At 41.9% G+C, this 129,634-nt stretch overlaps 1 protein-coding gene across 10 annotated transcripts; it reads right to left on the minus strand.

Annotated features, from left to right (window-relative positions):
• Window positions 1-16,635: 16,635 nt before the first annotated feature.
• Window positions 16,636-121,006, minus strand: MELK (maternal embryonic leucine zipper kinase). Of its 10 annotated transcripts, XM_030816458.1 has the most exons (19): window positions 120,861-121,006; window positions 110,772-110,867; window positions 102,966-103,082; window positions 97,582-97,725; window positions 95,351-95,419; window positions 93,162-93,254; window positions 90,031-90,055; window positions 87,891-87,988; window positions 85,387-85,485; window positions 63,704-63,772; window positions 61,180-61,278; window positions 51,443-51,529; window positions 42,637-42,768; window positions 37,155-37,277; window positions 28,977-29,208; window positions 24,898-24,994; window positions 23,161-23,329; window positions 19,379-19,482; window positions 16,636-17,159 (listed from the first exon to the last, which is right to left on the minus strand). In XM_030816458.1, exons 9-19 carry the CDS (start codon window positions 85,468-85,470, stop codon window positions 16,982-16,984), a joined length of 1,374 nt encoding a protein of 457 aa, XP_030672318.1. In that variant the 5' UTR covers window positions 85,471-85,485; window positions 87,891-87,988; window positions 90,031-90,055; window positions 93,162-93,254; window positions 95,351-95,419; window positions 97,582-97,725; window positions 102,966-103,082; window positions 110,772-110,867; window positions 120,861-121,006; the 3' UTR covers window positions 16,636-16,981. The 10 variants fall into 10 exon arrangements, with proteins under 10 accessions (XP_030672318.1, XP_003263375.1, XP_003263374.1 ...); XM_003263324.4 differs by lacking the exons at window positions 87,891-87,988; window positions 90,031-90,055 and adding an exon at window positions 109,243-109,328 and having other exon boundaries at window positions 16,637-17,159; window positions 120,861-121,005; XM_003263327.4 differs by lacking the exons at window positions 87,891-87,988; window positions 90,031-90,055; window positions 97,582-97,725 and adding an exon at window positions 109,243-109,328.
• Window positions 121,007-129,634: the final 8,628 nt, after the last annotated feature.

Below are 129,634 nucleotides of genomic sequence, written 5' to 3' on the forward strand. Positions count from 1 at the left end.
GGATAATACATGTTTTCTTTTCCATATACCACCTAGCACCAAGTATGAAGTTCAAATTTAATAAATGTTGACTGGATAAATGAGCTAAATGAAGTTAGAAGTGAGCCAAGGATGAATAAGCTGGGTGCGGTGACATGCACCTGTTGTCCCAGCTATTTGAAAGCCTGAGGCAAGAGGATCACTTGAGCCCAGGAGTGCAAGATCTGCCTTGGCAATATAGCAAGACCCCATCTCAGAGGAGGAGGAGGAAGAAGAAATTAAATTAATATTCAATAAATGGTATTGGGTCAACTAGCTAATCATGGGGCAACATAGCAAGACCCTATCTCAAAGGAGGAGGAGGAGGAGGAGGAGGAGAAGGAGGAGGAGGAAGGAGGAGGAGGAGAAGGAGAAGGATAAGAAAAGGAGGAGGAGGAGGAAGGAAAGGGGTAGAAGGACGGAGAGCGGGAGGAGGAGGAGGAGGAGAAGGAAAAGGAGAAGGAGGCCAGGTGGGGTGGCTCATGCCCGTAATCCCAGCAGTTTGGGAGGCAAAGGCGGGTGAATCACCTGAGGTCAGGAGTTCCAGACCAGCTTTGCCAACACGGTGAAAGTATTCTCCTTGCAAGTATTCACCATCCAATTGTGAACAATTGTCATGCATCCACCATTATAGTATCATAGGAAATAGTTTTACCATCTAAAAATCCTCTATGCTTCACCTATCACCTATTCAACACCCTCCCCCTGCCCCCCTACTACCATTGGCAACAACAAATCTTCCTTTTTTTTTTTTTTTTTTTTGAGACAGAGTCTCAGTCTATCACTCAGGCTGGTGTGCAATGGCACAATCTAGGCTCACTGTAACCTCCGCCTCATGGATTCAAGCAATTCTCCTGCCTCAGCCTCCCGAATAGCTGCAATTACAGGTGTCTGCCACCAAGCCCAGCTAATTTTTGTATTTTTAGTAGAGATGGAGTTTCACCATGTCGGCCAGGCTAGTCTCAAACTCCTGACCTCAAACGATCCACCTGCCTCAGCCTCCCTAAATGCTGGGATTACAGGCATGAGCCACTGTGCTGGTCCAACCACGAATCTTTTTAATATCTTTATATAGTTTTGCCTTTTTCATAATGTCAAATAATTGGAATCATTCAGTAGGTGGTATTTTCAGACTGATTTCTTTCACTTAGAAATATAAATTTAAGTTTCCTCCGTGTCTTTTTATGGCTTGATAGCCCATTTCTTTTTACTGCTGAATAATTTTCCTTTGTATAAATGTACCACAATTTGTTTATCCATTCACCTATTGAAGGACATTTGGTTGCTTCCAATTTTTAGCAATTATAAATTGCCGCTCTAAGCATTCATATGCAGGTTTTTGTGTGGACTTAAATTTTCAAACCAATTGAGTAAAGACCTAGGAGCTTAATTACTGGGTTATATGGTAAGATTATGTTTAATTTTGTAAGAAACTGTCAAACTGTCTTCCAAAGTGGATATAACATTTGGTGTTTCTGCTAGCAGTGAAAGAGAGTTCCTGCTTCTCCACATTCTTGTCAGCATTTGGTATTTGGTGTGTGTGTGTGTGTGTGTGTGTGTGTGTGTTTTAGCCATTCTAATTGGTGTGTAGTGGTATCTCTTAATTTAAAATTCTCTAATGACAAATGACGTTGCATCTTGTCATATGTTTATTTGCCATCTGTATATCTTCTTTGATGAGACATCTGTTCAGACCTTTTGCCCATTTTTACTTTTATTTTATTTTTTTTTTCTGTTCAGACCTTTTGCCCACTTTTAAATTGGGTTTTCTTATTGTTGAGTTTTAAGAATTCTTTTATATTTTGGATACAAGTCTTTTTGCAAATAGATACAAGTTCTCGCAAATATTTTCTCCCATTCTGTAGTTTGTCTTTTCACTTTCTTGATGGTGTCCTTTGAAGCAAAAAGTCTTTTTAATTTTGGTGAAGTCCAATGTGTAACTTTTTTCTTTTGTTGCTTGTGCTTTTGGTAGCATATCTGAGAAACTATTGCCTAACCCAAGGTCACATTTACTCCTACATTTTCTTCTAAGAATTTTTATTTCAATTCTTACATTTAGGTCCCTGATCCATTTTGAGTTTTTATATGTGGTATGAGGTAGGGAATCCAACTTCATTTTTTTTTTACATGTGTATATCTAGTTGTTCTAGCACCATTTATTGAAAAGACTATTCTTTCCCTATTGACTTGTCCTGGCATCTTTGTCAAAACTCAACTGGCCATTGTAATAATCAGAACAATGTGACCCCCTACACACACACAACATCCTAATTCGTGGAATCTACAGATGTAATATGTTACATGTCAAAGGAGAATTAAGGTTGCAGATGGAATCAACGTTGCCATTTAGCCCACCTTAATATAGGAAAATAATCCTGCAGTATCTAGATGAGCCCAGTGTAATCATAAGCATCACTAAAAGCAAAACAGAGAGACAGAAGAATTCAGAGTCAGAGGGAATGTGACTACAGAAAAAGTCAGCATGATGTGATGTGAGAACGACTTGACTTGCCTTTCTTAACTTTGAAAATAGAGGAAGGGAACAATGAGTCAAAGAATGTAGGCTGCTTCTAGAAGTTGAAAAAGGCAAGAAAATGTATTCTACCCAGAGTCTACAGAAAGGAATGCAGCCCTGTCAGTGCCTTAATTTTGGCCTGGTGGGACTTGTGATAGACCTCTGACCTACAGAACTGTAAGATAATAAATCTGTGTCTCCAGCCACTAAATTTGTGGTTACTATGAGAGAACTAGAAAAATCATACAACTATAATGTGTTTATTTTTGGACTCTCAATTTTATTCTCTTGATCTTATATGTATATCCTTATGCCAGTACCACACCATCTTGATTACTGTAGCTTTGTAGTAAATTTTGAAATCAAGAAGTGTCAGGCCTCCAACTTTGTTCCTTTTCAAGATTGTTTTGGTTATTGGGTCTTTGCATTTTCATATTAATTTTAGAATCAGCTTGTCAATTTCTGTAAAAACAATAACAACACACAGCTGAAATTGTGATAGGGATTGCATTGAATCTGCTGGATCAGGTTGGATAGCACTGCCATCTTAACGACATTGTGTTTTCCGATCCATGAACATGGGATGTCTTTCCATCTAGGTCTTATTTCTTTCAGTGATGTTTTGTAGTTTTCGGGGTACATGTGTTACACTTTTTTCCTAAGTATTTTTCTTTCTTAATTGTTGTTTTTTAAATTTCATTTTCAGATTCTTCATTGTTAGTGTATAGAAACAAAATTCATTTTTATATATTGACCTTGTATCCCACAACTTTGCAGAACTTATTAGTTCTAGTAGTTTGTTTTTGTATGTGTGTATTCCTTAGTGTTTTATATATACAAGATCATGTCATCTGCAAATAGAGATAGTTTTACGTCTTCTTTCCAATATGGGTGACTTTCATTTCTTTTTCTAGCTTAATTGCCCTGGCTAGATCTTCTAGTGCAATGTTGAAGAGAAGTGGCAGGAGCAGACATCCTTGCATTGTGCTTGATCATAGAGTGAAAGCATCCATTCTTTCACCATGAATTATGATCCTAACTTTGGGTTTTCAGGCTGAGGAAGTTCCCTCCTATTCCTAGTTTGTTAATTATTTTTATTACAGAAGGGCGTTGGACTCTGTCAATTCTTTTCTGCATCTATTGAAATGATCATGTAGGGTTTTTTGTCTCTTATTTTCTTCAAGTGGTGCATTACATTAACTTATTTTTAGATGTTAAGCCAACTCCCAGGGCATTTTTAAAAACATCCATTTTTTGCAAAGTTCTATGATTCATATACATTAATTCAGGTCATTTACAGGACATTTCTAGACATTCTAATTTCTTCTTTATAAAACTACTGTCTCACAGGCATTAGTTTCATATAGATGAAACTAAAGCAATTAGAGGGATAAAGCAACTTCCTTAGGGTCATGTGTCTAATAAGTGAGAAACCAGCATTACACCCAATTTTGACATTTTGTTCTCCTCACCCTGCCACTCTGTGTCTCCATACACCTCAAACATCAGTCCCAGGGCAGACAGCTCCCAAGGCACAAAAATTACAGGACTAAGGGAAGGATTCTCCCACAGTCAAGTGATCCTCCTGTTACTTTAATGCTTTCAGATAATAGCTGATCATCCAAGGGTTGAGGACGGCATCCAAGTAACCATTGAATTCTTTCATCTCTCAACATGCTCCTCTCCTCCCTCCAGACCCTTATAATCAAACCCATTTCTAGAGACGACAGTTTTGAGGTATGGACCCCACCTTTAGCAAGCACCAGGTTAAAGCCCAGACCAGACCTTCCAGATACCTCAAACCATTCACCCGTTGAGGGCATGAACTCTTCCCCTAAGCCCTCCTGCATAGGGGTAAAGCTTCTCGCTGTAGTTTATCTGAAGATCCAAAACTGATAAAGAAGCACTCTGAACAGTTGACGGTGCTGGATCCTCTTTGAATACGAGATAGTCTGCCTTTTGACTTCTGGTTGAACCAGATGTCTGTGTAGCCACCACCTGGCCATGAGGTTTTCCTAGAGCAGGCTTGTGCTCTTTCTTCCAGGTCCTTATTCTGAGGCCCTTCCAATCTCCACTATCCTAGATTCTCTGCATTCCAGTCTCATTTTCCTGTCTAATCCATTTTATTCGAAGTTTCCTTAGCTTCTTACCATTTTCCCAACAACATTATCAAGTCGCCTGGGTTCTGAGGATCTGTATCCCCACTGATGCCAGAATAGACAGACCTTCTCAGGGTTCAGCAGTTCACACTTGCATGTTAACCATCGCTGTCACCTCACCCTCCTGCTTATAGTATGTGCTCCAGATGCCACATTACAAAGTCAAACATCAAAGGCACTGAATCACATCATTTTAATATATTAACCTTCAGGCTCTTGCTTACTCTTTGATTACTCCAAATACTGTTAGACGTGGCAGTGGGGGCAGGAGATTTTGCCATGGTAGCGAACAGGAATTCTGTGAAAGATAGTTCTTGCAATAAACTTACTCTCCAAAGAAAGGTGCCTCACAACACCTTACAGTTCAAAACAATACCCAACACTCTGGGAATACCAATGAACATAGGACTTAATATCATAGTTCCTTCATTTCAATCCCTTTTCCAGAGTCTCCCATACCTTTCCCACAGCTTCTTTCAGTTCCTTTAACTCAGAAACAAGCTAAATCTTTGCCAAGGTTCACCCCAAATCCCGATGTAGAGCCTGCTAGATGAGTATTGGGCTAGCCAGAAAAAGCTGGGGCAGCTAGAGTCCATCTACCTAGGAAAAGAGCAGTGAAGTCGCATCTGTATCTGTACCACAGTCTAGAGAGGCACACTCCACATTTATTGCAGTTGGCTCTGCCCCCACACTTGGCAACAGGCACCCCAGATCTGTTGTGTAACACAAATAAACTCACAACAACAACAAAACTACTAATACCACCACCTGATATCCAGATGTCTTGATCATTTTTATCTTCGTGGTTTCTAAAAGATCATTGTATCTACTATCTTATTTGACAGGATAAATATTATTATTATTTCATTATGAAGATGAGAAAATTGATGGTTAAGAGAGAGGTAAGCTCTCCTAAAGAGATTGTAGATACCCGAGATTTTATAGATATTAAGTGGGAGTCAGAACTAGAAGCTAAGTCTTGAGACTCCTCGTGCGGTGCTTTCTGCTACTCTCTGCTAAATCTGCTCTTCAGTGCGGCTTCACTATTTGTTTGGAGAAGGGTCCCAGGATATATCTTTATTCAAATATATGTATACATATCTCAAAGTCAATGGTAATTATTAATAAATCATCAAGGCTGGACTTGGTAGCTCACACCTGTAATCCTCTTTGGAGAAGAGGGAAAGAATTGAAAAAGTATTTTTTTTTTTTCAGGAAGCTTATGGGACAACCTAAATAAATTAATTCAGATATACTTAAATTACATCATTTTTTAAGACTATCACAAAATCCCACTAGTTTGTAAAGAGATTAGTCTCACAATTATTAATAAATATTTGCATTATAAATCATCGCAAAGAATAGGATTTTTTTAAATTATATAATGCTGTAGGCCCTGTATTACATAACAACAGAAAGTTCTTTAAAATGCATGAAATTACAGAGGAACCTAGAAGTTGAAAGTCTTTTGATTATTTTCTTAGTAGACTCTATTGTTATTCAGAGGAAAACACTCTGAACTTGTTACTTTAACAAATAAGAATCACATAAGTCTCAACTGTAGTAAATACACATAATCTGGTCTGAACTGGTAAAGTTTTCCTATACTTCAACAGTTTGTGTAAGATTGCTGCTATAAAAAGGCAATGTCTTAATAAATATCATATATAATCATGCTTTCATATATGGTACAATTTCAGGAGAGAGGTAGAACTTCTATTTCTAGTATAAGAAAGAACATGGACTTTGGAGCCTGCCATACCTGGTTCCAATCCAAACCACTTATAAGTTCTTTGACCTTGAGAGTTATTACTTTACCTCCCTGAGCTTGAGCTTCCTCTTCTGTAAAAAGGGACACCATCTACCTTGCAGAGTTAACGTAAAGATTAATGAGTTAATATGTATAATATGCAGAGTTGTTATATTTACCTAAATCAGGGGTCAGCAAACTTTTTCTGTAAAGGTTCAAATAGTAAAATACTTTATACTTCGCAGGTCATCAGTCTCCATCAAAACTACTCAATTCTGCCACTGTAGCACAAAAGCAGCCACAGACAATGTGAGTATAACTATGTTCCAATAAAATGTCACAAAAAGAGGCCACAGGCTGGCCCACAGGCCAAGTCTGCCGATCCTTGATATAAATTTTTCAGCATAGTGTCTGGCACATAGTGGGTGCTCAATATATGATCGCTGCTGTGATCATCATTTTATTTCTCCCTATTACAGCCAACAAACACCCAAATAATGGATCCATTATCTTCCATATTGTTACTGGATCACAGATGCTAAGGTTAAAGGAAGCTTTTAAGACAATGGAATTTAGTTCAATACTTAAATCCCTTCTATGACAACATCCCATGAATGGTTGTCCAACGTCTGAACAACTCCAACAACAAGGAAACCACTGTATAAGCAGCCCTTTCTCTTGTCAGGTAGTTTTGAGTGTCTCTGAAAGCTTTTTAGTGTGAGCTCAGGTTCAATGTGATTCAACTTTATGAGCATCTGCTGAGCCTCTGATGTGTTCCAGACTCTACTACATGCTGGAAACACAAAGATGAGTAAGATGCAGCCTCTACCTCCAACTTCTCACTGGACTTAGTCTGTGTGATGGTTAATAACTGTCAGCTTGATTGGATTGACGGATGCAAAGTATTGATCCTGGGTGTGTCTGTGAGGGTGTTGCCAAAGGATATTAACATTTGAGACAGTGGGTTGGGAAAGGCAGACCCACACTTAATCTGGGTGGGCACCATCTAATCAGCTGCCAGCGTGGCTGGAATATAAAGCAGGCGGAAAAACATGAAAAGACTACACTGGCCTAGCCTCCCAGCGTACCTCTTTCTCCCGTGCTGGATGCTTCCTGCCCTTGAACATCAGACTCCCAAGTTCTTCAGTTTGGGGACTCAGACTGACTGTCCTTGCTCCTCAGCCTGCAGACAGCCTATTGTGGGACCTTGTGATTGTGTGAGTTAATGCTTAATAAACTCAATACTTAATTGAGTTAATTAAGTTAATAATTAATAAAGTTAATACTTAATAAACTTAAATACTTAATAAATAATAAACTTAATACTTAATAAATAGGAGATATATATATCTCTCTCCTACTAGTTCTGTCCCTCTAGAGAACCCCAATACAGCCTGCTAAAACAAGTCTCATAATCTCCCGCATGTGACATTTAGATATTTGAGGGTAATGCCCTGAGTTTTCTCAGGTTCCAAACGCTTAATTTCTTCAACTGTAAGTTCCCTTATCATCTCTTCATACTGCCTTCCTCTGGATGTAAGATTCCTAAATGCCCTACAAAGAAGCCTAGGTGTGGCTGGCCAGTGGATGATGAGGCAGACTTACAACTGTGCAGATTTAGTTTAGTGCCAGCAATCTGATCATACTTGCCTCTTAGGAACTAGCCCGGTCTCATTTGCCTAACTCATGTCTATATTCCTTTAATTTTCCAAGTGGTTCTATAGAATTAGAACTAAATGATAGGCTTTAGATGATATGGCAAACATTGATGTTTTATTTTCCTTAAAGAAAAGATTTAGGCCGGGCGTGGTGGCTCACGCCTATAATCCCAGCACTTTGGGAGGCCGAGGCAGGGACCAGCCTGGCCAACATGGTGAAATCCCGTCTCTACTAAAAAAAAAATACAAAAATTTGCCAGGCATGGTGGTGTGCGCCTGTAATCCCAGCTACTCTGGAGGCTGAGGCATGAGAATTGCTTGAATCCGGGAGGTGGGGGTTGCAGTGAGCCAAGATCGTGCCACTGCACTCCAGCCTGGGTGACAGAGACTCTGTCTAAAAAAAAGAAAAAAAAAAAAAAAAAAAAAAAAAGAAAATATTTAGCCTAACTAGCAGAGTACCTATTTTTACTTGATCCAGCCTGATGGGTAGTAAAATAGCATTTGTCAGCTGAATTGATGTGATTAACTAAAAAATGTACAGAATTGATGTGAAGACTTCTACCTATCCACTAATGAGTAACACATTCACAGCTCCAGCTCCCATCTCTCTCTTGGGTTCCAAATAAGTGATTCTTTCTGCATATCAGAAATTTCCACTTGGATGTCATATAGGTATCTCAAACTCAATGTGTACAAAAGTAAACTTAATCTCAATTCTCTAAAATAGATCCCTCTCCTGTTTTATTACTCCATCTTGGTAAATGGCTTGCCTATCCACGTGGATGTCTGAGTCAGAAAAATCAGTGCATTCTTCATTCCACCGTCTCCTTCCCCTTTGACAACTAAACACTTCCTAAAATCTTATAATTCTACCCAACTCCTGGATTTGTCTCACACATTTATCCTTTATGCATTTCATAAACTGCAGGTTGCAACTAATCAATGTGTCATAAAATAAACTGAGTAAGCTTTAATCTGCATATTTAAGAATAAAATAGACTTCTCCCTCAAACTAGGATAGAATAGTTTGTGGCAGATTAACACTCCTAAAAAGAACTAGAAAAAAAAGGACTAAAATATGTTTGTTCAAACTACTATGGAAAACAGTATGGACATTCACTGAAGAACTAAAAGTGGAACTACCTTTTGATTCGGCAATCCCACCGGGTATCTACCCAAAGGAAAAGAAGTCATATGAAAAAAACACATGCACACACATTTATAGTAGCACAATTCGCAATTGTGAAGATACGGAACCAACATAAGTGCCCATCAATCAACCAGTGGATAAAGAAAATGTGGTATATATATGCCATGGAATACTACTCAGACACAAAAAGGAATGAAATGTCTTTTGCAGCAACTTGGATGGAACTGGAGGCCATTATTCTAAATAAAGTAACTCAGGAATGGAAAACCAAATATATGTTCTCACTTATAAGTGGGAGCTAAGCTATTAAGATGCAAAAGCACCAGAATGATATGATGAACTTTGGGGACTCAGGGGGCAGGGTGGGAGGTAGGTGAGGGATAAGAGACTACACATTTGGTGCAGTATACACTGCTTGGGTAACAGGTGCACCAAAATCTCAGACATCACCACTAGAGAACACATCCATGTAACCAAAAACCACCTGTACCCCAAAAACTACTGAAATAAAAATTATTAAAGAAATAAAAAATAAAAAAATGTTTGTTCAAAAGCGTCGGGGAGCTACTGAAGCAATGAGGATTAATAGCCAAAATACTGGAGAGACCTGCAGAGAGCTGACCCCAGGCTTTATCCAGACAGAGGGGCACTGCCAAGGATCAGAGAAACAGCAGAGCTTTGTATGTTTGTACAGGGCTACAGTAACAAAACTGGAGACTTGGGGAGCCTCAAACACATAGTCAGTCTCCCCAAGACACTCTGAAGCTGTGCAAAGCTGGAAGTAAAAAATTAAGCCAAAAACTAACCAAAGCAGTTTTCCACAATCTTGTAGTGTTGAAGAAGCAAAACATATCTTTCAGGACCTGTTGGGAGCATGGATCTTGGTAAATACAGCAGGCTCTCAGTTGAAAACCCTGGTTCAACTGAAAACATCAGTTCAGTCCTGATGGAATTAATTTGATCACCCTTGACCCTCTCTGCCTGACAGAGAAACACTTAATTCTCCTTGAGGAAGGTATCATTGAAGCTTTAACAGTTTTTAATATATAGTATCTAGCATTCAATAAAAATTACTAGACATTCTAAGAAATGTGTTGAAAAACAGAGGGAAAAAATATACAATAAAAATTTACCCACAGGTGATTCTGAAACTAGAGTTTTATTAGATAAGGACATTTTTAAAATTGCTGAGATTTATGTCCAAGAAAACAAGACAAAATAAAGAGACGAAAAGATGAAAAATTGCACTGGAGAATTTAAATATGTTTAATAAAATAAAAACTTTAAAGTTAAAAATACAATAGCCACACTGACGAATCAATATAAGCCAGGTGCAGTGGTGCACACCTGCAATCCCAGCTACTTAGGAGGCTGAAGCAGGAGGATCACTTGAGCCCTGCGGCCAAAAATGGTTAACTGGATTTAACTCATTGAGCCTAGGATTAAAGACCAGCCTGGGCGACAGTGAAAATCCATCTCTTAAAAACATTTTAAAAATCAAAATGTTTACAATTTTAAAAAAGAAATAATCTTTCTCAGTGTCTAGAAAGACTCCATTAAAAAAATAAAAACAATCGATACATAAGTATGACTGCACATTAGACACAACAAGAAGACAAAGTTAATGAGCTAGAAGACATGTTAGTAAGTAAACTGAAGCACACAGAGTGGAAAACATACAAAAGGGAATAAAAGTATGTGAGACACAAGGAAAAGGTTTAACTTACATGTCAGTGGAGCCTCAAAAGGAAAGACTAGAGCAGAAGCAGTATTTGAAGAGAAAACAGTAGAGAATTTTTCAAAACTGGTAAGACATCAACATAAAGATTCAAGTCTATCAACAAACTCCAACCAGCATAAATTCCAGAAAACAAAATAAACAAAAAAAGTACATCAAAGTCAAAGTCCAAATCAAAAACAAATAAAAATAATTTTTTAAGCAGCCAGAGGAAAAGAAACATTACCTTCAAAGAAGCAACAATGAAACTGACAGCTGATTTCTCAAAAGAAATGATTGAAACCAGAACACATGCAATGACATCTTTAAAATGCTGAAAGAACAGGCAGGAAAGCAAACTTGCCCATCTGGGATTCTATTTCTAGGGGGAAAATCTTTTTAATATGAAAGTAAAATAGTCTTCAAACAAAACGAGAATTTACCACCGGCAGACCTGCACTAAAATGCATATAAAAGGGGGTTCTTTATGCAAAGTTGCAAGGCAAAAAAATGACCCAAGATAAAAACACAGAAATGCAGGAAGAAATCAAGGGCAATGAAGTGGGTAAATCTAAATGAATACTAATTGTAAAACACAGTAACTGCAATGTCTTTTGAAATTTAAAATGCAGACAACAATAATGCAAATTGCAGAAAGGAGTAATGTATTTAAACTATTGGAAAATGTTTGCTTTGTTTGGAAAATGCTATGGTAGACTATAATAAACTAACATGCATATTAAAATCTAGCATGACCACTAACAAGAGAGCAAACAAATGTATAACATTTTAATAAATGGTGAATAATAAAATAATATAAAGTATTTGAACTAAAGGAAGGCAAGGAGAGAAAGATGAGTATAAAATGGGTGGATTAAAAGAAAAACAAATAGTAAAATGGTAGCTGTAAATTCAACTATATAATTATATTAAAAGTAAATTGGTTGTAATTCACTATATGAACAAATTTAAGAGAAAACCCATGTAATCATCTTGATACAGAAAAAGGATATGACAAAATTCAGCATTCGTTCATGAACAAAAATCTAAACAAACTAGGAACAGAAGGGCTCTTCATTGAACTGATGGCAAACATCTGTGAAAAACCCAGTTAACATCATACCTAATGGTAAAAGAATTATTCTTTCCCCATAAGATCACGAACAAGGCAGGAATGTTTTCTCTCACCACTTTTATTCAACATCATACTGGAGATCTTTGCCAATGTGATATGGTAAGAATAAGAAACAAAAGGCACAAAATTTGAAAAGGAAAAAAAAATGGCTTTATTCACAAATGACATGACTATTTACACAGAAAATCCTTAAGAATCTACCAAAAAAAGCTACTAGAATTACTAGTGAGTTTAGGAAAGTTGCAAAATACAATGCCAATATATAAAACCCAGTTGTGTTTCTATAATGAACAATTAGAAATTGAAATTTAAAAAATACCAGTTCAAAGGCATCAAAAACACATGGAGGCAATGATGAGACAAATTAAAGATGACCAAATACCATGTTCATGAATCAAAAGAATCAATATTTTTCCTGACATGACCTAAAAAAAGAATCAGAAGTGGACAGATTACTTGAGGTCAGGAGTTTGAGACCAGCCTGGCCAACATGGTGAAACCCTGCCTCTACTAAAAATGCAAAAATCAGTTGAGTGTGGTGGCACGTGCCTGTAGTCCCAGCTACTCGGGAGGCTGAGGAAGGAGAATCACTTGAACCCAGGATGTGAAGGTTGCAGTGAGCTGAGATCGCACCACTGAACTGCAGCCTGGGCAACAGAAGGAGAATCCATTTCAAAAAGAAAACAAAACAAACAAAAAAAACCCTCATATGTGCTAGTAACTGTTGGTAGTTCCCTCTACAAACACACTGACCACAGGATCCATTAATTCCATTCCTGGATATTTACCTAAGTGAAATGAAAACACATGGCCGGGCGCAGTGGCTCACGCCTGTAATCCCAGCACTTTGGGAGGCCGAGGCGGGTGGATCATGAGGTCAGGAGATCGAGACCATCCTGGCTAACACAGTGAAACCCCATCTCTATTAAAAATACAAAAAAATTAGCTGGGCATGGTGGCAGGCGCCTGTAGTCCCAGCTACTTGGGAGGCTGAGGCAGGAGAATGGCGTGAACCCAGGAGGTGGAGCATGCAGTGAGCCAAGATCGCGCCACTGCACTCCAGTCTGGGCAACAGAGCAAGACTCCATCTCAAAAAAAAAAAAAAAAAAATGAAAACACATGCATACATCAAAACCTGCACACGGATGATTACAGCAGCATAAAAGCTCAAAAGTAAAAACTCAAAAGTCCTTCAATTGGTGAATAAACACACTTTGGTATATCCAATTGACTACTGTCAACAATATTATTCAAACTATTATTCAACAATAAAAAATGAGCTACTAATATAGACAACCACATGGATAAGTCTCAAAATCATCATGCTAAATGAAAAGAAGTTATACCCAAGTCCCATGTAGTAAATGATTCCACTTATATACTACTCTGGAAAAAAAACTATAGAGATGGAAGTCCTATCAGTGATTGCAAGGGCCTGGGATAAGGAAGGATTGCCTATAATATAAAAGAGCAAGATGAAACTTTTTAGGGTGATGGAAACATTCTAATCTCAACTATGGTGGTAGTTACACAACTACATATATTCATCAAAACTCATCAAAGTGTACACCTAAAAAGGGTAAATTCCACCATATGTAAATTATATCTCAATAAACCTGATCCCCCAAAAGGATTTTAATTTAAAAGTAAATGTGCTAAAGAACTCTAATTTAAAGATTACAATTGTCAGACTAGATATTTATAAGAGAAAATAGAGTATGTTGTCACTTACAGTAAGGCTAAGCAGTGCTTCATATATGTTTATATGTGATGGATCCCAAAGTCATTAGGGAAACGTAAATTAAAAGCAAATGAGATAGATACTACTAATGCACTACAAGTGCTTCCATCATGTGTACTTGTTTCTTGCTGTGGCTAGTGGTCAAAAACTTTCGAGAATCATTGTTTCAAACCACGCCACTTCCCATAGGGATAGAAGATTAATCATACCTCTATATTTTATAAAAATAGGTAAATTGGACTTCAGAAAATTAAAAACTTTTGTTCTTCAAAATACACTATCAAGAAAGTTAAGAAGCCCACAGAATGGAAAAAACATTTGCATATCATATATTATATATATTATCATATAGCTGGTAACAGACATATCTAGAATATATAAAGAACTCTTACAATTCAACAATAAAAACATAACCCAACTTAAAATGTGCAAAGGATCTGAATAGACATTTCTGCAAGAAAGATATACAAATGGCCAAAAGCATATTAAAAACTGCTCTATATCATTAATCATTAGGGAAAAGACAATCAAAACCACAATGCCATACCACTTCACACCCACTAGGATGACTAAAATTAAAAACACAGATAACAAGTGTTTGACAGAATGCGGAAAAGTTAGAACCCTCGTACATCACTGGCAGGATCATAAAATGGTGCAGTGGCTTTGGAAAAACAGTTTGATAGTTCCTCAAAATGTTAAATGACCCAGCAATTCTGCTCCTAGGTATATATACAAGAGAAATGAAAACATGTCCACACAAAACTGGTATATAAGCATTCACAGCAGCATTCATAATAGCCAAGTGGAAACAATCCAAATGTCTATCAAGTGATAAATAAAATGTGACATATCCATACAATGGAATATTATTCAGTTATAAAATGGAGTACTGATATATGCTACATTATAAATCTTGAAAATGTTATGCTAAGTAAAAATAACTAAACCCCAAAGGTCTTATATTGTATGATTCCATTTATATGACATGCTCACACCAGTCAAATTCAAAGAAACAGAAAGTAGGTAAGTGGTGGCCAGGGGCTGGGGGGTGGGGTATGGGGAGTGACCACTAACAGGTATGGGGCTTTTTTGACATGATAAAAATGTTCTAAAATTACATTGTGGTGATGGTTGCACAACTATGAATACACTTTTATTTATTTTTTTTGAGATGGAGTTTCACTCTGTCACCCAGGCTGGAATGCAGTGGCACAATCTCGGTTCACTGCAACCTCCACCTCTCAGGTTCAAGTGATTCTCCTGTCTCTGCCTCCCAAGTAGGTGGGATTACAGCCACATGCCACCACACCCAGCTACTTTTTTGTGTTCTTTGTAGAGACGGGGTTTCACCATGTTGGCCAGGCTGGTCTCAAACTCCTGACCTCAGGTGATCCACCCACCTCGGCCTCTCAAAGTGCTGAGATTACAGGGATAAGCCATGGCACCCGACCTGAATATACTCTTAAAACCCCACTGAATTGTACACACTTTAAAGGGGTAAATCTTATGATATATGAATTACATCGTAATAAAGCTGTTGTTAAAAAATTAAAAACCCTTTGACAGCTCTCCTTTGCCAAAACACTTATTTTAATGGGGCATTCAAGTACTTTCACGACTTATTTCCATCTAAACTTTCAATCCTCATCTACTGTTATTTCCCGCTTCCACTATCTTCTGCTTCTACCCCAAACACATAATGACATTTTATAATTCCCTGTCTTTGCACATATTGTTCTCTCAAAAATGTCATGTCCCAAGTTGGGGTGGTGGCTCATGCCTGTAATCCCAGCACTCTGGAGGGCTGAAGTGGGAGGACTGCTTGAGATCAAGAGTTTTGAGATCAGCCTGGGCAGCACAGTGAGACCTTGTCTGTACAAAAAGTAAAAAAATGTGCTGGGTGTGGTGGTGCACGCTTGTAGTACCAGCTACTTGGGAGGCTGAACCGGGAAGACTGCTTGAGCCCAGGAGGTCGAGGCTGCAGTGAGCTGAGATCACGCTACTGCACTCCAGCCTGGGTGACAGAGTGAGACTGAGTCTCAAAAAAAAAAAAAAAAAAAAAAGAAAAAAAAAAGTCATACTCCTCACTCTTCTCTTTCTGAACTCCTATATATCCTTCAATGACAAATGCTGTTTCTTCCAAGAATTCGTTTCTAATTCCATGCAAAGTGGGTGGGTCCTGCTATGCTACAAATACATCTAGTAAATCCTTGGCTTTACTAGACAGTAGCAGCTTCAGCCTGAGGACCTAATGCTTGTAAGCACTTAGTAAACATTTATTGAATAAATGAATGACAAAACATTCCCTCCACTACCGACCAGAAGGAGTGCTATTTTTTCTCCAACTAGTTTAATTGGTGAAATCCATACCAATATAACTTGAGTTCTAGCCTTTGGAGACCAATAAAATGAAATAAAAATACAAATTTGGGGCCAACATTGAGACTTAGGGAAATTACCATAAAGTAACATTTCAGGGGGGGTTCATAGTTCTGATACTTATCATTTTTTGACCAAACATACTTACTGAAGTCAACACTCTTTTATTCAACATATTAAATGTGTTGTTTAACTCTGGTAACCACAGCTGTGACTTAGTTAACGATCTCAATAAATCCTACTTAAATCAGAGACAGGAAAAAATTATGCAAATGAATTCTTATCTGTTTTTCTGCCCAAGGCATATTTGATAACAGATAAAACATACTCCAAATAGTCTCTACTTAATAGTCAGGAAGCCATTTGAGGTTTTATTTGGATAAAAATCAAATACAAAGAAGAGAAGCCTGCTATATTCACAAATGGTTTTATTTCAGAAAGAAATTACACATTAAAGAGACATAGTTAAGAGCTTACATTCACATATGGAAGTGAATCTAAGAAAGTCAACAATTATTAATATACAAAACCACATGATTAAAAAAGACAGTAACAGATAATGACAGATGGGCTTGACTTAGATTCATCCACAAAATAATGTCTTTTGTTTAAAAACAAAGAGATATTGGTCTTAAGATAGCTCTTTAGAAACAAGTTGGTAGTTCCAATGAACTTTAAAATCAAAGCGATCATGACAGTCTTTATGTAGGCTGTATCACACCCACACTCATCCGGCAGAATGGAACAATCCATCAATTATACCTTGCAGCTAGATAGGATGTCTTCCACTAATCTTTTGTAAACCCAGGCATCGCCCTTAAGCCGCTGCCTCCTGATACCCACCACATCCGGTTTTTGAAGCTGGCACACTTCTAGTTCAAATTGCATTGTCACTTTCCCAAAATCTGACTGTGTTTGACACTTCAGTGTATAACTGTGAAAAACAAGATAAGAAGCTAGTTAGTAGGAGAACCATATTCTGTATAAGAGTTTTCTAAGCCTCTAGGAGGCCAGTGGAGGAAATGAACCATTATTTCATATTAAGCAATGTATTACTGTTTACAGTTTCCAAATGACCTAGCTATGCTTTAGTAATGGAGTATGACTGGTGTTTTCCCAGAAACTGAACTAGGATCCTAAGAATCAGCATGAAAAGGCTTTATTAGAAGTCTCCCTTGCTCCAAAGAAAAGCCCGTTTCATAGCTATACATGCCATTCATGCTCAAGAAATGTGGCATTCTTTATGCAATCCTTTCAACAGTGTAATCCGCAAACATTGGGCATTTCCACAACATTCACAACAAAGGAAAGCACAAGAAAGATAATATTTCATGTGTGTGAGCCTTGTCAGAAACTTCTGTCTTTCATATAAATAAAGCTGAAGGCAGTAACCTGTCAGAAAGGCACATGTGTTTTTGAGGTTTTTCTAATTAGTAATAAGAGATAACCTCTTATGATGATCATCACATCACTTTATGGCAGAAAGAAAAGCAGAAGAAAAAGCCCAAGGAAATGGTATATTCCCATAACTGAAACATATGGCATTTATAGCTAGAACTGCTGCATTATCTACTCTGAGAATGGAAAGGCCCAGTCAAAATGAAGCCTGAAACTCATCTTAAGACATATGTATGATCCTGAAAAGCTGTATAAATTTAATACACGTAATAATTTTTAATTAGTTTACATTCTATTTTAGAGTTTTGTTTGTCTTACCAATCTTCAATAAATAGGACTGATTTTAAGTTTCAATTCCCTAAATACTTAAGGGTTCCTGATTAGGTGCTGTTCCACAAATGTGTGGAGAAGTTACATTGTTTCTGTTATGTACTTTTTTCTGTTTCATACTGTTATCTACCAAAATACTCTTTTTCTTACTAACTTAGTCATGTGTTTTGGGAAAGAGGCTTGATCTCTCAAAAATAAGCACTCAACATCAGAAATGCCAAAAGGAGCACCCTGCAGTCAAGATTCTTGACAGGAAGATGAGGCATAGAACAATTTAGTCACAAGTTAGATAATAGATCATTGAGAGGCCTGTGACAGAGATATGCCCAGAGGCTCATAAGCCCCAAGCATGAAAAAGAGATCAGAGTGGGAGAGATGTGTTCTGATGAAGCCTGAGAGGAACGCCAGGGTTCACAGAAGGAATGCTTGCCAACATTTACAGGTAACTAAAAACTAAAATTATATCTGCACAAGATTGTTTCTTCAAATCTTACTCTATATTGACTATTCTATTTACATGTTTAAATCCATGCATGTCTCTTCTGGTTGCTTTAATAAAGAAATTTTAAAGGGAAATAATTGAATGGAAATGCTTAGAAATATGGCCATCTTGGGTAACCAGAAGAGACCTGGCTATTGAGACCAGGAGATCATAACCAAGGAGCCTTTGATGGCAGTTCCTTCAGCAGCGGGAGAGAGGTAAGGTGAAAAAACTTCCTAAGGCACTGAAAACCCAGGCCTGTAAAATAGTCAGTCATGAAGAGAAGGATTCTGTATAAATCCCTGATTTATTTGAAATGTCTCACAAATTTAGATTATAATTTATAAATATTATTGCAAAGCAGAAAATCAAAGGAAAATAGAGGATCTACAAGAAAGCCAGAAGAATTCTGAATTTTCCTATTTTGAAATAAAGTGGGACAATATCTGTGCTTCTAAAACTTTTATAGCTTGAACCAAACAAAAGAGAATAAATTATAAGCAATAACACTACCTTAAAAGCTTTTGGGAATGAGGTGGGAGAAATACATTTTTCCTAAAGCACAGGGGTGAGGAGATCAACTCCTATTTTCTCTTTTTTTTGAGACAGAGTCTCACTCTGTTACCCACGCTGGAGTGCAGTGGTATGATCTCAGCTCATTGCAGCCTCCACCTGGGTTCAAGTGATTCTCATGCCTCAGCCTCCCACACAGCTGGAACTACAGGCATGCACCACCATGCCCAGCTAATTGTATTTTCAGTAGAGACGGGGTTTCTCCATGTTGGCCAGGCTGAACTTGAACTCTTGGCCTCAAGTGATCTGCCCACCTCAGCCTCCCAAAGTGCTGGGATTACAGGCGTGAGCCACCGCGCCCAACCAACCCCTATTTTCTCAAAGTCCAAAAGATATTAAAAAACGCAACAGCTTGTAAATGTGCTTCTTACCCCTTTTGTACAAAGTCAACATGCTTCTTTGGAAGAATAGACATTATTTCATTCAACAGTTGATCTGGATTCACTAATCTAGTTGTAGTCACATTATAGTGAAGCTTAAAAAAGAAGAAGAAGAGATGAGAAGTAAATTTTTACATCAACACAAAGACCACCACACCAGATCAAGAGTTCCAAAACTCCTCAATATAGTACAGTTTCAAATGAAACTATTTCCTAAAAAATATCTAAGGAATTTACAGTCAACTCTTAGTGAGTTAATGGCACACTGGGAGAGCTTGGAGAAATTATGGTTATTAGTAACCACACCCATAGCTTCCTTTTCATACTTTCATTTTCCTCTCCTACCAATCCTTTTAAAGAAATAAATATTAAAGAGCACCCATCTAACTGTTTGAGCTTTGCCTGTTTTCCCCTTCCCACACTATCTTAAGAGACATTAACAGTCCTGAAATGTATACCACGGAAAGATAAACAAACACCATACAAAGTTTGCTTTGTACCTAGTTGGATATGTTTCCTTAATTCTTTCTGGATTATTTAAAGAATATTATAGAATTCCAGGAGCTGGTTTTATCACAGTTCTATGAGGAAATAAATGTAACAGGTATTCCTTTAAAAAAGTGATGTCATATTATTTTTTCTCATTGACTGAGAGCCTAATTCTCAGAGAGAATTTCATTCCTAATTGATATTTATCCTTCATTCATTCAACAACTATTTTTTGAATGTTTACTATGTGGTAGCACTGTTTTAGTGGGTCCTGGACATACAAAAATCCCTCCCTTCCTGGTAAGTACCTTTACTGTCAAACAAAACCGTAGTTTCTATATCTTTCAGGTTTGAGTTCATTGTATAAATAACAAAATGCCTAGGAAGAAAAGTATCCAACTATCTTACTTTTCAAAATAAGAACCTATGGCCCAAAGAAGAGATATAAATTTCTTAAGGTAGTGCTTCTCATACTGTGATACAAGATAGACAAGGTAATTCTGGGTGGCACATGGATAAATATTTTTAAATATGTATTTGTTCCCATCTGATTTCGAAAACATAATTAACAAAAAAAAAACTCTAATGATATATAAGTTTCCTTTTAAATAAATTTGAGTTTTAAAAAATTATCTTGATTGTGGTAATGGTTTCACAGATGTTATATATAATGCCAAAGCATATTAATTGTACTTTAAAATATGCACAGTTGGCCAGGTGTAGTGGCTCATGACTGTAATCCCAGCACTTTGGGAAGCCAAGGCAGGAGGATTACTTGAGCTCAGGAGTTCAAGACCAGCCTGGGTAACATAGTGAGACCTTGTCTCTGCAAAAAAAATTAAGAATTAGCCAAGTGTGGTAGCATGCGTCCCAGCTACTCAGGAAGCTGAGGCAGGAGGATAACTTGAGCCCAGAAGGTCAAGGCTGCAGTGAGCTTTGATCATGCCATTGTACCGCAGCCTAGGCAGCAGAGCAAGACTCTGCCTCAAAAAATTAACAACAAATAAAATAAAATATGTGCAAGTTTATTATATGTCAGTTATATCTCTATAAATCTATTTGTTAAAGGAGAGTCAACATAACAAAAATACCAGAAAAATAATAGTGCACCCAATACACCCATAGAGCAAATGTCATGAAACTGAGTGTTAATGAAGGGACCCTCTCTTTCGTGGTTCCTGATCCAGCACTCTTTTCACCAAACTAAACTGGCTCTGTTAAGATGATATTAATAATAAACTGAACACCTTCAAATCACAATATAAATTACTGCTTTGGTAAAATAAAGAATGAATCCTAATTTATCTACTTAAATTTTGGATTTTTTATAGACTGCTTCCTATAAGAGGACACAACTACATATGATTTGCTATCTTAAAAAACTAAGGTATTATTTCTACTATCCTTGCAACTCTTCTGATAAGTGTATAGTTTTTAGTACAGTATTTGAAGTTGGTGAAAAAAAATAAGGTTAATTTCCCAAAGAAAGTCCTTCAGTTTTGCAAAAACTTAAAAGCATTAAAAAGTGTTAATGATCTAAAGTTAAAGTTTTCGATCTTAGGACTGTGCTAATTAGGACCATGGGTCTATACACAGGTGGTAAAATGCTCAACACTGATAGTAATCCTTGACATTGGAAACACCACCTTATACTAATAAAGCATTTAATATGCCATGTAGCATCCCATATGTAGAGTCTTGTTTCTACGTCTCAGCCCTGTGAGGTTGCCAGGGTAGGCATTATTTCCAGATTTTACAAATGAAGAAACTGAGGAGATCAGGGATAAAATGATTTATCAAAGCTATACAGTACAAAGCTGGAGCCAGAACCCAGGTCTTCTCATTCCCAATCCTGTGGTTTTTCTCCTACATTCTGGAAGTACTGGAGAACTACCTAGAAAGCCAACTAACACCACAGTAGTTTCTATTGAAAAATGCATTCAGGTTCCAAAATATTTACATAAGTGACCATTTTTAGAACATTATCCGTTAGTGTTTGGTAACTGCTTAGCTTCTCAATAATGTATATATATGTGGTTGAACTAGTTTCCTTAATTTTATTTAACATTTTTCAGTGCAGTAGTACTATGGCTTTTTTAAATCTCAGTGTCAGTGCTTGAAATACTTAACTATCTCCAACCAGAGAAATTTCAGAACAAAAGGATAAAATATGCCTAATAAACAGCCACATGTAACGTAAACGTCTCAGCACACTACATAAGTTCAAGGCAATGACTGCTAGTGGGTAAGTCCTATCTTCTTCCACTTTAAGACAGAACATAAATGAGATCTCAGAACATTCTCCTCTAAAACACCCTTCTGCCCAAAAGCTCAGCATTTTACTTCTTTCAAACCGCCCAGATTTGCTCATTACGAGTCTCAGTGCAAAAACTAAACACAGACCCAGTCCCCAAATGATGGACACACTACCATCTTCTCCCCGGCTTGGGCTCACACCTCTTGGAATGTGTTTTTACTATAGCACTGAGCCCAGTGTTTCAGAACAACATCCCAGCCTGTTTTCACAGCCAGCCTAAGAGTTCCTCAAGGACACGGGCTGTGTCTCATTCGTCCCTTTACCTCTTAATTACTCCCCTTCCACCAAACAAACATGTATTCATTAGATGTTTGAATGAATGCTCAGAGAGAATCCAAGAGAATAAAAAGTACTTTATATCAACTAACAGCTTATTTTTCCTTTCCTTCCTTGACTAAATATATTGTCCACACCAGTGACACATTAACCCTTTTAAAGCATACTGGGTCTATTAAATAAAATCCACACCTTCTTAGCCAGGCCTTGAGGCCCTTCCGGCCTACCTTCCCCGCTTGCCACTCACTATTTTCCTGACACACACCACACTCAAAGTTCCAATTATCTTCCCATGCATTCAAATATTTCATGAGGGCCTACAAAGTATCCATGAATCAGGGACACAACTGAGCTCAATTCCCCCTCCTTAAGGCAGCTCTCAGCTCTCCATCTGTGCCCCCTGCTTCCTCACCTCCATGTTGCCCCTGTGACTAATCCCTCCACCTGTTCTTGAATATTTGAATGATAGCTGTTTGCTCCTTGAAGGGAGTGACTGTATCTATTTACTGACTGCACAGTAACATGCAGATTTTAGTTGCTCAAAAAACATATATTAACTAAGTGAATAAATACTCAAATAAAAAATACCAATCAATTCATTAGTAAGGTACTGAATGTACCTTAAAAAAAAAAAAGGCAGTCCATTAGCAGTCAGCTTCTGCTCCATATGAAAGAATTCCAGCCTGCTTACCTTTAGTCTTCTGGGCCCGTCTCTGGCAGAGCCCTTCCTTTTGCTCCTGGTGAGTACAGTGATAACCTTATCCAATCCCCTTTCAAGGCTCCCAAACACTTTGGCTCCCTTTCTTTTTGGAGTCTCCTCCATATGTGCTTGGTTGAGATCCAGTTCCACTGAGCGGCACCTGAAACAAAACATAAAACAAGGCACAAGTAGAGTTGGGCCTCCGGCCTGTGGGGTCCACAAGGGCGAACTTTTGTCCGTTCATATACATTAGGGTGCCTCATTCAGGTATGCCAGGGCCAGATCACCTCTCTCCTCCTCAGGAAGCACCAAAGCCATCTCCTCCTGGACAGGAGCTGTCACACTTCCACCAGTCAACTGCCACTCAGCAAAACTATTTATCCCCTTCCTTTTTTCATATTTATAGAGAAGTTCAAAGAAGAGTACAATGAACACCGGTATATCCTCCTAGATTCAACAGTTGTTCATATTTTGCCACATTTGCTTTCTATATGGATATAGACAATATATTCATGTACATATGTATATAGATATATACTGATATATATACATCGATGTATATATCGATATATACACATAAATTTAATGTATGTAGATAATACATTAAATTTACTTATTTGCTAAGCCATCTGAAAGTAACTCATCTGAACATATCATGACACTTTACTCTGAAACACTTCAGTATACATCTCCAATGAATAAGGATGTTGTCTTCCATAAAGACAATACCATAAAGTGTGCTGAGAAGTTTACGTTACATATGGCTGTTTATTAGGCATATTTTATCCTTTTGTTCTGAAATTTCTCTGGTTGGAGATAGTTAAGTATTTCAAGCACTGACACTGAGATTTAAAAAAAACCATGGTACCGTTGCACTGAAAAATGTTAAATAAAATTAAGGAAACTAGTTCAACCACATATATATACATTATTGAGAAGCTAAGCAGTTACCAAATACTAATGGATAACGTTCTAAAAATGGTCACTTATGTAAATATTTTGGAACCTGAATGCATTTTTCAATAGAAATTACTGTGGTGTTAGTTGGCTTTCTAGGTAGTTCTCCAGTACTTCCAGAATGTGGGAGAAAAACCGTAAGATTAGGAATGAGAAGACCTGGGTTCTGGCTCCAGCTTTGTACTGTATAGCTTTGATAAATCATTTTATTCCTGATCTCCTCAGTTTCTTCATCAATAATTTAATAATAATTCCATAATATCATCTAATACCCTGTTCACATTCTAATTCTCCCAATTGTCTTGAAAATAGACAATGCATTTAAGAAATTGCTACAAAAGAATAGCAACTTGAAGGGCTACCTATGCTGCAGAACTTTTCATACAGAGGATTTTCTTTGAAACAACCGTATCTTTACGATTTGGGAGGACTACAATCTGTTCGAGGATATCTGTATTTTACTGGCAGAAGAGAAGGGTAAGATGGGCCTCAGAGAGGTAACTAGTTGGCTGGGGTGAGGACCACTGTCTTCCCAGCCTGTTGTACTTAAGGTGCCGTCCTACTGCTGATCAGTTTCATGATTCTACCCCATGAGGAAGGCAGTGGCTATAGGTCCAGGAATGGCCACAGGTCATCCACATATAAACAGATATTCCTACTCTCCAACAGAATCTATGTGATGATTTACCTTAATCAGGTCTATTAATACATTAAAAAGGAAATCTGGTTACATATACTAAAGATTAGAGTCTAAAAAAACCAAACACTTACCGCCTCTCAGGGCTAATAACACCTGTCATTAACTTGTCTGTTCCTGTTGAATTTACTGGTATTTTAATTGGAGTTTCTTTCAGGCACTGGTTTCTAGCTATTAGAAACAGAACAAACACAATCCACATGCAGCACATACTATGGTTCTGAAATTTCTATTAATAATAACGCATGTATCACATTATTCATTGACTCAGAAATAGTATCACTTGACCTGTGATGTCAAAGACTCTAATTCTTTCAAGAAATCTTTTCATGTGATTTATAATAAAAACAAAATCATTTTGCCTTTTATGTGTGGCTCTTCTTTTTTTTCTTCACTGCAAATTGAGGCCATGCTTTTAATTTTATTATAAACATCATATGATAAATCTAAACAGATCATATAAATACAAATCTCATAATTACTGATTCTTTTTCTAAAAATAAAAGTCAATCTGTATTTATACAAGGGCCCAATTTATGCTTTTAATTGATCTAGTATTAAAAGGTGTTAATTCAATTCATAGCCCGATTCAACTCATGTTAGGCAAAAAGAACAGACCCTCGTGAAAGCTTGACATAAGTTATTAAAGAGATGTAAGCTTTGGCCAGGCACAGTGGCTCACGCCTGTAATCCCAGCACTTTGGGAGGCCGAGGAGGGCGGATCATGAGGTCAGGGGTTCGAGACCAACCTGGCCAACATGATCAAACCCCATCTCTACTAAAGATACAAAAAAATTAGCCAGGCGTGGTGGCGCACGCCTGTAAGCCCAGCCACTTGAGAGGCTGAGGCAGAAGAATCCCTTGAACCCAGTAGGCAGATGTTGCAGTGAGCCGAAATCGCGCCATTGCACTCCTGCCTGGGAGACAGAGCGAGACTTCATCTCAAAAAAAAAAAGAGATGATGTAAGCTTTGATTATTTTTTAAATTATCTGTTCCAGAATTTTGTGTTTTATTCTAAGTAGGGTATTTGCATTCCAGATAGTTTATGACAAATTTGTACTAACAAATCTGGTTATACTGATTAGCTCATGATCTAAAAGTTTTATACCCTCTAGAGATAATATTCACACTATAAAAACAAAGATATAATATCAAAATTTTTAAAAGAGATTAGGGGCTTGGTTTTGTTTATGACTATTTGGCTATATTCTCACTTTCCACAAGAACAAGAAAAGAAGAGCAATCAGAAATATTTATAAAAACAGTTTTCATCTTTGTATACAGACAGTATCTATCACCATACAGAACTGCCCTTCAACAAACTGCCAATGCCTGCATTGTGTAGGAGTGACAAAAATGAAATTAATGTTTATGTCAAAAATAACTCACAATGAAAGTAAAATGCAGGGCTGGGCATGGTGGGCTCACCCTCCGTAATCCCAGCACTTTGGGAGGCCGAGGTGGGTGGATCACCTGAGGTCAAGAGTTTGAGAGCAGCCTGCCCAACATGTTGAAACCCCATCTCTACTAAAAATACAAAAAATTAGCCGGGCACGGTGGTGCGCATCTGTAATCCCAGCTACTCAGGAGGCTGAGGCAGGAGAATCGCTTGAACCTGGGAGGCGAAGGTTGCAGTGAGCCAAGATCACGCCACTGCACTCCAGCCTGGGCAACAAGAGCAAAACTCTGTCTCAAAAAAAAGAAGAGAAGGAAGGGAGGGCAGGGCAGGCAGGGCAGGGCAGGCAGGGAGGGCAGGGCGAGGGAGGGCCGAGGCGGGCGGGGGGGGGGGGAGGGGGAGGGGAGGGGGAGGGGGAGGGAGGGGGAGGGGAGGGGGAGGGGAGGGGGAGGGGGAGGGGGAGGGGGAGGGGAGGGGAGGGGGAGGGGAGGGGAGGGGAGGGGAGGGGAGGGGAGGGGAGGGGAGGGGAGGGAGGGGAGGGGAAGGAGGGAAGGGAAGGGAAGGGAAGGGAAGGGAAGGGAAGGGAAGGGAAGGAAGGGAAGGAAGGGAAGGGAAGGGAAGGGAAAAGAGAAGAGAAAAAAAGAAAAGAAAGAAAAATGCAAAGTGCCAGTGGAAGCTAGCAATCATGGCTTCAGCCACTTGCTTCCTTAAGTGGCTCTTGTGTTTAAAAAGAAACAACCAATAATAGTTTTGACTAACACAATCTTTCTCATCAGGACAACATATGTCAACTGATAATATTTCAGATTATAAAATAAATTCCAAACTACCCACATTGCAAAACCTTCAGAGTTACACAAAAAGTAAAAAATGTCAATAATGGAAGGGATTATGGCATTAAAATTTTTTTTTAAATAAAAAAGCCCTAGGCCAGGCACAATGGCTCATGCCTATAATCCCAGAAATTTGGGAGGCTGAAGAGGGCAGATCACCTGAGGTCAGGAGTTTGAGACCAGCCTGACCAATATGGTGAAACCCTGTCTTCACTAAAAATACGAAAATTAGCTGAGCGTGGTAGCAGGCGCCTGTAATCCCAGCTACTAGGGAGGCTGAGGCAGGAGAATCGCTTGAACCCAGGAGGCGGAGGTTGCAGTGAGCCGAGATCGCGCCACTGCACTCCAGCCTGGCACTGTCTCAAAGAAATTTAAAAAATAAAAAGAAAAAAAGGGAAAAAAAAAAAATCCTTGAATGAGCTAAGGTGAGCTGAGGACCATTTTATCTCCCTGCCCAATCTCATGATTCACAAAGGGTACTATATTTACAGTAAGAGAAATAACAGAACAGAAAGAGACCCTTTCATTGGGAAAGAATGCAATAGCAGCTACCATTGCAGGGTAGAGGCTGTCTCATTGAATTCTAATAACAACCACAGGCAGCGCCACCGCACCCCCCCAACACACACACCATCTCACACACACACACACAAACACACATCATCAGGACACCAAACTGGCCTCACATTTTGGCGGAAAGTGTTATTTGAGTTGATGAAATGGAAAATGTCATTAACATAAAAATGGGACTTCTAGCAAATATTCTGGCAAAGTCTTCCATAATATCTTTATAGATAAGAAGTTAACCCCTCAAACTGGCTATGAGCTCCATTAGTACACTAGAAGCACAATGGTAGGATGTGGTTTCACAGCAGTTCACATGGCAATGCTCCAGAGTTTAGGTTTGTTAGAATCTTAAAAATAGAGAAGGTCACAATTGGTGGGGGGGAAAAGGCTAACAAAGTTTAGGTAACATTTTTTAAAGTGACATAAACAGGATCACTGTAAATAAAATTCCTCTGGGCTCTAATTTATTACTTCATTACATAAATATGGCCCCTATTATGTACTAGGCATCAGGTCTAGTACTATGTACTATGTACCAGACAGGTATGGCCCCTACTACAGACCATGCCATGCTGCAATAAACAAGGCAGAGAGTCTCTACTGTCATGACACTTACCACTCTATCCTAGTGAGACCTAGTCTAGAAAACTCAGTTTAGTTCTAGGCACTGTATTCTAAGAGGCAGACTGATCAAATAGAATGTGTCCAGATGAGGCCAGCAACCAAAACAGTGAAGTATCATAAAGGAAATGGTTTAAATAACTGGTGATGACTAAATTGAAGAGGAAACCAAGGGAAATGAGGGAGTTGTGATAACTAGACAAAGACAGGTATCTGGAAGGGCATCATGGATTCACCCTGTCTGCTGAGGACAGGCAGTAACACCACAGGGCAGAACAGGACCAGACACCAGAACTGGAGATCCAGATAAGTAAAGGCTCAGCGGAGGCATCAGCTTGAGTCATAAGTCGGGGTAAATGGGCATGCAAGGTCTAAACCTGGGTATATGACCTTGGGCAAATCACTTCACTCCTTCTGAGTCTCAGGTTTCTTAGCTGTGAAAAAGGGAGTTGGATTAAATGAGCTCTAACTTGCCTTTCAGCTTTGATATCCTACGATGCTATGATTCAATTTTATAAACGTGAAAAAGAGGAAAAACTTGGTATCATTTGAGAAGAAATTGAAATTGACAAATATGCTTTCATTTCAGCTAATGCAAATGACATGATAAAAAAACAGCTTCACTTCTCCTAGAAATTCCTGAAAGCTATGCTAGTCATTTCTGACCTGCTATATGTTTACTTAACATGGTAAGAAAAATGAAACTTCTTACTGCTTAATTCACTTGGCAAATACCTTTTGAGGGTGTAGTGTAACGATTTGGCGTAGTGAGTATTTCTCTCTTATGCTGGTTCTTATTAACTGGAGTCTTTGGCTCAGGAAACATAAAGTACTCTTCATTCTTTACAGCAGACTTAGGAGTATATATATTTTCTTTGTTCTTTAATTTATTTGCAGGTGTTCTGCATAAGGCTGGAGTTAATGATTTAGATTCCACCCCATTTGATTCTGTCCAGTACTTGGTAAACTGGAAAAAAAAAGTTACTAGATAAAGCACACTGAAGAAGAAAAGTCAATTTCTTTACAACATTCCTTAATCATTTGCAAACTACCTTGTACTATTTTTATTAAAATGAATTATCAAAAGAATATTATTGACAATATTAGGAAATTTGAAAATATATAGTTTTCTTTAATACATGTAGATCACTTTAGTCTGTTCTATTGACAGTAATTTTCAACATGATATAGGCTGAGTGTATACACATACCCAGATCCTAGGCAATATTGTGAATGGCCACAAATCAATCGCTAAGAAATGCTTTCCATACCTAGATAGTCACGGCTTGCGTCTGATATGTACCAAAAAAAAAAGTTTAGTCAGCAATTAGGGCCGAAAAAACATGTTAAACTACTCTAACAGAAATGTTGGATAAAAAATACTTTTTAATCCTTTTAAATTTATGGTTGAGCTTGCAAGAGAGAAAGGAAAATCCTGAGAGGCCAAACTAAAAACATGAGAATGAATCCAAAGGAGTAACCAAGGCTGAAACTCTCTGCTGCCCTAAGGGCATCTATCTTCTGCCTCTGATAACCTATAGCATGTGTTTCTACAGCCACAGAAGCCTTGGGCCTCTACAAGGTGGTGAGTTAGATCCAAAGCTCCCGTATAAAGCCAGGAAGGGCTATAACTAAAATGAAAGGCTGAGTTAAATATAAATCTGCTCTTCCAAGGGAATAGGCAAGAAAAAGGGTGTCTTGGTCTTGGTTCTGAGGGAGGAGAAAAATGAAGTTTCTTTTAATAATTTGTAAGTAAACACAGGCCAGTCTTCAGATAAAGGTCCAAATTAATACAACCTGCATGGTCCCAGAAACCTCAAGCCTAAATTTAACTTGAAGTAGTCCTAGGCTAAGTTCTGCCCCAGGAACCTGGTAGAAGCAAGCACAACTCCTACCTGAAAGAAAAGCTTCACTCCAACCCAACTCAAGCCCTTAACCCAAGCCTCAGATAATTCCCATGGAGTTCAAAGAAAAATAAACCTACATAAAAAATTCCACAAGACACAAGCACTATGAGCATAAAGATTTCAGATATTAAAATTATCAAATACAGAACATAAATATGTTTGCATGTTTAAAATAGTGAAACAAAACCATGAGAAAAGAACAAAAGACTACCAAAACTGTTCAAATAGATTTGAAAAAGAATAAAAACTTCTAGAAATAAAAACATGACAAAAATGAAAAGTGCAATGCACATGTCAAATAACAGAATAAAAGAGACATTTGAATAGAAATATAAACCTGAAATTACTCTGAATGTAGCCAAGACAGAAAAAGATATACGATACATGAAAGATGGTTGAAGGAAACAGAAAATGAAATAAAATGTCTAACATAAGGCTATTCTAAGTTCCAGATATAGATAGTATGGACAAAGCAAAAGCAGCAATTCCCTCTACTTTTTTTCCCAAAGGAAAAGAAATCAATACATCAAAAAGATACCTGCACTTGTATATTTATCTCAGTACTTATTCACAATAGCAAAGATACAAAATCAACCCAAGTGTCCATCAACAGATGACTGGATAAAGGAAATGTGAGATAGATAAACAGACAGACAGACAGATAGATAGAATACTATTCAACCATAAAAAAGAATGAAATCCTATCTTTTGCAACCAGGTGGATGGAAGTGGAGGTTATCTTAAGTGAAACAAGCCAGACACAAAATGACAAATATTGCATGTTCTCACTCATAAGTGGGTGCTAAAAAAAAGGTGTACACATGGATGTAGAGAGTGGAATGATAGAAAATGTAGACTTGGAAGGGTGAGGAGATGGAAGGGGGTTGGTGATGAGAAATTACTTAAGGGGTCTGATGTACATTATTCAGGTGACACCTTAAAACCGCTCACTTGACCACTATGCATGTAAGAAAATTGTACTTGTACCCTATAAATTTATATAAATATTGTTTTAAAGAAAAAGCAGGCTGGGTGCGCTGGCTCACACCTGTAATCCCAGCACTTTGGGAGGCCAAGGCATGTGATCACCTGAGGTCAGGAGTTCAAGACCAGCCTGGCCAACATGGTGAAACCCTGTCTCTACTATTAATACAAAAATTAGCTGGGCATGGGGACAGGCACCTGTAATCCCAGCTACTCGGGAGGCTGAGGTAGGAAAATCGCTTGAACCTGGGAGGCAGAGGTTGCAGTGAGCTGAGATCGTGCCATTGCACTCCAGCCTGGGCAACAAGAGAGAAACTCTGTCTCAAAAAAAAAAAAGAGAAAGTAAAGAAAAAAAGAAAAAGAACAAGCAGTGTATTATTCACGAAATTTTCAAAAATTGATTAAAAATACAAATCCCATACATAGCATGATGAATCATAAACAGGATACATAAAAGAAATCCACATCTCTACTTACCAGATTATACAACTCTAGAGGACACTATTCACAGAGACACCACACAGATGGTGTGTTCCCTGGAGGTATGCAATGCAGTAGCCCTAACAGTGAAACTGCAGAACACCAAAAGCAAAGAGAAGGTCCTAAAAGGAGCCAGAGAGAAAAGACAGACTAACTAAAAAGGCACTAGACTCAGGTTGGTTTTTCAATAGCAACAATAGAAGCAAGAAGAAAGTGGAATAATATCTTCAATAACATCCTGTGAATCCATAAATATTTCAAAATAAAAAGCTAAAAACATTCAAGAGCTAATACACTGGACACATCAATAGCACGGAATCCAGGAGGGGTAATAAGACATTAAGTGTTCTAAGGCCTTCATATTGTTTAGAAGGAAATTAAAGATACAGATTCATGGCTGGGTGCAGTGGCTCATGCCTGTAATCCTAGCACTTTGGGAGGCCGATGCAGATGTATCACCTGAGGTCAGGAGTTCGAGACCAGACTGGCCAACGTGGTGAAACCCTGCCTCTACTAAAAATACAAAAATTAGCCAGACATCGTGGCGGGTGCCTGTAAACCCAGCTACTTGGGAGGCTGAGGCAAGAGAATCACTTGAACCCAGGAGGCAGAGGTTGCCGTGAGCCTGAGATCACGCCATTGCACTCAAGCCTGGGCAACAGAGCAAGATTCCATCTCAAAAAAAAAAAAAAAGATACAGATTCACTTTATATTTCATTAAATTAAATATGTTAAAAATTTAGAGTAAATATTAAAAGAATAGATCTCAAATAGAAACCAATAAAATGTGGGAGGAAATTAACATAAAAAATCAAGAAATAAGGGGGAAATACAGAAAAAGACACATAGGAAACATAAAAAATGAAAGATATATAATAAATAAATCCATAATAAAAATAAATATAAGTTGGGTAAGCGCTCAATTAAAAAGACAGATTTTCAGTTTGCATACCAAATCTAGCTATGTTTTCTTTTTTTTTTTTTTGAGATGGAATCTCGCTCTGTCACCCAGGCTGGAGTGCAGTGGTGCAATCTCGGCTCACTGCAAGCTCCGCCTCCCGGGTTCATGCCATTCTCCTGCCTCAGCCTCCCAAGTAGCTGGGACTAGAGGTGCCCGCCACTACACCCAGCTAATTTTTTTGTATTTTTTAGTAAAGACGGGGTTTCACTGTGTTAGCCAGGATGGTCTCAATCTCCTGACCTTATGATCCACCCACCTTGGCCTCCCAAAGTGCTGGGATTACAGGCGTGAGCCACCGCGCTCAGCCAAACTATGTTATTTTTAAAGAGACATACCTAAATATAAGGTATGAAAGGTTTCATTGTTTTATTTGTTTCATTGTTTTATTTATTAAGGAAATCTTACTTTCTTTAATTTTATAATAGTTTTTGTATCAGGTTGACCAGTTTCCTCCCATCTTCTTATTCTTTAGGAATGATTTAGTTATTCTTGCCCCTTTGTATTTCCACATACATTTTAGAATCATTTTGACTTATTTTACATCCACTGAAAAGTTGAGATTACATTAAATTTAAAATTCATTTTGGGAAAAATTGAAATCTAGACCTTCAAATCTCCCTATCCATAAACAAAGTATACCTCTTTTCTTTCAGAACTCTGTGTATTAGCCAAAGATCACAGCATTTATTCATAGAAAACAGCTAAGTAGAAACAGTGAGCTTTGAGGTGTTTTAATTTGCCCTACCTATCCCCATTCTCCTCTCTCCAGCTCTGTGATAGCCTTAGAAACCCACAGCCCACAATCACGATGAAAACCAGCAACCTAGGAGCCACTGGAGGGGGCAGAACAGGTTGGAGGTCCTTCAAAGCTTCATGCTCAGAAAACTGTCATTATTTAGCCTGGCCAGTAGTTCCCTAGAAGACCCTACTATGAAAGCTGTCTTTTTTTATTCTTTGTTTTTTATTTGAGATGGAGTTTCGCTCTTGTTGCCCAGGCTGGAGTGCAATGGCATGAACTCAGCTCACTGCAAACTCCACCTCCCGGGTTCAAGCAATTCTCCTGCCTCAGCCTCCCGAGTAGCTGGGATTACAGGCATGCGCCACCACATGCGGCTAATTTTGTATTTTTAGTAGAGACGGGGTTTCTCCATGTTGGTCAGGTAGGTCTTGAACTCCCGACCTCAGGTGATCCACCTGCCTTGGCCTCCCAAAGTGCTAGGATTACAGGCGTAAACCACCACACCCAGCCTGAAAGCTGTCTTTATTTGACCTTACTCAGAGCCTGCCCAGTATGAACAGCCTTTTCCCCAGCAGCATCTGTTAAAAAGATTTAGAGGTGCCAGGCACAGTGGCTCACACCTGTAATTCCAGCACTTTGGGAGGCCAACGCAGTGGACCTCTTGAGTCCAGGAGTTTGAGACCAACCTGGACAAAATATTGAGACCCTGTCTCTACAAAATAATTTTGTAAAAATTACCTGGGCATGGTGGTGCACGCCTATAGTCCCAGCTACTCGGGAGGCTGAGGCAAGAGAATTGCTTGAGCCCAAGAGGTCGAGGCTGCAGTGAGCCATGATCACACCACTGGACTCCAGCCTGGTTGACGGAATGAGATCCTATCTCAAAAAAAAAAAAAAATTTACAGGCAATTGTTGCACACTGTGGCTGCCGAAGCAGTGAGTAACAGCGGGTGGTGACCACAATAAACTAACAAAAATGCTGAAAAAATAGTTAGAGAATAAGATGTCCACAGTGAATTGGAAAAGCTCCAAAATATACCAGGGTATCTACAAGCCCAATGTACATGTATAGGATGTGCTCATACCCAGGGCTGTGCATTTGCTCAGGAAAGACTTTAGAAGGGGCTGGGTGTGGTGGCTCATGCCTGTAATCCCAGCACTTTGGGAGGCTGAGGCAGGTGGATCACTTGAGGTCAGGAGTTCGAGACCAGCCTGACCAACATGGTGAAACCTCGTCTCTACTAAAAATACAAAATTAGCCAGGTGTGGTGGCGCACGCCTGTAATCCCAGCTCCTTGGGAGGCTGAGGCAGGAGAATCACTGGAATCCAGGAGGCGAAAATTGCAGTGAGCTGAGATCGTGCCATCGCACTCCAGCCTGGGCAACAAGAGCGAAACTCCATCTCAAAAAAAAAAAAAAAAACACTTTAGAAGGATCTAAGATCTCACCTCAAGCTGACCTTGAGGTTCTATACAAATAGGAAGTGAAATCTAATGCACAGTTGTCAGCTGCCTGGCTGAAAGTTGAAGGCATACCCCAGATGTACACAGAGCCGGCACAAAGACTGAGAGACGAATTGATTCCAGGCATCTAAGGAAACCTCACCAAGCATTAGCTGATCACTATGCTATTGAGCAGAGAAAAGGTATAGTAAAAATATGGTATTATAATCTCATGGATCACCATCATAAATGCAGCCCAACACTGACCTAAACAACTTTACAGAATTAGTTCAGAAAAGTCACTAACCAACAACAACGAACAGCAATAATACCAAATCCTGAGGAGGGGATAAATCTGATTACCGGAGCTGCCACATTATATTATTTAAAATGTCTAGTTTTCAACAATTACAAGACATATGCATGCAAAGAAATAAAAAAGTATGGCCGGGCGTGGTGGCTCATGCCTGTAATCCCAGCACTTTGGGAGGCCGAGGCAGGCAGATCACCTGAGGTCAGGAGTTCAAGACCAGCCTGGCCAATATGGTGAAACCCCATCCCCATCTTTACAAAAACACACAAAAAAAGGCCAGGTGCAGTGGCTCAAGCCTGTAATCCCAGCACTTTGGGAGGCCGAGGCGGGTGGATCACGAGGTCAGGAGATCGAGACCATCTTGGCTAACATGGTGAAACCCCGCCTCTACTAAAAATACAAAAAATTAGCCGGGCGTGGTGGCGGGCACCTACAGTCCCAGCTACTCGGGAGGCTGAGGCAGGAGAATGGCATGAACCCAGGAGGCGGAACTTGCAGTGAGCCAAGACAGCGCCACTGCAGTCCAGCCTGGGCAACAAAGCGAGACTCTGTCTCAAAAAGAAAAAAATACAAAAAAAAAAAAAATTAGCCAGGCATGATGGCAGGTGCCTGTAATCCCAGCTACTCAGGAGGCTGAGGCAGGAGAATTGCTTGAACCCGGGAGGCAGAGGTTGCAGTGAGCAGAGATCCCAACAATGGGCTCCAGCCTGGGCAATACAGCGAGCCTCCATCTCAAACAAAAAACAAACAAACAAACAAAAAGGATGGCCCATATACATGAGAAAAACAAAAACAGTCCATAGAAATTGTCCTTGAAGAAGTCCAGACGTGGGCCTTACCAAGCAAAGACTGAAAATCAGTTTTTAAATATGTTCAAAGAACAAAAGGAAATGTCTAAAGAACCAAGGGAAAGTGTAAGAGCAATGTCATAATAAATAGAGAGTATAAATAAAGATAAAATTATTTAAAAGAACAAAACAAACTCTGGAATTCAAAAGTACAATAATCGTAACAAAAAATTCACTAGAGGGATTAAACAGAACTTTCAGTAAGCAGAAGAAAGAATCTGAAACTTGGAAACGGGTTAACTGAAATTAGTCTGAGAAACAGAATGAAAATAGATAAAGAAAAATGAACAGGGCCTCAGCGTACTGTAGGGCACCATCAAGTGTGCCAATATACATGGAAGGGGAGTACCAGAAGATAAAACAAAGAGAGTGGGGCAAATAAAATACTGAAAACTTCCAAATTTGATGAAAAACGTTAATCTATACTAATCTTCATTAATCTAAAAAGCTCAACAAACTTAAAGTCACAATAAAAAGATTATCAAAAGGAAAGAAAAACAGATCAATTGCCACCAAGAGTTGGGAGGGGAAGTTAACCACAAGGGGAATGAGGGAATTTTGAGGAGTAATGGAACTGTTTTATATCGTAATTTTGGTGGTGGTTATACAACTGTATGCATTTGTCAAAACACACAGAATTGCACACTAAAAAAGGTGACTTTACCTATTTAACTACATGTAAAGTATACCTCATTATACCTCATTTTAAACAAAAAAGAAGGCCGAGCACAGTGGCTCATGCCTGTAATCCCAGCACTTTGGGGGGCTGAGGTGGGCGGATCACCTGAGGTCAGGAGTTCGAGACCAGCTGCTAACATGCTAAAACCTCGTCTCTACTAAAAATACAAAAATTAGCCAGGAGAGGCAGCAGGCACCTGTAATCTCAGCTACTCGAGAGGCACAAGAATCACTTGAACCTGGGAGGCAGAGGTTGCAGTGAGCCGAGATCGTGCCACTGCACTCCAGCCTGGCCAACAGAGCAAGACTTGGTCTCAAAAAATAATAATAATAAACAAGAAATAAAGGAGCAGTAAAGAGCTCTAAAATAGAATCTTGGCTTTCTTCAACTTGGATATAATTGACTTCCCTTTCATTCGTATTCCAGTTATCTCTCATAAACATTTTCAGTGGCTTAAGCATTCATTAAATTTGCAAGCACACCTTGGTTTCACATTAGTCTGGTTGTTTTTATAATTGAAACAATAGATTCTGCCTTAAATAGTAAGAAAAATTACTAACCTGTGATGTTTGGGGAGTAGCAGCACCTGTTGATAAATTATCTTCACACCAATCATAGTCTATTAATCCCGCCACATAATTTTTATCACTTGTGGTCACATCTTCCAGACTCCGATTATTTGACTATTCAGTGAAAGACAGAATAACTTAAAGATGACAGTACTATGATTCAATATTTAAAATACAGTCATGCATCACTTAACGACAGAGATACATTTTGAGAAATGTGTTATTAGGCAATTTTATCACTGTGTGAACATCATAAAAGGTACTTACACAAACTGAGACGTCAGAGCCTACTACACACCTAGGCCACACCTAGGCTATATGTTATAGCCTATTGCTCCTACACTACAAACCTGTGTAGCACGTTACTGTACTGAATACTGTAGGTGGCTTTAACATAACAATAAGTATTTATGTACCTAAACAAATCCAAACAGAAAAAGGCCGTCCCCGTGGTGGCTCATGCCTGTAATCCCAGCACTTTGGAAGGCTGACACAGGTGGATCACTTAAGCTCAGGCGTTGGAGACCAGTCTGGGCAACATGGTGAAACCCCATCTCTACAAAAAACAGAAATTAGCCAGGCATGTGCCTGTAGGCCCAGGTACTTGGGAGGCTTAGGTGGGAGGATCGCTTGAGTCCACAAGGTGGAGGTTACAACAAGCAGAAATTGTGCCACTGCACTCCAGCCTGGGTAATACAGCGAGACTCTGTCTAAAAAAAAAAGAAAGAAAAAAACAAGAAAAGGTAGAGTAAAAACATGGTATTATAATTTTATGGGACCACCATCATAAATGCAGTCCAACGTTGTCCTTATGCAGCACAAAACTGTATTCCAGGCATAGGGCAAGGCCCTGGAAACAAAAATGAATAGGAGACACTATATTGAAGGAGCTGACCATCCGGTACAGAAAAAGGAAGTCAGAAAATTTCAGTTCAAATTATCAGAAAGGAAAATCTCCAACTCTCAAATAATATGTCTTGCAACATTCTTATGTCATATGGCATACTACTTTACATTATCACATAATCACTATAATACCAGACAACTCTACTGCAAAGTTACAAATAAAAAGATCTGATAAAGTAGAAGATGGAGGGGAAACAACTTCGAAATATAGGTTTCTTCTTTGTAAGAATATACAGGGTAGTGGATAATTTCTACCAGGAAGAAAATTAGCCTTATGAAGGATCTGCTAGGGATAGGACATTTGGGGTCTTGTGCTAACAACGCCACCAAAATAACTTATGTTCTTTCATTCTTCCTTCTCTATAAACTAAGGGTATACTAATTATACCCTGAATTCAAGACTGTGCGTGTACTTGGAGTTTTTATTTATCCTTCCTTCCTTTTCCCTCAATATATTGTTAATCTAGCCAAGCAATTTTACTTGAGTTTCTTATATCTCATCCTTTTTTTCCCAAAGTCTCACTGCCACTATCCTAGATCAAGGACAAATCTTCTCATACCTAGACTATTCAAACAGACAATATTGTCTCTACCACTAATCTTTCCACTGTCTCAACCAAGGATGACAGAGTTCTCCAGGATTACCAATTACCGTCATTTGGAACTGGACGCATGGAGAGCTAGGCTGAGAAAAATCCTAAAGCTAAGTCTAGGCTTGGTGGGGAGAAGTACAGTGCTGTACCAATGACGGCTGTCATGGGTACTCCGGTAGGGACTAATAGCACACATATCACCCCTGACTGAACAATTGTATACACCACTGGATGAATTTTTCAAAATCATGTTTATGTCTCTCTCTCTTGCTCACAAATCGATGGCTCCTCATTAACTATTGAACAAAGTCTAAAATTCTGATGTGCATTTTCAGGTTCTCTACTATCTGGCTCTTGTCCACCCTTCCAGCTCACTTGCGTGCTCTCTCTCTCTCTCTCCCTACTTGAACTCTTCTTTTTTAACACAAGTCCAGCCACTGTCAACAGAATACATCAAGCAAAGTTAGGTGCCCCTGCTTTTGCTGATTCCATTTATCTTGCCCTGAATGTTGTGCCACTTCTTTTCCATCTTTCTAACCTCGACTGTTGGTCCAGTTTGGATCTCATGGTGATCATTCCTGTCCTCTAAAGCTCCCCCGGACACCTCTGGTCACTTCTCTGGCCCCCATCATCTACTATGATGCAGTATTATCTATGTATATATATATATATGTCTTGCCTCAACTTGACTCTTAGAGAACAAGTATCATACTTTACACAGATTTGTTTCCCAGTAGCCCAGCATGGGGCCTGAAAATGCTAATGACACTGATGATGTGGTTATTTGTGATTCTTGGATCAGTCTGTACTGCTGTTTCACTGAAAGGGCCACCTATTGATTGATTGATCGATCAGGATTACTTACTTTCTTATAAACAACACCCCAGAGAAAAGGGATAATTCTATCAAGGAGAAGAACAGTACAACCAGACTATGCGACTTGCTTCATGTCTCAATAATTTGCATAAAGATTAGAAGCAAACCCAAAATTTGATTTCTATTTCACTTCTTGTCATTAAAATGTCTCTTGATCTGCCATAAAATTGATTCAATAATATGACTTTGCAAATAATTAAATTATTAGGTAAATGTTCATTATGTAGTATATGGAAGATAAGAGTAAATATGTTTCCAGGTCTTTTCCACTTACAACTCATATAAGCAGATCAATTGAGACCAGGCCAATTCAGATATAAGAAAATCCAGGCCAGGCGTGGTGGTTCACGCTTGTGTTCCCAGCACTTTGGGAGGCTGAGGCAGGTGGATCATCTGAGGTCTGGAGTTCGAGACCAGCCTGACCAACATGGTGAAATCCCATCTCTACTAAAAATACAAAAATTAGACGGGTGTGGTGGCACGCACCTGTAATCCCAGCTACTCGGGAGGATGAGACAGGAGAATCACTTGAACCCAGGAGGTGGAGGTTGCAGCGAGCTAAGACCACACTATTGCACTCCAGCCTGGGCAACAGAGCAAGACTCCGTCTCAAAAAAAAAAAAAAAAAAGACAATCCAATGTCTCAGGAAAATGTCTCAGGCCCCTTAACTGAGTGTCGTAAATTTTAAAATTTAGTGAAAGTGATTTTCCTAAGCATAGAGGTATAGGTATCTAATAGCTTTCTCCAATTACCTTGAGCAGATGCAAAATTCAGGGTTTTGCATTTTCCTGGACCCAAATGTGTTACTTGCACCTGAAAGTTTAAAGGGTTTGGCAGTGTGGGCGGGATGAGGGATTGGCTGATTCAAGGAGCCCATGTGCAAAAGAGCTGCCTAGGCACAGAATATTTACCAGCCATTAAAACTCTCCAACAACAGACTAGAAAACCATGCAGGAATAAGATTATCTCCCTTCAGAGATTTCTTTACACAACAGCCAGTGTACTGACCAACTAGGGAAGGAAAAAGGGGCAGGTTAGGTCTGGCAGTGACATAAGACCCACTATATCCGTAGCACATGACTGATGAGTACCAAAAGGAGATCTAAATGAGATATTAAAGGAATCTGAGGGAGGGGGAATTCAACAAAAGATCACAAAAGAGGTGGTATTTTAACTTTTTTTTTTTTTTTTTTTTTTTTTTACAGTTTTGAGGCCTATAAAGGGGAAAAAAAAAACAAACTTTCATCCACACAGTCAATTGTGTTATCTTGGATTTCATAAACAGGGCCAACCAACTACCTTTCTCTGAGGATGAGGTACAATTTCCTAGTGCTAAGAGTATTTACATTGCAACCTGAATTAATCTGAGGGAAGATGACATTACAAAGTTCCATACCCATCTGGCAAAGTATTTGGATAGCTGAATTTTAAGCCATGGAAAATACGAAGAATCACACAAAACAAGGACTAACACAAGCATTTAGGAATGACATAGTGCCTCTATGTACATAAGCTCCTTCATCATTTTAAATGTCCATGACAGGCCAGGTGCAGTCACTCACGCCAATAATCCCAGCACTTTGAGAGGCAAAGGAAGGAGGATTGCTTGAGCCCAGGTGTTTAAGACCAGCCTGGGCAACATAGCTGGACTCTATTTCTATAAAAAATTAAAAATTAGCCAGGTGTGGTGGCACACACCTGTAGTCCCAGCTACTAGGGAGGCTGAGGCAGGAGGATCGCTTGAGCCTGGAAGGTTAAGGCTGCAGTGAGCCATGATCACACCACTGTACTCCAGCCAGGACAACAAAGCAAGACTTTGTTTCAAAAAATAAAATAAAAAAATGTTTTAAAGTCCATGACAAAACTGAGACAAAGACAGCAAAGTAGAGAAAAATAATTTGGTTATAACAAACACTAATCAACATGCTCCATTTCAGTATGCAAATTTTAAAAGAAACAAAAACCTAAACCCTTAACATAAATATCAAAATATTTATCAAAATATTTCATGTCATATAAAGTATTATATATTCCGTATCACAGATCCTATTCCCAACAATTTTTTTGTTCTCTGCAATTCAATAATGTGTCCTTTAAAAGTACTTGAATGCATGTAAAAGCACACTTTAAAAAAAAGACTGGAAAGACACAATAAATATTAACTACATCCTCCACAGGTAGTTGGTTTATAGGTAAATTCTATTTTCCTTTTAGCTCATCTGTGGCTTAAAAACTTTCTTTTTTTTTTTAAGACAGAGTCTTGCTCTGTCGCATAGGCTGGAGTGCAACGGCACGATCTCAGCTCACTGCAACCTCTGCCTCTCGGGTTCAAGCGATTCTCCTGCCTCATCCTCCCAAGTAGCTGGGACTACAGGCGCTCACCACCACGCCTGGCTAATTTTTGTCTTTTTAGTACAGACGGGGTTTCACCATATTGGCCAGGCTGGTCTTGAACTCCTGACCTTGTGATCCACCTGCCTTGGCCTCCCAAAGTGCTGGGATTACAGGCATGAGCCACCACGCCCGGCCTGGCTTAAACATTTTCTATAGCCATCAGGAATTGCTATTATGAAAAAAAAGGAGTTGGGGGAGGAGGTTTGTAAAATGCCATGTTAACATTCAGAATTTTAGAGGCCGGGCACGGTGGCTCATGCCTATAATCCCAGCACTTTGGGAGACCGAGGCAGGCTGATCACTTGAGGTCAGGAGTTTGAGACCAGCCTGGCCAACATGGCGAAACCCCGTCTCTACTAAAAATACAAAAATTAGCCAGGCGTAGTGATGCACACCTGTAATTCCAGCTACCCGGGAGGCTGAGGCACAAGAATCGCTTGAATCCAGGAGGCAGAGGTTACAGTGAGCTGAGGTCATGCCACTGCACTCCAGCCTGGATGACAGAGTGAGACTCTGTCTCAAAAAAAAAAAAAAAAAATTAGAGTTCAACTTCAGAACTTCCCGTTTTTCTCATCAAAAATATTGAAATCATAAAACATCTTGCCTCTGACTCCTTGACACCAGAAAGTTTACCTTCCCAGTGGTATATGCACTCAGGAACAGGGAGGGCACGTGGCAAGACACAACAGGCTGTAACACTTACCTTGATGTCTGTGAATGGGGTAGCACTGGCTTGTCCACAAGAGAAAGAAGAAAGCCTTAATCGAACTGGTTTTCCCCGAGCCTTCTTGGCTAGAAGCAGAAGATAGGTAGCTGTGAGGTGATCATACTGCCACTAAAGGAAAAGAAAATCAAGTTGGTTAGAAGACTACTTGTTTGTGGAAATGATGTTCTATCTTTAATTAATTTTTTTCTTCAGTGTAACATTCAGAACTTTAAAAGCCAATAGGTTTACACGGCATATGATGAAAAACAGCAACCACTGCACCACACCTCCACACACATACAATCTCCATTCCCCCTAGGGAACAACTTTTAAACACTTTTAGCTATTTCTTCTGCTATTAATTCTGTATTTCCAAACTAAATGCTTACAGAGCTTAAAATTTTTTTCAGCTTCAGATAGTATGTATAAATTTCCTAGTATGAGAAATATGAATTTAGCTCTACTACAACTCCCTGCCTTTCCCACACATCTCCTCCCTGTATCCTCCTACGATAATTTTATCACAATGTTTAGCTAAGTCAATATTTGCATTATTATGATTATGTAAATAGCATTCACAACTAAGTAGGGATAATGTCCAAAATATTTGTTACCCTGACATCAACCATCAAAATAGAGGCCAAGAGGTCAGTAGGGTCCTGGGAGACGCCTGCCTTTCCAATTATTAATCTTTTAATTGTGAGAAGAGGGGAAGGAGTAGTGTCCAGGGTGTCGAAGGGAAGTAACAGGGCAACATGGAGGGCACTGAAGATAGTGGTTATTTACCAGTCAGTATATAAATACACTAATATTTTAACAACCAATGTGGTCATGCTGGCTGAATATCAGCTCTGCAGCTAAACCACACAGGGTGCTATTCTTGCATTTCCATTTTTTTTATACCTTTGTTTTTCCTGAAGATAAAAATAAAAGAGTCAGTTATTCCTTACAAATTGAACTCCACCCTTTCCAACACTTTACCTCCTCTCAACATGTTCACACACATCTGCTAACTGCTTCCCCACTTAGAGAGATTCCACCTGATGTCTGCATCCTCTGCTCTACTCTGGACCAGCTTCTCAGCCAGCTACTCAGTTGTCAGTCTAGGGATTCCTTTCGCCTCTATCTTACAATGTAGCCCCAGTTTCCTAGATCCTAAGTATTCTTGTTTCTTGGTTTAATCTCTCATTTTTGTGGAACACATCCTCCAGTGACTTCCTGAGGGCACATGCATGGGAGGTAAATTTTTTGAGATCTTGCATGTCTGATAAATGACTGCATTCTATCTTCACACTTGATTCTGAGTAGGTTAACAGAATTCTGGGTTGATAATAATCTTCGCAGTTTTGATGGTAGTATACTTTTCTTGATTCTAGTACAGCTACTGAAAAACCTATAGTCATTTAGGTTTTGATTCTCCAGCCTTTGTGTATGAACTTTCATTTTTATCTTTGAAAACTTCCTGAATCTTATTATTTTCCTCCAGTTTTCTGAAATTCCACTAGAACAGGCCTTGGTGTGAATCTGTTTTCATCTACTGTTTCATCCCAGGTTAGGCCTCTTCATTCTTGAAAACTCATATTCTTCAGTTCTGGAATATTTCTCTTTTTTGTTTTTAACTTTAAATTTTTTTTTTAGTTTTTAATAAAATAGAGGCCGGGCGCAGTGGCTCACGCCTGTAATCCCAGCACTTTGGGAGGCTGAGGCAGATGGATCACGAGGTCAGGAGATCAAGACCATCCTGGCTAACACAGTGAAAACCTGTCTCTACTAAAAATACAAAAAATTAGCCGGGCGTGGTGGCGAGCGCCTGTAGTCCCAGCTACTCAGGAGGCTGAGGCAGGAGAATGGCATGAACCTGGGAGGCGGAGCTTGCAGTGAGCAGAGATCGCGCCACTGCACTCCAGCCTGGGCGACAGAGCGAGACTCTGTCTCAAAAATAAATAAATGAATAAATAAAATAAAAGAGAGATAGGGTCTCACTATGTTGCCCAGGCTGATCTTGAACTCCCGGCCTCAACCAATCCTCCCATCTTGGCCTCTCAGTTTTAGAATTACAGGCGTGAGCCACAGTGCCCAGCCTGGAATATTTCTTCTTGTATTATTTTTCCTTTTTTTGAGATACAGTCTCGCTCTATCGCCCAGGCTGGAGTGCAATAGTGCAATCTCGGCTCACTACAACCTCTGCCCCCTGGGTTCAAGCAATCCTCTCGCCTCAGGGTCCCGAGTACCCGGGATTACAGGCGCATGCCACCACGCCTGGCTAATTTTTGTATTTTAGTAGAGATGAGGTTTCACCATATTGGCCAGGCTGGTCTCCAACTCCTGGTCTCAAGTGATCCACCTGCCGCCTCAGCCTCCCAAAGTGCTGGGTTTACAGGCATAAGCCACCATGCCCAGCTGTTCTACTTTGCTCTGTTGCCCAGGCTGGAGTGCAGTGGTGCAATCTCGGCTCACTGCAAGCTCTGCCTCCTGGGTTCACGCCATTCTCCTGCCTCAGCCTCCCGAGTAGCTGGGACTACAGGCGCCCGCCACCACAACCAGCTAATTTTTTTTTTTGTATTTTTAGTAGAGACGGGGTTTCACCGTGCTAGCCAGGATGGTCTCGATCTCCTGACCTCATGATCTGCCCGCATCGGCCTCCCAAAGTGCTGGGATTACGGGTGTGAGCCACTGCACCTGGCCCACCAGGTTCTACTTTTAAAAGATTTCAAATGAATTTCATTTTCAAACACTTTTACTGGGCTTTTAATTTCTGTGGTCACATTTTAGATTTTCAAGAGCTATCTCTTGGAATGTTCATTTTTATTCATCTTATTCCTATGTCAAGAATGAAAATAACTTCTCTTATCTAAGAATATTAATTAGCAGTTTTTAGCCATTTTCTCCCGCTCCCTGCGTGTCTGGGGTTTTTTTTCTCAGCATCTACTTTTTCTTCTTTCCTCTCCCCACCTTACTCCATTTGTTTTGATCTCCGACTTTCATGTTAGAAGTTTTCCTCAAATTTCTAGTGATTTTTGGTGGTCTGTTTCTACTTAAAAGTGAAGAATTATGTTACACAGCTGATTAGAGGTTCTATGTGTATGACGGGGCTGCTCAGTACCTTGAAGGCTCCTCTCTAAGATGAACGGACAGGAACCTGAACTCCCAACCACTAATATAGTAGGACATTTATCTTAGCTTTTCCCTGGAGATAAATCTTCCAATATTTTCCCCACCATCACTGCAAATAGGACACAAATCCTGGTTTCAGCATTCTCAAAGTTGAATAGGGAAGGGAATTCGAGATGGTTGTTCACTGTTCAATATGAAGACTTCGTGCATCCATTTCAGAATGGTTCATCATCGCATCTGAGCTGTATTTGGTACAAGAATGCCTCATGACCTCCAGTCTTCTGCCGGGATGGGGAAGAGGAGGCTGTTATGCAGCACAGGTAGAGAAAGGAATCTGGGGTTCTAACTGCTTCTAATACAGGCTTTCACCCATCTTCCTGTTTTTCCTCTTCACTTCCCTGACTTCAGAGGCTCCTGGTGCCTCTGATTCCTGAGCCTTTCTGGAGCTCTCATCAGTTTGCTTGATGCCTTTCTCACTGCAAGCACTTAGCTTTCAGCTTTCTCCAAAACGCTCTGACAACTACCACTTATACCACTTATCTATATCTTCCAAACTTCTAATGACATCCCTTTGTCTCCCCTTTTATTCTGTTTGTAAATGTTTTGCCTTTTTATCCCTTTTTGTTAAGGTTTTAGGAAGTGTTCGATGTAAACTTAGCTGTTCAATCCCCTATGTTTAATGGAAAGTTTCTAAATAATGTACTGAGAAAACTATGGGGCAATCTGCCCTACAAAAAGTGTTAACTTTTAACAGTACGGAATAGTCTTTCATGCTATGTAGCCCCCTCACAAAGTACATGACTCAAAAGTCAACTACCAACTCTGTTTTTAGTAATGAATTTTATTAGTTAATAACTTAGATGGCCACGATCATAGTATATGCTTTGAAATTTGCATAATGGCCCAATCAATCTAGTAGGGGAAGCATAAAATACTGTCATAAATTATGAAATGTTGCCTTTAATCCAAACAGGGTGAGGCAAAGAAAGGACAGTAAGCCTTCATGACCGGGTGCAGTGGCTCATACATGTTTTAATCCTAGCACTTTGGGAGGCTGAGACGGGTGGGTCACTTGAGGTTAGGAGATCAAGACCAGCCCCGGCCAACATGGTGAAACCCTGTGTCTACAAAAAATACAAAAATTAGTTGGGTGTGGTGGCAGGCGCCTGTAATCCCAACTATATGGGAGGTTGAGGCAGGAGAATCGCTTGAACTCCGGAGGCAGAGGTTGCAGGGAGCAGAGATTGTGCCGCTGCACTCCAGCCTGGCGACAGAGGGAGACTCCATCTCAAAAGAAAAAGAAAGAAAGAAAAGAAAAGAAAAGAAGAGGCTTCACGGAGAAAGTGTCTGGGAAACTATGGTGGGGTGGAAAATATATACTTATAATCACTCTCCACTTTCCAAAAACTACATTAAAGACTTTTTCCCACCCCACATCTATGATAGCCCCATGTACAATAGCCACCTTTTTGAAAGAGATGTCATAAACTGACTAGAGACAATGGCTAAGAAGCAAGTTGCCACTTTCTTATCAATGATGGCATGGCACAACCCAGGCATTGTAAACAATTCCTAGATAGTGCTAAGAGTTTTAGATGGAGTTTCCTAAACATGCCTAGGATTTCTACAACCATCCTCTAAACCCTCCTTTTCCCTAGGCAAAAAAAGCATCTTTTTCATAACTTTCTGGCCAGTGCCACTGTATACTTCTCATTATAAGATGTACAGGAGAGTTCTGTGTTCAGTAGCAGATAAATCAACACATTAGTTATGCTTTCAGGTGATGTCAATCCACAAGTCTAAGACAAAGCTTTCCCTTATCTTTTAGGCAATTCCCTCCTTTGAAAGTCAAATGTCTGAAAGTAAAGTGATAGGGTTACCTATGAGAAAGTTCCATTTCTAGAAAACTAAGAACATTCTTAAATCCCCAGTTAAATGTTAAAGAAGTGTCCTGGCACCTGGGTTGAGGAGAGGCAGCTACTAGCGCAGAGGGGCACAGACACAGAGGAGTGGCCCCTACCCTTCCTCTGACCCTCCTCCTGAGGCCTTCAGTCTTTACACACATGGGTGTTTACATCGCAGGGGTGGGGAAAATGGATCTGTCCTGGACTGAATAGGTTCTCGAACACACATGTGACCCTTAGTGAAGGTCCCCTAGCAGAGGACTGGCTGCTGCCACAATCCAGAGCTACTCAGGGCTGGAGGAACAGGGAGACAGTAAGGAAAGCACTGTTGGGAATCTCAAAAGGAATACAATGAGATCACTCAAAATCATGAGACATAGGAGGCTCACCGCTGCATAGAAAAAGCAGTTCCAGAGTGCTCCTGTATATAATATAAAAGTGGGAGTTCTTATGAGTTGAATGTTTGAGAGTAATATTGCTTCTCTCTCTCTCTCTCTGCACAAAGATCAGCAGCACCATACCAGCATATGGATCACACAGAACTAATCTCTCTCTGTCCTGTCTAATCAGCCCCAAAAGTGAAGGCAGAGCTCTCAGGATGTCACAGAAAAACATACAGACCCTGGCTAATCTCAAACCTGGTTTTCCTGAGGCTCTTCAAATTGGAAAGTATGTAGAGCCAGTATGAATTCTCTGAGCTACCCAGACAAGGGTTTCTCAACCTTGGCACTATTGACATCTGACCTGGATAACTGTTTGTTGTGAGGGGCTCTTCTGTGCATTGAAGGATGTTTGGCAGCATCCCTGGCCTCTACCCGCTAGATGGCATTAGTACACATACACAAAGCCCAGTTACGACAACCAAAAACGTCTCAAGTCACTGCCAAATGGCCCCTGAGTGCCAAAATCACTCCTGGTTGAGAACTGACCTAGACCAATACTTCTGAAGCTTTACTAACCATATGAACCACTTGGAGATTTGACACAGATTCCAATTCAGTAGGTCCGAGGTGAGGCCTGAGATTCTTCGTGGCTAATAAGCACCTAGATGCTGATGCTGCTGGTCCTAGACCACACTTTGAACAGCAAGAATCTACAGCACTGCTTCTCGACTCTGGCTGCATACCACAATCAGCTGGGAAGATTTTAAAAAATTCTGATGCCTTGGCCATACCCCAGACCAACTGAATCATCATCTGTGGGGTTGAGACCTAAACATCAGAATTAAAGTTCCCAAGAAATGCCACTATAGAGCCAAGGTGAGAATCTCTGATCTAGAGTGAGTAGCCTATATCCTACTCATCCCTGGGACTCAACGAAGTATGAACAGGGATTTAAGAATGAGAAAAGAGTACAAAGGAAGAAAAACTATTACTTTCCTCACTACATTCTTGATGTTGGTCATGCTTAACTTTCAGAATAACTGAGAAGATCTTTAGAGAACTGTAACACCAGGAAACAACCTCTACTATGCTTTGTTATGTTTTATGCACCAGAAGGAAAGCAAATAATTTGTATTTCCATTTCACTTTTAAGTCTGAAAATTATAGGTAGAGACGTCATAAAAGATACCATTTTAAAGACTTTTTTTCAATGATTATTGAAACTCTAAGTATTTTTTTTTTTTTTTTTTTTTGAGACGGAGTCTCACTCTGTCACCAGGCTGGAGTGCAGTGGCGTGATCTTGGCTCACTGCAACCTCCGCCTCCCAGGTTCAAGCCATTCTCCTGCCTCAGCTTCCCGAGTAGCTGGGATTACAGGCATGTGCCACCACACCCGGCTAATTTTTGTATTTTTAGTAGAAACGGGGTTTCACCATGTTGGCCTTGATCTCCTGACCTCATGATCTGCCTGCCTCGGACTCCCAAAGTGCTGACATTACAGGCATGAGCCACCGCGCCCGGCTTAAGTATGTTACTTTTAAGATTCAGATTTTTAAAGTTTGTGGATCTCATACCAATTTGTCCTGGATAAAATGACATGCTATCTGGGATTTGCTTGGAAATATCCCAGCTGGAAAGGGAAGAAGGGAGAAAGTGGTAGGATATAGATTAAATTGGCAAAATGTTATTAACTATTGAAACTGAATGATGAGAACATGGAAACTCAGTGTTGTTATACTATTCTCTCTACTTTGGTGGGTAAATTTTTCTATAATAACATTTTTTAAAATTTCAGTATCTAAAGTATAGTCTTCCATTAAAGATTATCCCAAAGAAAATGTCCTACAATTTATTTTTTCAGGTTGCTTAAATGGAAACTTCAAATTTTCACTAATGAAAGACTGAGGACCATACAAATCTTACAGCAATTCCCAGTTCTTACTATTTCCCTAAAGGCATTATCCATGAAAAAGTAAATTATACTACCATTTCCAGATACATTCTGTGTGTCTTTACTTATTATATCATTCAGAAGAATTCCTTTATATCTTCTCCTTACTGAAAAGAATTGTGCCTTAGCAAAGCTTTGTTTAATTTTCAAAAAAAAATTGCTTAAGGACTCCACCTTGCAAGTTAAAGAACAGATAAAGCAAACATAAATCACAGGTGATAGAAGACATAGTACTGGGCCAGGAGCAAAGCGAGGTACAAGTCACCCTTCACATTAGAGACAGCTGTGACTGCCTTGATCTCTTAAAACACACACACACACTAAAAACACAGGTATGATCTAGAGACTGAGCATCTGAAAGAGCCAAAATAATCCAACACCAGAAATCATGATAATGCTTTCATGGTATTTGGTTTGTCCACTTAGGGGTGACGTGACGCTGCTGTTACTTTCAGGTGAGAAGAAAATTGCTTTGTGTTTACCTCATTTCCACAGCAGAAACCCAGCTGCGTGTTAGAGAACTTTAAAGTAGTCAAAATTAGAACTCTGTCCATTCTTTGTGCACTAGTTTGTTGTTTCTTTTCTTTTCTTTTTTTTTTTTTGAGATGGAGTCTCACTCTGTCGCCCAGGCTGGCGTGCAGTGGCGTGATCTTGGCTCACTGCAAACTCCACCTCCCAGGTTCACGCCATTCTCCTGCCTCAGCCTCCCAAGTAGCTGAGACTACAGGCGTCCACTACAACGCCCAGCTAATTTTTTGTATTTTTAGTAGAGATGGGGTTTCACCGTGTTAGCCAGGATGGTCTCAATCTCCTGACCTCATGATCCACCCGCCTCGGCCTCCCAAAGTGCTGGGATTACAGGCGTGAGCCACCGCGCCCGGCCAGTTGTTTCTTAATTATTTTTTCACTGTAATTCTTCTTCATCAATGTTTTACGTATGGAGTGTTTATTTTTAAAGAAGATATCTAGCACACATCAGGATTGTGTGGAAATCATATGTAAATATTTTTTAAATGCAATATTTGTACCCATAATAAAATCACAGGTCTGAAAATGCTATACTATTTTTCACGTACTGATAAAATAAAGAACAATGAAACAAAAGATACTACTCTCAAATTGGTGCTGTATTTTTTTTCTTTTTCTTTTTTGAGATGGAGTTTAGCTCTTGTCGCCCAGGCTGGAGTGCAGTGGTGTGATCTCAGCTCACTGCAACCTCTGACTCCCGGGTTCAAGTGATTCTTGTGCCTCAGCCTCCCGAGTAGCTGGGATTACAGGCACATGCCACCACACTCGGCTAATTTTTGTATTTTCAGTAGAGATGGGGTTTCACCACATTGGCCAGGCTGGTCTCGAACTCCTGACCTCAAGTGATCCTCCCACCTCAGCCTCCCAAAGTGCTCAGATTACAGGCATAAGCCACTGCGCCCAGCCCGTGCTGTATTTCTTACCAGTGAAATTAAATCCTCCATTGTTTGCCTGTTGTTTCTGTGATGTACAGAAAGTTCTGTTATGCAATCATCATCGAGGTGAATAAACTACAAAAAAAAATTATGCACTTTATTAACAAAAAATTACAAATATATTCATTGTTTTCACATTTTAAAATCAGTATAATTACTTTATACAGTCAAATATCATTATGTAAAACATGAATCTGTCAATTTCTTGGGGAAGAATCAACATTCTCTATAATCTTTTAAGAAGTAAGCATATTCCAGCAAGCATTTCAAGAGATGAGCTCTTTCCCAGCTCTTTATCCCCATCATCATCTGAGCAACTGTTGTTAAAGTTCTGTTGTACAATGCCGGGCACAGTAGTTCACACTCGTAATCTTAGCATTTTGGGAGGCTGGGGCAGGCAGATCACCTGAGGTCAGGAGTTTGAGACCGGCTTGGCCAGCATGGTGAAACTCCATCTCTACTAAAAATACAAAAATTAGCCAGGCGTGGTGACAAGCATCTGTAATCCCAGCCACTTGGGAGGCTGTGGCACAAGAATCACTTGAACCCAGGAGGCGGAGGCTGCAGTGAGCTGACACTGTGCCACTGCACTCCAGCCTGGGCAACAGAGCGAGACTGTGTGTCAAAAAAAAAAAAAAAAAAAAAGTTCTGTTGTACAGCCCAGGAACTGTATACCCCCCTTCCCTACCGCAAGACCTGCATTGGTATTTTCATCAAAGAGCAGCCACCTAGGCATCTAAAATCAGTGGCTATACAACAGACTGGTAAAAGGGTGATTCAAACTTGTAAAGCACAGGATACCTCAGGTTATGTTTACGTTTAGCACAATTCAAGGAGCCTTTACGATGGTGCCATAGATGCCACACAATCATTATTTTGCTGAACCACAACTTTAAAAAAGAATAAGTAAGAGCCTCTACACAAAATTCATTTTGCTTAAGGACAGAAATTATCCAAATAATCCCTACATGATGGTACCTCACTAAAAGTAGGGCTGGAAATGGGTTCTCAGAACCAAGCAAGGATCACTGAGAACAAAAAGGCAGGAATCAGGAATAGCCTGGCCTGGACCTGGAAGGGAGCTCAGAAGATTACACGGGAAGAGAAGCAGAGAAATACGACTTTAAAGTTCATCTTTCCAACATGAGAACTCTCTTAGGCCAGGTGCAGTGGCTCACGCCTGTAATCCCAGCACTTTGGGAGGCCGAGGTGGGTGGATCATCTGAGGTCAGGAGTTCGAGACCAGCCTGATCAACATGGAGAAACCCCGTCTCTACTAAAAATACAAAATTAAGGCATGGTGGCGCATGCCTGTAATCCCAGCTACTCGGGAGGCTGAGGCAGGAGAATCGCTTGAACCCAGGAGGCAGAGGTTGTGCAGAGCTGAGATCAAGCCATTGCACTCCAGGCTGGGCAACAACAGTGAAATTCCATCTCCAAAAAAAAAAAACCTCTCTTTATGGCAGCCTGAGTGAGGGATGCTTTACATTCTGCTTAAAGGCCTCCTCTCCAGGGTACACAGAACAGCTGGAATGGTTAGCATCTCCCTCCTGCTGCCTGCGGTCTGTCTCCCTGTGATCTCTGTCCACTGGGAATTGGTACAACATGACGGCTAACAGGCTTTGGAATTAGACCTTAGTTTTAATTGCCACAGGACTTAATAACCATGAGGCCTTGAACATGACCACACCTCTGAGTCTCAGTTTCATCATCTGTTAGAGAGAGATGGTACGTGCCCTGCAATATATGCAACATAGAGCAAGTGCCTAGTACAACATCTCAACAGAGTAGGCCCTCAAAAACTGGTTATTTTCACCAACAGTCATAATTCTATTTCCTCTGTGATAAAAGAGCCTTTCAGAAATTTGCGTATTCCTATTATAAGCAACCTTTCCTCTGCAAGTTTTCTGTTTTCTAGTTCCACCAACCTCCACTTTAATGATTAACTCCCCTTACCATTCTGGCCCTTTCTTTAGATCACACTCCAGGTTGATACTACACATCAAAGTGAGGTATTCAGAACCAAACATAACATGAAAGAGAGGTCTGCCCAGCACAAGGCAGGGCAATATCATGAGCTTCCCTTGTTTTGAACATCACACTTGTAACAACGAGCTCAAGAGAAAGTCAGGCTGCCGTCATGAAAAGAAACAGTAAAGACAAATTTTTCCCCTCAATTCATATGCTGAAACCTAATCACTAGTGTAATAGTATTAGGAGGTTGGGCCTTTGGGAGGTGAGTAGGTCACGAGTGGGCTGTGCCCTCATAAATGGGGTTATTACACTTATAAAAGAGGCCCCAGGCCAAAGCACAATGGCTCATGCCTGTAATCCCAGGGCTTTGGGAGGCTGAGGTGGGAGGATCACTTGAAGCCAGGAGTTGGAGACTGGCCTGGGCAATACAGCAAGACTCCATTACTACAAAAAAAAAATTCAAAAATTAGCCAGGTGCAATGGCTCACATGTGTAGTCCTAGCTACTCAGGAGGCAGAGGTGGAAGGATCACTTGAGCACAAGAGTTCAAGGTTACAGTGAGGTATGATCAAGCCACTGCACTCCAGCCCGGGTAAAAGAATGAGACCCTATATCTTTAAAAAAGAAAAAGAAAAGAGGCTTCAGAGGCCTTTCCCCTTTCTCCCCTTCCACCATGTGAGGACACAGCAAGAAAGGGCCATTCTATGAACCAGAAAGTGGGCCCTCATCAAACACCAAATCTGCTGGTGCCTTGATCTTTTTTTTCTTTATTTTTACTCTCCGGAACCCTAGCTCTATGATGCCTTGATCTTGAACTTCCCAACCTCCAGAACTGCAAGAAATAAATTCCTGTTCTCTCTAAGCCACTCAGTTTATGGTATTTTGTCACAGCAGCTCTAACAGACTGAGACAGCCTTGCATTATTGACTGGTATAAGCACAACCTCATGGGTTACAAAGTAGAGACCACAAAGGTTTATACTAGTAGTACCGTGAAAGTCCAAAGTGCTAAGAATAAGTTTTCATTGTGCCACTTTGACTATGACTGCTCCTAGAACTGTAGATTCCCCCTCAAGATGGTCTCAACCTCAGAAGCCTAGACACCTTAATACCTGGTATCCTCTTGTTGATGTCAACACTGCTCAAGCAAGAAAATAAATTTTTGAGGTTCCCTCCATCATCTTAAGTTTAAAAAAAATGGTTTTTTTTTTAACTGTAAAAGAACCCCACTCTCCCGCAGCCTCCTGCCTGTACCTTTACCACAAGGCATATGTGTGAGAAAGGCAGGAGATGGAAGAAGGAGGTTCTACCATCTCTGCTGGGCTCCTGAACTGGAAACAATGAAATGAGTGCGGTAGAAAAGATACCAAGGATCTAAAAAACATGATTAATCTCAAGCTGTGTTTTCCAAAGAGGATCAATACTTAAAGCGCTCTGAATTCTCAGCCACACATGCTCAAATTAAGTACAAAACTGCATACCAAAAGCTAGCCAATTATTTTGGATTATCCGTGCCTACTACATTTCCTGTTCACTAGGGCAGAAAATGGAACTGACTATAATTTCTATTTGATACAATACTTGGGTACCAGAACTATGTATGAAAATGGTAGGAGGAGATCATGCATAGAGTTACAGAACAGACAGCATCTATACCTTAAATATTCAAGGAAATCTGAATTTTTTTTAATAGTTCACTCTTGATGAAACACAATACTGAAAGAGAAAAGCAAATCCTTCAAAAAGCAACAACAATCCATCATGCCTCTCCTGTATATAATTCATTTGATCCTGTAACAGCTCTGCAAGGCAGGCAAAAGAGATTAATGATACAACATGTAAAGGTACTCTATAAATGGCAAAACATGACCCAAACATACACAGATTGACATTAGAATATCCATATTAGAGGTGATAAAATGAAGACTCAGAAAAGTTACTGTGATCTGCCTAAGACTGGCATTTTTCATTCCTGGCCCCAGGTTTTCCTACCATAACACAATGCCACCTCTCCATCACTCTGCTCCAGTAGCTACTTCAGTAGAAACCAGATAAGCAATGCTTGCCACAAAGGCTGCAAATACACAGGACGTGGGCCCTGAGCTTGAATCAGCTAGCCTATCAGATCCATTCCATTTCAGAACCCTTCGGTGTGGGTTTAAATCCTGGTTCTACACTTACTTGTTGTTTGACCATGGGCAAGTTACTTAATGATTCTGTGTCTCAGTTGCCTCATCTGCAAAAGGGGGCAATAATAGTACCTTCTTTGGAGGGTTGGTGTACACATTAAATGGATTAAAGGAGTTAAAAAAACATAAAGCCCATAGGATAGTGCCTGACTCTTAAAGGTACTATCCTAACAGTTCTACCTATATTTTACCACAGTATAATATACAGAGAGCCCTTACTATAATAGTACACTATTCTACTCTACGTGCTCAATAAATAGTAGCAATTATTAAATTAAGATGTAAGGGAGGCCAGGCGTGGTGGCTCACGTCTGTAACCCCAGAACTTTGGGAGGCTGAGGTCGGCGGATCACCTGAGGTCGGGAGTTAAAGACCAGCCTGACCAACATGGATAAACCCCGTCTCTACTAAAAATACAAAATTAGCCGGGCATGGTGGCGCATGCCTGTAATCCCAGCTACTCGGAAGGCTAAGGCAGGAAAATCGCTTGAACCCAGGAGGAAGTGGCTGTGGTGAGCCGAGATCATGCCACTGCACTCTAGCCTGGGCAACAAGAATGAAACTCCATTTCAAAAAAACAAAACAAAAAAAAAGATGTAAGGGAAACTGTATACTCTTTTGGAACACTCAAAACTTTATATATTTTACTTTATACTATGTCCCAAATAAAAAAAAACTCTTGGGGTTGTAGAAAGCAGAGACTTTATTCATTTTGGCATCTAACACAAACAGTAATGTATTCTATCCTATTAGGATCATGGCTGAGAAGATGTGCAAAGCCCTCCACACATGGAGAAATGATGACCCCCAATGGCTGAACACAGGCATTTGCACCACCCACTCTCTCCACCTCACAAGGGGCACATCACAGCTTCCCTGGTTCTGCTGCTACACTGCTCAGATGCTTGCACTTTCTGCTTTTCTTAGGATCTTGGCGTGGTTGCTGTTAGAATTATGTTGTATTTGCTCAATAGATATTAAAGATGTCATGTAGGGCTGGGGGAATTTAGATAAGAGAAGTTTTAGGAGTTGACAATCATAAGAGAATCAGGAGTGATTTCAGCTTAGGCCACATGGCCAATTAATAGTGGGCAGAATAGTGAGAAGGGGCTTGGAGCAAGTATAGTCTATCTTTCCAAGACAAGCTGGCTACTGGGAAGGATATTTACATCGGTATGATTATTCCAGAAAGCAAATACCCCACAGCTCTACCAATTCTATGCTGTGGCATATCTGAGACACACCTCTAAGTTATTCTGTGGATTCATGCACATGTCCTAGTCCACTGCAAAAGTTTTGGTGAAATATCAGAGAATATCCCCAATTATCTGGAAACACTATTAAAATACTTCTATTTTTTCTAATTACATATCTGTATGAGGCTGTATTTTCTTCATTTGTTTCAATCAAAATGACGTTATCAAAACACGCTGAATGCAGAAGCACATGAGTTGTCTTCTAATAAGACAGACTTCAAAGAAATCGGCAAAGGTGTAAAGCAATGCCACTCTTCTCACTAAATTTATTTCTTAAATAGTTGTTTTTCATTTTTCTATTCCCTTACCTATAAATAGGGAATAAGAATTGTACAACCTTGAAAGATACACCTTCCATAGTGGCTCTGGGCTTTGTCACATGGCTTGCTTTGGCCAGTGGGACGTTAGTAAGTACAATGCAAGCAGAGGCTTGAAAAATGCTAGAGCATTAGGGCTTATCCTCTTTCTTCTTTTGAAATCTAGTTGCTGGCCAGGTGCAGTGGCTCATGCCTGTAATCCCAGCATTTTGGGAGGCCGAGGCAGGCGGATAACAAGGTCAGGAGATCGAGACCATCCTGGCTAACACAGTGAAACCCCATCTCTACCAAAAACACAAAAAATTAGCCAGATGGTAGCAGGCGCCTGTAGTCCCAGCTACTCGGGAGGCTGAGGGAGGAGAATGGCATGAACCCGGGAGGCGGAGCTTGCAGCGAGCGGAGATCGTGCCACTGCTCCAGCCTGGGTGACAGAGTGAGACTCGGTCTCAAAAAAATAAAGAAATCCAGTTGCTACATAAAAAAGTCCAGGTTAGCCTGATGGACACATGTGGCCCAGGAAACAGCCAGTCTTTCTAGTGAGGCTTGGACCATTCAGCCCAGTTACAAGTCGACTCTAGCCACAACCCCAGGTAAGGCCTACATAAGAATGGCCCAGCTGAACCCAGCCCAAATATCTGGTCCACAGAATTGTAAATTATTACTGTTTTGTTTTAATTAATTTATTTTTTGAGGCGGAGTTTCGCTCATGTTGCCCAGGCTGGAGTGCAATGGCGCAATCTTGGCTCACTGCAACCTCCGCCTCCCAGGTTCAAGTGATTCTCCTGCCTCAGCCTGCCGAGTAGTTGGGATTACAGGCATGCACCACCACACCCAGCTGATTTTGTATTTTTAGTAGAAACGGGGTTTCTCCATGTTGGTCAGGCTGGTCTCAAACTCCCAACCTCAGGTGATCCACCTGCCTCGACCTCCCAAAGTGCTAGGATTACAGGCATGAGCCACCGCCCCAGCCAAATTATTGTTTTAAGCCACTAAATTTCAGGGTAGTTTTTAATGCAGCAATAACTAATACACAAAACATCCAAGTCCTATAGTAATATCCACATTTTTACCAAGTGGCCATTTGTTTGAAAAAAAGCATTTTTAAGGTCAGGCGCAGTGGCTCACGCCTGTAATCCCAGTACTTTGAGAGGCCGGGGCAGGCGGGTCAGGTGTTCGAGACCAGCCTGGCCAACACAGTGAAACCCCGTCTCTACTAAAAATATAAAAATTAGCTGGGCATGGTGGCGCATGCCTGTAGTCCCAGCTACTCGGGAGTCTGAGGCAAGAGAATCACTTGAACCCAGGAGGCGGAGGTTGTAGTGAGCTGAGATTGCGCCACTGCACTCCAGCCTGGGCATCAGAGCGAGACTCCATCTCAAAAAAAAAAAAAAGCATTTTTTAAAAACAATGTAGAAATAATATTTTTAAATTGTTTAAACTTAAATAACACTTGGTGTTGTTTATGTTTTTTACGTATACTCATATTAGACCAGTTCTCAAAGCACGGTCTGCAGATGCCTGAGAGTCTCCAAGGTCAAACTATTTTTATAATAATATTATTTTTCATTTTTCAAAAGTGCTGACATTTGTATGGATGGTAGGAATGCCGTGATAAAATCGCTGGCAGCTGGGTGCAGTGGCTCATGCCCATAAACTCAGCATTTTGGGAGGCCAAGGCAGGCGGATCACCCGAGGTCAGGAGTTCAAGACCAGCCTGGCCAACATGGTGAAATCCCACCTCTACTAAAAATACAAAAATTAGCCAAACGTTGTAGCAGGTGGCTGTAATCCCAACTAATCGGGTGGCTGAGGCAGGAGAATTGCTTGAAACTGGGAGGCGGAGGTTGTAGTCAGCCAAGATCGTGCCATTGCACTCCAGTCTGGCGATAATAGCGAGATTCCCTCTCAAAAAAATAAAAAATTAAAATTAAATAAATTGCTGGCACCTTAGTATGAATCAATGCAGTGGCACCAAACTGTACTAAAATATTGTATTATTTGTCATATACCCATAGTTCGAAAAGAAGCCAGTTTCAATTAAGAATTTCCTTGATAAACCAGTAAAAGATATTAATTTTATTATATTTTTAATTTGAGTACGTTTTTAATACTCTGTGTGACTAAACAGGAAGTAGCATAATGTACTTCTACATACCAAAGTATGATAGCTGTGTCGAGGAAAAGCACCTGTGTGACTGAATTATGAGCTCAATTAGCCATTTTTTTCTATTTCTTTTTCTTTTGAGATGGAGTCTCACTCACCTCCCGGGTTCAAGTGATTCTCCTGCCTCAGCCACCTGAGTAGCTGGGATTACAGGTGTGTGCCACCACGCCCAGCTAATATTTGTATTTTTAGTAGAGACAGAGTTTCACCATATTGGTCAGGCTGGTCGCGAACTCCTGACCTCACAATCCACCCGCATGGAATCCCAAAGTGCTGGGATTACAGACGTGAGCCACCGCCCAGCCTCTTTTCTTTTCTTTTTGAAATAGTCTCGCTCTGTCACCCAAGGCTGGAGTGCGGTGGCGCTCTCAGCTCACTGCAACCTCTGCCTCCCGAGTTCAAGCAATTCTTCTGCCTCAGCCTCCCGAGAACCTGGGATTATAGGCACTACCATGCCAGCTAATGTTTTGCATTTTTAGTAAAGACGGGGTTTTACCATGTTGGCCAGGCTGGTCTGGAACTCCTGACCTCAAGTAATACACCTGCCTCAGCCTCTCAAAGTGCTGGGATTACAGGTGTGAGCTACCGTGCCTGGCCTAATTAGCCGTTTTTTTCAAAGAACACCATTTTGATGAGAAAGAACACTGACCAACTATAGTTATCTAGACTTAAATGTTCAGCAGACATTTTCTCAAAAATGAACCAAGGGAACTTGTCAGTTCAAGGAAAATGACATATTTGTTGTCAATGATAGAATTTGAGCTTTTAAGCAAAAATTAGAATTTAGAAAACTTTTATTTGCCACCATGATCTTGGGTGCTTTCCAATAGTTAAAGACTTTTCTACTGAGATCAGCAGTGATTTTAAGGAATGTGATTTAATGTTGTATAATGAAATGTGTTAACGTTTGGAAGATCTGCATAACTCAGCAAACCAGTGTTTTCCAAATAACCAATGCATCATGTTATGTGGGGAAAAGATCCAATGGACAGAACAGTGGATTTTATGGAATACAGTACAAAATTTCATTGATATGGCTTCAGATTCCACATGCAATTACCCTTTAAGAAACTACCATTTTTTAAGTTTTAATGGGATATCAGAAACTGTCTGAAAGGCTATTAAATTTTTTCTTCCTTTTCCTATTACATATCTGTGTGAGGCTGCATTTTATTCCTTGGCTTCAATCAAAACAACCTATCAAAACAGATTGAACACAGAAGCAGGTGGCTATACAGGTGTCTTCTATTAAGCCAGACTTTAAAGAAATTTGCAAAGTTGTAAAACAATGTCATTCTTTTTGCTAAATTTATTTTGTAAGTGGTTATTCTTCATAAAAATATTTGTGTTAATATGTAATAGTTTTATCACATTATTTTTTAATGAATAAATATTAAGAGTATAAAGGGATCCACAAACTAAAAAGTTTGAGAACTACTGTACCCTCATAACTTCTCTGGGAAGTAGAACTGGTTTAACCTACTTTTTACAGATGAATAAATAGGTTCTGCAAAGTTAAGTAACTTGCCCAAGATTCCCAGAGCACTGTGACTGACTGCACATGAGAAACACCTGGGAGCTTTTAAAAACTCCCATTAAGTGTTCCGGGATGGGGAGCAGGCATTTCTTTTTAAGATCCCAGGTAATTCTCATTTGCAGATGGGGTTAAGGAACCACTGTCCATTAGGTTACAAGTCTCCCAAACACCAATCTGATTAATATATTTTCTTGTATATTTAGACTACATCATTGTAGGTTCTGAATTCACCCAAAGACCACACAAACTTAAAAAAAAAAAAAATTCTACTGGATTTCATTTTACTTACAGGATTCTTGCTTTGCCACTCAACAGGATAGTTGTAATCTTGCATGATCCAGGGATGGTTCAATAGATTTTTCATAGAAATCCGTTTCTTTGGGTCCACCTAGTGGCCATTAAAAAGTAGCTAGAGATTAACATTTCTCAAATAGAGAACATAGAACACCTTTCCTCCTGAGAACTAAAAATGCATCAGAACAGATGTAAACTTTATCATCACAAAAATGCTGTCAAAGACTTCAAAATGTCCTTGGAATAAATTCTTTTAAAAAGGCAACAGAGGCAAGAAAACTATAGCAACCAACACAGGCTTAGAAGATAAATGTTTAACAAACATGAACTTCATTGGTATGGACATTATTCATGAAGTTCAGTCAATCTATTGTATGATGTAATAGTCTTTTGCTGGAAAACCTATTCACGGGAAATAGTCACCAATTTGACATTCAAGCAGCCACAATGCAGGGCATTCATACTGAATATGCAATCTCTACCTCCAATGAGCTTACAATCACACAGAACAAGTTGAAAAGCACACCTTTCCATTTGTAATTTTCAAATATAAGGAGAGAAAAATTAATCAACAAAGATTAAGGTTATTTTGGAGTCTAGAAGAAAGAGTAAGGCATTTTCAATCTCATTACGGAGATTTGGTGGTCTGGTCCTACTTAATCAAGGTGAGTGAGCCTGAGGTAAATTTTGAATAAAAGATGGAGATGACTTAATAGATGAAAAAACCAGAAGATATTCTGAATACATAATGAAAAAAAATTGCACTAATAGGATACTCATATTTTCAAAGTGTTTCCTATCAATCTCATTTTGTCCTTATAACACTACATAGCAGTGAGGCCAGGCTCAGAACCTCCATTTTATAGATCAGATTAGGTGATACATTGATTAATTGGTAGAGTGCTTACCTAGGCTTCAGCACGCCTATCTTTCACCCTCAGAGGCTCATTCCACTAAATCTGTGGTTCTCAAAGTGTGGCCCCAAGACCTGCAGCATCAGCATCTTCTGGGAGCTTGTTAGAAATGCAAAATTTCAGTCCTGCCCCAGATCTATTGAATTACACACTCTGGGGCTGGAGCTCAGCAATCTGTATTTTAACAAGCCTGGGGTAATTTTGATATCTGCTGAAGTTTGAGAACCACTGCACTAGGTAACAGGGCCCATTCAATAGTACATCAACTCATTCAAGTATTTATTCAGTATCTACTAACATACTTAATGAGCAAGAGTTGGGAATAGGCGGAATGCCGTGGCTCATAACTCTAATCCCAGCACTTTGGGAGACCGAGACAGGCAGAACGCTTGAGCTCAGGAGTTCGAAACCAGCCTGGGCAACATAGCGAAACCCCATCTCTACAAAAAATACAGAGTTTGCTGAAAGTAATTATAAGGAATGAAATGATAAATAAAATTTAAAAACAACCAAAAAAAAAAATAAAACTAAAGAAAGAACACAAAAAATTAGGTGTGGTGGTGTATACCAGTAGTCCCAGTTACTTGGAAGGCTGAAGTAGAAGGATCACTTGAGCCTGGGGGTCAAGGCTGTAGTGAGCCAAGATCATAGCACTGCACTCCAGCCTAGGCAACAGAGTAAAACCCTGTCTATAAAAATTTTTTTTAAAAAAAGAGGCCAGGCTGGGCACGGTGGCTCACACCTGTAATCCCAGAACTTTGGGAGGCCAAGGCGGGTGGATCACCTGAGGTCAGGAGTTCAAGACCAGCCTGGACAACATGGTGAAACCCCATCTCTACTAAAAGTACAAAAATTGGCCAGGCATGGTGGCACATGCCTGTAATCCCAGCTACTTGGGAGGCTGAGGCACGAGAACCACTTGAACCTGGGAACCCAGGAAGCGGAGGTTGTGGTGAGCCGAGATGGCACCATTGCACTCCAGCCTGAGCAACAAAGCAAAACTCCGTCTCAAAAAAAAAAAGCCAGTGACTCACACCTTTAATCCCGGCACTTTGGATTTTGAGAGGCCGAGGCAGGCAGAAAACGTGAGGTCAGGAGTTCGAGACCAGCTAACATGGCTAACATGGTGAAACCTCGTCTCTACTAAAAATACAAAAACTAGCCAGGCATGGTGGCACACGCCTGTAGTACTAGCTTCAGGAGGCTGAGGCAAGAGAATTACTTGAACCTGAGAGGCAAAGGTTGCAGTGAGCCAAGATCGCGCCACTGCACTCCAGCCTGGGGGTCTCCTAAGGAGTGAGACTCTATCTCCGTCAATCAATCAATCAATAATTTGGGAATAAAAGAGAGTGGAACAAGAACTAGTTAGAGAAAACAGAAAATGCTCAAAGTAAGAAAAACCACACCAGCTATGACATATGGTAGGTGTCTAAAATAAACTGGGTTTACAACATAGTTAAGAAAGGATCTAATAGAGGATATTTTCAAGGTAGATATGAGTGGGATTTTTTTCAAGCTAATAGGAAATGATGTAGCACCACAGATACCTTAAAAGTTGAACCAAACAATTACAATAGACTTCTATTATTTAAAAATAAAGTTTACCTGCAGCATTTGTTGAAGCAGCAGAATGCTACTGGGAGAGAGCCACTTGGGAACATCATATTTTCCTCTCTACAAAAACAAAACATTTAAGAGATTCAGGTTCAATCAGCCTTGACACAAATTCCTTAGGTAATAACATGCTGGAGGTTTACGTTTAAGCTTGAAGACTTCACCCAACTACAATACTTGGTAAACATTATTAACTTAAAAAAATCAATTTCTTGGCTGGGCGTGGTGGCTCACACCTGAAGTCCCAGCACTTTGGGAGGTCAAGGTGGGCAGATCACCTGACATCAGGAGTTCAAGACCAGCCTGGCCAATGTGGTGAAACACTGTCTCTACTAAAAATACAAAAATTAGTCAGTCATGGTGGCAGGTGCCTGTAATCCCAGCTACTCAGGAGGCTGAGGCAGGAGAATCGCTTGAACCCAGGAGACAGAGGTTGCAGTGAGCCGAGATCACGCCACTGCACTCCAACCTGGGTGACAGAGTGAGACTCCATCTCAAAAAAAAAAAAAAAAATCAATTTCTTGCCTTAAAGAACAAAATCGAGCATATTAAATACTATCATTGCCTCTAAATTATCCACATATCAGAGAAGGGCTGGAGCACAAAGAACATAACAGTAGAAAACAAAAATGTCATACACCTTTGGAATCTGTAGTATTAAATGGACAGTAAGTATACACTGTAGTCCATTTTTGTACTGCTGAAACAAGTATTAGTTTATAATCTCAGAGCAATTATCAGTTGACAAAATGAAGCAGCAGAAAAGCATATCTGGTGACAGTACATAGGCTATGGTTAAAAACAGGTCATCCACAAAACAGAATTCACAATCTTTGAGGAAAACTAGCAAAAGCCACTTTCTAAGGTAAATACCTCTTTTAGGACTAAAAGAGACTAAGAAGGCAAATGTATACAATCTAGTATACTCAGAAATTATGGCCACCAAGTCATCAAAGATAAGATCAGGGACTTGGCTAAATACTAATACATGATAGAATATCTCTTACAAACCTGCCACACACATTCTCTTTCCCAATTCAGAGGAAGCAATACAACAGTTTCTCACAGCAGAAATCACATTGTTTAATGATGCTAAGATAACAGGTTAATTATTTGAGAAAAATTGATTGAACTGTAATTCATAGAACATACCAAAATTAATTCCACCCAGATTAAATGAAAATACAAAACCAGGCTGGGCGCAGTGGCTCACACCTGTAATTCCAGCACTTTGGGAGGCCAAGGCAGGTGGATCACGAGGTCAGGAGTTCAAGACCATCCTGGCTGACACAGGGAAGCCTTGTCTCTACTAAAAATACAAAAATTAGCTGGGCGTGGTGGCAGGCGCCTGTAGTCCCACCTACTTGGGAGGCTGAGGCAGGAGAATTGCTTGAACCCGGGAGGCGGAGGTTGCAGTGAGTCCAGATGGTGTCACTGCAGCACTCTAGCCTGGGCGACAGAACGAGACTCCATCTCAAAAAAAAAAAAAAAAAAAAAAGAAAATACAAAACCATAAGAGTACTTAAAGAAAGCATGAGTGATTATTTTTAGAATCTTTCTAGACATGACAGCAAAGCCAACAACTATAAAGAGTAATATATGACAAAATTAACGTTTGATATTTCTGTATAACAAAACATCATTGGCCGGATGTGGTGGCTCATGCCTGTAATCCCAGCACTTTGGGAGGCCGAGGCAGGTGGACCATGAGGTCAAGAGATCAAGACCATCCTGGCCAACATGGTGAAACCCCGTCTCTACTAAAAATACAAAAATTAGCCAGGCGTGGTGGCGTGCACCTGTAGTCCCAGCTACTCGGGAGGCTGAGGCAGGAGAATTGCTTGAATCCGGGAGGCAGAGGTTGTAGTGAGCCAAGATCATACCACGGCACTCCAGCCTGCCAATACAGTGAGATTCCATCGCAAAAAAAAAAAAAAAAAAAAATTCATTAACAAAGTTAACAATAAATTGAGAAAAAGCCTTTTCCAAAGGTCACAGGTAACTGTCACTGACTACTGCTGACTCCCAGAGAGCTGGCTAGAGCATCTAAAACCCCTCCTTCCCAGGGATAGGCATGGAGCCCAGGCAGCAGTGAGCCTTCAGGTTGGGGTCCAGTTGGCCATACATGAGGCTTGGTAAGGAGAAATAAATTCAAGGCTTCATTGCTATAATTCAAAAACAAACTCTGAGCTGGGCACAGTGGCTCATGCCTGTAATCCCAGCACTTTGGAAGGCCGAGGTCAGGAGTTTGAGACCAGCCTGACCAACATAGTGAAACCCCGTCTCTACTAAATACAAAATACTAGCCAGGCGTGGTGGCGCATGTCTGTAATCCCACCTACTCAGGAGGCTGAGGCAGAAAAATCACTTCAACCCGGGAGGTGGAGGTTGCAGTGAGCCGAGATTGTGCCACTGTACTCCAGCCTGGGCAACAAGAGTGAAACTCCCTCTCAAAAACAAAACAAACAAAAAAGACTTTGTCAGTTTCTGTCTCTGGCAAGTGTTAAGGTGCCCTGGCAAGGTATAAATAAGAATGGGCTCTCAGGCTGGGAGCAGTGGCTCACGCCTGTAATCCTAGCACTTTGGGAGGCTGAGGCGGGCAGATCACCTGAGGTCGGAAGTTTGAGACCAGCCTGACCAACATGGAGAAACCCCGTCTCTACTAAAAATACAAAATTAGCCACGTGTGGTGGCGGGCACCTATAATTCCCAGCTACTCAGGAGGCTGAGGCAGGAGAATCGCTGGAACCTGAGAGGCGGAGGTTGCAGTGAGCCGAGGTCGCGCCATTGCACTCCAGCCTGGGCAACAAGAGCAAAACTCTTGTCTCCAAAAAAAAAAAAAGAGAGAATGGGCTCTCTGGGTAATACTGAGTGCTTTCGATAAAGAGAATAAAAATGTAATAATATTAAAAGTCACTTGTAAAATGAAAGTTACTGTTCTTCCTAGGAAACACTTGTAGGTCAGTCCGTCTACTCTCATCAGAGAGGCTGATTTTTGACCCTTTCTTTTTAGATTCATTGTTTGACAATGCTTCTCTGGGACTTTTATTACTTCTTTAATATAATTGAAAGCCAGCCTGCCATAACATCTTAGGACTCTGAGTGATCCATACCTGTCTGTTTTCCCCTTCACCTTTAAGGTGGACTGATTCTGTAAGAATTATATCCTAGACAGTTCATAAGAACAGAGAACCCCAATGTTGGTACAAGTCAATGGCTTCCTCACCTATCTGCCTCCATCCTTCTAGCCGCATTCATTTACAGTTGGCGTGTGTGTGTGTGTGTGTGTGCGCTTGTGCTTGTCCTTGTCTTCTTTGTGTTCCCAGACTAAACTGAGGGTCAGGCTGCTACTTCTTTTCTTTTTTTTTTTTCTTCTTGAGATGGAGTTTCGCTCTTGTTGCCCAGGCTGGAGTGCAATAAGTGATCTCGGCTCACTGCAGCCTCTGCCTCCCGGGTTCAAGCAATTCTCCTGCCTCAGCCTCCAGAGTAGCTGGGATTACGGGTGCCTGCCACCACGCCCGGCTAATTTTTTGTATTTTTAGTAGAGATACGGTTTCGCCATGTTGGTCAGGCTGATCTCGAACTCCTGACCTCAGGTGATCCGCCCACCTCAGCCTCCCAAAGTGCTGGGATTACAGCCGTGAGCCACCACGCCCGGCCTCTTGGGCTGCTATTTCTTGTGGCCCAATAACAAGATGTAGATGAACTGGGGAGGAAGAGTTTTTATTTCTGTAACCAGCCACAGGGAAAAGGCCTGGAAATTATCACCAGACCAACTCAAAATTACAAAGTTTTCCAGAGCTTATACACCTTCTAAGCTATATGTCTACGTGTAAGTGTGCATTTATCTAAAAACATAAGTGACTAACTTCTTTTAAGTTATAACTAAGGTCTGAGTCCCGAAGACCTTCTGGAGCCTCAGTAAGTTTACTTAATCTAAATGGGTCTAGGGGCTGGGGTGATTACCCTTATCTTGTATCCTGCTAAATCATAAAGGTTTGGGGAGTTCCTTTAGACTCCAATGAAATTGTTTGTGTTTTCTTCAGATCCCCAGTAAAATTTGTTTAATCCTAAAAGGGTCCTGAGAAGAATTCCTTCGTTATCTTGTCATGCTTCAAGGCCCTGGAAAAGCCTAGGCAAAACTCTTAGTGGGCTCTTTGTTACATTCCAGCCTTGGTATAAGGGTACTGGCTCAATCAGCTTTTAATGTATAACCTAGCCACTCAGTCAGTGCTGGGACAGCTGTAATGGAGGCCTGCATTAGTGAGACCTGGCCTGCCACACTTGCACTTACATTTCTAACCTAGAACCCTTATTCAGTGCATTTTGTCTTTCATTCGTTTTGGAGGCCCTCTGGAGTTTGTCATAGACCAATTCCTAGTTATATCATAAACAATTCTGCGGTGAATGTTACCCTTCATAAGTTTTTCTTTTTTTTTTGAGATGAAGTCTCATGGCACAATCTTCGCTCACTGCAACCTCTGCCTCCTGGGTTCAAGCCATTCTTCTGCCTCAGCCTACTGAGTAGCTGGGATTACAGACGTGCACCACCAATGCCTGGCTAATTTTTGCATTTTTAGTAGAGACAGGGTCGCATCATGTTGGCCAGGCTGGCCTCGAACTCCTGGCCTCAGGTGATCCACCTGCCTCAGCCTCCCAAAGTGCTGAGATTACAGGCATGGGCCACCTTGCCTGGCTCAAAGTTTGTTTTTGAACTACAGCAATGAAGCCTTGAATTTATTTCTCCCCACCACGCTTCATCTACAGCCAACTGGACCCCAATCTGAAGGCTTACTGCTGCCTGGGCTCCATGCCTATCCCTGGGAAGGAGGGGTTTTAGATGCTCTAGCCAACTCTCTGGGACTCAGCAGTAGTGAGTCACAGTTGCTGCATGACTGGCCCTGACCTACTTGGCCCCACTCTCGTATCTGAGCTTTACTTTATTCCTGAGACCCAGGCTTTTCGTGATCCCAGTCCTGAGGACTTGCCTTGTTCTCTTTCTTGGCAAACTGCTTATTTGCCCGGTCTCAAATATTTCAGCTTGCTCTTGCCAGGGTCCCATAGAGAGTGGAGATCAGCTTGGAACAAAGAGCTTCCTATGTGCTGATCAAATGGCCGTGAGCTGCCTGAGTCTCTGATCACAGCCTGCTCCTAGAGTGTCCTCTATCAGCTTCACTCCCTGTACTCTGGGTGGTCTTCCCTCTGCTGTTTGCAAAGCCGTTTGCTGCTTACTCTCTGGACACTATCTGTACTGGGTTGAACAGTATCCCTCCAACTGCGCAAGAATCTATTTCTGTTGTTTTAACCCATCACTCTCCAGTATTTTGTTACAACAACCCTAGGAAGCTCATACACTATCTATGAGGGTTTAGCTGCTTCACATCACCTCCCCCATACCAGCATCTGCCCACCTCAAGGGCAAGTCTGATTCCAGATTTCAGCCCTTTCTGGTCTGCTCCAACACACAAACAACAGGCCCATAACCAGATCTATCATAATAAAAAAGACATTATGCCTTTAAATTCTGAAACTGTCATAATAGGAGACATTATGCCTTTAAATTCTGAAAAGTACTCTTAACTAAAAGTAGGAGTACTCCACAGAAACCAAATGTAAAAATAAATACTCAGACCAAAGTACTAAATAAAGAGAGCTCTACCATACTGATTCCAAATTCCTCTTTGCCTTTTTATCACCCCTTTTTATCAACCTATTTTGAATTCTTCAAGTATCTTTTAATAGATTCCCCTGTGCTTTGCTATAAGCTGGCACCATGGAAGCAATCCTATCCAGAAAGAAGCAGAGAAAACAAGTGAATGAGAAGTGTGGTGTTTGGCACATTGGAACAGCAATGGATTGGAGTCATATATTACATTTGAATCCCAGTTCCACCTCTTACTGGCTCCATGGGCTTGTAAGAGTTATTCAGTCTCTCTGGCCCTGTTTCCTAAGAAAGGCTCTGAAAACAAATTGGCTAGGTTCAAATCCAGGATCTACCTCTTACTAGCTGTATGACCTTATACAAGCTATTTAACCTTGCTGTGCTTTAGTTTCTTCATCTAAAAAAAGAAGTATAACAACAAAAATTAGCTGGGTGTGGTGGCGTGCGCCTGTAGTCTCAGCTACTTGGGAGGCTAAGGCAGAAGAATCACTTGAACCCAGAAGGTGGAGGTTACAGTGAGCCGAGATTGCGCCATTGCACTCCAGCCTGGGCGACAGAGCGAGACTCCATCTCAAAAAAAAAAAAAAAAGAAGTATAATAACAATACCTACTGCATAGAAATTTTGCTAGGATTCAGTGATTTAGTATACATAAAGCACTTAGCACAGTACCATGGACACAGTAAGAGCTTGATAAATGTTAGCTTCGACTGCTGCTGCTGATACTATTACTACCATTATTATTATCTGTAATACAACTAATGCCACTTACAGGATTATAAACCAAGAGAATATATGTGAAAGCACTCGGCATACTGCCTTGCATGTAAGAGACAATAAATATGTATTGAATCTGAAATAAACAGGAGATACGAATATTCAAAAAAGTAGTATTCCTTTTTTGAGGGCCAGAGATGGGCACATTGGCCAAAAGCCGTGTATCCAAAAGTGCTAAATACTCAGTGCAGCAAGAAAGGCTAAAGGCATTCTCAGGAATGTCATAGACTTCCCAATGTAGCACTGCCCCACTGCAGCTATCTCAGAATCTCAGGATTGTCTGGTAAGGTACACATCGTCTAGTCAAGCCCTGTTCACATCACCTCCTGCAATGTCCCCATCCAATTCCCCTATTTGAGCAGAACACCTCTGTAGAGTATCATCTACAAGTGGGTCATAAGGCCTGTGACTCATTACCATGTCCTGACATTCTCAACTTCATTCTCTGTGCTGAAATACTGGCCAAAATAGAGTCCAAAAATGAGCTCTGCTGCCAGGCTTAACCCAATCTCTTATTTGTACACCATGCTTTAAAATGCACAAAACACTTGTACATATATTTTACCCTCTGTAGTAGGCAGGGACTATTAACCACATTATACAAATGGAGAAACCGACTCTCAGCCAGGGAGATTAAGCACTTGTTCAATATTGTAGGGCACTGGTGCTCAACTGGGGATGATTTGTCCTACAAGGGGACATCTGGTAGTGTATGGAAACACTCTGAATTGTCACTACTTGGAGATTACCCCTAGAAATTAGTGGGTAAAGGTAATGGATGCTGCTAAACATCCTATAATGCATGACAGTCCCCTACAACAAAGAATTATGTGGTCCAAATGCCAATAGTGTTAATGTTGAGAAACACTGTTACAAAGCAAAAAAGGGTCAGAGATAGGACCCTTGTTTCTGCTATTCTTTAAAGAATTTGTGTTTGTTTATTTAAAGAACAATTACCTTGCAAATGAGAGCAAGAAACAGATAACAGTGGGAGAATCCAAGTGAAGAGGGGGAGAAAAGATCTATGGACTAAGCAAAATAATCCTGGGAATTCCAGTGGCTTGAAATTGTTTGTTTTTCACACTGTTCTAAGAGGGGCAGGCCATCTCTCCAATAAATAATCATAATGCTGTAGTAAACTCCGTAATTGTAAAAATATAATTTCATAAAGAGACAACTTGCTCATTTTCTTTAAAATTATAAATTGTAATTGTTAGGCAGCAATTTTATTCTCAAACTACTCAATTTTCAATTGCTAAATTATTTATACTTCCCTAATATTTGTATACCACAGCTGGAGTACAGTCGTGCTTGTCTTTGAATGCAGGGACGACAAATGAATATAGGTGACATTAATAAGATTAATACTCAAGCCATTAGTAATCATGCTAGAAAGCGCAGTTGAGTATTTTGGTTAAAATAGTCAACAAATGCAAAAGATAAACGAAGTCTGCCTTTTAAACAAGAGTTACATACGGTGCGTCAAATATTGCTGGGTTTTTCAATCAAACCAAGAACTGAGGAAAGTGTTATTCCCAAGTGAGGAATTTTAGAACATTCTAGGCAAAGATACATACTGCATGCAAGTGATACGACACCTTAATTAGATTCAACCAGCAGACTGTATTACACTGCGACTCGGAACAATAGTTCTGAGCCAAGATTACAATAAATTTCAAAATCTATAATGTGTGAAATTAAATTCCACAATAATGCATAAAAGTCCTAATTTGAATCAATTTTCAACTTGCAAATACATGAAAAACTAAAAAATGAAATTCAGAGTAGGAGAAACAAAGAATATACAAGTATTAGTAAATACTATTAATTAGGAAGGCCAAATCTCCACTGAACAAGAATTAGACATTTTCGACCATATTCATTCCACTGCAAAGATATTTAATTTTTCAAAACTATCAGAACTTGAATCTCACATATACTATTAGGATATACTTTTTTATTATTTTAAGGTAAGCTCTCTCCCTCAAAGGATTAATCTAGGATCTACTAGTGCATTCAAATAAATAAAAGTAGAAAACACTGAAGTTTGTATGTTGGTACATTCACCTTTTATTGATGAAACAATATACTGATAATAGTATGAATTCCATGGCTGCTATATGAATGTGAACTTGCAGTAACAACAAATGAAGACAAATAAACAGCATAGAGGATTAAGATCCAGACAGGTAAAAATATAGCAAAGGTTAGAGTTAAGTCAATAAATTAGGATCACCATGAATAGTTCCATTTCAGTAAGGTATTAACAAGGTAAGGTATTCAGTCTCTCTGGCCCTGTTTCCTAAGAAAGGCTCTGAAAACAAATTGGCTGGGTTCAAATCCAGGATCTACCTCTTACTAGCTGTGTGGCCTTATACAAGCTATTTAACCTTGCTGTGCTTTAGTTTCTTCATCTAAAAGAAGAAGTATAATAACGAAAATTAGCTGGGTGTGGTGGGTAAGTAAAATAACAGTTACTTATCTTATCTTTGTGGGTAAGTCTACAAAATCTTAGTTAAGCATAGCTGAAACAGAATAAAACTAAAAACCACTTAGGGAGTGGTTCTGTTCTATTCAAGTGTTTTTTTTTTTTTTTTTTCCTGAGACAGAGTCTCACTCTGTCATTTAGACTGGAGGGCAGAGGCACGATCTCACCTCACGGCAACCTCCGCCTCCGAGGTTCAAGCAATTCTCTTGCTTCAGCCTCCTGAGTACCTAGGATTACAGGCATGCACCACTATGCCCGGCTAAATTTTTTTGTATTTTTAGTAGAGATGGGGTTTCACCATGTTGGCCAGGCTGATTTCGAACTCCTGACCTTGTGATTCGCCCACCTCGGTCTCCCAAAGTGCTGGGATTGCAGGCGTGGCCACCGCGCCCGGCCTCTATTCAGTTTTCTAATGAACAACTTAGTTTAGGGATATTTAAGAAATGTGCAAATGCTGGCAAGTGCAATGCTGGCAGGGACAGCTGTTACTACATGAGTGCAGAATCAAGATTCAAAATTTCAAAAGAAGGGAATGCGGCCCGGTGCGGTGGCTCATGGCTGTAATCCCAGCACTTTGGGAGGCCGAAGCAGGTGGATCACAAGGTCAGGAGTTCGAGACCAGCCTGGCCAATATGGTGAAACCCCGTTTCTACTAAAAATACAAAAATTAGCTGGGCGTGGTGGCGGGCACCTGTAGTCCCAGCTACTCTGGAGGCTGAGGCAGGAGAATCGCTTGAACCCAGGAGGCAGAGGTTGCAGTGAGCCGGTAATCACGCCACTGCATTCCAGCCTGGGTGACAGAGAGAGACTCTGTCTCAAAAAAAAAAAAAAAAAAAAAAAAAAAAGGAAGAGAATGCTAGGCTGAAACAAGAAAAATTAGAAAAATTGAATGTGAAGAAACAGAAGTCAAAGAACTTATAGCTACTCAGAGCTGGAATGGATCTTGAAAATAATTGATTACTGCAATGCTCTAATGCTGCTGATGAAGGAAACAAGGACCAGTAAGTACCCTTCCGGGGTGACACCTAAGATGCGTGGGAAAGCCTATGCACAGTAATACCTAAATGAATTAGGAGAACTAACCTGTAGCCTTAGTAAATCAGAAAAGATGGGATGTCTGGGAATATTCCCAAATTAATAAGCATAAAAAGATGCTTGGGAGGGGATCCTTCTTCCTCTAGGCATCTGTGATTCTTAGATGACTAGCAACTACAGAGCTGAGAAACAATATTTCATTGTAGTTATAAGAATGGGCTGCCAGCTTGACTGCTAGGGTTCAAATCCCAGCTCTGCTACTCACTAGCTATAAGACCCCGAATAAGTTACTTAAGGTCTCTGTCCCTTCGTTTCTTCATCTGTAAGAGGAAGACAATAATAGCAACCACCTCATTTAGAGCACAGCCTGGTAAGTAACAAAACTCATGCATGTTAAGTATTACTTTTGTGACAATAGGATGAGAATATGCACGCCAGCAAACATTTTATTTTTTCTGAGCAACCATGTGCAATAGCCACAAAGATATGCAACACACACACTTCGGAAAGCTCTATCCATTTAGAGGGGGGAAACAAGGAAGTAGAGAAAAAAGCAAAAAGAATTAAACCACCAAAAGACTGCTGCAGATGCTCTAGACAGAAGAGATTTCATTCAGCACAACTCAAACAAACACAGAACTCCATTTCTGGACACCTACAGAGACTTAGACCTGGCCTGCAGAAGACATCTCCCCTACTCTCTACATCATTTTTTGGGGGTTCAAAACTCACTGAAAACTTTATCATTCCATTTTTTTTTAAAAAATCCACATAATACCTCATTTTGTTTTACACATCATACATCTTTGAGACTTTTTATGGTCAAGGTGAATATGCAAAATTTTAGCTGGATAAAATGACTCTAGTTATCCTTTATGGCATAGTATCTCATAACCAAGAAGTAAGTATGGTTAGAAGGCTCAATGTTTACAGAAGAATGCCAATCCTAGCCCCAGTTATACTCATGGCCCCTCTTGTTCTTATTCAGCATCATAGAATACCCATGACTTCAAGTAATTTCCAGGTAGAATAATCCCTAGTTGACTGACACTCAATAACCTGGCTGAGAGGTATTATATTTATCAAGGGACTGCCTAAAGAATACGTAGAGTTAGGCCAGGCACAGTGGCTCATGCCTGTAATCCCAGCACTTTGAGAGGCTGAGACAGGTGAATCATTTGAGGTCAGGAGTTCAAGACCAGCCCAACCAACATGGTGAAACACTGTCTCTACTAAAAATACAAAAATTAGCCAGGTGTGGTGGTACATGCCTGTAATCCCAGCTACTTGGGAGGCTGAGGCAGGAGAATTGCTTGAACCTGGGAGGCGGAGGTTGCAGTGAGCTGAGATCGTGCCACTGCACTCCAGCCTGGACAACAGAGCGAGACTCCATCTCCAAAAAAAAAAAAAAAAAAAACTTAAGAGTTGACCATTCACTCATTCTTGATTGGCGGTCTTCAAAGCTGGGGCATGTGTACCACAGAGGATATGCAAGATGATCACTGAGGTGTGGAAAGAGTATATTAGGACTTCTATTTATATTCATTTTCTATCTAATAAATAAGAAATTGAGCTTTGTTAATATTTAGTACATGGATTGGCACTGGTACGCTCACTAGTCCCTATATAATCTATGCTATGAAACACTCTTAAGAAAGAATGGTATTGCAAAGCACTGTGCTTTACAGGAGCACAGTTAAATGGATTTACAGATTATAGTATACGGTTTAATGAAGCTAAATCCTCATTGAATAGACAAGTGGCTCAAGACTCTTGCAAAGAAACCACAGATTGAAGACTATGAATACAAGCAAACAGTAATGGAGCTGACACTTCTACTTTTAGTATATCAACCAAAACACAAAGTTAAAAAAATACCTAATTAGATTTTAAAAGTTGTCTGCAAAACTTGAAATTAGCAAGACTATTTTAAATAAGGACTTACATACACTATTGTTAAAAATGAACCTCAAATCTTAAGTATATATGGCTACGTTGCCATCACGATTCAATTTTCTTTTTCTTTTTTTTTTTTGAGAAGGAGTCTCTGTCTGTCACCCAGGCTGGAGTGCAGTGGCGCAGTCTCAGCTCACTGCAACCTCTGCCTCCCAGGTTCAAATGATTCTCATGCCTCAGCCTCCAAAGTAGCTGGGATTACAGGCATGCACCACCACAACCAGAAAATTTTTGTATTTTTAGTAGAGATGGGGTTTCACCATGTTGGCCAGGCTACTCCTGGCCTCAAGTGATCTGCCCACCTCAGCTTCCCAAAGTGCTGGGATTACAGGCGTGAGCCACCGGGCCCGGCCTTCTTTTTTTTTTTTTTTAAAGACATGGAGTCTATGGCCTGGGCTGGAATGCAATGGTGCAATCATAGCTCACTGCAGCGTTGAACTCCTAGGCTCAAGCAATCCTCCCACCTCAGTCTCCTGAGTAGCTAGGACTAAAGACAAATGCCACCATGCCCAGCTAATTTTTTTTTTATTTTTTGTAGAGACAGAGTCTCACGATGTTGCCCAGGCTGGTCTCAAACTTCTGGCCTCAAGCCATGCCCCTGCCTCAGCCCCCCAAAGTGCTGGGATTACAGGCATGAGCCACCACACCTGGCCTATAATTAGATCTTTAAAATCCAGAATCCAGAATATGAAAGCAATTCTCTACAGGTTTTTTTTTTAATGATGTTTAAAGTCAAGAAAACATACTAAAGCAAATTCTAGATGAATCAAACATTTAAACATTTTTAAAAAGTGAAACCATAAAAACACTAGAAGAAAACACAGATATTTTAAAAAATAAAGTCAAAAAGCCCTTCCAAATATGACAATAAAAAAATGACGGCCGGGCGCAGTGGCTCACGCTTGTTATCCCAGCACTTTGGGAGGCCGAGGCGGGCGGATCACGAGGTCAGGAGATCGAGGCCACGGTGAAACCCTGTCTCTACTAAAAATACAAAAAATTAGCCGGGTGTGGTGGCGGGCGCCTGTAGTCCCAGCTACTCGGAGAGGCTGAGGCAGGAGAATGGCGTGAACCCGGGAGGCGGAGCTTGCAGTGAGCCGAGATTGAGCCACTGCACTCCTGCCTGGGCGACAGAGTGAGACTCCGTCTCAAAAAAAAAAAAAAAAAAAAAAAAAAATGACAGGCTGGGCACAGTGGCAAATGCCTATAATCCCAACATTTTGAGAGGCCAAGGTGGGAGGACCACTGGAGGCCAGAGACAAGCCTCAGCAATATATCAAGACCTTATCTCTACAAAAAATATTAGCCAAGTGTGGTAGCGCACGCCTGTAGTTCCAGCTACTCAGGAGGCTGAGGCTGGAGGATCACTTGAGCCCAGGAGACTGAGGTTGCAGTGAGCTATGACTGCACCACTGCACTCCAGCCTGGGTGACAGAGCAAGACCCTGTCTCTAAAAAAAAAAAAGAAAGAAAGAAAAAGATTGATGAATTTCACTAAATAAAAAATAAAAATTCCTGCAGAGCAAAAATAAGTCTTAAACATAACAATCAAAAACAGTGATACACTGTATTGGTGGGGGGGTATGGAGAAACTGGCATTATTATGCTACTGTTGGTAGTTGCATAAACCAATAGGACTTTACTGGGAAGCAATTTGGCGATATCTATCAAAATTACTAATTCACATACCTTTGACCCAACAACTGTTCTAGAAATTTTCTTACAGATTTATTATATTCACAATGTACAAATGACTACTTGGAAATTACTTAAATGTCCATTAACCTAGGACTGGTTAAATAAATGATGGTACATGCATACAATGCAATTCTATACAGTCATAAAAAGAATGAAGAGGCTCTGAGGTGGGTATGAAGTGCTATGATTTCCAAGACACACTGCTAAGGGAGGAAAACAAAGTGCGGAACAGTGTTTATGGTATGCTACCATCTGTGTAAAAAAAAAAAAAAAAAAAAAAAAACTGGGAAGCGGGTAGCAGAAAGAGAAAATATATAAATACATAATTCCTTACATATGCAGGCTAATGTCTGAAAAAAAATACATAAAAATCTGATAAACGTGATAGCAATGATTGCCTCTAAGAAACAGGTTTTATGGCCAGGCGCAGTGGCTCACGCCTGTAACCCCAACACTTGGGAGGCTGAGGCAGGCTGATCACCTAAGGTCAGGAGTTCGAGACAAGCCTGTCCAACATGGTGAAACCCCCATCTCTGCTAAAACTACAAAAATTAGCTAGGCGCGGTGGTGAGAGCCTATAATCCCAGCTACTCAGGAGGCTGAGGCAGGAGAATCGCTTGAACCTGGGAGGCAGAGGTTGCAGTGAGCCGAGATCACACTACTGCACTCCAGCCTGGGTGACAAAGTAAGACTCTGCCTTAAAAAAAAAAAAAAAAAAAAAAGTTTCACATGCTAGATACCTTTAATAATTTTCCAACTTTCTAGCTACTCAGGTTACTCCCCTCATCCAATCCATCCACAAATCATGTTAGCTACACCTTCAAAAGACATCCAGACTGTTCTACATTCTGACTGTGGCAATGGTTATATGAATCTATGTATGTGTTAGAATTCATAGACCTGTATATACAAAGGGTCAATTTTACTTTACCCTTTGTATATACAAGTCTACTTTTACTTTTAATTTTGTTAATACAAAAATAATTTTTTAAAAAAGACATCCAGGCCAGAAGCAGTGGCTCACACCTGTAATCCCAGCACCTTGGGAGGCCGAGGCAGGTGAATCACCTGAGTCAGGAGTTCAAGACCAACCTGGCCAATATGGCGAAACCCCATCTCTATTAAAACTACAAAACTTAGCCACGCATGGTAGCAAGGACCTATAATCCTAGCTACTCAGGAGGCTGAGGCAGGAGAATCACTTGAATCCAGGAGGCGGAGGTTGCAGTGAGCCAAGATCACACCACTGCACTCCAGCCTGGGCGACAGGGCGAGACTCTGTCTCAAAAAAAAAAAAAAAAGACATCTAGTATCTACCCACTTTTTACCACCTCCACTGCCACCATCTCTTATCTGAATCATTACAATACCCTCCTGACCAGATGCCCTAGTTCTCTTCTTCACTTCCTATAGTCATCTCCACATAGCAGCCAGTGTGATCCTGTTAAAAACTAAACCAAATCATGTCCTCAAAAGCCTCCAATGGCTCCCGATTTCACGTAGAAAAAATGCCAAAGTCCTTACAAGAGCCTACCCAGCCCAAAGCAGCTTGACCTTCTGTTCCCGAGGTTTCCTTTCCTACTGCCCTCCTCACTTACTAAACTCAAGCTGCACTGGCCCTCTTGCCCTCCTTTGACAACACCAGGCATGTTCCTACCTCCCAGTCTTTGCTCTAGCTGTTCCCTCTGCCGGAAATATTTTTCTCCTAGATATCCACTTGACACTCTCACATCCTTCAAGTCTCCTTACATCTCACCTCCATGAAGTTTATCCTGACCATCTTATTTAATCATGCAACCTACTGGCCCTTTCCTCCACAACTCCCCCATCTGTACTCCTGATTCCTCTCTCTTTTTTTTTTTTTTTTTTTTTTTTTTTTTTGAGACGGAGTCTTGCTCTTTCTCCCAGGCCAGAGTGCCGTGGCGCGATCTCGGCTCACTGCAAGCTCCGCCTCCCAGGTTTACGCCACTCGGCTCACTGCAAGCTCCGCTTCCCGGGTTCATGCCATTCTCCTGCCTCAGCCTCCCGAGTAGCTGGGACTACAGGAGCCCGCCACTGCGCCCGGCTAATTTTTTGTATTTTTAGTAGAGACGGGGTTTCACCGTGTTAGCCAGGATGGTCTCGATCTCCTGACCTCGTGATCCGCCCGCCTCGGCCTCCCAAAGTGCTGGGATTACAGGCGTGAGCCACCGCGCCCGGCTGATTCCTCTTTAGCCTACTCAATTTTTTTCTCTTTTCCAAAGTACATATCATCTTTTAGTAAAATTTACTTGTTATGCTTATTGTCTTTATAACCCCACTACTAGAAGATAAACTCCACGAGGACAGGGATCTTTCATCTGTTTTATTCACAGATATATCCCACACATCTAGAAAAGTGCCTGGCACATATTAGGTGTTTGGTAACTATTTTACTCCTCCCTAAGGTGAAATGACATCAAATAAATGAGTAAATGAACAAACAAATGAACACATAAACAAGTGGTTGTGTTTCTGATTAGAGAACATTTGAACAGAGACCTGAAAGAAGGAAGGGAACAAAGCATCTCTCCTGGAGAAAACCATTTCAGGTGAAAGGGTAAGTACAAATGCCCTGAGGCAGGCACACCTTAGCATGTTCCAGAAAAAAGGGAAAAAAGAAACAAAAAGGAGGACAATGTGGGTGGCACAAGTGAGGCAGGGAGTAGACCACGAGGGCAGTGAGGTGATGGGAGGCCACATTACACAGGGGAAAACCCACAGCACACAGGGCAAACGCTGGCTTGTACTTGAGATGAGAAAGAGGCCACTAGAGAGCTTCAAATGAAATGTTATGATCTATGTTAGTTAAATGTTATATGTTAGTTAAAAATCTTTCCATAAAGAAGGCACAGGTGGAGTTGAACTTCCAAGCACATTCTACAAAACATCCACAAAAAAATTGTTAAGCTCTCCCCAAGAAAAGTAAAAGAAAGAATACTCCCCAATGTAACTTTATGGGGCTAATACAAATCATGAAACCAAAACCAAATGTACAAAGATAGTTCCCAAAAAAGTACACATTAATTTTTGAGCCAATTTTAAGTCCTGGACAAAATACTGGCAAATCTCATTTAGAAATGCATGTAATCCCAGCCTCTTTGGGAGGCCAAGGCAGGAGGATCACTTGAGGTCAGGAGTTCGAGACCAGCCTGGCCAACATGGTGAAACCTCATCTCTACTAAACATACAAAATTAGCTGAGCTTGGTGGCACTTGCCTGTAATCCCAGCTACTTGGGAGGCTGAGGCAGGAGAATTGCTTGAACCCAGGAGGCAGAGCTTGCAGTGAGCCAAGATGGCGCCACTGCACTCCAGCCTCGGCAACAGAGCAAGGCTTTGTCTCAAAAATAATTGCCAGATATGGTGGCTCATGCCTGTAATCCCAGCATTTTGGAAGGCCAAGATGGTGGATCACTTGAGGTCAGGAGTTCGAGACCAGCTTGGCCAACATGGCAAAACCCCTTCTCTTCTAAAACTACAAAAATTAGCCAGGCACGGTGGCGCATGATTGTAATCCCAGCTACTCAGGAGGCTGAGGCAAGAGAATCGCTTGAACTGAGGAGGCAGAGGGAGGTTGCAATGAGCTAAGATGGCGCCATTGCACTCCAGCCTGGCGCCATTACACTCCAGTCTCGCTCTGTCACAGAAAAAAACAAAACAAACAAACAAAAATAAAACAATAATAGCAGCCAGGCGCAGTGCCTCACACCTATAATCCCAGCACTTTGGGAGGCAGAGGCGGGCAGATCACGAGGTAAGGAGTTCAAGACCAGCCTGACCAATATGGTGAAACCCCGTCTCTACTAAAAATACAAAAATTAGCCAGGCATAGTGGTGCCCACCTGTAGTCTCAGCTACTTGGGAGGCCGAGGCAGAAGAACTGCTTGAACCCGGGAGGTGGAGGGTGCAGTGAGCCAAATCTAACCACTGCACTCTAGCCTGGGTGACAGCGCAAGACGCCGTCTCAAAAAAAAAAAATAATAATAATAGCTACATTTATTGAGCACCACTCTAAATGCTTTTCATGGATTAACTCATTTAATCTTCACAACAACCCTATGTCGTGTTATTTCATCCATTTTTACAGACAAAGAAACTAAGACACAGAGAGGCTAAATAATTTACCAAAGTCCACAGATAGAAAGTAGAGATTCTGAAGATTCTGAATTTCAAAAACATCAATGATATTCTGATTTAATTGCTCTGGGGTGGAACCAATACTCTTTAAAGCACCCCAAGCGATTCTAATGTGCAACTAGGGTTAGGAAGAACTAAATCCATTAGCTAACTTCCCCCACCCTGAGAGAGAGTACATGGACATAGCCAAGGAAGGAGACATTTTAGTGAGGATTAAATATAAAACAAGCAACAAGGGTCAGAAAACATGATTTCCCAGGTGCTTTCCAACAGTGAAATTCTACCATCATCTGTTTCCACATAGTCTTTCTAGAAGTCTAGGAGGTGTAATATTCCGTGTTACACCAGCTAGCAGATTCAATTCTAGTTCACTTTGGAGAAATCTGTCAGCTTATTTCTTTGGGATGGAGTTCCCAAAACAAGAATAGGGTAAAATATCCCAGCAGCTTATAATACAAGTTGAGTATCCCTTACCCAAATGCTTGGGAACAGAAGTGTTTCAGATTTCAGGCTTTGGAATATGTGCATTATACGCTTACTGACTGAATATCCCAAATCCGAAAATCCAAAACCTGAAATGCTCCAGTAAGCATTTCCTTTGAGCATCATCTCAGCACTCAAAAAGTGTGAAATTTTGGAGCATTTCAAATTTTGGATTTTCAAATTAGGAATACTCAACCTATACTAGAATACAATTATTTCAGAATAAAAAACACAGCCTTACTTTACAGAAAAGAGTAGCAAAAAGAGGGAAGAATTCAAGAGGCCAACCTAATATTTTGTAAAAGTATAACTGGATAAATGTTACTGAGCTGCCCAAAGACCACTTCTGTTGACTGGAGCTAAAGCCACAAAAAGATCCTAACCCTACTCTCCCCTGTATCCTGATGCTGATGCAGTCAGGTATGGTTCTACGGAGTCAGGAAGTGCTGCCACAGTCAGCACGCAGAAGCCAAAGCAACGAGCGCTACCCAGCAAAGTTCAAGAAGGCTCAAGAAGGGACAGGAGGAAAACAAGCTGTCTTGGCTACAGCAGCAGGCTCTAGGAGGCCGGCCTCCAGCCCACTGCCTCATTTATCTCCCCTTCACAAGGAGAAGCCTGGACACACATGGGTCCCCAAAGCGGTGTTAATAGCTACTGCTCACACTGCTTCTCTTTGATCCTGCAGAATCAGAGCTCCTCAGTCTTCAAGGAGTTGGAACTATTGCAATTCCATCTCTTCCCAAAGCTATTCTCTGAAGCTTGGGAATCAACTTTAAAGAATCTTCCAAGGTGGGATACAGGAAAAACTATAAGTCAAATAAAAGTTGAAGATTGAACTCAGTGTCCTTAGACTTGGTGTTCTATAGAGTGGGCAAAAAGCCAACTGGGTCTACCACTTTCAACACTGTATGCTACTTCCTAGAAGTGAGAGTTGCTTTAGGTAGTCTCCTCATCTAATTGTTAGAGATCCAATGGTCCAGCTACAAAAAACTGCCCATTCTTCCCCATGTCTCTCCCACCTCTATGCCTTTGCTCATACTATCTGTACTATCAGGAATGCTCTTGCCCACATCCCTTTCTGAAACACTTCTACCCTTCTTTTAAAGACCTGCTCAAACCTCACTTCCTCTAAGATGCCCTCCCAGAGCCACCCCAACTCCTATATTAACTTCATTTACACTCTGTTATAATATGGCATTCCTCACCCTTTGCCATTTTTAGATAGCTTATACCTGTCTCCAACAAGAAATCAGGCCCTGGTGGACAATAATAAATTTTCATAGATCTTTTCTATGCCTTTCAGCATCTTATATAAAGCAGAAATTCAGGAAATATTTGTTAAACAGAATTGGATTCAAGAAGCATTCAGAAGGCTGGGCACAGTAGCTCACACCTGTAATCTCAGTGCTTTGCAAGGCTGAGGTGGGAGGATCACTTGAGTGCAGGAGTTTGAGACCAGCCTGGGTAACATAGGGAAGATCCTATCTCTACAAAAAAATTTTTTTAATTAGCCGGGTGCAGTGGTGCAGTGCCTGTGGTCCCAGCTCGTTGGGAGGTTGAGGTGGGACGACCACTTGAGCCCAGGGGGTCAAGGCTACAGTGAGTCATGATCGCACTCCTGCACTTCAGCCTGGGTGACAGAGCAAGACCTTATCTCAAAAAAAAAAAGAAGAAAGAGAGTGAAGCATTCAGAGAAGCTGCTCTGCTAGTCTGACCTCAGTTTGCTATGGAACACAAGATGTTCTTTCTTCCTCTTTACATGTCTTCTTTTGTTAGTTTGCTTTGAAATATTAATTCTTTAAAATAATTTTCCTATATTCCTTCCTGTGATTTTTTTCTGATTTTTTAACTGAACATAATTCACATACCATAATATTCACCCTTTTAAAGTGTAGATTTTAGTATATTCACAAAGTTGTGTAATCATCACCTCTTTCTAATTCCAGAATGTTTTCATCATCCCAAAAAGAAAACCCATACTCACAGGCAGTCACTCTCCACCCCTAACCCCAAGCAACAACTTATCTACTCTCTGTCTCTGACATATAGGATTTTAACAAAGCATATAGTAGGTGATCTCAATTGTGGTTTAATTATAACCTGAAGCCAAAATTTTATCTTCCAAAAAAAGAAAAAAGGAGGTTCTTATAAGTCAAAAGGAAAATGTGATTTGACACAGCATTCTGTTTTTATTTTGTTATGCTTTTCATTGAGGAAGTATATGCATAGAAGTTTATATATTGGGCCGGGCGCAGTGGCTCATGCCTGTAATCCCAGCACTTTGGGAGGCCGAGGCAGGCGGATCACCTGAGGTTGGGAATTCGAGACCAGCCTGACCAATATGGAGAAACCCCGACTCTACTAAAAATACAAAAAATTAGCCGGGCATGGTGGCACATGCCTGTAATCCCAGCTACTAGGGAGGCTGAGGCAGGAGAATCACTTGAACCTAGGAAGCAGAGGTTGCGGTAAGCCAAGATCACGCCATTGCACTCTAGCCTGGGCAACAAGAGCGAAACTCCGTCTCCAAAAAAAAAAAAAAAAGAAGTTTGTATATCATCAGAGTATACCTCAATGAGTTTTTAAAAACTGAATACTGTAGTCCCCCTTATCAGCAGGTAATACTTTCCAAGACACCCATGGATGCCAGAAACCACAGATAGTAATGAACCCTATATGTGCTATGTTTCTTTCTATATATATACACACACAGGTTTGATAAAGTTTAATTTATACATTAGGCAGAATAAGAGGTTAACAACATAATAAAATAGAATAATTATAACAATATACTGTTAAATATGTTGTGTGAATGTGCCTTTTTTTTTTGAGACAGAGTCTTGCTCTGTAGCCCAGGCTGGAGTGCAGTGGCATAATCTCGGCTCTGCAAGCTCCACCTCCTGGGTTCACCCCATTCTCCTGCCTCAGCCTCCCGAGTAGCTGGGACTACAGGCGCCCGCCACCATGCCTGGCTAATTTTTTGTATTTTTAGTAGAGACGGGGTTTCACCGTGTTAGCCAGGATGGTCTCAATCTCCTGACCTCGTGATCTGCCAGCCTCAGCCTCCCAAAGTGCTAGGATTACAGGCACCCGGCCTGAATGTGCCTCTTTCTCTCAAAATATCTTACTGTATTACATAAACTCACCAATTTTCAGACCGCAGTTGACCATGGGCAACTAAGACCACAGAAAGCAAAACCGCTGACAAGGGGGAACTACTGTATACAAATGTAGCCAACTCCCAGATTAAGAAACAGAACAGAAGCCCACTCCTTAACCACTCCCAAAGAATAACTATGATTTTGACTTCTAACAGCAGAGAATAACTTTTTTGCCTGTTTTTGTACATTTATGAATGAAAGCATATACTATTCAGTATAGAAAAGTTCTACATGGAAATTCTATGCCTTGTAATACTCACCATAATCTTCTTGTATAAAGCCATTACATTATCATCATCAAATGGTAGAAATCCACACATAAGAACATATAACAGTATGCCCATGCTCCAAACATCTGCCTGAAAGAAGGAAAAAGAAAAATTACTGAAACAAAAATTTAAACATATTTCAGAATGGTAGGACTCTTGATACAATCATAGAATTGTCACAAAGCTAAAAAAGAACTCAGATATCAACCACTTCAACCTGCTTATTCTATAGTCAGAGAACCTGAAGCTAAGGAGGCTTGTCTAAAGTCACCCAGTCAATTGGAGGCCACCCAGGAAGGCCTCTTGACTTCCAATTTAATGCACTCTCCTCCAGCTGGACTCTAACGCTTAACAGAAAAAAATTTCCAGTAGGCTGGGCTGGATTGGACATGATAAGATGAGACAATTCTACAGTGCTACTGAAGGTTTAGGTTACATATGAAGATTATGTAAACAGGCATGAGGATGTCTTAAAATTTATTGATAATTAGCAAGTATGACTAAGCTGTACTATAAAATTCTATGTAGAGAACTTTAATAAAGTTCAATGATTGACTTTTCAAATGTAGAGGTGGCCGGGCCTAGTGGCTCATGCATGTAATCCCAGCACTTTGGGAGGCCAAGACAGGCGGATCACCTGAGGTCAGGAGTTCGAGATTAGCCTGGCCAACATGGTGAAACCCCGTCTCTCCTAAAACTACAAAAATTAGCCAGCATGGTGGCGCATGCCCACAGTCCCAGCTACTCGGGAGGCTGAGGCAGGAGAATCGCTTGAATCCAAGAGGCGGAGGTTGCAGTGAGCCAAGATCACGCCACTGTACTCCAGCCTGGGCAACACAGTGAAACTCCATCTAAAAATATATATATTTTTTTATTTATATATATTATTTATTATATATGTATATATGTACATATATACATAATATATATGCATACATGTATACATATATTACATATATACATACATACATATATACATATATACATATGTATGTTACATATACATATAGAGACTAGAAATTAGCCTACCAGCACAAATAGTCCTACAAATCTCAAATATATATATATACACACACACATACATATATATACAGAGAGAGAGAGAGAGAGACTAGAAATTAGCCTACCAGCACAAATAGTCCTACAAATCTCAAAATCCCAGAAAAGAGCTTAACCTTTATATGTGATATCCATGTGTCCCATGAGTCCTAAGCAGTAACTATTTATTCAAGCAGTATTTGGCCTTAGTCAGTAATGATGCCACCATTAGCTGAGGAGAAGTCACAGCTCTTACTCTCATTTGAGCCTTAGGAAATTTTTTTTTTTTTTTTGGAGACAGGGTCTCACTGTTGCCTAGGCTGGAGTGCAGTAGCACAATCTCAGCTCACTGCAACATTTGCCTCCCAGGCTTAGGAAAGTTTTAAGAGGAAAAAAAGAAAAAGGAGATAGAAGGAAAGGAAGGAAGAAAACAAAGAAAGGAAAGAGAAAACAGTTAAAATAACTTGAGCAGCATCACATATCTGGGTAGTACTTATACTAGATAAGCCGAATCTAACCCCTAGTCCTGTCTACCAAATCATATCAAATTATTAGGACTCTACTATGATGTCTCAAGTGAATAATGTGCTTTGAAGCAAACACCTGATTACTCTTCCAAGTTGCAGGAGGTCAGAAATTGACCATTTATGCCTCAGAGATGTCAAATATTTAATCTATAAATTGAGACACGATGGCATGACACTCATTCATGGTATTAAATTCAAAGCAGATTGGGTGCAGTGGCTCACGCCTATAATCCCAGCACTTTGGGAGGCCGAAATGGGCCTCCTCCCACCTGAGGTCAGGAGTTCAAGACCAGCCTGGTCAACATGGTGAAACCCCATCTCTACTAAAAATACAAAATTTGGCTGGGTGTGGTAGTAGACACCTGTGATACCAGCTACATGGGAGGCTGAGGCAGAAGAATCGCTTGAACCCGGGAGGTAGAGGTTGAAGTGAGCTGAGATCACACCATGGCACTCCAGCGTGGGAAACAGAGCATGACTCTGTCTCAAAAAAAAATTCAAAGCAAAGAGGTTGCACAGGAAAGAGTGAACTACATAGTGGCTCATGCCTGTAATCCACACTTTGGGAAGCGAGGTAGGCAGATCACCTGAAGTAGGGAGTTCAAGACCAGCAGGGCCAACATGGTGAAACCCTGTCTCTACTAAAAACATTAAAAAAAATTAGCCAGGTGTGGTGGTGCACGTCTGTAATTCCAGCTACTCAGGAGGTCACTGCACTCCAGCCTGGGGGACAAGAGCAAGACTTCGTCTCAAAAAAAAAAAAAAAAAAAAAAACACTGGGCGCTGTGGCTCACGCCCATAATCCTAACACTTTGGGAAGCCAAGGCGGGTAGATCACCTGAGGTTGGGAGTTCCAGACCAGCCTGACCAACATGGAGAAACCCCGTCTCTACTAAAAATACAAAATTTGCCAGGTGGGGTGGTACATGCCTATAATTCCAGCAATTCGGGAGGCTGAGGCAGGAGAATCGCTTGAACTCGGGAGGCAGAGGTTGCAGTGAGCCAAGATCACACCATTGCACTCCAGCCTGAGTGACAAGAGTGAGACCCTGTCTCAAAAAAAAAAAGGGTTGGGCATGGTGGCTCATGCCTGTAATCCCAGCACTTTGGGAGGCCGAGGTGGGTGGATAACCTGAGATCAGGAGTTCGAGACCAGCCTGGCCAACATTGGTCCTGTTGGACTCAAGCAGTCCTCCCACTCAATCCCACCAGGGTTGAGTCAAACCCTGTCTCTACTAAAAATACAAAAATTAGCAGGGCGTGGTGGCATGTGCCTGTAATCCCAGCTACTTGGAAGGCTAAGGAATGAGAATCGCCTGAACCCGGGAGGCAGAGGTTGCAGTGAGCCGAGATTGCACCACCACACTCCAGCCTGGGCAACCAGAGCGAAACTCCGTCTCAAAAAAAAAAAAAAAAAAAAAAAAAAAGACTGGGCGCGGTGACTCAGGCCCATAATCCTAACACTTTGGGAAGCCGAGGCGGGCGGATCACCTGAGGTTGGGAGTTCGAGACCAGCCTGACCAACATGAAGAAACCCTGTCTCTACTAAAAATACAAATACAAAATTTGCCAGGCGGGGTGGTACATGCCTGTAATTCCAGCAATTCGGGAGGAGAATCACTTGAACTCGGGAGGCAGAGGTTGCAGTGAGCCAAGATCACACCATTGCACTCCAGCCTGGGCAACAAGAGTGAAACTCCGTCTCAAAAAACAAAAAAACACACAAGAAGTCAACAGAAAGATTATGTCTAGGGTTAAACTTAAAGAGGAATAAAATGATAATAACATCTCCATAGTGTTACCAACACTTATTAGAGAAAAGAAAGCAGAAAAAGTATTTTTCAGTTAACTCAAAGTACCTTTACTTCGCTGTTTTGAATTGAATATGAGAATAAATTAACTAAAATCATAAACCAAAGCAAATACAAGTAAATCCATAAACTACCAGTTGACATGAAAAAATAACTGGCTCCCAGCACTTTGGGAGGCCAAGGCGGGAGGATCACTTGGGCCCAGGAGTTCACAGCCCCAGAAACACAGCAAGACCCTATCTCTACAAAGAAATTTAAAAAATTAGCCAGGTGTGGTAGTGCACACCTGTAGTCCTAGCTACTTGGGAGGCTGAGGTGGGAGGACTGCTTGAGTCTAAGAGGTAAAGGCTACTGTGAGCCATAGTCATGCCACTGCACTCCAGCCTGGGAGACAGAGTGAGACCCTGTCTTAAAAAAAAAAAAAGATAATAAAATAATTGGGAGGAAGAGAGAACTGAAACCATTTCCCATGAAAAATTACTGAAGAAATTAGAGATATTTACAATGGAACATGTCCTTAAAGCACGATCAGGACCGGAACATCAGAATCAACTATTTTATTAGTATTTTAAATGAAGATTCTTAAAGTCTCATCTCAGAAAACGAAACCAAAATCTCTGAGGGAGTTACCACCCTGAGCTCTGCATCATTTAGTAAGTATCTCAAATGACTCCTCAGTCCACTATCCTTTAGACACTCTGAGAAGGATAGGAAGTTGAACTAACACGGACAGGAAAACAATTTAAAATTACATAGGAAAAACCCAGATACACTCAAATCAGCAGATTCTCATCACCTCTAGGAATCTTGTGAGATCAGGCATACGATTATCACTCCTTCTGGGAAACTAAATGGAATAGTGGAAACAGTACCTCACTCCACTCAAATCTCACTCAGTCACCAGCTGTGTGACCCCACAAAGGCACCAAATTTCTGAGCCTCAGTTTCTTCATCTTCTTTATCTTATGGGATAGGGTAACAGTATTCACTTAAAAGGATGTCTGTGGCCAGGCGTGGTGGCTCATGCCTGTAATCCCAACACTTTGGGAGGCCAAGGCAGACGGATCACCTGGGGTCGGGAGTTCGAGACCAGCCTGACCAACATGGAGAAATCCTGTCTCTACTAAAAATACAAAATTAGCCAAGCATGGTGGCACATGCCTGTAATCCCAGCTACTCGGGAGGCTGAGGCAGGAGAATTGCTTGAACCTAGGAGGCTGAGGTTGCGGTGAGCCAAGATCATGCCATTGCACTCCAGCCTGGTCAACAAGAGCGAAACTCCGTCTCAAAAAAAAAAAAGTCTGTAGAGCTTAATTGAAAATTATTAAAGGTATCCAGCATGTGAAATTCTTTTTTTTTTTTTTTTTTTTTTTTTTTAAGACAGTCTTGCTCTGTCACCCAGGCTGGAGTGCAATGGTACAATCTCGGCTCACTGCAACCTCTGCCTCCCAGGTTCAAGCGATTCTCCTACCTCAACCCCCAAGTAGCTGGGATTACAGGTGCGCATCACCATGCCTGGCTAATTTTTATATTTTTAATAGAGACAGGGATTCACCATGTTGGCCAGTCTGGTCTCAAACTCCTAACCTCATGATCCGCCCACCTCAGTCTCCCAAAGTGCTGGGATTACAGGCATGAGCCACCGCGCCCAGCCCATGTGAAACTCCTGTACACTGTTGGTGGAAATGTAAGATGGTGCACTCACTATGGAAAACAGTATGGAGATTCCACAAAATATTAAAAATAGAATTACAATATGATCCAGCAACTCCGCTTCTGAATACATACCCAAAAGAATTGAAAGCAGGATCTGAAAGAGATACTTGTACACTCATATTCCTATCAACATTATTCACAGGAGCCAAAGGTGGAAGCAATTTAAGTATCTACCAATGGATGAATGAATAAACAAAATGTGGTATATACATACAATGAAATATTATTCAGCCTTATAAAGAAAGGAAATTCTGACACATGCTACAACATGAATGAACCTTGAGGACATTATGTTAAGTGAAATAAGCCAGTCAAAAAAAGACAAATATTGTATGATTCCATTTACATGAGGTTCCTAGATTAGTCAAATTCATAGAGACAGAAAGCAGAAGGGTAGTTGCCAGGGGAATAGGGTAGGCAGAAATGAAGAATTGTTTAACAGGTATAAAGTTTCAGTTTTGCAAAATTAAAAGAACTCTGGAGATCGGCTGCACAACAATGTGATTATACTACTAAACTATACATTTTAAAACAGTTAGGATGGTAAATTTTATGTTATGTGTATTTTACCACGATTAAAAATAAAAAGTATCCAGCATGATTCCAGGACTATGATAAACGTTCAGAAAACATTTGGTCCCTTTCCTATAATGCACTAAGAAGGCTACAACATCATTTCTGTGGTATTTCTGCCAAAAATACATAACCTGAATCTAATCACAAGGAAACATCAAATAAATTCAAATTGATGTACATTCTACTAAATAACTGGCTTCCTCAAAAATGCTGAGATCAAAAAAAAAAATAAAGAAAGCCTAAGGAAGTCTTCCAGACTAAAAGGGACTAAAGAGACACAATAACTAAATGCAATAACTAAATGCATCCTGCACCATATCCTAGACTGGGGGGAAAATAAAACTATAAAGGACATTATTGGTACAATTAATACCATTTGAATATGAATTATGAATTAAATTGTATCAATGCTAAATTTTGATACTAAAGTGTGGTTATAAAACAAAAGGTCTTTGCTTTTAGGAAAAATACATATAGAAGTATTGAGTAATAAAAGGATATGATGTTTCTAGTTAACTCTCAAATGATTCAAAAAAAATAATATGCATATATATAAACATAGAGAATGATAAAGCAAATAAGGAAAAATGTAAATAAACGAATTTGAGTAAAAGACATACCAAAGTTCCTCATTCTATTCTTGCACTATCTTGTAGTAAGTTAGAGATTATATCAAAATAAAAAGCCACCAAAAACAGTTCCCATCTTCTCATGTTATGCAGTAACCTGGTATTCCCAAAGTTCCTTATACTAGTTCCAAAAGATGCTCTCCATCAAAAGTGGATCCCATAGGCAAATAAAATCAGGACCAGCTGCTATCTGTGATGTTCCTTTCCTGAAGGATCACACTGTACAAGAGCACACTAAAGATTTGGAGGCCAGGCCGGGCACGGTGGCTCACTCCTGTAATCCCAGCACTTTGGGAGGCCGAGGTGGGCGGATCACGAGGTCAGCAGATCGAGACCATCCTGGCTAACACGGTGAAACCCCGTCTCTACTAAAAATACAAAAAAAAGTAGCCGGGCATGGTGGTGGGCGCGTGTAGTCCCAGCTACTCGGGAGGCTGAGGCAGGAGAATGGCGTGAACCCAGGAGGCAGAGCTTGTAGTGAGCAGATTGTGCCACTGCACTCCAGCCAGGGCAACAGAGTGAGACTCTGTCTCCAAAAAAAAAAAAAAAAAGATTTGGAGACTGGGCGCAGTGGCTCATGCCTATAATTGGGAGGCTGAGGTGGGTGAATCATTTGAGGTCAGGAGTTTGAGACCAGCTTAGCCAACATGGTGAAACCTGTCTCTACTAAAAATACAAAAATTAGCCGAACGTGATGGCAGTTGCCTGTAATCCCAGCTACTTGGGAGGCTGAAGAAGGAGAATCGCTTGAACCCAGGAGGCGGAGGTTGCAGTGAGCCAAGATCGCGCCACTGTACTCCAGCCTGGGTGACAGAGCGAGACTCCGTCTCAAAAAAAAAAACAAAACGAAACAAAAAAAGATTTGGACATGTCCTGAAATAGGAAACCTGTTTAACTGAGCACTTTCTGAGCTTTTCACAACTGAAGTGTTTTTTTAATCTTATGACACTCACATCAGCAAAACTAGTACTCCAGAGAATGGGAGGAGCTGACTAATTTAATAATTTGAGATACAGCAAATATAAATCAGACAAAGCCCACTCCTTCTCAGCCTGGACTCCTACACAGGGCTGCTGGCCTTGGAGAGTCAGCTCTGGATGGACGAAGCATAGGTTTTCTCTGTGCTAACCAGCATCTCTGAAACTGAGCCTGGAACCTTGGTCTTTTGTTCTATCCAGCTAGACTAACCAGTCCAAACTATGGCATTATTTAATACAAAAGCAGCCACAACAAGGACACCAGAAATATCCCTGCTTCATAAGTATATTATATGTTACTATATTTATTGCAAGTTATTAATTTCATTTATAAGTAATCATGTCTCACTCTCCAAACAGACTGAACTCTTGGATTTACAAGATTATTTTTTACTTCATCATTATATCCCCAATGACTAGTGCCTGACTCACTACAGGTGACCAATATAAATGTCTGTTGATTATATAATGAATTAATCAATGAATAATTACCTCTGATCCAAGATATGATTTGCCTTGTATTAATTCAGGTGCTGCATAAGCCAGACTCCCACAGCATGTCTGTAGATGGTAATCCTTGTTACCCTGCCAATAAGATAAAACTGAAACTTATTAATTACAACCCTTAAGAGAATTAAACCTTGATAAACATTCTTTTTTCTTTTTGAGACGGAGTCTCACTCTGTCACCCAGGCTGGAGTGCAATGGCGCAATCTCGGCTCACTGCAACCTCTGCCTCCTGGGTTCAAGTGATTCTCCTGCCTCAGCCTCCAGAGTAGCTGGGATTACAGGCACACAGTGTGCCACCATGCCCAACTAATTTTTGTATTTTTGATATAGACAGGGTTTTGCCATGTTGGCCAGGCTAGTCTTGAACTCCAGACTTCAGGTGATCCACCCGCCTCGGCCTCCCAAAGTGCTGGAATTACAGGCAATGAGCCACCACGCCTGGCCAATAAAAATTATTTGAGCACAAGCAAAGAGAAGCTAGATGAAAAACCACCCCACATAATGAAGGATTTCTGCAGCCAACACAATACTCTGTATACATGTGTGCATGCACGTGTGGTCTCTGCTTCTCTGGATTCCTAACACCACTACAACCTGGCATAAACAAATCCTTTCCCCTTAGCTCAGTCAAATCAGGTTCATACTTCCCTAAATGCCCACATACATAAATAAGCCTAGCGTATATCCAAGCATCCACGTCTTTCCATCCCCAAGTATCCCGGGTGGGGGGGAAATTTATTTACTGGACCTTATCTCCAGTATGAAATCTTTACAAATACAGAAGAGCTCTATTTTCTTAGAGGGAAAAAAGCAATATGTTACATAGAACAGTGCCTTGAAAGTCTGTTTTCTAGATGCAGTTATAAGACAAATCACTCCCTTAGCTTCCAGATCTGCTAAAATGAGTAATCTGCTCATCCTCCTCTGCCCTCCCAAAGAAATACCAAGACATAATGAAAACAAAGCTACAGTCCAACAGCTGTGTAGAGTTCTTACAGCTGGCAAAGGATTTGTGAATTGTGAGATGTCATTTACACCTGAAACAACATGCCCAGGAGTGCGCTCCTCGGAAGAAGGCCGAGGCAATCCTATCCCAGGCAACCCCGCTTTCCTTAGATGGTGTCTATGTGGGTAATCCGTGGCAGCCATAAATGAAGGCTCACAGGGTCTGTCACAAACCTTCTCCACTGCCTCCCATGGAGAACAACTTAAACCAGTTTATCTGTTCAAAGTATGTTTTCTCTTTATATGTCTGTCAATGAAAAAAAAAAAAAACCTGCCTTCTAGCATGTGGCTCCCAGAAAAAAGGCTCCACTGATAGTTTCTGAAGAGCCAAGGGAAGGAGAGAAGAATCAGAAAGAATCAGACATTCTGCCAAAGGGGCAAAATCTGCTTCCCTTTGCACCTAGCTAATTCTGATCGGGGCAGGAAACAGTCATGGGATTACAAAAGCCTGAGACAAGTCTGCAATTTCAACATTCTTAATGAGTGTAGACAGCTCATTTTAGAGATTGTGAGTACCATGATTAGAGAACTCCAGAGGAAGCCTCCAACAGGCAGCCACACAGGAGATCTGCTGCAGATAGCAGAGCCAGAAAGTTCAAAGTCACCTCAAAGAGAAGTTATGCTGGAGAACACCAATATGTAACCATGGAATGCAAATTAAGGAAATATATAACAGTTATAAATTTAGAAGTGCATATGGGCTTTTTCCTTCTTTTAAAAGGAAAGTGGATTGTTTCTCAAAATGTAACTAATTGTTAGTTATAGAACCATTTGGATAACAGATTTGCACTAAATACTCAACTTTTATCTAAACAAACAAAGGCATCATCTAGTGGCAATATACTCAAACTGCAAGCACTGGTCAAGTCAGCATTCTTGCTGTAATGGCCTCAAATCACCTCTGCACTGCAAATTCTCACAGCATACCCATGGAGTCTTCAGCAGGACCAATCCTAGAACTAGGGCAGTGACTCTCAATCTTGATTGCATGTTATGATCATCTAGAGAACTTACAAAAACTACCCATACCAGGGATGAAATTTAACAGTCTTCTCAATGGATGCAACCAAGCTCAATAAAGACTAAGTGGAAGTCAGGACAAAATCACACACTAAGAAATAAATGCATTTACAAAGAACATAGATGCATCTTATTTCTGCACTTACCTTGGGTTTTGCACAGAGACCAAAGTCAATCAGCTTTAATTTATGATATTCATCAAACAGCAAATTTTCCTGGGAAAACAAAGATATTTTGATAACTGTATACTGACTTCCTTATATCACATCCCACCTCTAGCCATTTCTAAAAATGATTTAAGGCTGGGTGTGGCAGCTCATGCCTGTAATCCCAGCACTCTGAAGGCAGACGGAGAGGATTATTTGAGCCCAGGTGTACAAGATCAGCCTGGGCAACACAGCAAGACCTGGTCTCATTTTTTAAAAATAAACAAATTAATTAAAATGAATAAAAATGATTTAAGGTTGTTTCTGTTAAAAAGTCTGGGTACAACAAACTGAAAAGGACTAGAAACTAATGAAATGACAAGAAGTATATAAGGGAAAAGAAGGGCTGGGCACGATGGCTCATGCCTGTAATCCCAGCACTTTGGGAGGCTGAGGCAGGCATATCACCTGAGGTCAGGAGTTCGAGACCAGCCTGACCAACATGGAGAAACCCCGTCTCTACTAAAAATACAAAATTAGCCGAGCATGGTGGCACATGCCTGTAATCCCAGCTACTTGGGAGGTTGAGGCAAAAGAACTGCTTGAGCCCGGGAGGCGGGGGTTGGGGTGAGCCAAGATAGTGCCATTGCACTCCAGCCTGGGCAACAAGAGCGAAACTCCATCTCAAAAAAAAAAAAAAAAAAAAAAAAAAAAAGGGCCGGGAGCAGTGGCTCACGCCTGTAATCCCAGCACTTTGGGAAGCCTAGGCGGGCGGATCATGAGGTCAGAAGATCAGGACCATCCTGGCTAACAGGTTGAAACCCCGCCTCTACTAAAAATACAAAAAAAAATTAGCCAGGCATGGTGGCAGGCGCCTGTAGTCCCAGCTACTCGGGAGGCTGGGGCAGGAGAACAGCGTGAACCTGGGAGGCAGAACTTGCAGTGAGCAGAGATCACACCACTGCACTCCAGCCTGGGCGATTACTCTATCACTTCCCCACAAGACTCACTAGCATAAACCATTTTCTCCTATTTTCTCCCTGGTGTTCTGAGGGTCAACTACAAGCAAACACAATTTGTGCCAAAAGCAAATTTAAATCAAAAGAGTGAGTTCAAATCGATAAGTTCAGTATAAACAGATGGAAAAAGATAGTTTCTGGCCAGGCGCCCTGGCTCACACCTGTAATCCCAGCACTTTGGGAGGCCAGGGTGAAAGGATAGCTTGAGGTCAGGAGTTCGAGACCAGCCTGGGCAACATGGTGAAACCCTGTCTCTATAAATAACTAAAAAATTAGTCAGGCAGGGTTGTGTACACCTGAACTCCCAGCTACTTAAGAGGCTGGGGTGTGTGGATCACTTGAGCCCTGGAGGTCAAGGCTGCAGTGAGCCAAAATTGCACCACTGCACTCCTGTCTGAACAACAGAAAAATAAAAATAAAAATAACACCTTCCAGAAGTCAAAAGAAAGAGGAAAAAAGGCGGGGTATAATGGGTCACGCCTGCAATCCCAGCACTTTGGAAAGCCAAGGCAGGTGGATCACCTGAGGTCAGGAGTTCAAGATCAGACTGGCCTGGCCGGGTGCGGTGGCTCACGCCTGTAATCCCAGCACTTTGGGAGGCCAAGGTGGGCAGATCACAAGGTCAGGAGATTGAGACCATCCTGGCTAACACGGTGAAACCCCATCTCTACTAAAAAATACAAAAAATTAGCCGGGTGTTGTGGCGGGCACCTGTAGTCCCAGCTACTCGGGAGGCTGAGGCAGGAGAATGGCGTGAACCCAGGAGGTGGAGATTGCAGTGAGCTGATATCGCACCACTGCACTCCAGCCTGGGCGACAGAGTAAGACTCTGTCTCCAAAAAAAAGACCAGACTGACCAACATGGTGAAACCCCATCTCTACTAAAAATACAAAAATTAGCCGGGCATGGTGGCCTGTGCCTGTAATCTCAGCTACTCAGAAGGCTGAGGCAGGAGAACTGCTTGAATCCGGGAAGCGGAGGTCTCAGTAAGCCGAGATCACACCACTGCACTCTAGCCTGGGTGACAGAGACACCACCTCCAAAAAAAAAAAAAAGTAAGAGGAAAAAAGAAATCTGGTAGGTATGACTGGAGCAACAACAACAACAAAAAGCAAACCTAAGATAGATTCCTAAACAGATCATTTGTAAACCTAAAAATAACAGGTAAATGATGCTGAAGGTGAGCATCTAACTGTGATGCAGTCACTTACTGGCTTGAGGTCCCTGTGAGCATAGCCCTGGCTATGCACATAAGCAACAGCAGATACTATCTGACGGAAGACAACCCGGGTCTCCTCTTCTGACAGGCGATCCTGGGAAATTATATAGTCAAACAGCTCTCCTCCAGGGCAGTACTTCAATAGCAATGGAATCACAGATATTGTTACAACTTAAAAAATCACTTCACAGAAATTTAAAATAAAAAAGTACACTTAACTCAGAGATATTATTCATTTGACTTTATAGGGAATGGAACCGAGTAAGGTATATTCAAAAGTACACTCTCAGGATCAAACAAGTCAATAATGACTCCAGGAATGAGAACAATAACTCTCTCTTTGAACGGTTTTATTACCAGTAAGTAGAAGTAAAACCAACTACCACTGTGATTTTAAAAAGCTCACCCAGGGTTTTATATTTTTATAGCAAAGTATTAAAACCCATTCTCATCTTAATGTACTCTCATTTAGTGTAATTACCTGAAATTTAAAAACCCAGCAGTAATTATTGTTTCTCTATCCCAAAGACCAGTGGTTTTCAATCTGTACCAGAAGGAGCCCAGGTCTACAGAGGTGTCTCAGAGGCTGCAGAACAGGTACCAGAGCACAAAGCTCAAGGCTTCCATCCCTTTCCCAGGGCAGCTCCACTTTTCTGTGAGCTGGGTTTCCATTTTAGCAGTATCAATTAAAATTACAAATGCATATAGACTTGACCTCACAGTTCCACATTTAGTTATTGTTCTTAGAGACGTACTCACTCATATCAAAAAACAGTACTTTGGCCGGGCGTGGTGGCTCACGCCTGTAAATCCCAGCACTTTGGGAGGCCGAGGTGGGTGGATCAGGAGTTCGAGACCAGCCTGGCCAACCCGTCTCTACTAAAAATACAAAAAATTAGCCAGGCGTGGTGGCGGGCACCTGTAATCCCAGCTACTCAGGAGACTGAGGCAGGAGAATCGCTTGAACCTGGGAGGCAGAGGTTGCAGTGAGCCAAGATTGCACCACTGCACTCCAGCCTGGGTGACAGAGTGAGACTTCGTCTCAAAAAACAAACAACAACAGCAACAACAACAAGTGTACTTTAAAGATCATTTACTGCAGCAGCAGTGCTTGTAAAAGCAAAAGACTAGAAACAACTTAGTCCATTTGGGCTGCTATAACAAAATACCTTACGTTGGGTAATTTATAAACAACAGAAATGTATCGCTCACAGTTCTGGAGGCTGGGAAGTCTAACATCAAGGTGCCAGAAGATTCAGTGTCTAGTGAGGTTCTGTTGCTCACAGTTGGCATGTGCTATGTATTCTCATACGGTGGAAGGGAGCAGTCTCCCTAAAGCCTCCTATATAAAGGCACTAATCCCATTCATAAGGGCTCTGCCCTCATAACCCAATCACCTCCTTAAAGGGCCCCACCTCTTAATATTGTCACACTGGGGATTAAGTTTCAACATACGAATTTGTGGGGAATACCAGTATTCAGATCTAAATGCTGATACTATATAAACTATGACACGGAATGGAATTCTAGGCAGTAATTAAAAAAAAAAAAGAGGAAGCTTTTTACAAACTGATATGAAACAATGTCCAATACTAAGTTATTAAGACCATATGGGGCCGGGCGCAGTGGCTCACGCTTGTAATCCCAGCACTTTGGGAGGCCGAGGCAGGCGGATCACGAGGTCAGGAGATCGAGACCACGGTGAAACCCCGTCTCTACTAAAAATACAAAAAAATTAGCCGGGCGTGGTGGCGGGCGCCTGTAGTCCCAGCTACTCGGAGAGGCTGAGGCAGGAGAATGGCGTGAACCCGGGAGGTGGAGCTTGCAGTGAGCCGAGATCGCGCCACTGCACTCCAGCCTGGGCGACAGAGCGAGACTCCGTCTCAAAAAAAAAAAAAAAAAAACAAACTATAGATTGATATAGTGGCTTGCAAAAGCATTATGCTGAGCAAAAGAAGCCTAACAAAAGAATAAGCAAAAGAATACTGTATGAGTCATTTACATCATTGTCTAGAATAGATTAAACTAATCTGCTGTGATAGAAATCAGATGAGTAGTTGCTGGTAAGGGCAGGGTGACTATGGTTACAGGGAAAACTTCGAAAGGGCTGGAGAAAACTTTCTGAGGTGATAGAGATGTTTTATACTTTGGGGTGGGAGGTACATGGGTATATACATTTGTCAAACTGCATACCTAATGTGTACATTTTATTATATGTAAATTATACCTCAATAGGAAATTTTTAAATGTTATACAGTAAGTTTTACAAAAAGAAAACAGCCTACTTCATATTTTCAAATAAAGAAATACAAAATAAAGAGAAATAAAAATGTCTAAAATATCTGAATGTGCTCAGATGGTCTCTAAGATCAATTATTACATGGGAAAAAAACAAGGTGCAAAGTAATAATTTGTGACCATTTGTGTCACACCATGTGTGTGTAAGCTACACACACACACACATAAAATACACATATATATGTAGGTATCTACAAGAGACACAAGAAAAGTACATGAATGGCTCAAAGAAAATTTGAGGGCCGGGCACGGTGGCTCACTCCTGTAATCCCAAGCACTTTGGGAGGCTGAAGTGGGCAAATTGCCTGAGGTCAGAAGTTTGAGACCAGCCTGGCCAACATGGTAAAACTCCGTCTCTACTAAAAAATACAAAAATTAACCGGGGGTGATGGCACATGCCTATAATCCCAGCTACTCAGGAGGCTGGGGCAGGAAAATCACTTGAACCTGGGAGGCAGAGGTTGTAGTGAGCCAAGGTTACACCATTGCACTCCAGCACTCAAAACAGTGTGAGACTCCATCTCAAAAAAAAAAAAAAAAAAAAGAAAAGAAAATGTGATGACTAGGGTGGGGCATAGTTGCTCACGCCTGTAATCCCAACATTTTGGGAGGCCGAGGAGGGAAGATCACTTAAGGCCAGGAGTTCAAGACCAGCTTGGGCAACAGGCCAAGACCCCCATTTCTATTAATAATATAATAAAATTTAAAAATTAAAGAATATTGGATGACTGGGATGTAGGGGAAGAGAGGATTTTGTTTTTTAATATATACTCCCTGTACCTTTGTTTTTGAGACAGGGTCTCCCTGTGTTGCCAAGGCTGGAGTGCAGTGGTGCAATCATAGCTCACTGTAGCCTGTATCTCCCAGGCTCCTCACCTGAGCCTCCCAAGTAGCTGGGACCACAGGTGTGCACCGCCATACCCAGCCTTTTTTCTTTTTTTTTTTTTTTTTTTTAAGTAAAAACAAGATCTCACTATGTTGCTCAAGCTAGTCCCAAACTCCTTAGCTCAAGTGATCTTCCCACCTTGGCCTCCCAAAGTGCTGAGATTACAGGCACAAGACACTGCACCCAGCCACTCTCTTGTACCTTTTAAATTTTCTCTTAGGTTCATGGATGCTTGGGAGATTTTAACAATTCTTTTTCTTTTTTGAGACAGAGTCTCGCTCTGTCACCCAGGCTGGAGTGCAGTGGCACGATCTCAGCTCACTGCAAGCTCTGCCTCCCAGGCTCAAGTGATCCTCCTACCTCAGCCTCCCAGGTAGCTGGGACTACAGGCATGCACCATGACAACTGGCTAAGTTTTTGTATTTTTTGTAGAAATGGGGTTTTCCCATGTTGCCCAGGCTAGTCTCGAACTCCTGGCCTCAAATAATCCACCAGCCTTGGCCTCCTGAAATGGTGCAGTTACAGGCGTGACCCCCTGCGCCTGGCCCTAAGAATTTTATTTGAACAAAGGGATCACCTAAAAATATAAAGAGGTTTTAAAATTACCAAAGAGGTTTTAAAACAAAGAGGTTTTAAAATGTGGGCCATGTAGGTATATCTACAGTGTAGTAACAGGAGAAAATAGCTCTAGATCCAAAACATTCAACGTTATAGTTTTTTTGTTTTTATTTTTTAGAGACAGGGGTTTGTTCTGTCACCCAGGCTGGAGTACAGTGCCATTACCATGGCTCACTGCAGCCTCAAACTCCTGGACTCAAGCAATTCTCCCGCCTCAGCCTCCTGAGGAGCTGGAATGACAGATGCGCATCACGCGTCATCACACCCGGCTTTTTTTTTCTTTTTTTTTTGTATGTAGAGACAGGGTCTTGCTATGTTACTGAGGCTGGTTTTAAACCACTGGTTTCAAATGATCCTCCTGCCTCAGCCTCCCAAAATGCTGGGATTATAGGCATGAGAGGACCTGGCCAAAATTATGATTTTTAAAATATGCTTTTAAAACAGTGCTGTCCTGTGAAAATCATGTGCAAATTACATATTTGGCTGAGACTAACGAAAACTAAACAAGTTGAATAATACAAGTTCTAAAGACATCTTTCAAGACAAAAATGGCAAGTTAAAAATTGAAATTGCTTGGTTTACATAAAAGACACTGGAAGCTACCCAGTGCTGTGGGTTGAACTGTCACTGGATCAGGGTAAGCCTAATCCTTGGGCCCTTTTAAGAAGAGAGACATTTGGACAGAGACACAGCTACACAGAGAGGAAAACACCATTTGAAGACTGAGGCCAAGATGGAAGTGGTGCATCTATAAACCAAGGAGTGCTAAGGACTGCCAGCAACTACCAACAACTAGCAAAGAGGCAGGAAACAGATTCCCCCTCAGAACCTCCAGAAGGAACCAGCCTTGCCAACGTTTTGATTTCAGACTTCAAACCTCCAGAACTGTCAGACAATGAGTTTCTGTTGCTTTGAGCCACCAAGTCTGTAGTAATTTGTTCCAACAGCCCTAGGAAATTAATATACCATATAAAACTAGAATGAGGCTGGGCACGGTGGCTCATGCCTGTAATCCCAGCACTCTGGGAGGCCGAGGCGGGCAGATCACAAGGTCAGGAGATTGAGACCGTCCTGGCTAACACGGTGAAACCCTGTCTCTACTAAAAATATAAAAAATTAGCCAGGCATGGTGGTGGGCGCCTGTAGTCCCAGCTACTCAGGAGGCAGAGGCAGGAGAATGGCGTGAACTTGGGAGGTGGAGGGTGCAGTGAGCAGAGATCGCATCACTGCACTCCAGCCTGAGCAACAGACTGAGACTCCGTCTCAAAAAAAAAAAACAAAAAAACAAAAAAACAAACAAACAAAAAAACTAGAATGAGTCCTTCCCTCTAGAAAATTCTAACATATTCTATCTACTAAACCATACTACCCCATTAGGGGTGTATTAGAAAAATGACATTTACATTGAATCTCCAATTTATTATATACATCTATTTGATCTAAATTGATACAAATGGAACAAAACAGGTAAGTCGCTTAACATCTCTTCTAATCTTTCAGGTGAAATGTACTTTTCTCTTTTACTATTGATAAAGTGATCAAATGGTTTCACATATCTGGAACATACTACTAACCTCAAGAACCATGAATATTTTGTTGGCTGTCTCGAGCACATGGTAGAGTTGACATATATGCTGATGTCTCAGGTTCTTCAAGGCCTCAATCTCCGTTTTGATCCGGGGCAAATCACTCTGTGACAAAACATCATATGGAATGAGCAATAAACTTATTCAGGTGGTGTTCCAAGCTCCAATACTAACAGCTTTAATACTAAGTAGCTGGCCGGGCACAGTGGCTCACGCCTGTAATCCCACACTGTGGGAGGCCGAGGCGGGCGGATCATGAGGTCAGGAGATCGAGACCATCCTGGCTAACACGATGAAACCCCGTCTCTACTAAAAATACAAAAAAATTAGCTGGGCTTGGTGGCGGGCGCCTGTAGTCCCAGCTACTCGGGAGGCTGAGGCAGGAGAATGGCATGAACCCGGGAGGCAGAGCTTGCAGTGAGCCAAGACTGCACCACTGCACTCCCGCCTGGGCAACAGAGCAAGACTCTGTCTCAAAAAAAAAAAAAATACTAAGTAGCAAAAGCTATCAAAAAGTCCCCAAAAAATTGTCCAACACTACAGAAAAATATAGCAAAATTTATTTGCATGTACATAAAAAGGGCATTGAAGATTTTATGAAAGACAGGTTCAATGTGGGTCAACAGTACAACATCCAGAAAACAATCTCAGACTCCTTAGAAGGTTAGCATTCCAAACAAGGGAAATGACAGAAACACTACTTCGTTATCATGCCTGAGCTACCACTTTCAGCCTCAGCAACACCGTTTAAGAAGTATGCTGAGCAAAAAACCAGTGAACTTAGGTGAAAGGTATATGGGTATTCACTGTCTCAGTCTCCTATCTTTTCTGAGGTCTTGAAACTTTCAAAATAAAAAGTTGGGTGGGGAGAGGAAGATAAGCCAAGCTTTAAAAACTTTAAAGGACAGAAGCCTAGAGATATCATCAAGTAACAAGTAAAACTTCATTATAAAAAGGTACCCTGAGGCAGGGCGCAGTGGATCACGCCTATAATCCTCCCAGCACTTTGGGAGGCTAAGGTGGGCGAACCACCTGAGGTTGGGAGTTCGAGACCAGCCTGACCAACATGGAGAAACCCCATTTCTACTAAAAATATAAAATTAGCCAGGCATGGTGCCGCATGGCTGTAATCCCAGCTACTCAGGAGGCTGAGGCAGAATTGCTTGAACCCGGGAGGTGAAGGTTGCGGTGAGCCGAGATCATGCCACTGCACTCCAGCCTGGGCAACAAGAGTGAAACTCTGTCTCAAAAAAAAAAAAAAGAGGGACTCTGGGCCAGGCGCGGTGGCTCATGCCTATGATCCTAGCACTTTGGGAGGCCAAGGTGGGCAGATCAACTGAGGTCGGGAGTTCAGGACCAGCCTGGCCAACATGGAGAAGCCCTGTCTCTACTAAAAACACAAAATTAAAAATACAAAATTAGCCAGGCATGATGGCGCATGTCTGTAATCCCAGCTACTCTGGAGGCTGAGGCAGGAGAATTGCTTGAACCCTGGAGGTGGAAGTTGCGGTGAGCCGAGATCGATCCATTGCACTCCATCCACTCCATCCTGGGAAACAAGAGCAAAACTCCATCTCAAAAAAAAAAAAAAAAAAAGGACTCCGATTGGGTGTGGTGGCTCACGCCTGTAATCGCAGCACTTTGAGAGGCTGAGGCGGGCAGATTGCAAGGTCAGGAGTTCAAGATCAGCCTGGCCAACATAGTGAAAACCCATCTCTAATAAAAACACACAAAAAAAAATTAGCCAGGCATGATGGCGGGTGCCTGTAATCCCAGCTACTTGAGAGGCTGAAGCAAGGAGAATCGCTTGAACCTGGGAGGCGGAGGTTGCAGTGAGCCGAGATCGCACCACTGCACTCCAGCCTGGCGACACAGCGAGACTCTGTCTCAAAAAAATTAAAAAAAAAATACAAAATTAGCTGGGCGTGGTGGCACATGCCTGTAATCCCAGCTACTCAGGAGGCTGAGGCAGGAGAATCGCTTGAACCCAGGAAGCGGAGGTTGCCATTGCACTCCAGCCTGGACAACAAGAGCAAAACTCTGTATCAGAAAAAAAAAAAGGCGGGGGGGGCACTCTGCAGTGGCTCACACCTCTAATCCCAGCACTTTGGGAGGCCGAGGCAGGCGGATCACGAGGTCAGGAGTTCAAGACAAGCCTGGCCAAAATGGTGAAATCCCGTCTCTACTAAAAATACAAAAATTAGCCAGGCATGGTGGTGGGCACCTGTAATCCCAGCTACATGGGAGGCTGAGGCAGGAGAACTGCTCGAACCCAGGAGGCAGAGGTTGCAGTGAGCCGAGATCACACCCCTGCACTCCAGCCTGGGTGACAAAGCAAGACTCCATCTTGAAAAACAAATAAAATAAAAAAGGACTCCATCTTAATGAGCAGTGGCTCAGGACCCAATTATCCAGGACTATGCAACTAGATGTCACGTCTTGACAAAGAATCAACTGTAACTTTGACTATCTTGGTATGATAATCTTTTTTCTTTATGGGGAGGAAGCCTGATGACTAAAACCATGGAAGTAATCAGCCGGGCGCGGTGGCTCACGCCTGTAATCCCAGCACTTTGGGAGGCCAAGGCGGACAGACCAAGAGGTCAGGAGATCGTGACCATCCTGGCTAACACGGTGAAACCCCGTCTCTACTAAAAATACAAAAAAATTAGCCGGGCATGGTGGCTGAAGCCTGTAGTGCCAGCTACTCTGGAGGCTGAGGGAGGAGAATGGAGGGAACCCGGGAGGCGGAGCTTGCAGTGAGCCGAGATCACGCCACTGCACTCCAGCCTGGGCAACAGAGCAAGACTCCATCTCAAAAATAAATAAATAAATAAATAAAACCATGGAAATAATCAAAATATTATTAAAATCCTAGGAAATAACTAAAATAAGCATAATAACAACAGAAAATATAAAAACAAGTTTAGAAATCATGAATCAATGTCATACTATGCTTTAGAGTAAGTTTTGAGCATCAGTGTGATAACATATTTTGTAATAACATTTTGTTTGCTATTTAAGTATTTGAAGTGTTAAAGTAAGTCATACTAAAGTTATAACTGAAATTTAAATTGCTTAAGGGAATTAATCTAATTGATACCCATGTTTAAATGCTCAAGAAAAATGGTTTTAATGCTTTTTTTCTTAGATTAATAAATAGAAAACAAAAAATTGAATGAAACAAAAAAACTGGAGGAAAGCCTGAATTGTCCACTGACAGATAATTTAAAATAATTTCTTATACTGGCCACTGTATGATTTTAGCATATATTTAGGAAGAAATTCAAATAATTTAATGACATTGCTATAACAAAACTACTTACATACTCTCTGACTTTTTTTTTTTTTCTGGAGACAGGGTCTTGTTCTGTCATCCAGTCTGGAGTGCAGCAGCGCCATCTCAGCTCACTGCACCCCAACCTCCCAGACTCAAGTGATCTTCCCACGTCAGCCCCGCAAGTAGCTGGGACTACAGGTGTGTACCATCATGTCCAGCTACATTTTTTGTATTTTTTTGTAAAGAAGGGCTTTCACCATGTTGCCCAGGCTGGTCTCAAACTCCTGAGCTCATGCAATCCACCCACCTTGGCCTCCCAAAGTTCTGGGATTACAGGTGTGAGCCACCGTGCCTGGCTCCCTTTGACTTATTTATGTGTTAATCAGAACTTATATCTTTAACAATTAAAAAAGTAGGTAACAATTGATGTTAAGCCCTATCTCATTCCAACAATAAAAACATCAAAAAATAAACTTTTTTTAGACAAGATCTTGCTCTGTTGCCCAGGCTAGAGTGCAGTGGTGCAATCACAGCTCACTGTAGCCTCAACCTCCTGGGCTCAAGGGATCCTCCCACCACCACCTCCCAAGTAGCTGGGACTACAGGCATGCACAAACACACCTGGCTAAATTTTTTTTATTTTTTGTAGGGACAAGACTTGCCATATTGCCCAGGCTAGTCTCGAACTCCTGGCCTCAAGCAATCCTCTGGCCTCAGCTTCCCAAAGTGCTGGAATTACAGGGATGAGCCACCACACCCAACCAAAAATTATTTTTTATGTTTGATAGTTAATAACATTTACGGCCGGGTGCAGTGGCTCACGCTTGTAATCCCAGCACTTTGGGAGGCCGAGGCGGGCGGATCACGAGGTCAGGAGATCGAGACCACGGTGAAACCCCGTCTCTACTAAAAATACAAAAAAATTAGCCGGGCGTGGTGGCAGGTGCCTGTAGTCCCAGCTACTCGGAGAGGCTGAGGCAGGAGAATGGCGTGAACCTGGGAGGCGGAGCTTGCAGTGAGCCGAGATTGCACCACTGCACTCCAGCCTGGGCAACAGAGCGAGACCTGTCTCAAAAAAAAAAAAAAAAAGAACATTTACAAAATGTTAGGCTGGGAGCGGTGGCTCATGCCTGTAATCCCAGCACTTTAGGAGGCCGAGGTGGGTGGATCACTTGAGGTCAGGAGTTCGAGACCAGCCTGGCCAACAGGATGAAATCCTGTCTCTACTGAAAATACAAAAATTAGCTGGACATGGTGGCACACGCCTGTAGTACCAGCTACTCAGGTGGCTGAGGCAGGAGAATCATTTGAACCCAGGAGGCAGAGGTCGCAGTGAGCCGAGATCACACCACTGCATTCCAGCCTGGTGTTGAGCAAGACTCCGTCTCAAAAAAAAAAAAAAACACAATGGTAGAAGGAATTAGAAAAAAAAAAGATGACTCAAGGTGACTTCAAACACTGGAATGGGTATAGAAGCCCCAGAAAAACCACCAAAAGAGACAGGCTTTATCTCAACATAAAAATAACTTTTTATACATTGTAGCCAAGACCACAAATTGAATGGGCTGCTTTAGGAGGTAACAAGCTGTTCCTCCTGGAAAAATTCACATAGAGGAAAAAGAAGCTGATTAGGAAAAGGATTTAATTAGATAACTTCTAAAGCCATTTTGAATAAAATGCTGGGACAGGCCAAGTACAGTGCTTCACCCCTATATTCCCTGTACTTTGGGAAGCTGAGATGGGAAGACTGCTTGAGGCCACGAATTTGAGACCACCCTGGGCAACAGAGTGAGACCTTGTTTCTAGAAAAATGTTTAAAAATTAGCTAAGCATAGTGGCATGTGCCTCTGGTCACAGCCACTCAGGAGGCTGAGGTGGGAGGATCACTTAAGCCCAGCAGGTACAGGCTGCAGTGAGCTGTGATTGTGCAACTGCACTCCAGCCTGGGCAACAAAGTGAGACTCTGTCTCAAAAAAAAAAAAAAAAAAGCCAGGACATAATATTTATCTATTTACCTATCTATAGTACCAAAATGATTTATATTTAGTAAGAGTATCATAAGAAAATAAAGATGGGGCCAGGCGCGGTGCCTCACACCTGTAATCCCAGCACTTTGGGAGGTCGAGGCAGGCGGATCACAAGGTCAGGAGATCGAGACCATCCTGGCTAACATAGTGAAATCCCATCTCTACTAAAAAAAAAAAAAAAAAAAAAAAAAAAAATTAGCCAGGCATGGTGGTGGGCACCTGTAGTCCCAGCTACTCAGGAGGCTGAGGCAGTAGAATGGCGTGAACCTGGGAGGCAGAGGTCGCAGTGAGCCGAGATCATGCTACTGCACTCCAGCCCGGGCGAAAGAGCAAAACTCCGTCTCAAAAAAAAAAAAAAAAAAGGAAAGAAAAGAAAAGAGGCCAGGCACGGGGGCCCACGCCTGTAATCCCAGCATTTTGGGAGGCCGAGGCAGGCGGATCACGAGGTCAGGAAATCGAGACCATCCTGGCTAACACGATGAAACCCCGTCTCTACTAAAAATACAAAAAATTAGCCGGGCATAGTGGCGGGCACCTGCAGTCCCAGCAACTCGGGAGGCTGAGGCAGGAGAATGGCGTGAACCCGGGAGGCGGAGCTTGCAGTGAGCCAAGATCGCGCCACTGCACTCCAGCCTGTGCGACAAAACAAGAATCCATCTCAAAAAGAAAAAGAAAAGAAAAGAAAGATGGGACACATTAATATCCAGAAACACCTACAGACTACAGACTGCAGATGGATGCTACAGACTTCAAATATGTGCCACTGCCCTGCATTAAAATCGGAAGAACAAAGTGATCCCTTCCCCCAGATTACTTTTTAAAACCACAGATCTATACGTTTTTTAAAAGCTATAAAAATATTATTCTAAGAGCAGTAACTAGAACATTAGAACAATTCAGGTTTTAATTCACAAAACTGATCTATAAGTAGACTATTTTTAAATAAATTTAAACTTACCCCTAGTGTGTTTTTATCCATGATTTTTATAGCTACCATCTCTCCAGTAAGGATATGGCACGCAAGTTTGACCTTTGCAAAGCCACCTAAGTAGGAAAATGTATTATGAAAGCATAAGCAAGGACTCAAGCACAAACACCTTTTTATATAATTTTAAAAGACTCTATCAAGCCAAATTTTCCTAGAAGTCTGTGGCTTTTTTTTCCTGTTGCTTCTTGTTATCCAATGTCTAGCTGAAGGTTTTTTCTTTTTTTGCCATGATAGTGTATCTCTAACTTTGTAATAAAAAAAAAAAAAAACTCACTTTAGAAATCTGCTTTATGATTAACCCTGCAATTAAATTTCCTTTATAATTAACACTGCTAGAACACAATATAAAGTTGCTGAGGCCAAAGACAAATTATATGAAACTTCCACTCAGTTTTAAAACTTTGAGGCCAGGCACGGTGGCTCACGCCTGTAATCCCAGACTTTAGGAGGCCGAGGCAGGTGGATCATGAGGTCAAGAGATCGAGACCATCCTGGCCAACATGGCGAAACCCTGTCTCTACTAAAAATGCAAAAAATTAGCTGGGCATGGTGGCGGGTGCCTGTAGTCCCAGCTACTCGGGAGGCTGAGGCAGGAGAATGGCGTGAACCCGGAAGGCAGAGCTTGCAGTGAGCCGAGACCGTGCCACTGCACTCCAGCCTGAGTGACAGAGCGAGACTCCGCCTCAAAAAAAAAAAAAAAAAATACATAGGTGTGTATATACGTGTGTGTGTGTAAAGTGTCCCACCCCTTTCACTGCTTTTACTACATCACCCTCATCCACACCACCATCATCTCTAGCATCAACACCTGAATTATTGCAATAGACTGCTAACATCTCCCTGCCTCTGCTCTTGCCCTCCTTCATCCAACCTTTTATCTACCAAGCAGCCACAGCAACTCTGTAAAAACAAAGGTCAGATTACCCCTTAACTCAAAACTCTCCAATGACTTTAATTTAGAATAAAAGTCAAGAAATAAAAGAAGGCTGGGCACGGTGGCTCATGCCTGTAATCCCAGCACTTTGGGAGGCCAAGGTGGGCGGATCATGAGGTCAGGAGTTCAAGACCATCCTGATTAACACAGTGAAACCCCGTCTCTACTAAAAATACAAAAAATTAGCTGGGCGTGGTGAGCGCCTGTAGTCCAAGCTAGTCGGGAGGCTGAGGCAGGAGAATGGCATGAACCCGGGAGGCAGAGCTTGCAGTGAGCTGAGATCACGCCACTGCACTCCAGCCTGGGTGACAGAGCGAGACTCCATCTCAAAAAAAAAAAAAAAAGAAAGAAAAGAAATATTTAGAATAAAAGTCAAAGTCCTTGCAATAACTTACAGGGCTTCTCCTACTATTCTCCTCTCTGCTTGCTCCACTTTTTCTTACTGAAGTAGGTAGAAGAATTTTAAAACTGTGTGGGTTGGATGAAAAAGCTCATGCCTACCCAAATAATCTATACTCTCAAATAGTTGATCTATCCACTGCCTCCAAAAAAAAGTAACAGTTACCTGTCCCAATAGTTTCATGTAATTCATAATATTTGAGAAGTTCATCATAATCTTTCATAGTCCTCTTGCAAGTTTATTTGGAATTAGAAAAAGAACCTAGAAGACACAGAGTACATAATCAATAAAGGAAATAATACCAGATCATCTCATCCATTCTTGTAAGTGCAAATCTAAATAAGTCTCATGCATTTACATGATACTGAAAAAGCTGATTATTGGCCATATGAAGAAAAGGATTCCTATCTCACACCATACATAAAAATGAATTCCAGATAAAGAGTTAAAAAGTATGAAACATAAACCTTTAAAACTTTTTAAAGAATATTGTCATTATTTCAGGATAGGAGAGGATCACTTAAATAAAGTACTAATAATAATAATAAAATTAATATATTAAACAACATTAAAATTAAGAACTTCAGTTGGGCACAGTGGTGCATGTGTTGTCAGCCACTTGGGAGGACAGCTTGAGCCCAGGAGTTCGAGGCCAGCCTGGGCAACATAGCAAGACCACGTCTCTAAAAAAAATAAAAATAAAAATAAGCACTTCTATACATCCAAAGACACCATCAAAAAAAGAAAACCATAAATGCAAGAAGATACTTTCAACAAATATAATAGTGGATGTACATAGAAAACACATAAACTCTGACAAAACAATAAGAAAAACTCAACAGCAAAATAAGCAAATGATACAAAAAACTTTTCTCAGCCGGGCATGGTGGCTCACACCTATAATCCCAGCACTTTGGGAGGCCAAGGCAGGCAGATCATAAGATCATGAGTTCAAGACCAGTCTGGCCAACATGGTACAACTCCATCTCTACTAAAGATACAAAAAATTAGCCAAGTGTGGTGGCGTTCACCTGTAATCCCAGCTACTTGGGAGGCTGATGCAGGAGAATCGCTTGAACCCGGGAGGTGGAGGTTGCAGTGAGCCAAGATCGTGCCATTGCACTCTAGCCTGGGTGAAACGGCCAAACTTTGTCTCGAAAAAAAAAAAAAAAAAAAAAAATTTTCTCAAAGAAACACAAATGGCCAACAAAAACATGAAAAAGGGAGTCTCTGAGCCTACTTTGGCTCGGGAGGCTGCCTGAAGAAAAAATAATCAAAAAAAAAAAAAAAGACACGAAGCTGGGCAAGGTGGCTCACACCTGTAATCCCAGCACTTTGGGAGGCTGAGGCGGGTTGATCACCTGAGGTCAGGGTTCAAGACCAGCCTGACCAATATGACGAAACCCGTCTCTACTAAAAATACAAAAATTAGCCAGGCATGGTGGCAGGAGCCTGTAATCCCAGCTACTTGGGAGGGTGAGGCAGGAGAATCGCTTGAACCTGGGAGGCGGAGGTTGCAGTAAGCTGAGATTGCGCCATTGCACTCTAGCCTGGGCAACAAGAGTGAAACTCCGTCTCAAAAAAAAAGGCTGGGTGTGGTGGCTCACGCCTGTAATCCCAGCACTTTGGGAGGCCGAGGCAGGTGGATCACAAGGTCAAGAAATGGAGACCATCCTGGCTAACACCATAAAACCCTGTCTCTGCTAAAACTATAAAAAATTAGCCAGGGGTGGTGGCACACACCTGTAGTCCCAGCTACTCAGGAGGCTGAGGCAGGAGGCAGAGGATGCAGTGAGCCGAGATCACGCCACTGCACTCCAGCCTGGGCAACAGAGCAAGATTCTGTCTCAAAATAAAAAAAAAGAGACAAGAAAAAATTATCAGTAGTCATCAGGAAAACCCAAACTAAGACCCCAGTCATACACAATTTTATTATGTATATGATATGTATTTTACTATTATGCTTCGCAACTTATGTGAGTTATATATACTGTTAATTATACATCAAATAATATATAAAAATTACTTGTGGCCGGGTGTGGTGGCTCACGCCTGTAATCCCAGCACTTTGGTAGGCAGAGGCAGGTGGATTGCCTGAGGTCAGGAGTTCGAGACCAGCCTGACCAACATGGTGAAACCTCATCTCTACTAAAAATACAAAAATTAGCCGGGTGTGGTGGTGGGCGTCTATAGTCCCAGCTATTCGGGAGGCTGAGGCAGGAGAATTGCTTGAACCCAGGAGGCGGAGGTTGCAGTGAGCCGAGACTGGGCCATTGCACTCCAGCCTGGGCAATAAGAGCAAAACTCTGTTTCAAAAAAAAAAAAAAAATTAGTTATAAAAAAAATTAGGTAGATCTTATTGATTTTGTCTCCCTGAGTTTTAAAATTAAGTAGTTTATTTTAAAAAACCATAGAAATGAGTAGGGCCCTGTTATGCACATTAATATACAAAGTCACACTCATACCATCTCTGTCTTACTTGTGGAAAATATCCTCTTGGTTGACTTTTAGAGATCAGCAGTGTGTCTAGAAGAACTGCTAATGCAGTTCTAGAAAACTCTTGAATTTGCTCTTATTCATTCATTTATTCATACAGATATTTACTGAGCACCTATGATATGCCAAACCTGCCCTTGGCACTAGGGCTATAATGGAGAAGAAATGTGATTCTGCCCTCATGGAGTGTATATTCTAGTGGAGAAGACAAAAGGCAAATAAGTAGACAATAAATTAATAATTATAATTTATAGGCCGGGTGCGGAGGCTCACGCCTATAATCCCAGCACTTTGGGAGGCCGGGGTGGGCGGATCACGAGGTCAGGAGTTCGAGACCAGCCTGGCCAACATAGTAAAACCTGGTCTTTACTAAAAAATACAAAAATTAGGCCGGGCACAGTGGCTCAGGCCTGTAATCCCAGCACTTTGGGAGGCCAAGGTGGGCAGATCACCTGAGGTCAGGAGTTCGAGACCAGCCTGACCAACATGGTGAAACCCCATCTCTACTAAAAATACAAAATTAGCCGGGTGTGGTGGCACACGCCTGTAATCCCAGCTACTCGGGAGGCTGAGGCAGGAGAATAGCTTGAACCCAGGAGACAGAGGTTGCAGTGAGCCGAGATCGTGCCACTGCACTCCAGCCTGGGCAACAAGAGTGAAATTCCATCTCACAAAAATAAATAAATAAATAAATTAGCCAGGCCTTGTGGTGTGCGCCTGCAATCCCAGCTACTCGGGAGGCTGAGGCAGGAGAATTGCTTGAACCCGGGAGCCAGAGGTTGCAGTGAGCCAAGATCAAGACATTGCACTCCAGCCTGGGCGACAAAGCAAGATTCTGTCTCAAAAAATAATAATTACTATTATTTTTTTTTTTTTTTTTTTTGAGACGGAGTCTCACTCTGTAGCCCAGGCTGGAGTGCAGTGGCGCAATCTCGGCTCACTGCAAGCTCCGCCTCCCGGGTTCACGCCATTCTCCTGCCTCAGCTTCCCGAGTAGCTGGGACTAGAGGCGCCCGCCACCACGCCCGGCTAATTTTTTGTATTTTCAGTAGAGATGGGGTTTCACCGTGGTCTCGATCTCCTGACCTCGTGATCCGCCCGCCTCGGCCTCCCAAAGTGCTGGGATTACAAGCGTGAGCCACCGCGCCCGGCAACTATTATTATTATCTATATTAAATACTGAAACAAAAATAAGCAACAGTGGTTTCTGAGAAGGTAACAATTAAGCCAAGCTCTAATTCAAAGGATGAGAATTGAGAAAATCAGCCCTGCCAGTAATCAGACTGTGATATTCCTATCAAAACTTGAACAATGGTTTCAATAGAATCTGAATGTAACCATGTAAACAATGTTTCCATACAAGGCTGTTAAAATAAAGATCCTTTATTTGGCTGACTTCATTGTCTTCAATGACATCCTCAGCCCCACCTCATTCTTCCCTCATTCTGCCCCTTTCAACTCACTCTGAGACTACCCAAAATTCCCAAGAGTATGGTTTCTCTTGCTGCAGCAAACTAAATACATCTAACGATTTTTACTACAGATGTGGTCTTTGGTCTGTAGGCCTTAACAGTCATAGCCCACAAAGAATTACAGGGAAAATATTCCAGAAAGAGGGAATTTAGGTGCAAAGATCCTAGAGGAAGTAAAAGTTGACAGGTACTGAACTGAGGCTGCTTTTAGAGGTAACAGGTGATGGAAATGCAGCTCTGGCGCTGGGACAATTGGTTAGCCAAGAGGTGAAGGAAAAAAAAAAACACATTGGATCTCTATCTCACACCATATAAAATCAGGAACAGTTGTAAAGACTTAAAAGCAAAAGACAAATATTTGAAATGTTGAAAACATAGATAGCTAAGGTCTTACCCATACCAAACCTACAGCTAGGAGTGGCAAAAGGAAGAAGCATAAAGATAGCTGGGCATGGTGGCTCATGTCTGTAATCCCAGCAATTTGGGAGGCCAAGGCAGGAGGATTGCTTGAGGCCCGGAGTTCAAGACAAGCCAGGGCAATATAGCAAGACTTTGTCTCTACTAAAAATAAAAAACCTGCGGGGAGGGGGGAGGGAGAGTATTAGGAGATATACCTAATGCTAAATGACAAGTTAATGGGTGCAGCAAAACAACGTGGCACATGGATACATACGTAACAAACCTGCACATTGTGCACATGTACCCTAAAACCTAAAGTATAATAATAAAAAATAAAAATAAAAATAAAAAACGGCCAGGCGCGGTGGCTCACACTTGTAATCCCAGCACTTTGGGAGGCTGAGGCGGGCGGATCACCTGAGGTCAGGAGTTCGAGACCAGCCTGACCAACATGGAGAAACCCCCGTCTCTACTAAAAATATAAAAAATTAGCCAGGCGTGGTGGCCCATGCCTGTAATCCCAGCTACTAGGGAGGCTGAGGCAGGAGAATCACTTGAACCCGGGAAGCAGAGGTTGCGGTGAGCCGAGATTGCACCACTGTACTCCAGCCTGGGTAACGAGCGAAGCTGTGTCTCAAAAAAATAAATAAAAATTAAAAATTAAAATCTAGTCGAGGCCAGGTGCAGTGGCTCACGCCTGTAATCCCAGCACTTTGGGAGGCTGAGGTGGGTGGATCACTTGAGGCCAGGAGTCGCATGCCACCACTCCTGGCTAGTTTCTTTGTTCGTTTGAGATGGAGTCTCGCTCTGGTGCCCAGGCTACAGTGCAGTAGTGCGATCTCAGCTCACTGCAACCTCCGCCTCCCAGGTTCAAGCTATTTTCCTGCCTCAGCCTCCCAAATAGCTGGGACTACAGGCGAACAACACCACACCCGGCTAATTTTTGTATTTTTAGTAGAGACAGGGTTTTGCCATGGTGGCCAGGCTGGTCTCAGACTCCTGACCTCAGGTGATCCACCCTCTTTGGCCTCCCAAAATGCTGGGATTACAGGCGTGAGCCATCGCCCTGGCCAAGCAAGCCTGTTTAAGCCTCAAATTGATGAGTGGCAGATGCCACGTAAACTACCTTCAAATTCTCTGTTCTTCATCCTGCCCTTATCCAGAACTGAGTGACTAGCATGTTACTAAGCCTTAATAATGGCCATGAATTTGGAAGACCTAGAGTGTGAGTTCGACCTCAGAAGTGTGGTGAGCTTATAAAGGAAGACAGAGCTTAATAACAGAAGGCCCTTCATACAATGATGAGTAGTCTTCTTAAAATTGAGGTGGAAAAAAATCTGAATGAAGTTATCAAAACCCCAAAAGCCACAAAGGACATTTTTAAAAAAATCATTTTTCTATGCCTGAAACACTGATTCCATGAATCATTTTACTTGGAGAGAAAAAGAAAATTATTATCAGCAAGTAAAAAGCCGGCTGGGCACAGTGGCTCCCACCTGTAATCCTAGCACTTTGGGAGGCCAAGGCAGGTGGATCACCTGAGGTCAGGAGTTCGAGACCAGCCTGACCAACATGCAGAAACCCCGTCTCTACTAAAAATACAAAATTAGCCGGGCATGGTGGCACACACCTGTAATCCTGGCTGCTAGGGAGGCTGAGGAAGGAGAATCGCTTGAACCCAGGAGGTGGAGGTTGCAGTGACCCGCAATCACGCCACTGCACTCTAGCCTGCACGACAGGAGTGAGAGTCCATCTCAAAAACAAACAAAAATTTGGTCAATGAATAGAAAACTAGAGCAGAAGTTTTAGAAGGAGAAATAACACTCAAGAAAAAAATTAAATCGGCTTTAAAAAACAGGGTTCAGGGCCGGGCGCGGTGGCTCACGCTTGTAATCCCAGCACTTTGGGAGGCCGAGGCGGGCGGATCACAAGGTCAGGTGACCGAGACCACGGTGAAACCCCATCTCTACTAAAAAATACAAAAAATTAGCCAGGCGTGGTGGCGGGCGCCTGTAGTCCCAGCTACTCGGAGAGGCTGAGGCAGGAGAATGGCGTGAACCCGGGAGGCGGAGCTTGCAGTGAGCCGAGATTGCGCCACTGCACTCCAGCCTGGGCGACAGAGCGAGACTCCATCCCAAAAAAAAAAAAAAAAAAAAAAAATAGGGTTCAGTCTTCAACATCAAAGCAGAAATAGCACATAAAAAGATAACATGCAAAAAGACATTCTGATAAAATAAACAATATTAAGCCATTTCCTAGGAAGAGATCACACTGGACCCAACTTAATCAGTAGGTTGAACATTTAACCTAACAAAATCTGCATGAACAGGGTAGGCAAACATTAGAAGAAGCAAGGTCAGGTCCCAGTGCTGAGGGAAAATTGTTGATAGAAAATGAAACATTCTGCTTCCACTGGAGTAGAAAAAGTTACTCAAGGCAAGGAGATACCACAGAGGACAAATTTATTCTCACTGGGCACCTGAAGGCACAGGATTAAATACTTTAAACAGCAACACTAATTCAGAAATATTTTAAAGGGCATTTGTCAGTGGGGCAAATGTGGGGATAAACTGGAAGCTCATCCTACAAACAAACAGGAACCATAGGACTAAGAAATTCCAAAAGGCAATAAAAACAGTAAAAGTATAGAGGTAAACCTAAGGCTCAGAAATCTTTGGAATGCTGATACAGGAGAAGAAAGAGAGCAGGAGAATGGAAATGGAGGAACACTGGACTATAAATCTGAATGCACATGTTTACATTCCATGCAAAGGACTGGGCTATTTCAAATTGTCACTCAGAAAGAGAAAGCAATTTGTAAGATGCTGGAATCACTTCCCAGATTAGGGATTTAAGAGTGTCATAATTAACTTAATAGACTTCTCCCAAAAGAGTTATAAACATCCCATTCACGGCCTCTGGAAAACTAGCAGAGATGGGCAAGTTGTCCATTTAACAACTCAGGTAAGACTGAAGCCATGCACTTTTTTTTTTCTTTCTTTCTTCCATTTTCTCTATCTACCCCCTTCTCTCAAATTACACCATGTCTTTGGATGAGTAATACCAATGTGGGCCTAGATTATATCTACTGAATCAAGGGAATATCATTGTTGCTGCTGTATGAGAAAACTGGTGCTTACATTACAAACTGCTACACTAATAGCAGATTATACTTGATTTGTAAATCTTTGTGAATGTGGAGCTGGTTCTAAATATTCTCATGTGCCCTGTTTATCCTCGAGAGTTTGTTAATATAGAATACAGAAAAGCCTTGGGAACAGAGTAACCCAACTTTGTAGCTGCTGAAGGAGGTATATTATCAGTCAATGTGGAAGACAGCCTCTCAACTGTGAATAATGAAGAAGGAAATTAGACCCCAACCAGACACCTGAGTGCCCTTCTGGGCTTGACTAAATAAATAGAAGAATTGGGGGTATACATAATTGGGTTTTGTTTTTGTTTTTGAGACGGAGTGTCACTCTGTCGCCCAGGCTGGAGTGCAGTGGCATAATCTCGGCTCACTGCAACCTCCGCCCTCCGAGTTCAAGCAATTCTGCCTCAGCCTCCCAAGTAGCTGGGATTACAGGTGTGCGCCACCACGCCCGGCTAATTTTTTGTATTTTTAGTAAAGACGGGGTTTCACCATCTTGGCCAGGCTGGTCTTGAACTCCTGACCACATGATCCACCCACCTCGACCTCCCAAAGTGCTAGGATTACAGGCATGAGCCACCGCGCCTGGCCTATAATTGGGGTCTTTAACTTCTCAGAAGAGCAAGGAATTGGGATAATGAGAAGACGTTTATGGTTAAATTTTAAAGGATAGCAACAAATTGGGGGCATTTTTTAACAATATTATTTGGGCTATTCTATCACTTGCCGCATAAATACATTTACCTTATCTACAGAGCTTGGAAAGACACTGATGCTGAGGATAATTTCAAACAGGAAGTAGAATACAGAATGGTTTTTTGAGTTTTGTCTGTTTATTTGCTTGAGACAGGGTCTCGTTCTGTCACCTAGGCTGGAGTGCAGTAGCTAGATCTCGGCTCACCACAACCTCCGCCTCCTGGGTTCCAGCGATGCTCGTGCCTCAGCCTCCCCAGTCGCTGGGATTACAGGCATGCGCCACCATGCCCGGTTTTTGTGTGTGTGTGTGTGTTTTGTATTTTTAGTAGAGACGGGGTTTCGCCATGTTGGCCAGGCTGGTCTAGAACTCCTGGCCTCAAGTGATCTGCCCACCTCGGCCTCCCCAAGTGCTGGGATTACAAGCGTGAGCCACCACGCCGGGCTCAGAATGGTTTATAATGTGGCCTGTAACACATTTAATTAGCATCCTGCCCTGCTCCCTTGCAAAGGCTTCTGGGAGCACCGACAATGAGGCACTCATTGGGACTGATATGCCCATCTAGTTGGTCCACAGTAGTTACACAGAAAGGACAGACCTTCGGGAGAAACAAGCCCACGAAGGCCCAGTAAGGGCTTTTCTGATTTTTCTGATTTTCTAGCCAGACTCCATGGGAAACAGAAACCAAAATATAAACCAAAGTTAGGAACACTGGCCTCTAAGCAACAATCCAGGCTCCTGATACTCGCCTCATTCCACTAACAAAGGAGAAATACCAAAGGTAATTACCCGTCCTAAGTGCTAGGGACCTGATTCCTCTCTTGGGTAGCCTTCCCTTAGTCTACCCTTTCCAGCTCCCACAACCCTACACCAGGTTTCTTGGTGGGAGCAACCCTGCTGCTCCTATTACTGATACAGCATTCGGTGAAAATTCCCCTTTTAGGCCGGGCGCAGTGGCTCACGCCTGTAATCCCAGCACTTTGGGAGGCCAAGGCGGGCGGATCACCTGAGGACACGAGCTGGAGACCAGCCTGGCCAATTTGGTGAAACCCCGTCTCTACTAAAAATACAAAAAATGAGCCGGGCGTGGTGGCGGATGTCTGTAATCCCAGCTACTCGGGAGGCTGAGGCAGGAGAATCGCTTGAACTTGGGAGGCGGAGGTTGCGGTGAGCCGAGATCGCGCCATTGCACTCCAGCCTGGGCAACAAGAGCGAAACTCCATCTTGAAGAAAAAGAAAAAAAAAATCCCCTTTTAGTGTGAGCCTCTGAAGCCACTTTGGGGAGATGATAGGAGAGGATGGATTTGGACTCTGAAAAGGTAGCGATAACACACCTCCTTTTTTATTGGACTGCCCCAGTAAACTGAGTTGTACAAACAGAAAAAACTCGAAACCCTTCTGTCAACTTTTTTCGCGGGGAAGAGTCACGGAAACTGGAAACGGGAAATGGGAATTCACATCTATCGCAGCCTCCTAGGTGGCAAACGCTTGGCCTGAACACCTCTTCAATAACCGTGTTAAGTAGACACGGTCATTATCCCCACTTACGGAGGAGAAAACTGCGGGTCGGAAAGGTCAAATATCTTTTTTTTTTTTTTTTTTTTTTTGAGACGGAGTCTCGCTCTGTCGCCCAGGCTGGAGTGCAGTGGCGCAATCTCGGCTCACTGCAAGCTCCGCCTCCCGGGTTCACGCCATTCTCCTGCCTCAGCCTCTCCGAGTAGCTGGGACTACAGGCGCCCACCACCACGCCCGGCTAATTTTTTGTATTTTTAGTAGAGACAGGGTTTCACCGTGGTCTCGATCTCCTGACCTCCTGATCCGCCCGCCTCGGCCTCCCAAAGTGCTGGGATTACAAGCGTGAGCCACCGCGCCCGGCCTGTCAAATATCTTATCCAGGGAATAGGGCTGGTAAAGCGCGGGGCTCCGATGAAATCCTCCAGTCTCCCGACAGCCAGGAGCAAACTGGGTTTGGGCCGCTGCGCCCCGCACAGCCCAGACCCCAGCCATCAACTGCGACTGCGGCAGGCAGGCGAGAGAACTGACCTGAGGGACGGAGGGCACTGAGGGGAGGCGCCCGACAGAAGGACAGGGGCCTGCTGTTCTGAGAGAAGCGGCTGGTACAGCGTTCCTAGGAAGCTTTTCGATCTCCAGGTTGTGGCCGCTTCCGCCCGCCAAGGGAATCAAATCTCCCGGGCCGGAAGGGGCGGGGCGCGGCGGGGACGCGCGCGGCGCCGGATCCCAGGGAAGCGGACGCGCACGGCAGGCGGGGGCGCGCACAGTGCGGGGGGAGGGGGGCGGTTCTCACCGGGGCAGCGGCTCCTGGTCGCTGTGGAGCCCTGAAAGGGATGGCCGGGAGGTCCACTGGGCTGCAAGGGGTGACTTGAGGCCTTGGTCTTACCCGGGGGGGCACGTGGCGTCGATATGCCAAGTCTCCACATAACCCAGCTTTCTTACGTTCTCCTCCTAAAATTGACGTGCCCTCTGGCAGTCACAGTTCTCATTTTCGTCCTCCCTTGCCCACTGGCCGTTCTGCCACCCAGCAAAGACAGGAATACCTCCCCCTCTCCAAAATGTGTTGCCACGAGGAATAAGAACCCCAGTAGCTGAGACTACAGGCACGCGCCACCACGCCTGGCTAAATTATTTGTGGGTAGAGACGGGATCTCGCTATGTTGGCCAGGCTGGTCTCGAACTCCTGGCGTCAAGCGATCCTCCCGCCTCAGCCTCCCAAAGTGCTGGGATTACAGGCGTGAGCCACTGTATCCGGCCCAGAAAATCTTTAGACAAATTAAACTTTACAGAGTTGAATTGACTAAAGAATGAGTCCAAAATCCAGCAATCCCCGGAACCAAAATAGGTTCAGAGTGACTCGGGCTGCCATATGTTCAAATAACATTTATGGACAGAAAAAGGAAAATGACTTACAGAAATGGCAGTCAAGTATGGAAACAGCTGGATTGGTTGCAACTCAACCTCTGACTATTTTGAGCACTGTTTAAACAGTTGGCCACCTGTGATTGGCCAAAACTCCTCTGCTGTAACAAGAAAGGTTACAGTCTCTTTACACATTTACAATTGTAGTTGTCTACAATTCACTATGTATGGCGACACTGTTAGGCCAGGTGCAAAGGCTCAAGTCTATAATCCCAGCACTTTGGTGGGGGGCAGGGGCAGATCATTTGGGGTCAGGAGTTTGAGACCAGCCTGACCAACATGGTGAAACCCTGTCTCTACTAAAAATACAAAAAATTAGCCGGGCGTGGTGGCGCGTGCCTATAATCCCAGCTACTCAGGAGGTGGAGGCAGGAGAATCTCTTGATTCTCTCTGCCGGGAGGCAGAGGTTGCAGTGAGCAGAGATCGTGCCACCGCACTCCAGGCTGGGCAACAGAGCAAGACGCTGTCTCAAAAAAAGAAAGAGAGAAAGAGAGAAAAGGAAGGAAGGAAGGAAGAGAGAGAGAAAGAAAGAAAGCAAGGAAAGAAAGAAAAAGAGAAAGAAAGAAGGAGAGAGAGAAAGAAATTGTTAGTCTGAACTTAAAATGCATAAGGAGGCAGCTTTAGGCTAAACTTAACATGGTCATCTGAATCTTCAGCAAATCATAATCTTTTTGCTGGTGGAGGGTCTTGCCTCCATGCCGCTGAGTGATCAGGGTGGTGGTTGCTAAACGTTGGGATGGCTGTGGCAATTTCCTAAAATAAAACAGCAATGCTGCATCAATGGACACTTCCTTTCGTGAAAGATTTCTCTGTAGCATGTGATGCTGTGTGATACCATTTTATCCACAATAGGACTTCCTTCGAAATTAGTTCTCTGAAACCTTGCCACTGCCTTATCAACAAAGTTTATGGAATATTCTAAATCTTTTGTTGTTATTTCAGCAATGATCACAGCATCTTCACCAAGAGGAGATTCCATCTCAAGAAAGCACTCTCTCTTTGCTCATCTGTAAGAAGAAACTCCCCATCTATTCAAGTTGGATCATGAGATTGCAGCAGTTCAGTCACATATTCAGGCTTCACTTCCAATTCTAGTTCTCTTGCTGTTTCCACCAAATCTGCAGTTACTTCCACGAGTGAAGTCTTGAACCCCTCAAAGTCATCCATGAGGGTTGGAATTAACTTCTTCCAAACTCCTGTTAATGTTGATATAGTGACCTCTTCCCATGAATCATAAATGTTCTTTTTTTGGAGATGGAGTCTCGCTCTGTCACCCAGCCTGGAGTGCAGTGGCGCAATCTCGGCTCACTGCAAGCTCCGCCTCCCGGGTTCACGCCATTCTCCTGCCTCAGCCTCCTGAGTAGCTGGGAGTACAGGCGTCCGCGACCACCCCCGGCTAATTTTTTTCTTTTTTTTTTTTTGAGACGGAGTTTCGCTCTTTTTGCCCAGGCTGGAGTGGTGCAATGGCACGACCTCGGCTCACTGCAAGCTCCGCCTCCCTGCTTCAAGTGATTCTCCTGCCCCAGCCTCCCAAGTAGCTGGGATTACAGGAGCCTGCCACCACGCCCGGCTAATTTTTTTTGTATTTTTAGTAGAGACGGGGTTTCACCATGTTGGCCATGATGGTCTCCATCTCTTGACCTTGTGATCCGCCCGCCTCGGCCTCCGTGCGGATTACAGCGTGGCCACCGCCCTCCATAATTTTTTTTTTTTTTTTTTTTTTTTTTTTGAGAATCTCGCTCTTTCACCAGCTGGAGTGCAGTGGCGCATCCGCCACTGCAGCTCCCCCCCCCCCCCCCCCCCCCCCCCCCCCCCCCCCCTATTTTTTTTTGTAGACGTTCACCGTTCTCTCCTGACCTCGTGATCCGCCCGCCTCGGCCTCCCAAAGTGCTGGGATTACAGGCGTGAGCCACCGCGCCCTGCCATAAATATTCTTAATGACATCTAAAAGAGTTAATTCTTTCCAGAAGGCTTCCAGTTTACTTTGCCCAGATCCAGCATAAAATCACTATCTATGGCAGCTGTAACCTCACAAAATGTATTTCGTAAAACTTGACAGTCAAAATCACTCCTTGATCTATGTGGCCTACAGAATGGATGTTGTGTTAGCAGACATCCAAACAACATTTATTTCCTTGTACATCTCCATCAGAGCTCGTGGGTGATTAGGGGCATTATCAATGAGCATTAATATTTTGAAAGGAATCTTTTTTTCTTAGAAGTAGGTCTCAAAAGTGGGCTTAAGATATGCAGTAAACCTTAGCCAGTTGTGGAGGCATATGCTGGTAATACCAGCTATTCAGGAGGCTGAGGCAGGAGGATCACTGGAGCCCAAGAGTTCGAGGTTACTGTGAGCTATAATTACTTCACTGCATTCCAGCAGGGGTGGCAGAGTGAGACCCTGCCTCAAAAAAACAAACATCAACGACTTGAGATAGCTGCCAAGGTGTCATATAGTCAGTGCCAGTGTCTTCATTGGTTCTACAACGAAGGCTGTCACTTCACACTTGGAAGGTTGCACAGCGGCCAGGCAGAGGCGCTCCTCACTTCCCAGACGGGGTATTGGAATTATAGAAGAAAGCAAACACACAAATTTGACTAAAGGCGATTTTGTGACTTCTTTCTATTGGCCCTGGCAAACCAAGGTTATTCTGGATGGAAATAGCCTTGAAAAGGTGATATATACATGAACGTATCTGATTTTTTTTCCCCATATAATTTTTTTTTTTTTTTTTTTTTTGAGATGGAGTCTCGCTCTGTCGCCCAGGCTGGAGTGCAGTGGCGCCATCTCGGCTCACTGCAAGCTCTGCCTCCCGGGTTCACGCCATTCTCCTGCCTCAGCCTCTCCGAGTAGCTGGGACTACAGGCGCCCGCCACCACACCCGGCTTATTTTTTAGTAGAGACGGGGTTTCACCATGGTCTCGATCTCCTGACCCCGTGATCCGCCCGCCTCGGCCTCCCAAAGTGCTGGGATTACAAGCATGAGCCACCACGCCTGGCCATAATTCTTACTTTGTGCATTTGATATTCAGTTGTGTTTGTAATCACGGAAAAATAAAAGCATATAAAAAAAGTAAATAATTTTAAACCTTAAAAAAAAAAAGAAATTAGGATCAACTTGTCAATTTCTACAACAACAAAAACCCCTGTTAGGACCTTGATTGAGATTGCATTGAATTTATATAAAACTGTTGGGAGAATTTACATCTTAATATTGAGTCTTCTGGCCTATAAACAAGGTCTGTCTTCCCAGGTATTAATGTTTCTGTCTTCTATTTCTCTTAATAATCTTCTGTAGTTTTCAGTGTACAGGTCTACCATGTCAGCGTTTCATAGTTTTGATGAGAGAGTCAACCTGTCCTTTGAAGATTTGAAGCCAGGCATTGACTTCTTCTCTTTAGCTAAGAAAGTTCTAGATGGCTCCCCTTCCAACCTAGAACTATTTCCTCTACACTGAAAATCTGTTATTCAGTGGAGCCACCTTCATCAATGATCTTAGCCAGATCTTCTGTATGATTTGCTGCAGCTTCTACATGAGCACTTGCTGCTTCACTGTCCACGTTTATATTACAGAGACAGCTTTTTTTTTTCTTTTTTTTTTTTTTTTTTTTTGAGATGGAGTTTCGCTCTTGTTGCCCAGGCTGGAGTGCAATGGCGCCATCTCGGCTCGCTGCAAACTCGGCCTCCCGGGTTCAAGTGATTCTCCTGCCTCAGCCTCCCAAGTAGCTGGGATTACAGGCGTGCACCACCATGCCTGGCTAATTTTGTATTTTTAGTAGAGACAATGTTTCTCCATATTGGTCGGGCTGGTCTCAAACTCCCGACCTCAGTTGATCCGCCTGCCTCGGCCTCCCAAAGTGCTGGGAGTACAGGCGTGAGCCACCACACCCAGCCTACAGCTTCTTTCCTTAAATCTCATGAACCGACCTCTGCTAGCTTCCAACTTTTCTTCTGCAGCTTCCTCACCTCTCCCAGCCTTCACAGAATTGAGGAGAATTGTGGCCTTGCTTTGGATTAGGCTTTGGCTCAAGGAATTTTGTGTCTGGTTTCATCTTCTATCCAGACTACTATCTATCAGCAGTAAGGCTGTTTCACATTCTTATCACTCATGTGTTCAGTGGAGTCGCATTTTTAATTTTCTTCAAGAACTCTTCCTTTGCATTCACAATTTGGCTAATTATTTGGCACAAGAGGCTTCCCTTTCAGCCTATCAGCTTTGGACATGCCTTCCTCACTAAGCTTAATCATGTCTAGCTTTTTATTTCAAGTGACAGATGTGTGACTCTTCCTTTCACTTGAACACTTAGAGGCCATTTTAGGGTTATTAATTGGCTTAACTTCAACATTGTTGTGTCTCAGGGAATAGGAACGCCTGAGAAGAGGGAGAGAGACGGGGAACAGTCAGCCAGTGAAGCAGTCAGAACACACACAATATTTATCAATTAAGTTTGCAGTCTAATTACGGGTATAGTTCATGGTACCCTAAAACAGTTACAAGAAGAGCATCAAGATCACTGGTCCGCTGTGCAGGCTCACGCCTGTAATCCCAGCACTTTGGGAGACAGAGGTGGGCGGATCACGAGGTTAGGAGTTCAAGACCAGCCTGACCAACACGGTGAAACCCCGTCTCTACTAAAAATACAAAATTAGCCAGGCATGGTGGTGCATGCCTGTAATCCTAGCTACTTGGGAAGCTGAGGCAGGAGAATCACTTGAACCCAGGAGGCAGAAGTTGCGGTGACCCAAGATCGCGCTATTGCACTCCAGCCTGGACAAAAAGAGCGAAACTCCATCTCAAAAGAAAAAAAAAAAAAAGAGTCACTAACTGGGTAGGTCAGGCCATTTGGGATGTAACATCCTGTTTTTGTTTTTTTTTCCTTTTTTTGAGATAGAGTCTCGCTCTGTCGCCCAGGCTGGAGTGCAGTGGGCTCACTGCAAACTCCGCCTCCCCAGTTCAAGCGATTCTTCTGCCTCAGCCTCCCAAGTAGGTGGGACTAAAGGCGTGTGCCACCACGGGGCTAATTTTTGTATTTTTAGTAGGGATGGGGTTTCACCATATTGGCCAGGCTGGTCTAGAACTCCTGACCTCGTGATCTGCCCATCTCAGCCTCCCAAAGTGCTGGGATTACAGGCATGAGCCACCGTGCCTGGCCGGGATGTAACACCTTAACATCTCTTTTTTTTTTTTTTTTTTGAGATGGAGTCTCACTGTGTCACCCGGGCTGGAGTGCAGTGGCACAATGTTGGCTCACTGCAACCTCCACCACCTGGGTTTAAGCGATTTACCTGCCTCAGCCTCCCAAGTAGCTGGGACTACAGGCACGCACCACCACACCCGGCTAATTTTTTGTATTCTTAGTAGAGATGAGGTTTCACCATGTTAGCGAGGCTTGTCTTGAACTCCTGACCTCAGGCGATCCACCCACCTCAGCCTCCCAAAGTGCTGGGATTACAGTGTGCCACAGCACCCGGCCGAATGTAACATCTCTACCAAGAATAACACCATTAGCAGCAATAATAAAGCCCACAACAGTCTTTTAAATGATTTATATGCATATCCATGCATCATCTCTATACTCAAAAGCCTGCCCCTCTCTCACAGGGTAATTTGTGCTATTCATTCTTTCATCAGTCACCGATGTCTACCCTGTGCCAGGCCCCGTTCAGGGCAATACCAGAGAAATGAAGAAAAGAGACGTGGTTTCTGCGCAAGGGAGCTCACAGACAGAAGAACCAGACCCATAGACAGGCCCATACTACAGTTGGCTAACACTAATGAAGGACCCCATAGAAGCACTAAATACAAGTGCAGGTAGCTATCTTGTTTAGAGCTCAGAGGGAAGCGATTGAAATATTTTCTACTGGAGCTAGGCCTTGAAAGTAATAGAAAAATCCAACGGGGGAAGAAGAGCATTCCCCAGGCAGGGGAAAATATGTGTGCAGAAGCAGGGGGCGAGAAAACACAAGTCACCGTGGAGAAAGGCCAGTTGGGTGGAGCACAGGATGGAAGAAGGCAGGAGAGGAAGAGCTGGTAAGCAGGGGACCCAGTGGGAGAGCCTTGTGTGCCAGGCTAGAGCTGGGAGGTGTGCTGACCAGGAAAAGAATGGATTTACATTTCAGAGAAAGCCAGAGCAGACGCTGGGCCAGCATAGGAGTGTGCCAGGCCTGCCAAGGCAGGGTGAGAGCTGTGCTTCTCTGTTGGCAGAGTGAATGCCATGAATCTCAGTGCCACGTGTGGCTGAGTCATCAGTGGAACGGGAAAAAAAGGCTGGTGTCCAGTCTCTGAAGGTGCCACTCAGTGCAAAGCCCTTTGCCTTCTGTGGGCCTGCAGGTTAGCCAGCCTCGGGCAACAAGCCATGCACAGATTTTACATCCAATCCAAGAGCAAGTGGGAAGCCATAGAAAATTGGAGTTTTGGTCACAGTCCTGCTAGAAAAGGAAATAGTTTAAAAATGCTATTATAAATACTTTAGAGATTTGAATTCAGAAACTACTTCAGGAATTTGTTAAATTTTGTAATTTTGATAACTGAACTGTTCTTAGGTGGTTATATAAGAGAAAGTCTGGGCTGGGAGCAGTGGCTCACGCCTGTTAATCTCAACACTTTGGGAGGCCGAGGTGGGTGGATCACCAGAGGTCGGGAGTTCATGACCACCTTGACCAATATAGTGAAACCCCATCTCTACTAAAAATACAAAAATTAGCTGGATGTGTTGGCACCCGCCTGTAGTCCCAGCTACTCGGGAGGCTGAGACATGAGAATTGCTTGAACCCGGGAGGCGGAGGTTTCAATGAACCGAGATCGCATCACTGCACTTTAGCCTGGTGACAGGGCAAGACTCTGTCTCAAAAACAGAAAAAAAAAACACAAAAAAAACAAGACTGGGCGCGGTGGCTCACGCCTGTAATCCCCTGTAATCCCAGCACTTTGGGAGGCCGAGATGGGCTGATCACGAGGTCAGGAGATCAAGACCATCCGGGCTAACACGGTGAAACCCCGTCTCTACTAAAAATACAAAAAATTAGCTGGGCGTGGTAGTGGGCGCCTGTAGTCCCAGCTACTCAGGAGGCTGAGGCAGGAGAATATCGTGAACCTGGGAGGCAGAGCTTGCAGTGAGCCGAGATCGTGCCACTGTACTCCAGTCTGGGCAACAGAGCAAGACTCCGTCTCAAAAAAAAAAAAAAAAAAAAAACTTTGCCGGGCGTGGTGGCATGTGCGCCTGTAATCCCAGCTACTGGGGAGGCAGAGGCAGGAGAATTGCTTGAAATGGGGAGGCTGAGAGCCACTGCATTCCAGCCTGGGCAACAGAGCAAGACTCCACCCCAAAAATAAAAATTAAATGAAAATTAAAAGTAAGCCAGGTATAGTGTAGTCCCAGCTACTTGGGAGGCTGAGGTGAGGGGATCGCTTGAGCCTGGGAGGCAGAGGTTACACTAAGCTGAAATGGCACCAATGCACTCCAGCCTGAGCAACAGAGCGAGATACTGTCTCAAAAAAAAAAAAAAAAAAGTAACAAAACATTTCAGGAATCTTAACTCTGTTTACCCCTTAGTACCCACCACAGAATCTTAACATTGCTATAATCAACAATGATTTATTTCTTAAGTTTCCTTCTCTGCTAGACACTAGATTACGGGGTTGTAAATACATTATTTCTAATCCTGTAAAATAATTATTTCTATTCCCATTTTACAGATGAGGAAACTAAGGCCGAAGGACATTAGGTATTAGCCAGGTGTGGTGGTGTACACCTGTGGTCCCAGCTATTCAGGAGACTGAGGTGGAAGGATTACTTGAGCCCAGGAGTTCAAGGCTGCAGTGAGCTAAAATCATGCCACTGCACCATAGCCCAGGTGACAGACAGAGCAAGACCCTGTCTC

Source organism: Nomascus leucogenys, chromosome 8 (assembly GCF_006542625.1).
Source record: "Nomascus leucogenys isolate Asia chromosome 8, Asia_NLE_v1, whole genome shotgun sequence".
Lineage (NCBI taxonomy): Eukaryota > Metazoa > Chordata > Mammalia > Primates > Hylobatidae > Nomascus > Nomascus leucogenys.

Coding starts and splice junctions, on each gene's coding strand:
- MELK (XM_003263324.4), bottom strand. CDS start 110,829: ATGAAAGATTATGATGAACTTCTCAAATATTATGAATTACATGAAACT. Junction 95,420..97,581: donor CTCACAGGGACCTCAAGCCA/GTAAGTGACTGC, acceptor TTGTTTTCCCAG/GAAAATTTGCTGTTTGATGA. Junction 85,486..93,161: donor AATCATATCTTGGATCAGAG/GTAATTATTCAT, acceptor TCCTTCTTTCAG/GCAGATGTTTGGAGCATGGG.